Source organism: Pelecanus crispus, chromosome 1, assembly GCF_030463565.1.
Source record: "Pelecanus crispus isolate bPelCri1 chromosome 1, bPelCri1.pri, whole genome shotgun sequence".
NCBI classification, from domain to species: domain Eukaryota; kingdom Metazoa; phylum Chordata; class Aves; order Pelecaniformes; family Pelecanidae; genus Pelecanus; species Pelecanus crispus.
The window spans coordinates 81,478,404-81,612,344 of record NC_134643.1 but is presented as its reverse complement, the minus strand read 5'-3'; the positions used below and the strand labels follow the sequence as shown (position 1 = coordinate 81,612,344).

The 133,941-nt window shown below is 41.3% G+C and overlaps 5 protein-coding genes across 7 annotated transcripts; 3 read left to right on the top strand and 2 right to left on the bottom strand.

Moving 5' to 3' along the window:
* Nucleotides 1-12,297: 12,297 nt before the first annotated feature.
* On the top strand, nt 12,298-42,690 carry LOC104035854 (protein mono-ADP-ribosyltransferase PARP12). Its single transcript, XM_075716835.1, has 14 exons — nt 12,298-12,587; nt 16,052-16,184; nt 21,177-21,429; nt 21,540-21,656; nt 22,037-22,105; nt 26,287-26,388; nt 28,755-28,878; nt 30,110-30,275; nt 32,685-32,805; nt 33,363-33,459; nt 33,885-33,963; nt 38,069-38,199; nt 40,002-40,153; nt 40,780-42,690. Exons 1-14 carry the CDS (start codon nt 12,298-12,300, stop codon nt 41,061-41,063), a joined length of 2,118 nt encoding a protein of 705 aa, XP_075572950.1. The 3' UTR covers nt 41,064-42,690.
* A 3,770-nt stretch (nt 42,691-46,460) lies between these two features.
* TTC38 (tetratricopeptide repeat domain 38) lies at nt 46,461-69,043 on the bottom strand. The gene is made up of 14 exons (XM_075717832.1): nt 68,997-69,043; nt 65,121-65,198; nt 64,571-64,652; nt 64,046-64,217; nt 62,889-63,062; nt 60,598-60,673; nt 59,320-59,439; nt 56,244-56,303; nt 55,087-55,125; nt 54,167-54,248; nt 53,024-53,189; nt 49,945-50,104; nt 49,254-49,327; nt 46,461-48,419 (listed from the first exon to the last, which is right to left on the bottom strand). Exons 1-14 carry the CDS (start codon nt 69,018-69,020, stop codon nt 48,326-48,328), a joined length of 1,401 nt encoding a protein of 466 aa, XP_075573947.1. The 5' UTR covers nt 69,021-69,043; the 3' UTR covers nt 46,461-48,325.
* A 417-nt stretch (nt 69,044-69,460) lies between these two features.
* On the top strand, nt 69,461-77,431 carry PKDREJ (polycystin family receptor for egg jelly). The gene has a single exon (XM_075727797.1). It carries the CDS (start codon nt 69,461-69,463, stop codon nt 77,429-77,431), a length of 7,971 nt encoding a protein of 2,656 aa, XP_075583912.1.
* A 12,845-nt stretch (nt 77,432-90,276) lies between these two features.
* On the top strand, nt 90,277-98,891 carry CDPF1 (cysteine rich DPF motif domain containing 1). The gene is made up of 3 exons (XM_009484691.1): nt 90,277-90,389; nt 92,643-92,754; nt 98,742-98,891. The coding sequence occupies exons 1-3, from the start codon at nt 90,277-90,279 to the stop codon at nt 98,889-98,891; spliced, it is 375 nt and encodes a 124-aa protein (XP_009482966.1).
* Nucleotides 98,892-110,068: 11,177 nt separating this feature from the next.
* On the bottom strand, nt 110,069-121,342 carry PPARA (peroxisome proliferator activated receptor alpha). Of its 3 annotated transcripts, XM_009484690.2 has the most exons (6): nt 121,135-121,342; nt 118,305-118,465; nt 116,796-116,934; nt 114,055-114,257; nt 110,662-111,109; nt 110,069-110,335 (listed from the first exon to the last, which is right to left on the bottom strand). In XM_009484690.2, exons 1-6 carry the CDS (start codon nt 121,340-121,342, stop codon nt 110,088-110,090), a joined length of 1,407 nt encoding a protein of 468 aa, XP_009482965.1. In that variant the 3' UTR covers nt 110,069-110,087. The 3 variants fall into 3 exon arrangements, with proteins under 3 accessions (XP_009482965.1, XP_075563707.1, XP_075563698.1); XM_075707592.1 differs by lacking the exons at nt 110,662-111,109; nt 114,055-114,257; XM_075707583.1 differs by lacking the exons at nt 114,055-114,257; nt 118,305-118,465; nt 121,135-121,342 and having other exon boundaries at nt 116,796-116,897.
* Between the last annotated feature and the right edge of the window lie 12,599 nt (nt 121,343-133,941).

Here is a 133,941-nt window from a genome sequence, read left to right as displayed (position 1 = left end):
GAGGCTGATTGAACTGGACCATCCTCCTTGCCACCTTCTTGCAGAGTGGTGTGGTGTTTGCCTTTCTCCAGTGATCAGAAATCTCCCCTGACTGCCATGACCTTTTGGAGAGGAAAGAGAGCATCCTCACAATGACATTGAGCAGCTCCTTCAGCACCTTCAGACCCATCCACTCCGGTACATGAAGTCCTGTGTGTCCAAGGGGGTTAAATGATCCCTAACTTCATCTTCCTCTGCTGTGGGTACTGCTTCATGCCCACGGACTCTTTCAGGAGGCTCAGGCACCTGGGAGACTTGAGAGCAAACCCTACCAGTGCAAACTGAGAAAAAAACAGGCATTATGAACCTCAGCCTTTTCCCTATCACTTTTCACTAGGTCTCCTTCCCCATTGGCCAATGTGTGCACACTCTTCTTAGCCTTTCTTTTGCTACCAATGTCTTTACAGAAATCCTTCCTGCTGCCCTTCACCTCCCTTGCTAGTTCCAGCTCCAGCTGAGCTTTGGCATTCATAACCACATTTCTACATGCTTGTATTACTCCCAAATAACCTGTCCCTGCTTCCACCTCCTGTGTGATTTCTTTTTGTGTTTTGGCTCAGTCTGGAGCTCCACATTCACCCACACTGGCCTTCTGCCATGCCTGCTTGCCTTTCTGGACACTGTAATGGACCATTCTTGGGCTCTGAGGAAGTTGTCCTTGATGATCAACCAGTTCTCCTGGGCTCCTTTGCCTTTTAGGGAAGTTTCACATGGGATTCTGCCAAGGAGGTCCCTGAACAGGCCAAAATCTACTCTTGGGAAGTCCATGGTTGTAATTCTGCTGTTTGTATTCCTCACTCCTCTCAGGATCTTAAACTCCACAGTCTTATGTTTCGTGCAGAAAAGGCTGCTCTTGACCTTCACATCTTCAACCAGTTCTTCCATGTTGGAAGGTATATAGCCTCCTCTTTGGCTTCCTACGCTGTCTTTTCCAAAATGCTTCTATCCACCTGTCCTGGTTTCGGCTGGGATAGAGTTAATTTTCTTCCTAGCAGCAGGCATAGTGCTGTGGTTTGGATTTAGTGGGAGAAGAATGTTGATAACACGCTGATGTTTTTAGATGTTGCTGAGTACTGCTTATGCTAGTCAAGGACTTTTTCAGCTTCCCATGCTCTGCCAGGCGCACAAGAAACTGGGAGGGGGCACAGCCAGAATAGTTGATCCAAACTGACCAAAGGGCTATTCCATACCACACGACGTCATGCTCAGTATATAAACTGGGGGGGGTTGGCCGGGGAGCAGCAATCGCTGCTCGGGAACTGTCTGAGTATCGGTCGGCGGGTGGTGAGCAATTGCATTGTGCATCACTTGCTTCGTATATCATTATTATTGTTATCATTATTATACTGTTACTATTAGCTTTACCATTTTACTTTATTTAAATTATTAAACTGTTCTTATCTCAACCCAGGAGTGTTTCTCACTCTTACTCCTCCAATTCTCTTCCCCATCCCATCGGGGTAGGGGGAGTGAGCGAGTGGCTGCGTGGTGCTTAGTTGCTGGCTGGGGCTAAACCATGACACCACCAGTTGCAGCACTCCAGCCAGGAGAGCTATCCCACCGTGTGCCTGTAATCCCAATGAGGTCAAATCTGCAATTACACATGGACTTCTGACTGCTCCTGTTTGTTCCCTATGCTGCGTGCACTTGTGTACAGGCATTAAAGCTGAGCCCCAAACTGTGCTGCTTCTACAGGGGAAGGGTGAGAGCCCCCCCTGTCATGCTGTCCCCCAAACACACTCACTCTGACCCTTGTACCCTCGCTTCTCTTCAGGTTGTGGTAGCCATGAGGCCTAGTTGCTGCCATACACTGATGCTTCTGAAGAAGACGGAAAATGCCACAAAAAGAATACACTTAGCTATCCATGCAGCAGGGAAACAATACATTTCTCCAACCCCTGCAGGTGACTGCATGAAGCTCACAAATGACACATTTCTTTATAGAGAGTTATTAAGTGTTTCTATTTATTGATATCTTTATAGATACATAATTGCAGGAAAACCAGCAATTGCCTACAAAGTCACAACCATCTTTACCACTTTAAGCATGTTTGGAAAGGAGCTTCCATGTCAGCCAGGACGAGCAGAATTAAGGTTTGCCTTCCATTTTCTTTCCAGCTACTGTCCTAGATGACTTCCTCATCTGTCTTTGCAACCATTAGTCCCTTTGCCATGGTTAAGGGAAGACAGCTGGGGAGCTACAGAACAGAGCGGGGGAAGAGGGCTTGGGCTTCAGGAAAGACTCTTCTGCTAATGAAGAAAACGAAGAGCAGAGGCTTGCTATAGAAGCCCATACTCTGTGGAGTTAAAATGGACAGGATTGTCTGTCCCAGGACAGTCACAGGAGCTGTGTCCTGGGAACATAGGTCTTTGTTGGCAATATAGGCCATTCTGCTGTTTCTTCTGGTCCTTTCACACACGTTTCCATTCATGCTGCACTCATATCAATCTGCGTATTTCTGTTTAAAATCCCTACACTGGTACAGCTTTAACACAGAGTCACAGCCAGCCTTATGCACAGAGCTTCTGTTTCTTCCGTAGAGAAGTAACTTCTCAGGAAAAAAAAAAAAAATCTGCTAGGAATACATTCACTTTATGATGTAAAACATCAGAGGCCATTCTGGTTTTAAGGGAAGTCATTTCCTCAGCACAGATTTCAAACCCACAGAAAACAAAAGCCTCTACAGTAATCTCTGGAAGCTAAAGCCAGTGGAATTGTTTCTGGTACAGAAAAACATTTCACCCCGGAGGCTACAGCCTGAGAGAGGCGAGGTTGCTGCAGTTCCCTGTCCCCACATCCAACTAGTAGTGAGGCTGAAAATGTGTCCCCAGCAGGCACATGGACACAGGAGACACACATACACACAGCCAGCCACGCAAATTACAGACACTCGGAGCACTCACATGAACAGAGAGAGCACCAATGGCCTCATCCTGCTCCCCTCTCTGGCTGAACAGGATGGAAGTCCACTAGTGGGAATATACGTGTGTGTGTGTGTGTGTGTATATATATATATAATCTCAGACACTCAGTCTGCCCAGTCACTGCCGCTGGATTGCAGTCTCCCCAGCTGCTGGCACCTAAGCATATAAGTCCTGAAGGCACAGCTCTACTCTAGTTGCCAGTACAAGCCGTCACACACCCACACCCAGAGCTGGCCAGGACTTTCCAGGTCCTATAACTGACCCCCTGTGCTCTCACCCCTAGAGACAAGCAGGTCCCCTCACACCCAGAGGTGGTCCCTAGAGATCCGCTCACCCCCAGCTCCCAGGCCACTTCACCTGTGCACTGGCTGGTCCATCACACACTCATTTGCGCATCCGCACGCACTCCAGTTTCTGGCTACCCCTTTATTTTCCCACACTTGTTCCTTCCCTAAACATCTCATAATAATCTTACAATCCCTTGTGCAATCTTGAACTGCTTTTCCCCTGCATCCCACCCCTTTTCCATCCTGCTCCTTTTCCTCCCCAGGTGCCGGGAGGGTTGTATCTGCCCAGCCAGCTCCACACCTCAACCCACTCCAGCAAGGGACCTACGCAGGGTCACGGTTACGATTTACAGTGGAGCCACTGTCAGCCCCAGCCCAGTCCCCATGCTGGGGACAAGAAAAGTCTGAATTGATTGCAGTTATCTGATATGTGTGGGTCAGGCATTTCAGGTGAGAGGAGAGCTCCCACTTCCCCCCAGATGAGCTTTTATCACATATCCTAACTGTTTCCACAGAAAAAAAAACCTCAAAGTGATTTTGAAATCCGCAGGTAAATATATACCCAGCATTAGCTGATTAAGCAAACAGTACAGAACTGGGGGAGGGTTGTGTAAGAAATGGGGGAGGGACAAGAAAGCAAAGGTCCCAGCATGTTCTGCAAAATGCTGTTTGAAAGAGTCTGGGGAAATCAGAACAAGAATAATAGTTGGTTGTGTGGGAGAGAACAACTATAAGGTGAGACAAAGCTGAGACCTGAAAGGGGTCTCAAGAAGTAGAATGGGGCTCATGACAAGAGAAACTGAACTAGCCACGTGCTGGAAAAGAGAGTAAGTTGGTTTGGCAGTGTCATTCCCAGGGTGTTTCTGCATGTCGTGGTTTAGCCCCAGCCAGCAACTAAGCACCACGCAGCCGCTCGCTCACTCCCCCTACCCCGATGGGCTGGGGGAGAGAATTGAAGGAATAAGAGTGAGAAAAACTCCTGGGTTGAGGAGTATAAACAAGAACAAGAACAAGTTAAACAAGAACAGTTTAATAATTGAAATAAAGTAAAATAGTAATGATAATAATAACAATATAATAATAATAATAATAATAATAATAATAATAATAATAATAATAATATACAAAGCAAGTGATGCACAATGCAATTGCTCACCACCTGCCAACCGATACCCAGACAGTTCCCAAGCAGCGATCGCTGCTCCCCAGCCAACCCCCCCCGGCCCCAGTTTCTATACTGAGCATGACATCATATGGTATGGAATAGCCCTTTGGTCAGTTTGGATCAACTATTCTGGCTGTGCCCCCTCCCAGTTTCTTGTGCACCTGGCAGAGCATGGGAAGCTGAAAAGTCCTTGACTAACATAAGCAATACTTAGCAGCAACTAAAACATCAGTGTGTTACCAACATTCTTCTACTAAATCCAAAACACAGCACTATGCCTGATACTAGGAAGAAAATTAACTCTATCCCAGCTGAAACCAGGACATATAGTCATCCTCGGAGGGACGGAACTGCTGATGTGATCAGAGCTACCAGGCAAGCTGGGCTGCGCAGGCTATTTAGAGCAGGAATAGCCTCTTCTTCACACAGAGCAGCGTGGTTCCAAAGGACTGAGCATAACAACATACTGCACATTTGGAATGCAGATACATCAGGCAAGGCAAATTTTTTTTCAAAATCCAGCTGCATCCAGTTAAGCTGCAGAAGGTGCATTTAGGTATGCATTCATTTCACTCAGTCCCTCCACTTTCATTCACATTCTTTCAATTTACTCAACTTCATTCACGTTCTCAAGCCCCACACTCAGAAGCACCAAGGTGCATGCGCCCAACGGGTCTGGCCAGGATCCGTTGTGCATGCGATGTAGGGGAAGATGGGCACCGTCACACCCTTATGGCATCTCTTGTGTTAATTCTTCACTGGCAGTGGCAAACCGCCTTGGATGGGTCTTTTATGCCCAACAGTGGGTATGAAAGCTAAACCACAACAGATGTGCTGTATCTTCCTGCCATGTCCAGCTGTAAGATTGACACCCAACCAGGATGTAGAGATAGATGAAGCGTTCTACAAATGGCTGGCAGAAGTCTCACAATCGCTAGCCCTTGTTCTCGTGGGGGGGGCTTCAACTTGCCGGACATCTGCTGGAAATACAACACAGCAGAGAGGCAACAGTCTCAGAGGTTCCTAGAGTGTGTGGAGGATAACTTTCTGACGCAGCTGGTAAGCGAGCCTAGCAGGGGAGGTGCCTCGCTTGACCTGCTGTTTACTAACAGAGAAGGGCTTGTGGGAAATGTCGAGGTCGGAGGCTGTCTTGGGCTTAGCGACCATGATATGACAGAGTTCTCGATTCTGGGCGATGTAAAGAGGAGGAGCAGCAAAACTGTTACCATGGACTTCCGGAGGGCAGACTTTGGCCTCTTCAGCATGCTGGTTGGGAAAGACCCTTGGGAGGCAGTCCTGAAAGGCAAAGGGGTCCAGGAAGGCTGGGCCTTCTTCAAGAAGGAAGTCTTAAGGGCGCAGGAGCGGGCTGTCTCCGTCTGCCATAAGACGAACCGGTGGGGAAAACGACCGGCCTGGCTGAATAGGGAGCTTTTGCAGGGACTCAGGGAAAACAGGAGAGTCTACCGCCTTTGGAAGAAGGGGTGGGCAACTCAGGAGGAGTACAGGGATCTTGTTAGGTCCTGCAGGGAGGAAATTAGAAAAGCAAAAGCTCAGCAAGAAGTTAATCTGGCCAATGCTGTAAAAGATAATAAAAAATGCTTTTATAAGTACATCAGCAATAAAAGGAGAGCCAATGAGGATCTCCATCCTTTGCTGGATGTGGGGGGGAACATTGTCACCGAGGACAAGGAAAAGGCTGAGGTACTTAACGCCTTCTTTGCCTCTGTGTTTAACAGCCAGACCAGTCATCCCCAGGGTACTCAGGCCCCTGAGCTAGAAGATAGGGATGGGGACCAGAATGGAGCCCTCATAGTCCAGGAGGAAGCAGTTAAAGACCTGCTATGCCACCTGGACGCTCACAAGTCTATGGGGCCAGATGGGATCCACCTGAGAGTACTGAGGGAGCTGGCAGAGGAGCTCACCAAGCCACTCTCCATCATCTATCAGCAGTCCTGGTTAACAGGGGAGGTCCCTCATGTCTGGAGGCTTGCCAATGTGACGCCCATCTACAAGAAGGGCCAGAAGGAGGACCCGGGAAACTACAGGCCTGTCAGCCTGACCTTGGTGCCAGGAAAGATTATGGAGAGGTTCATATTGAGTGAACTCAACAGGCAAGTGCAGGTCAACCAGGGGATCAGGCCCAGCCAGAATGGGTTCATGAAAGGCAGGTCCTGCTTGACCAACCTGATCTCCTTTTATGACCTGGTGACCCACCTGGTAGATGATGGAAAGGCTGTGGATGTCATTTACCTGGACTTTAGCAAAGCCTTTGACACAGTCTCCCATAATATTCTCCTTGGGAAGCTGGCAGCTCATGGCTTAGATGGGCGTAGTCTTCGCTGGGTAAAAAACTGGTTGGATGGCCAAGCCCAGAGAGTAGTGGTAAATGGAGTTAAGTCCAGTTGGCGGCCGGTCACGAGCGGTGTTCCCCAAGGCTCTGTTTTGGGGCCAGCCTTGTTTAAAATCTTTATCAATCATCTGGATGAGGGGATTGAGTGCAGCCTCAGTAAGTTTGCAGATGACACCAAGCTGGGTGGGAGTGTCGATCTGCTGGAGGGTAGGATGGCCCTGCAGAGGGACCTGGACAGGCTAAACCAATGGGCCGAGGCCAACTGTATGAGGTTTAACAAGGCCAAGTGCCGGGTCCTGCACTTTGGTCACAACAACTCCATGCAACACTACAGGCTTGGGGAAGAGTGGCTGGAAAGCTGCCTGGCTGAAAAGGACCTGGGGGTGTTGGTAGACAGCCGGCTGAACATGAGCCAGCAATGTGCCCAGGTGGCCAAGAAGGCCAACAGCATCCTGGCTTGTGTCAGGAGTAGTGTGGCCAGCAGCAGCAGGGAAGTGATTGTCCCCCTGTACTTGGTGCTGGTGAGGCCGCGCCTGGAATACAGTGTCCAGTTTTGGGCCTCTCAATACAAGAAAGACATTGAGGTGCTGGAGCGTGTCCAGAGAAGGGCAACAAAGCTGGTGAAGGGTCTGGAGCACAGGCCTTATGAGGAGCGGCTGAGGGAACTGGGGCTGTTTAGTCTGGAGAAGAGGAGGCTGAGGGGAGACCTTATCACTCTTTACAACTACCTGAAAGGAGGTTATAGTGAGGTGAGTGTTGGTCTCTTCTCCCATGTAGTTAGAGATAGGACGAGAGGAAATGGGCTCAAGCTGCGCCAGGGGAGTTTTAGGTTGGATATTAGGAAAAATTTCTTCACGGAAAGGGTAGTCAAGCATTGGAACAGGCTGCCCAGAGTGGTGGAGTCACCATCCCTGGAAATGTTCAAAAAACGGGTAGATGTGGCACTTGGGGACATGGTTTAGTCTAGTCTACCCTTGATTGGTTTAGTGTGGACTTGGTAGTGTAGGTTAATGGTTGGACTGGATGATCTTAAAGGTCTTTTCCAACCTAAATGATTCTATGATTCTATGGTAGGGTCTTCCGCAGACAAGTTGTCTATGCTACAGAGTGCAGGTCTTCCTGGTTTGAGAGAAACGACATATTTCTCAGTTTTACTGCCTAAAACTGTGTGTTTGGTTATCAATGCAGGCCATTCTTTTAACCTTTGCTCTGCTGTTTCTTCTGGTGCTTACACGCACACATTTCTGTTCTTAGTTGACTCATACCAACTGACATTTCAGTTTCCATTCTCTGAAAGCTGATTCAGCTTACTAAGGAGTCAGGTGAACTCCAGAGCCAAGGCAAACAAGGAGACTTTACAGCTGGAAGTAGAGGACACCAGAGAGAAAGATGTACAGGCATTACATTTTTAGCAGCAGATAGAGGTTACATCAACCCAGCCACTTTTTCAGTAGTTTCTAACTTTAAGCAAATGGCTTGATATTTAAGGCTGGAATCACTCGCTGCCCTGTGAAAATAATCCCAATTCGGGACTCCTCGATACAGTGATCCCTTCTGCCTCACCCCATCATGTTGTTTCACATAAACTGGTTCTGTTTGAAGTTGGTAAGGAAGTGAAGTTTTTGGGGCATTTGTATTTGCAAAACAATATATTAACAGACAGAGTAAATCCAGTAACGTTTCTTTGCTTGCTTTCCCTCAGGACTGATCCAAAACCCTTCTTAAGTGTATTTAAGTGTAGAATAGAACACGCCTGCTTGTATTTGCAGCTTCTTCCTGCTTGCAGTGTTTCATTTCGCTTTCCTGCTCCATGCTGTTAATACTGTTCCAAAAGTATCCAGTAAAGCTCCTCTGCCCACATAGTTCAGATTTCTGAGTGAATTGATGCATAAATGCATGTTTTCACTGGAACTGGCTGAGAAACAGAAGACAAATATAAGCAAATGACTGAAAGGTTTGCCCAATTCATTATTATTATCTGCTGTTTGGAGTTGGCAATACATTGCTGACTCACTGTTTGAATCATTTTCTACCTTGTCAGTCAGTCTTGAAACTACATTGAGTATGGATCTGAGTTTTATCATCCTTGACAACCTGTTGACAACCTGAGAATGCACATATGCATACCTGAGAATGCACATATGCATGCCTACCCAGAACTATCAATCTACCTTTCTAAAGCTAGAACTGATGTGGTAAACTCCTCCTTGTACCTCTCCTTTTCTATTGATTTCTTTAAATTACTTCATTTGTTCAGGTATAATAGCAAGAGGACAAATATGGGAAGATATGCCCGATGAAAAGGTCCTTCCATTTTCCCTTCAAGAAAGCAAGCAAAACAACAGACTGTACCACCTTGGTCCCATTCCTTGAGGTGGTTCTCTTTCTATGATGTGAACTGCCATTGTTCGTAGAGCGACTGTAGTTTTGCATGCCTTTCAGATTAGGCAGTAGCACCAAGCAACGCAGGCTGGCATTCACTTTACTGCTGAAGTTAACTTTCTGATCCAGAGGGAATAGTTGATACCTACTGTTTCTTAAGCTTGCATTACTGAACAGTTTGAATACAAAAACTCATCTTGAATGGATTTAGTACTCGGCCCTCTACCCATCTTTCCAATGCACTGTTTGCTGTGGTTCTCCCCAGTCCCACAGACCCTCCCAAGCCTGACCTCAACATTAAGGAACTGGCCATTTCCCGGCTTCACATCCCCTGCCAGGACACCACTCTCCAACCAGCCTTGATCAGCAGCTGACTGCCATTCTGAAAGAAAGAAAAGTAATGGCATTGCTACATAAATACTATAATTATTTGGGTATGATAAGTTTTTCTCCTATCTTATAGGCTTAATGCTCTGTGCTATGTTTGTGTCAGTCTTATGTACAGGTAGAGAGAGCAGAAGTTAGCAGGGAGGCAAGGAAATCCTTCAGCAGACACTTGTGCTCTGCTTGATGTACATGCTCTAGGAGGGACTAGCCTGGGATCCATACTTGATATATAGGGACTGATAACAATACTATATATGGAGTTTCATCCAGGCAGCAGCTCATTGCCAAATTCAAACATCAGAAACAGCAAAGAACCCGGCATTTAAAAAAAAAAAAAAGAAAACCCCACACCCCTTTCAATCACTTCTCGCATGATTTGTCTCCTTGTTGTCCTCAGCACAAGAAGGACATGGACCTGTTGGAGAGGGTCCAGAGGAGGCCCACAAAAATGATCCGAGGGCTGGAGCACCTCTCCTACGAGGACAGGCTGAAAGAGTTGGGGTTGTTCAGCCTGGAGAAGAGAAGGCTCCAGGGAGACCTTATTGTGGCCTTTCAGTACTTAAAGGGGGCCTATAGGAAGGATGGGGGCAATCTTTTTAGCAAGGCCTGTTGTGACAGGACAAGGAATAATGGATATAAACTAAAGAAGAATAGATTTAGACTAGACATAAGAAAGAAATTTTTTACAGTGAGGGTGGTGAAGCACTGGAACAGGTTGCCCAGAGAGGTAGTGGAGGCCCCGTCCCTAGGAACATTCAAGGTCAGGTTGGACAGGGCTCTGAGCAACATGATCTAGTTAAAGCTGTCCCTGCTCACTGCGGGGGGGTTGGAGTAGATAATCTCTAAAGGTCCCTCCCAACCCAAAGCACTCTATGGTCCTATGATTCTAAACAGGGCTCGTTTACATGGTGTGCAATAAGCCAGTCTTCACACACTGAGACGAGATATTCAGAAAGTTGCTCAAGTTTGGGTGCTAGGTGGCTTCCCACAATGCTAGCACACCAAATCATCAAGTTAGCATCTCTATATACACATTCATTACCATATTTGACTCCCTAATACATATGCAGTGTTATGATTGGTTAAAAACTCTTCACCTAGTACATAAATTAGTGAGCACACTCAGTTGTCCTTCAATTTGAGTCTGGGGTGTAATTGTGGTAGGGGGCTCATGAGTTGGTGGTTGCACTCTCCCCCTGCCAGAATTACCTTTCCGCTAATTTCCTTCTCGACAGATCTTAAGCAACTTCTCGTGGTTTGCTGATCGAGTCAGTAATACATCACCTCGACTTCTGCTCCCGGACAACCTGTAAACTAAACAAAAGCATATTGTAGAACTTAGGGTCACCTAGACTTCTGCTCTCAGACAATCCGTTAACTAAACAAAAGCATATTGTATAGCTTAGTTAGTTAGGCTAGGGCTTTACAATGGACATCTATAGCAGCATCAGTTTTGGACAACATCCTGGGTGGTTCTCAGCCGAGGGAGCCTCTGGGCTTCCCTCTCGGTGCTGAGTGCCGGCGGCTGGGCCTGGCGGCAGCTTCACACCAGCTCCCACCTTATCCCTCAGGGGTCCCTCGGTGTCCCCTCAAGGCCCCCTCAGAGCTCCCTTGGGGCCCCCTCAGCATCCCCTTGGTGCTCCCTCAGGGACCCCTAAGTGCTCCCTCAGGGCCCCCCCGCGCTCCCTCAGGGCCCCCTCAGAGCTCCCTCAGGACCCACTCGGCGCTCCCTCAGTGTCCCCTCAGAGCTCCCTCACGGACCCCTCGGCGCTCCCTCAGGGACCCCTCAGAGCTCCCTCAGGACCCCCTCACAGCTCCCTCAGCATCCCTTCTGCACTCCCTCAGTGCCCCCGCAGAGCTCCCTCAGGGACCCCTTGGCGCTCCCTCAGTGCCCCCTCAGAGCTCCCTCAGGGCCCCCTCAGAGCTCCCTCAGGGACCCCTCGGCGCTCCCTCAGTGCCCCCTCGGCGCTCCCTCAGAGCTCCCTCAGTGCCCCCTCGGCGCTCCCTCAGGGACCCCTCAGAGCTCTCTCAGGACCCCTTCAGTGCCCCCTCAGAGCTCCCTCACGGACCCCTCGGCGCTCCCTCAGGGACCCCTCAGAGCTCCCTCAGGGCCCCCTCAGTGCTCCCTCAGCGTCCCCTCTGCACTCCCTCAGTGCCCCCTCAGAGCTCCCTCAGGGACCCCTCGGCGCTCCCTCAGGGCCCCCTCAGAGCTCCCTCACAGACCCCTCGGCGCTCCCTCAGGACCCCCTCAGAGCTCCCTCAGGGACCCCTCGGAGCTCCCTCAGAGCTCCCTCAGTGCCGCCTCGGCGCTCCCTCAGTGCCCCCTCAGAGCTCCCTCAGGGCCCCCTCTGCACTCCCTCAGGGCCCCCTCAGAGCTCCCTCAGGGCCCCCTCAGAGCTCCCTCAGGGCCCCCTCTGCACTCCCTCAGGGATCCCTCTGCACTCCCTCAGGGACCCCTCGGTGCTCCCTCAGGGACCCCTCAGAGCTCCCTCAGGGAGCCCTCAGAGCCCCCTCAGAGCTCCCTCAGCATCCCCTCGGCGCTCCCTCAGGGCCCCCTCGGCGTCCCCTAGGCGCTCCCTCAGGGCCCCCCCCCCCGCGCTCCGTCGGGGCCCCCTCGGCCGCAGGCCCCGCCCCGCGCCTTCGGTTTCGATTCCTCCCGAGCGCGGCCGGGCGGCGGCCGCCGAGTCTCGCCCCCCTCCCGGTTTCGCCCCGCCGCTGCCAGTCTCGTCCCCACGGCGGCCGGCCGAGGCGGAGGGGGAACGATGGGCGACCCGGCGGTGTGCTGCTTCCTCACCAAGACCCTGTGCGCCCAGGGCGGGCGGCTGGGGCTGCCGGAGCTGCGGCAGCACATCGGTCTCTCGGCCCAGCAGCTGGAGGCGACGCTGTCGGCGGCGGGTCCCCAGCGGTTCCTGGTGCTGCGGGACGGCGGCGGCGGCGCGGAGGTGCTGGCCGTGTCGGCCGTGCGGCTCTGCGTCCGCAAGGAGTGCGGGGGCTGCGAGCGGCTGCACCTCTGCAAGCTCCACCTCATGGGCAAGTGCAACCTGGGGCCCAGGTGAGCGCGGGGGGCACGGCGGGGCGGAGGGGAGGGGGCGGCCCCCGACACCCCCCCGACCCCCTCGGGCTTCTCTCCGCGGCACCGCCCGCCGTCGGGGCTGGCCCGGGGCGGCCCGGCGGCAGCCTGCGGCCGCTCCCGTCCCGCCTGGGCTGCGCCGGCCGGCCCGCTCCCCCCCGGGCCCCCTCTGCCCCCGGCTCCCTGCAGGGGGGGAGGCCCGGGGCCCCCCCCCGTCGGGTACGGGCCCGTACCGGGCGTTTCTGGCTGGCGGAGGACTCGTTTGCTGTTCTCGCTGGTTTGGTGAAAGCCCCGAGTGCGGCGGTGGGTTGCAGTTTCGCTGAGGGGTGGTGGTGTTTGTCAGCATCACCTTTTTTTGTTAAAGCCGCTTGTCTGCCGCAGCCATCCCTCAGCCCGCTGGCCTCTGGCTGAAATAGTTTACAAATATTTCTCTGGTAAGGAAAAGCAAAGTGCTAGCATGCTGTCTGGTTTTAATCGAGAAAGTTACGAAAGCTTAATTTTGCTGGAAGGTGCTGCTCTGCTTACAGCCCTTTCTGTGAGAGGCAGTGTTTGGTTGCCCATGTACATCAGTCCCGTTTTCTGGAGGTACGGAGGGCCCACAGGAAGGGTAGGCCCAGCAGCCTCTCTAGGCACAGGTGGACCAAAGGCGGTACCTAGTTTAAAAAATAAAAAAAAACAAACCCAATAAAGGAAACCAGAAACAAACACAGAAGTGAAACTCAGAAGCTCTTCCATGCCAATCAATGGTAATAGTGAGCTCTGATGGAAGAATTTGCAGTTTAAGCCCCCAAGCCCCAGATCTTGCGCTGTTGCAGTGTTAGTAATAGGCTGATACCCCACCAGATTCTTCCTTTTCTGCCCCAGCAAAACACCTCATTGTGCACTTGGATCGAAAGAGGATGGAGGGGAAAGGCCGTGTCTATCTCAGAATGGTACTGAATGGTACTAGCAAAGTATTAGGATGCTAAGATTTTCCTACTGTTTCTCACTTTACTGATGGTACGGTAAGCTTCTGTGTGATTCACTGGTAGAAATACCTTCAAGTGCATGTAGACACTTGCGCTGGATGACTGTGTGAACTACAACGTGCAACGAGGTGATTCCCTTTGTAATGATAAACCATTCTGTCATCTCAATAGCACTAAGTATTTAAAATGTATGTCTTAATAAAGGAAGCGTATGCCTTTCCTGGGAGGGAGGTTGATTAAAATGAGGGGACAAAAATTCTGCTAGGTGAACCACAAGGGTCAAGACAGAATATTTTTTAACTGATAAGGTAAAAATCCAGCTGTCCTGGTTTTGTCTGGGATAGAGTTAATTTTCCTCCTAGTAGCTGGTGTCGTGCTGTATTTTGGATTTAGCATGAGAATAACATGATAACACACTGATGTTGCTAAGCAGTGCTTATACTAAGTCAAGGACTTTTCAGCTTCCCATGCTCTGCCAGTGAGGAAGTGCACGAGAGTGACGGAGCATAGCTGGGACAGCTGGTCCAAACTGGCCAAAGGGATATTCCATACAATATGACATCGTGCTGAGTATATAAACTAGGGGGAGTTGGCCAGGGGACAGCCATCGCTGCTTGGGGACAGGCTGGGCATCAGTTGGCGGGTGGTGAGCGGTTGCATCACTTGTTTTTCCTGGGTTTTGTTTCTCTCCTCTCTTTTTTGTTGTTTTCCTTTTCATCACAATTTTTAATAATTGTTATTATTATTTTGGTTTATTTTATTTTATTTCAATCATTAATTGATTAATAGTTAATTTTAATTAATTAATAATAATAAAAATAATTAATCATTCAATCATTAAAATGTTCTTATCTCAACCCATGAGTTTTCTTACTTTTGCCCTTCCGATTCTCTCCCTGATCCCACCGGGGGAGAGGTGGGGAGGGTGAGTGAGCGGGTGAGCAGCTGTGTGGTGCTTGGTTGCAGACTAGGGTTAAACCCTGACACTAGCCTTGCTACCAGATCTTGCATCCTTTTTGGTTTAGATTTTTTTGAAGGAAAAAAAGTCTGTTCAAGTTACTGGGGTCTTCCTATCTAGTGGAATCAGGGGTTTAGTCCAGTTAAACCCATTTTTAACTTTGTGTCTGGCAAGTAACTTTTCACTGCTTTGTTTTCTGGATGTGTTACTAAACTCAGCTGATTGGTTATCACTGTATTTGTGGACTGTTTCAATCTCTGACTTAGAAATATGTACTCAAGTGATGTAGATCACTGTGTGACTGTCAGTGGAATCTGAAGTTAACTATGGAGGAACGCTGGTGATGGCTTCCACCTCAAATACTCTGTAGCTCTCCTACCTTCCTAGCCATTAATCGCGTGTCTACAGAATCTAGTATCCTTAGAAGATCATTTCTCAGGACCAAAGATGGCACACTTCTGCCCTTCACACTTCGCATTTTTGTTTATTTGCTTACAAAGCAATGTGTCCAGCAGGTAGCGGGGGGTCAGGTGCGAAATGTCTACACAAGGGTCTGTACAGAAGGATTGGATCAGGTACAGCATGAGGTAAAAAAAGCTTTCATGAGGAGAGTTTCAGGAGTTAGCTAGAGGCTAAAAGGATAAAGGGAACAGAGACTTGAGTCTGATGGATTAACAGGTACTTTTATTGGCTGAGTATGTCTAGTCTTAAGGCTGTATCAAATCATGCTTTTGAAGAGCAAGACATAAGGAAGCTGTATTTTACTGCATTGAATTAATGCACAGGTTGACTGTGTTTCTCCTCTTATTACTGATTTGCAGTATCTTTTCAAATAGATGCAAAAAAAAAGGCACTCTTTATTTCATATTCACTTCAGACATTTCTCTTGGGTTAGTAAGTGGCACCAGCATCTTCATTATTGTCCTTTAATTGCTTCTTTATCCGAAACTCAGAAGTTAATGAACTCTCTTGGATTTTTAATTTTTTTTTTGACTTCCCAGCCAGCAAAGATAACAAATTGTGTTGTTTTCAGCTTCATTATCTCTTTGTTTTGCACTCTCAGACTTTTGCATCTTTCCTTTACGTGCCATCCCTGGGACAACAACCTTTTACGTTCACAAAATCTAGGGTGTTGCAACTTCCACTGTTGTTGATGTATTCCTCTAAAATTAGCTTTCCCTTCAGATGTTCAGAGCATCTGACTTGACTTGCCTCTTACTGGAGTGGAGGAAAGTGCGGGGTAGACAGACTTGCCTTCAAATCTGTGCTGCTAGCTTTCTTAGAAGTGGTCTGGCCACATCGATGTTTAAAATGAGTATAATAATGCTACTGTATTTCACAGAGTTATTATGCTGTTTGGTCCATTCTGTAGCTAGAGACCATCTGAATGTTCACAGAGACTTTTGCCAAACTGCCTTTCTCTTCATGACTTTTCCCAAGCTCAATGTTATCTGAGGTTCTTCTTTAAATCAACTTGACTGAAAAAGTAAACATTAATATTTCTGTGTATTTCCTTGCAGGCATTGTAAGTACTCGCACGACATCATCAATGCTGAGAACAAAAAAGTTCTAAAGACTCATGAGTTGTCTGGCCTCGATGAGAATGAGCTGCGAGTCCTGCTTCTCCAAAATGATCCTTTCCTCCTCCCTGATGTAAGTTATACTGATTTCTTAAGAGAAGCTTTGTTAATTAGGAATGGGAGAGGGCAGGAGAGAAGGTGGAGGTCTGATCTCAATTTCAAGCTGTTAAGATATGTAACAGAAATTTTAAGATTAGTCTGAATGAAGTATGAATGGGAATGGCTGTGTATGAAAGCACCAGAAGAAACAATATGGAGCAAGCGTTGTGAAAGTGCTGTGTACTTGTAACCAAAAGAAATAACAGCAGTAAAACTGTTAAACACCGAGAAGTGTGTTGCTTACATCAAATACCACAAGGTTTGCACCTTGGTAAGGCCATGTCATCTATGACTTGTCAGCAGAAGCTCTGCCGTGTGACAGGAGGAAGCAGACAGCAAAGCTACAGCCTGTTTTGCATGTCATTGCGTTATCCCAACAGGATAGCCATAAAGTTACTCAAAACAAACAAACAGAAAAAGTCAGCAACTTCACCAGAAACAGTGAGGTAAGCAAGACAGAGGTGAAAGATCACAATAATTGTACGTGCTTACAGGATAAAGGGCCTGACCAAACCCAGTTTCTTGGCTTTTCTCCAAGAGATGATGGAGACTAGGAAGCACGCGCCCCTTTCCTTTTCCAGCCTACGTAGGCCTGCACATTTTGGTGCTTGAGAGTATAGGTGAGTGAGAAAAATCTATGAGAAAATGACCAAGTGACTGCAGTTTTGTGTGAAGTCTGCCCCTTCCAAAGCGCACTGAGTTTTTGTACACTAATTTCCTATGAAGCAACCTTTGTTCGTTTGTATGAAAGTCATTGATTTTGTTAAATTTGGCTGAACAGTCCATTCTGGTTCTGCATGTGTGTATAAGGCAGTGCTGTCTTCAAGGTATGGCTGTTTCAAAGCCAAGGATATCCTGTTCTGCCTACAGCTGTTCCTGGTTAAGAAATTACCAGAGTACTGCCTGTTACCCTTGTCTTTTGGAGGTTATAATCTCCACAGATCTGTTGGCATAACAGTTCTATTGTTTTCTTATTCCCTGCTGTGGCAGTTCTGGGCTTTGACAAAATAGATCTTTTTTTTGTAGTGTTTTAAAATATGTTGTGCTGGCAGATTCAAAGAGCATGGTGGTGATGAGCAAGGAGGATAAATAATATCTTTGTCCCACTCAGCTGCATCTAAAACTTAAGAGTTTCTTGTTTAATTACTCCTAGTAATGAGCAGATAATAGCAACCATCATTGATTGGTGTTACTCTTAAGCTCTTGTCTATAGATCTCTTCAGCCATCATTAATTACCTCTAATTGAGCACCCTAACTCGTATTATGGAGTAAAATAGCAGAAACAATGGCAAACAGTGACCTATGCAGGCCATTCATAAACCTGAGAGCTGGGGAAAGGGATGTGAAAGCCAGGTTGGCTGTTTCTTGCTTAGAAATGCTGATGTTAGATGCTTAGAAATGGCTCTGTGTGTGCTGACAAATGGCATGCATGAAGCTGTCAAGCAAGAGGAACTTCTCATCTTTTGTGACCTGAACTGGGGTGCAGGGTAATAAAAACACAACAGCACCCCAAAATCAGGGGGTTTTATACTTTCCCTCACTTTCTCTCTGGCTCTCCTTTTTTTTTTTTTTTTTTTGTTCTTAGCAAATGCAAGGGGCAGTGTGCTTTCTTGATGTAGTTAATTAGTGGGATTCCCTGTTTAGCTGAGGCAGAACTTTGTTCTGGTTTGGTAGTTTATTCTGATGTTCCCATGTAAAAATTTCATCTGGCATACTAACATCATCTTTTAATGCATTTTTCCTCTAGATGCTCTACAAAATTGCCCTTAACTGGATTCAGTGTCTTTAAATTTCTAGGAGCGTCACTTTGTAACTTAAGTGGCTGGTATCTCCACTACCCTAAAGTGAAATTTTGTGTAATGGATGGTCCATAGAAAATGTTTTTATTTTTAGTAGTCTCTCAGGTTTACCTGATTCTGTATTTTAGTTGGGTTTTTTTCCCCTCCCCCCCGCTACTCTCTTGAGCAGAAAGATGCAAGCATGAAAGCAATTCCTATGCTCTCGCCCCCAAAACCAGTGTCTGGCATAAGTCTTACACTTTTTTTAGTAGTTCTTAAACCAGCTTTAGGCTGCGTGACAAACTGTGCTCTCTGCTTCTGGTTTTGATTAGCAGTATTCCTGGAGGAGAAAGTTTCTAGAAAGGAGAGGATATTGAAGTTAAGGGGGAAAGATTGGGTGGGGGAAAGACCTATTAAGAAAGCAGTGATTTTAAGTTTTTCTAGAAGCATCCAGTGAACTATATTACTTCTTTGAACCAAGGGACTACTGTATAAGTTTATGTCACAGCCCTTAGTTTGTGCTTGATTGTCTGTCTCTGGTGGATGTTGGACTAACTGTTTGTTTCCAGCTTAGTAACTTGAACAGTTACCTTCACTTGCAGGGATGGAAAAACAAGGTGCATATTTAAAGCCTTAACTTATTTTTCTTGTTAGGTAGGCACTCAGATGAAGCATATACATTTTAGATGAAGGTAACACTTTGAGTGGTATCGGGCCCCCAAAATAGAGCAACATTCTTCAACTGAGGAAGACCATCCCTTGGCAGTGGTGTAAGATTTGAGTTCTTTAGTGACTGAAGTTGCACAGCATTTCCCGCAAGACTGTTTGTCATTACCTGGCACTTGCATATGTTCTTGATACATAGATCTTAGAGTGCTCTGTACATGCCTTTCTGCATTCTCCTAGGACAAAGTTGGAAAAATGAAGGAGAGGAAAATGAAGTGACTTACCCAAAATTCTGGAGTAGGTGAATAATTGCTTTGCATTGGCAGGTGCTTGTACTTTTGGTTGTCATTAAGAAAGGCGCATGATGCTTAAGATAAATAGATGGATAGAAGAGCAATAGCTTTGGGTTTTTCCCCAGAAAACTACTATAAAGATGTGAAGAACAACAAGGGTGTTGACCCTCACCACAGATGGGAATTCTGCACAGCAAGCCATGGTCCCACCAGAAAGGTCTGTCTGATGCCATATTGTCATGAGTTCCCATGACATAATGTCCTGGTTTAGCCCCAGCTAGCAACTAAGCACCACACAGCTGCTCGCTCACTCCCGCTGCCTGGTGGGGTGGGGGAGAGAATTGGAGGAGTAAGAGTGAGGAAAAACTCATGGGTTGAGATAAGAACAGTTTAATAATTGAAATAAAGTAAAATGGTAATGATAATAATAACAATATAATAATAATATACAAAGCAAGTGATGCACAATGGAATTGCTCACCACCCGCCAACCGATACCCAGACAGTTCCCAGCAGCGATCGCTGCTCCCCGGCCAACCCCCCCAGTTTCTATACTGAGCATGACGTCATATGGTATGGAATAGCCCTTTGGTCAGTTTGGATCAACTATTCTGGCTGTGCCCCCTCCCAGTTTCTTGTGCACCTGGCAGAGCAGGGGAAGCTGAAAAGTCCTTGACTAGCATAAGCAGTACTTAGCAACAACTAAAACATCAGTGTGTTATCAACATTCTTCTCCTACTAAATCCAAAACACAGCACTATGCCTGCTACTAGGAAGAAAATTAACTCTATCCTAGCCGAAACCAGGACAGGGGTAGAAAGAAAGTTGTGATATAGTTGTGCAAACAGGGTGCAGGAAAACATGTAGAAGTAAAATCTGCAAGATCTCTGGTGAAACTAAAATCCTGCAGAGCAGGCAGGAAGGGTGTTTGATGGAAGCAGAATAATCCAGCAGAATGAGCAAAACCAGAACAAGTCCAGATCCCCAAAATAAGATGTTAAAAGCAAATGAATGCATTCTTTGGAGTGTTAGGGGCAGCAAAGCATAAAGTATCCACAATGACAGAGGGAAGATGGGGAAGAAAGAAGACAACCCTCTTTGGTTTCCGCTTCCCTCGGAGGCTAAGAACCATCAAGGATAGTAGCCATCAGTGCTTACTGAAATTACATCAGTTCCGTGGCTTTGTATGCTCTCACCTAATTTAGAGTAAGTTTGTAAAGGCTAATTGTTCTGTACATGATACTGACTGATGGCAATGAAGAACTCGCCTTTGGCAATGGGTTAATGAATATGAATCCAGTAAAGAGTTGTTTTGCAGTTGAAATTGGCCTGGTTTTTTAGTCTTTTAAGCGCTACTATCCCAGCAATCTCTAATTCCCTACCTGATATATAAATCTATATATATTCAGTTGCAACACAGCATAAAAATGGTCTCTGTTGCTTGGAACAGGGGTTGGGAAGAGATCTGTGACAGTTCTGGTGTGATGTCGGGGCTGCCTGCCAGACACCTGTGTGTCCTCCTCAAAGCAGCTTTCTTGTTATGGGCTGCTCCTCTGTGCTGCAGGAGCAGAAGTGTTGCTGTGGTGTTTGGTGGGCAATATGAAGGAAGTTTTGGTGTGTGACTTGTTCCTTGGGTCCAATTCACTGCATATCTCTTTTTTGGTGAGCAGATGGATAAAGAAGCATGTTGCTTTTTCCATATGTACTCTAATCTCAAAGCATTCTTCTTATAATTTTTAGATGCCCAAGTCTTCAATGCAGAATTAGCTTTACAAATAGGAAGTGCAAATGCAGTTTCAGCTCCATGAAATCATACCTCCTTCGACACAGTATTTATGTTTTTATGGATACACTTGTTCTTTGTTACGGTTTTGTTTTGGTTTTTTTTTTATTTATTTTGCTTTTTAATAGAGTAACTGTAAAACAGTCAGTTGTTATGTAACTGTCTTGCTTAGGAGTGCCAAAAATGAATGTTTGTTGGATTGGCTTTTCTTTTTCTTGGAAAAAAACTCTGCACAATTTCAAAACTGAAAATGCATGAGTCAGCTGAAAATGCCTGCTCTTCCATGCAAGAAATCTGTCCGGATTAAAGAAGTCACAATGAACATGTGCTTTTTAGTCACAGTTTTTCTGCTGTTAAAGCTGCATGCCTATAGAACAAAGAAAAAAATTACTAATTCTAACGTGCTTTATCCATTTCATATTGTATCTATCCTCCCCACTTCTAGGTCTGCCAATTTTACAACAGAAAGGATGGTACCTGCAGCCAGCAAAACAACTGCAACAAGCTTCATATTTGTCGACATTTTCTCCATGGGGAATGTAGATTTCTTCTATGCAAAAGGTCCCATAACCTCTTGGATACCCATGCGTTGAGAGTGTTGGAAAATGGAGGCATTGATGGGAACATAGCTTCAAACATGCAGGCTATATATAATCACAAGCATATAGAACTTAGCAAGGAACTGAAGAAGGGGAAAAGTAAGTTGTAAGAAACACTGAGTTTAAGTAGGATTCTGAGACTGATAGAGGTAGAAGCCATTCTTGCCTTACATCACAGCTAAACCCCATCATGCTTTCTGTGCTTTCAGTACACAACTACAAACCAAGAGAATATTTAATGAAAAAACCGGCAGTTACAAGAAATAGAGAACCGAAGGTACCATTGCAAACAGTGGGCTCCACACTGCATACTCCACCTTCTGAAGGTAAATATCTAGATAAGTACCAGCTGCTTCCATGTGGTATCAGCTTTCCTATTTCCCCTCTTACAACAGGTACGTATTTTTTTCCCTCCTGACATTGATCTGCTTTCAGGAATGGAGTAAGTCATGGCTGAGTCATGTTGGGGGGAGACCTGCATTACTGTTGCCTAAAATACTGCATGCAAAATTGCTATTGAGTGGCTGCCAATAACTGTGACTAGCTGGGATTTGTAACTGTTATTGCTGATCTGTTATATCAGCAGTGGAGTGCCAGTGGAAAATTATACGTGTGGTGGACATAATCCTCAACACACAAACTGGGATGTTGCCAGCTACCTGAGGTTCTGGTCCAGCAGTACGATTCATTCAGTCTTCTCATGCAGGTCCCAACAGCAATGTACGTGGTCAGAGCCAACACGAGTGGCCAACAGGAGCTGGAGGTAAAGATGAAGGTATGGATTGTTTCTAACCCTCCAGTCTTGAGATCAGTGATTCTCACTGGGATTTCGTTTCACACAGCCTTACAGCTCCCTGTGGTAGTCGGAGTACATCTTATGTATGCTGAAAGCCATAGTACTGGACGGCCTGCAGAGGATTGTTGAGATTTCTGCCCAAGCATTGGGCAGCACAATGGGGAGTAGTCTGGGATTGATCTCTGTACAGTTCTGGACACATTGCTTCCTTCCTGGGAAGGAGACAGAGTTGTATCTGCGCGTGAGATATCTTCCCTTGCCGTCTGTCCTCAGGAAATCGATATAGCTTTGTCAGTAGAGCGGTGATTTTGATATACCTTCCAGTGAGTGAATAGGAACTCGTAAATTTCCTGTCCTCCTGGGAAGAAGGGCCTTGGCCATAAAGCCTGTCAGAGTCCAGTACTCTCTGAACAGGTTCTTTTAGATATTCCACACATGGAGCGTGTAATGTTGTCGTGGTTTAACCCCAACCAGCAGCTAAGTACCACACAGTCACTCACCCCTCAGTGGGATGGGGGAGAGAATTGGAAGAATAAAAATGAGAAAACTTGTGGGTTGAGATAAACACAGTTTAATAGGTAAAGCAAAACAAGGAATTCATTCACTACTTCCCACCGACAGGCAGGTGTTCAGCCATCTCCAGGAAAGCAGGGCTCCATCACACGTAACGGTTACTTGGGAAGACAAATGCCATCACTGAACATCCCCCCCCTTTCTCCTTCTCCCAGCTTTTTATTGCTGAGCATGACGTCATATGGTATGGAATATGCCTCTGGTCAGTTGGGGTCAGCTGTCCCAGCTGTGTCCCCTCCCAGCTCCTTGTGCACCCCCAGCCTGCTCGCTGGTGGCATGGGGTGAGAAGCAGAAAAGGCCTTGACCTTGACTCTGTGTAGACACTGCTCAGCAATAACAAAAACATCCCTGTATTATCAGCACTGTTTTCAGCACAAATCCAAAGCATAGCCCCATACTAGCTACTATGAAGAAAATTAACTCTATCCCAGCCAAAACCAGCACATTCTCCCCCCCTTATTCCATACCATCTATGTCATGCCCAGGTCCCATACTTTCCAATACATTCCAATTAATCACCACTGCTTTTCCTGTCTTTTACTATATACACACAGGTAAGATCCCCTCAGTCTATGGACCACCCCTGTAAAATGTCCATGAAATGCCCATAAATGTCCACAAAATGTCCACTGAGTTCATTTAGTCCATGACTTTGGGCCGCATTTTTATGGTGGTCACTTGGGACAGGAGAGGTGGTGTGTTGTGTGGAGTTCCTGGGCACCAAAGCCTGGTCAGGTTGGGTCGCTGCTGCACTTGCCCTGCTTTGTGTAAGGCTTGTCCTCCACTGGTTGAGGAGGTTCCTGCTCTAGTAATTCCTATAATGTGCAACTCAAATCACGGGTTACAACAATTTAAAGGTATTTCCATTACATTCTCCGCCCCTGGTCCCTCTGGGCCAGGTTACAGGGCTTATCATTGCAATGAACTCCTCCCCTTGCCCCTGCTCTGGCTTGGACTTATCCACAGACTGCAGTCCCTTAGGGGAGTACCTGCTCTAAATGTAGCCTTATCTGTGAGCCACAGCCTCTCCAGGAGTATACCTGCTGCAGCATAGACTGATCCACAGCCACATTCACTTTGAGGTACACCTGTCCCAGCGTGGCCTTCTCCATGGGCCACAATGCCTTCAGAGATACACCTGCTCCAGTGTGGCCTTACCCACAGCCGCAGTCCCTTCAGAAGTAAACCTGCTCCAACATAGCCTTACCTATGGCTGCAGTCCTTCCAGGGGCGTACATGCTCTGTTGTGGGCTTATCCCATGCTTTGAGCCATTGTGTTACCAAAATGTTCCCAGGCACAGCATAGTAAAATGATAAGCAGTACAGCAAGCAGCAAAAGCAAAAAGCAGCCACTAACAAGCACTAGACTAATATACAGTAAGGCAAGCAAGCCCCAGGGCAAGCACAGGAACCTGTCAATTAATAGCTAAACAGTAATAACAGCTATAAATTTGATCTAGCACGTTGCAATCAACTCTGTTGTTATCTCAAACCTGTCAGGCCCCACGTTAGGTGCCAAAAAAGACTGTCGTGGTTTAACCCCAGCTGGCAACTAAGCACCACACAGCCGCTCGCTCACTCCCTCTGCCTGGTGCAGTAGGGGAGAGAATTGGAGGAGTAAGAGTGAGAAAAACTCCTGGGTTGAGATAAGAACAGTTTAATAATTGAAATAAAGTAAAATAGTAGTAGTAATAATAACGATATAATAGTAATAATAATATACAAAGCAAGTGATGCACAATGCAACTACTCACCACCCACCGACTGATACCCAGACAGTTCCCGAGCAGCGATCGCTGCTCCCCGGCCAACCCCCCCAGTTTATATACTGAGCATGATGTCATATGGTATGGAATAGCCCTTTGGTCAGTTTGGATCAACTATTCTGGTTGTGCCCCCTCCCAGTTTCTTGTGCACCTGGCAGAGCAGAGGAAGCTGAAAAGTCCTTGACTAGCATAAGCTATGCCAGCTACTAGGAAGAAAATTAACTATCCCAGCTGAAACCAGGACAAGGAGAGAAGTGGAAGAGTAAAAATGAGAAAGCCTGTGGGTTAAGATAAACACAGTTTAACAGGTAAAGCAAAAGCCACATACACAAGAAAAGCAAAACAAGGAATTAATTCACTACTTCCCATTGGCAGGCAGGTGTTCAGCCGTCCCCAGGAAAGCAGGGCTCCATCATGTGTGACAGTTACTTAGGAAGACAAACACCGTTGCTAGCTACTATGAAGAAAATTAACTCTATCCCAGCCAAAGCCAGCACAAATGTTTAGTATCAAATTTACTTATTTGAAGATAGTTGATGTTACATGGGTGCTGTGGGTTAACACTGGTGGGCAGTGAGGCACCACACAGCCACTCGCTCACTTCCTCCTGACCCCCAGTGCAATGGGGGAAGAGGAAGGAAAGAATAAAAGCAAGAAAACTTGGGGGTCAAGATGAACAAATAAAAAATCAAAGGGTAAGTGGAAGAAGAAAGAAGAAAACAAAGCAAGACAAGTGATGCCAAGGGAATCACTCACCGCCTCCCATGGATAGGCTGATGCCTAGCTAGTTGCCAAGCAAAAGACAGCTAACACTCCTAAAACTCCCTCTTTTCCCTTTCATGGCTGAGCATAATGTTATATGGAATGGAATATTTCTTTGCTTAGTTTGGGTCCTCTGCCTGGTTGTGTCACCTCCCAACCTATTGTGCACTCCCCAATGTATTAGCTGTGGGGGCAGAGTGAGAAACAGAGAAAGCCTTGATGCTGTGCAAACACTGTTCAGCAAAAGCTAGGGCATCTGTGTGTTATCAGCATTGTTGTGGTCAAAAATCTAAACCATAGCATCATATGAGATGCTATGAACATAATTAACTCTATCCTAGCCAGGCCCAGTGCAATGAGATTTCTGATGTAGCAGGGTGATGCAAAATACACTGAAAACACAGTACAAATGTAAGGTTACACTTACCAAAACATAGCAATTGCAATGCACGCTTCAATCACAATACCAATGTGATTCCCGTTACAGGTCTGTATAATATGCTCACCGTCATGACACTGGGCATCTCCAGTCCCCAGGAATGTGGATTGAAGCCACCTCAAGCCTGTTTCTTTCTTCAGAATTCTTTTATTAGTTATTTAGTTTTTATACTGCTATGTTGGGCCGAGCCCTGTGTTCACTCCCCCCCATGCTGGTCTAGCTAACTCGGGGAGAAACACTGATACCACCAGTTGATCCACTCAGCTAACATAGCCATCTATCTACAACAAAGGCCACCCTCTGGTCCCCTTTGTGTTGAGACAAAGCTTCTTTGCAAGAGCGGAGCTCAGTCACACCCTGTGTTACTCTCTGAGCTTCATGGGCGCATCGCCCTTGGCCATCTCCACTGAGCCTTCTTCCATTGTAGGGGTTTATTGGTCAGTCACAAAGCCCTAACTCATGTGGTGGGCTGTACAGGGGCTAGTCAGATCCTGAAAGTGCTTGACTTGGCTCCTGCAGCCAACTCTGTTATTTCTGGGATGAAATACCAATTGCAATGTCTTTCTCTTAGAGTTGTATTTTGGTAGGGCAAATAAGGACTGATGTGTTCTTTCCTGTAGATAAAAAAGACAGTTCCTCTGCTAAAGCTTCGAAGGACAACAAAGAAGATGAGAGTGATGAGCTATGCTTGTTCTATGTCTGGAAGTACTGCAAACATAAAGGTAAGCTTTATAAAAAGTAAGCTTTATAAAAAGTAACCTTATCTTTGGAGAGCAGCATCTGCAGAGGCACTCCCTGCTCAATGGCTCAGACTAATGGTGGCAGATGGAGTGACAGTGGCAATTGTGCCTTCTCACTCATTCGCTTTGTTTCCAAGTCACTAATAAACATTGTCAGAATTATAAATATAATCAGAGGAAAGTCAAGTGGATACACTTAAACCCTTTCTCGTCTAAATGATTCATCTGTGGCCTATTTCAGTCCTGTTGATGGGGGCAGGCTTTGGGTATGTTTCTGTGGCAAAAACCCTTCAAGTGTTAAATGTTACACTTTCTGTAACTATTAGATCAATTTAAGAGCCAGCCTTATGCTGTCATCATTGACCACTGGTAACAGTATGCCATCCTTTATTCCTGCTGTATCCTGTGTACATCAGATAATAGCCATATTCTCCCCCATTAAGTCCTTTAAAAAGTGATCTGAGGTGTTAGAACATCTTAAGAAAACACAAGAGTTGTACCAGCTAAGCTGAAGATAAATCTAGGTCCTTGTCTGTCCAGCAGTGGCCAATAACAGGGGTCTGGGGAAAAATATAAGTATAAACAATTGTGTTCAGGGGATGTCCCTGAACAGTCGCCTAACCCCCAGGTTAGGCTCTTCCTTGGTTATGAGGAGGTGCCATGAGATTTTCTTTCAGTGAGCTTGTCCAGTCACTTTCTAAAGGACTACTCCTTTTCTGACCTCCTGGTCTCGGTAAAAGATCCACTTAAATTAGATCAGACTGTGTTTGCTTTTGTTTAGGATGTGGACAATAAGTTGCCTGATAACTGTTTGGTCTGAGATGTTTGTGTGTATTTAGCATTTGTGTAGTGGGTTTGTGTTCTGGTAAAGGTGCAGTTCTCCCATCAGAAGCTCCTTTTCTGAGAGGCAGATGAGTAAGTTACTTTAGGGCTTGATAATACCTCTTAACTGTTACTTTGAAGAGAGACAGCACTTTAAAAAATAAATTATCTCCTTTATGGGTATTTTATGGATCATAGAAATGAAATCTGGCCAGGAGAGACCAAGTGTGGTTTTGTCTGCATCTTTTCAAGTTAATTTAAGCACAGTGCCTTCAAGACAGGGTGCACTCCAGCCCTGTTAACAAAAAGAAGGAAGAAAGGAGTGAATGACTGTTGTCTTCATAACTGGGGTTAATTTCCGTATGTTCTGTGGTCAGATACATCAGGGGTCAGGAATCGTGGAACTCCTTTTGGCTCTGTCTGTGCAGCAGCTACGCCAGCCTTGTGTCACATTTCTCTGCTTCTTTAGGACCAGGCTTGAAGCTTAGGTTTATGAACTTCTGGACCTGTATAATGTGAATGGAGTACCTATGTGCTAGCTGTGGAGGTCAGGCTCAAAGCAGCTGTACTGTGACCACCAAATAGCTAAACTCAAATAACGGTTGGAGAGTTAGTGTGCTTTGCCATGCCATGTTTGGCTCAAAAGTTGTAAATAAGAGGTTTGGTCCATACTCGGGTGTGGAGCAGACATCAGCTTCCCCCAGCAGGGAGGCCTGGAGGTCAGCCTCTGCCTGTGTCCAGCAGTATGCACTCATGCAAGGGTGTTAAGCAGGTCTGAATTCAAACACGCAGGCATACCTGCATTGAAAACATAGATGATTTTAAAAAAACCCAAAAGTCATCTTTTCCTGTGTGAAGGGTGTTTAGCACTGCAGCAGGTCTTGCATGCAAGGCCATTAAAAGTTGCTGCTTCCCATTTTCTGAGGAGCGAAGCAACAATTCCAACAGTGCCTAGCAGTCTTGTTAGTAGGGCAGTGTGCTATCTGTTCAGGGGTGAGGGTAGGGTTCCTCTTGGGGCGTGTTCTGTGGAGTATTGCAGTCCTGTATGCTGCCTCATTTGTTGGGCTGGGCCTAAAAAAAATTCAGGCCTTGGTAACCATCACATAAGCTCTAAGGGACTAAGGGAAAGACAGTGCCAAATATATTGGAGTGCTTACGTGATGTGTAGACTAGGCTTTTTACAGCTGAGAAACATGGTGGTGTGACACGTAGACACACTTCCTATCTGTGGCACTGCTCTCCCAGCTGCCAATGTCGTGTCTCAGCAAAGGGAAGGTTGTGGTTTCTTTGAAATATATTGAATACGGCAGTGTGAGAGTTTATGTTGCTTTTCTAGATAAGACTGGAGAAACACACACCCCTATTGTTCAAACATATTTCTATTTTCAGCACTCTGTCTTTATTGCTCATACCAAAGCCTAGGAGATAAAGCCAGAGTGTAAAAAATGCTTGTTCCATTTTTTTTTCTTGTCTTGCTCTCTGCGTTATGATTGCAGAGCTCTTGACTACGTCCAATCTCATTACAGATAAATGCAGATTTGTTCATTACCATTTGCCATATCGATGGCAAATATATAATGGGATCACCTGGAATGACCTTTCCATGATGGAGGAAATTGAAAAGGCCTATTGTGACCCAAAAAACAGCAGGTATAATGATGCTGGATTGCTTGCTTAGAGTACTGCGGTTGACCCCTGAGGAAAAACTCTTGTTTTCTTCCTAAATATGTCTAAATTCCATAACTTCTGATTACTGAGCTTCTTGGAATCTGGGAGGATGCACAAATGGGAATTTTTCTTTTTAAAAAGAAAAGTAAAAGTGATTTCATGGTGATATTTCTATCACCCTATTTTTGTCTTCTAAAAATATCACAATAATATCTTGCATTTAAAAATCTATACAGGATAAAAAGAGGTGGGTGCAATTTAGCGCTTGTAATATTAGTATTTCAGATAATTAATCATAATTTATTTATAATAAATAAGTTGGGCCTTTTAACAACAGTTCAGAGCCGATCCTTCTCTATGGCTATTCCTTTCCTAATGCAGCTAGTATCTATAATAATAATATAATAATATTTATAATGTGCCTAGAGGAATTTCATTAAATGCCCTTTGTGCAAGCAGCCCAGCTTTTCTTTTTTTTTTTTTTTGACTGCATTTTGCCTTTAACTCCTTTCTGAAAGCCCCACTGTAAGCCACCTGGATTTGTAGGGGACCCCAAGTTTGGCCTCAATAAAATGGTATAGTAATTTCGGTCCATGCCTCTTCAGACAGCAGATGAATTTGATTTGCAGCTTGACTAGGCTGCTGGATGGCACAAATCACAAGCGAGATTCCTAAGAGGAGGCTGCTTTCATAGTCTTCTGCCTGAGAGTTAATTTTTCAAGCCTCCCAGGAGTAAGAGCCCAGGTGGCTCCAGTGATGAACGCTATTTACAGAACTAACAACTGTGATTGCATCCTCTGTAACCACAGAAAAAGAACAAAGCTGATAAGCTGCAGGTGTTTGCTGGAAAACTCAGTCACGTACTTACCAACCTCTGTTTTTGTACTGAGAAAAGCTGTAACCATGCTTATTTATTGCAGAAATACCTTTTGCCACATTGTGCATGTAGCCCCAGACTGTCTGTAAAGCTGGCAGTGCAACATCTGGCTAGTGATTGAGATGGCATTCAGTGTCTCACAGGCCATAGTTCGCTTCTCAAGACTGGAAACAGTTTTCAGAGATGCTATGCATGCTGTGGGAAATACTCTTATTTCAGGCCTAATTGAGTTCAGGCAGTCACATTATGTTAAAGAAAACTGCACCAGCTTAAACTGGGGATTAGAGGATAAAGTATGCGCTCTTAACTATAATAAACCTGAATTTGTCCTTACAGCATAGCAGATAGGAACATTAATTTCCAGACGATGACCTGCTCTTATTCTTTGCTTCGACGCCTCTCTACACCATCATCAGTCACAAAACCCACATTCGTATTAACCACACAGTGGATTTGGTATTGGAAAAACGACCAAGGCCAGTGGATTGAATATGGAGAACAGGTGAGTCCACATCCCGTGCTTTGAATCACTTCTGAAGAAATGTACGGAGCCTCTTCCCCTGACTCCCCTTTACTCAGCAAGGTTAATTAAGTAAAAACTTGTGCTTGAATTTTACAGTGTCAAGTAAGGCAGTGAAGCTACAGATGTTCATAACATATGGGATAAAATGACAACAGGCTGGAGGGGAGGGAACGCGCCTTATCTCCTTGCAATGAGGTTCAGTACGAACAATGTCTGTCTTTGTGTCTGGATGGTTTGTTGTGACTACTTTCCTGACAAAGACCTTGTTGGCAAATGCAGGATAGAAAAAGTCCTTTTTTTCAGCTTGTGTTGATGAGACTGTTTTTGATGATGCATGCTGGCTTCTCTAGTCAGATTCCCTTTTGGAGCTGTCCATGGCTTCTACGCAGATTTAACATGTATCCACTGTCCTTGAGATATATTGCCTTTTAAATTATTCAGGAAGTAGTCTTGCCTCTCTTCTAAGCATTGTCCTGCTTCCTTGGACATGCAAGGATTACTCAAATGTTGCCTTTTTCCTTGGGTGGCCAAATCCTCTTTGATGAGAGAGAGTGATCTATCTGAAAAGTGCTGGAAGAGAAATAAGGAATCTCTCCTTCCCCCAAGGCAGATGCGTTTTCCCCATCTGGTTTACGGTATAGCTGCACAAATGGCAGAACACAAAGGTGATCCAGGGATGTGGAAAAGCAGGCAGGGAAAGATGATGGATATAGTGGCTCTAGAAATGGTGGGCCTTGATTTCAGTATGCAGCTTACACAGAAATCATCTTCATCAGCCTACCTTCGTATTTTACATTGTTTTGTACATTAGAGAATTATACTTGCATCGTGGTTTAACCCCGGTGTCACAAAGCAGATTTAGAATCTGTTGACTATGCCAGTTTGTCGCAGGGGAGATTTTGGACCATTTAAAGAACCACCGCCAAAGGTAGCAGCAAAAGTAGTTTTATTGAATTAGGATGTTGTAAAAGTGGGACTTTACAAAGTCTGATGGCAAGGTTCACTCTATTACTTACTGCACAGAGAATATAATAATAATTCAAACTTACCAAACCAAAATCTTAGTACACTATAATACAAGGTTATGTGTGATATTGGTTGTGTACCAAAGATCTGCCATTGGTAAGGAGGCTCTCAGCCTCAAGGAGTAACCTTGAGAGGTGTCCTAGCTCAAGGGGTGATCACCGCTGTGCAGCCTGCTCCTTAGCAGGGAGAGCTCAAAAAAAAAGCTCACTCAGGCCGTTACATTTATGGAATAAAGTGGTTGGCTCGTAGTCAAATTACATGTGATGGAAAAGGTAGGCATGAGCCTCCTTGTACCCACAACTTTCTTCGTTCCCTGACAAATTAGCCTTGGAAGAACCACCTGCTATTCATGTGTTAATTGCATGATCGGTATTCCAGTTTCCAAGCTCATATGCATCACTGCTCACCATGTCACCCTGTTCCTGTGTGGGTTTTCAGCGAACAGGTGGAACTAGAGAAGTTCATGGCCCAGTCATGGTCTAGGCCTTTACTTCCTTTGGAGCCTGAACCAAACTAACACTAGTTTGGTCAAAGAGTCAAGTGCATCTGCCGTACCCGCCCGGCAGCTAAGCCCCACACAGGCGCTCACTCAGTCCCCCCGCAGTGGGATGGGGGAGAGAATCAGAATGGTAAAAATGAGAAAACTCGTGGGTTGAGATAAAAACAGTTTATGTGCACACAAACAAAGCAAAACAAGGAATTCATTCACTACTTCCCACCGACAGGCAGGTGTTCAGCCATCCCCAGGAAAGCAGGGCTCCATCATGCGTAATGGTTACTTGGGAAGACAAACACCATTACTCCAAAAGTTCACCCTTCCTTCTCCTTCCCCCAGCTTTATATACTGAGCGTGACATCATATGGCATGGAACACCCCTTTGGTCAGTTGGGGTCAGCTGTCCCAGCTGTGTCCCCTCCCAGCTCCTTGTGCACCCCCAGCCTGCTCACTGGTGGCGTGGGGTGAGAAGCAGAAAAGGCCTTGACGCTGTGTCAAGCAGAGTCTTGGCTCAGCAGTAATGAAGACATCTCTGTATTATCAGCACTGTTTTCAGCACAAATCCAAAACATAGCCCCGTACTAGCCACTGTTAAGAAAATTAACTCTATCCCAGCCCAAACCAGTACCGCTTGTTACAAAAATTGAAATGGGATACATGCGTGTCCATCATTACTAATTATGTGTGTAAGTTATGAGTGTTTGGTAATCGCACTTTAGGCCACAATAGTTCTGGGTAGATTTCTCTTCATCTTACTCTTTGCCTCTTCTTTCCCTCTACCCAAACTAGTCATCCAGGGTTTAGTCCTGACTGTGTTTACTCATTACTCTTCTCTCTCTTTTTTTTCTCCCCCCACCCACCCAAAGGGAGAAGGGGATAGTGTGAACTCGCCATCTTCTGATATTATTGAGAATTTGTATCTAGCAGATCCAGGTGCCACCATATCTTTCCAGGCTGGCGTGCATCATTACCAGCTCAATTTTAAAGGTACTCATTTTAAAGGTTCTCATTTACAACTATGCAGTGCTGTACAAAGAGTAACTTGCAAGCTGTCCCAGCTTTTAGAAGCTATGACTTTTTCTACTAACACTACCAGATTTACTCATTGGAAGGGGAAATGAGGTAGTGATGGCCCAGAGGAATTTCCTTACAGAAGTAACCTTCCCCCTTATTCCTTGACACTATCCAGACTCACATTGGACCAGAAATAAAAAGATTCGTAGTCTTCACATACAGTCATAGTAAACCTTAAGGAAAGTGAGTTGTCCCTGTGGATGGTAAAAATGAAAAATCAAGCATCTTTCTGTTCTGCTGGAGCAACATTTACAGAGCATGAATGACTTAAGGGAGCAAGCAAGATAGGCACAGGTTAAATAACAGAGTTACAGGAAGGACAAGAAGCTTACATAGGCTTTGTGCAACTATTCTTCAGCAGATGGAATTGATAATGAATATGCACTTTTCATTAATGAATGATTGTCATTAATAATGACCCCATCTTGTAGACTTATTAATGACTTCTTCCGTCTCTTTTTTTCCTCAAGAAATGACCCAGACAAACATGTCTTTTAAAACTCGAAGACAGGTCTGCAGGCGACCAAAGTTTGTGTCTTCTGAAGATGTGCAGAAGATAAAGAAAGGGTAAATGGTGCTCTTTGGGCTTTTTTCATGTTTCAGAAGTAATTGTAAGGCAAAATGGCTGCTAGCGTTGGCAGTAATTATGCAAAGAATGCAGCTGTTACTAGAAGAAAACATATCCATTTGACTGAACAGAAGCTATATCACAAACTGTCGGCTTGGTGTATCGCCTAGTTTCTGGGGTACATGTTACTCCAGGTACTACATCCACAGGACTGGGATGGACAGTTGTTTCTTAAAGAAGCAAGTGGAAGAGTACTGTGACAACTGAATGGCAGCATGCAAAGCCCAGCTCACAGAATGAGGCTGTTTCTTTGTGGTTTATTTTGTTTATTTTTAAATGTGGGAATTGGCCAAAGGGGATGCTGCCAATTTAAATGTTCAGAGCAGGACTACTAACACCTTGTTTTCTGTTTGTTTGCAAACAGCCAGAGGGATTCTTCTATTCCAAATCAAGCCTGTCCTATCCACTGGGATCAATCTGCACTGCCTGAATTGGGATACAAGGTATCTTATCTTTTTTTTTCTTTTTTTTTTTCCTCTCGTAATTCTGATGGAAAGGCACAACTCGAAGAAGAACGCTGCTTAACTGAAGCAATTGTAACTGGGTAGATGCTAAAAATGACAGCAGTGACTTCTTGGGTGGGTGTGCTAAAGATCTAGGTGATCTCCCAAGAGCTCCTGAAAAAGGTGCCAAATTCCCATAAATTTCGCCTGCATTTTAGGCATCTATTCACATGCAAAAACAAAACTCACCAAATTCAAGACAAAAAGATTCACTGTTAAAAAGGAAAAAAATGGCTTACCTGGGTGACTCAGTGGACCAGTTAAGCAAGGAGCTTCCATGAAGTGTGTATTTCTTCACTAGAAGCTGGGCTGAGACCAAACCCTTTCTGTGTAGGCCATTATAAAACCATCCAGTAATAATACCATCATGGCTGTTGGTAGATAAAGTTTGGATTGGAGACCTGGGAAAGGAAATCTATATATACTCTTTCAAGTCACCCAGTACTGTGACATACATCACAGATCTGAGCACAAACCATAGCCTCAAGGAATGGCAGAAATAGAGTTACAGCCAAGAATATCAAAAAACATTTGCAGTGATCTCTTCAACAAAACAAAACAAACCCCTGCCAGCCCAAAATCTATGTTCTATTTGGTCTACCAGGACTAAAAATGTGCAGGTGTGTTTTAAATTACTAGCTCTAATGGTACTAAGAAGCAGTCCTTCTGGAAGAGCAACACAGCCTCTGGAAGTACTACAGTATGTCAGAAAAAAGGCTTTTCAGTGTTACACTTGTCCTTTTTTGTAGTGGTTTTGACCCTGATTAAGGAACAGCACATAACGTGGAGCATAAGAGGTTTTCCTTGTTGACTGTGTCACAAAATCTTGTATGGTGCTGACCGAGTTGTATTGGCACAGATATCATGATGGCTAGGGACAGGACAGAAGTAATATATTTCCAGAATTCTTTCTGGCTACTTGCGGTTGACAGACATCTTCATTGCTATTCTCACTCTTTGCATTTTATTTTCCCTAGTGTAGTTACACTAGCAGTGGCATGAGAACCAGAAATATCATGTCTCAGCTTCTGTGGGCTGGTTTCTGTTACTCTGTTTTGTGCTGAATGTTTTATTTTACCCTGACCACCCTCTTGTGATGGATTATGCCTTACTCAAGGTAATGCCAGTATCTGGCTGTGTGTGTATAGCAAATTCATCTAAATACAGTTCTGATGAAAAATCAATTTGTAAAATTTAAGTCAACTGCTCTGTACATTAGCTCCCTTCAAACAGCTGTTTTTCACAATTAGCAAAAACCCCTAATTTTTCAAGATTGTAAAAGCGTCATCTGTCCAGCACCTGCTGAATGAACTAATAATGAGTTTATGTGGAAATCTGGCAGCCAGACCTTTTGAAGATTTGGGCCTGTGCTATTATGAGCTCTGTCAAAATAATAAAGGATATAGCTAATCAGCCCTTCCCTTGGCTTATCAGCAGCTTATTTGATTAACTTAAGCTTAATTTTTTGAAAAGAATGCCAGGAAGACAGGTAGCTCAGATCTTTTTAGGTCTACAAAGTTGTATATACTTAACTGCTTCCCTTATTTACTGTGAGAACTTCAGTTTGAATTTTAGTTGAGTCCATTTCTTTGGGTGTTTCTGGAGTCACTGAGGTGAGTGTGAGAGGCTTTGGAATGCGCAGACCCACGGTATCGCTGGTGGTACTTGTGGGGATGCATGACATAGAAGGATCATCTTGTTTCCCAGAGCTCAGTTTGCTTTCTGAGTTGGCGTCTAAGAAAACCATCTCTTATCTTGTAAACTGAGTGCCTTTCACAGGAAAGGAAAGGTTAATTCTGCACCTAAAAAGTGACAAAGCCCACAGTACCTGTTGGTGCTAAAAGTGAAAGTCTGGGCTAGATTAAATCTTTCTGTGGCACCCTAAGCTTGTTTTTTTGCAGTAGGTAATATTGGGACTGGCTGGGATTCTGCATGCATGTGGTGACCATCATAACAACTGACAATTACGACTTGAGGAATTCCCTTCTCTTCAGATATTGACAAATAATCCTGGCAAAATTTGCTGCGCTGGAAGTGATCCGTTTTAAAAAAGACCACCTATCTGAGATAGGGAGAAAGTAATCCTTGTGTAAATAAAGCAGCTCTGTTTTGGTAACGTTGCTTATTTTTTGAGTGTTGCAGTGCAATCTGTAAATCATTTCGAATCATAGTTCTATAGAAAGTAGGGTGTATGAAATGCACAATGGAAATTGCTAACACCAACTGGAAAGTTGGTGTGGATCTCTTGTGTCTTTGGTTAATAGCCAAAGCGGAATTAGTAGTTGGTAAACCTTTTAAAGGCAAAAAAAGGAACTGATATTGTCTTGGAACTTCATGGTGGGTTTTAAATTGTATCTTTAATGTACAACTGAGAAATGCGTGCAATGAATGTGTGTTTTTATGTCAGAGGATGTCTTTGTGTGGCTGCTATGTTGCCGAAGCCTGACACGCATGCCAAAGATTGCTGTGCTGTAACAGGAATGGGAGCTGATGCAACATGAAGAGCCTGTCTGTGTACTTGATAGACATTAGTTCTAGTTGGGTCACTGTCGCTAATACAAAGTATGCTGCTTCCAACACCTAAGTTAACCAGAGATCAAGGTTTGATATCACGGAGTACTGTTCTTGTACAGTCATACGCTAATAGAAATTATTGTCAGGGCAGCGATTCTTTCTCTGCCTCAGAAACTCCACTCCTTGATAGTGACTTAGCAAATGCTTATCCTCTCTAGGATTTTTGTTTTTAGGTCTGAAGATGAAAAGAGCTAAAGAAGTTATGTTGCTATGAAGTATAACCTCCGATAGCAATGTGGTGTTACCTTTTATTAGCAGGGGAAGTGTCCTCAGGGAAATAAGCACAATCCCACAGTTTTAGGCAAGAGAACTGGCTTTGTTGCTTGGAGGCCATCATATGATAAAATAATTGAGGTACCTTTCTTACAAGATTGGGCCTTGTATCATGTGGCTGACCCTTTGTTTTACCCAGAAATGTTACGGTTACTCAGTAAAAGATGCAACATAACAAAAGCATATTTGTAGTCTAAATAAGAATTGTTTATGTATAAATAAAAGATGTAATACTGAAATACAGTGACATAATTTTCATCTTGTAGGTGATGGTGAGCAACTTGAGCTGTGGTGTCACAGAGCATGCAGATAATAAATACTCGCCCATCCAAATTGTTTTATGTGTTGTGTTGTAAAGAGGCTTTGCAAAATATTCTTGTATTAAGACATGGGAAATGTCATTCAACCTTGTAAAAGCTTTTTAATAAATTCACAGAAATAATTCTTCCTTGTGCAGCTGACTTTATTCTTAATCCTTTTAGAAGACTTTCCTGTGATAGGCCTCTTCTTCAGTAAATATTTAATGCACAAGCTGGACATGGTGTCCAGAAGAACAGTTCTTTCTTTATATGAAGCTGTGAAATACAAGTCCTATTTTACCTCCTCTCTAAACTCAGCCTTCTAAACATGGACTTTTGCCCGACAGGGTAAGATGCTGATTTCATATTACCTCCTAGGATGACTGCAGCTTTCCTGCTTAAAACAAACTTTGTTACGTGGGATGTTGGGCATTTCACTTTAAGACATCTTGAGTCCCCACTTGACTTAGGCAGCAGTAACGTGGAAAGTATTACCAAGTGACGTCAGTCTGCCAGCATTATGCATCTTCAGTCTAGTTTACAGAAGAGAAGTGTTCATTCTAGAAGATTAAAGACACAGATTCCTTTGGAGAAAAAATTGGAAAATTTATGCATGACATAAGCAAGCAGAAGAACTCGAATCATGTTTTAATTACGCTTTGCTTTAACTTTTCTTTGGGAAAAATGTGCATTTCTTGATGGATTTTTAACCACGGAAAGTGTGGATTTACATATTAAGTGTCTGTCCTAATTATTCACATAGTCACAATCTAAAGCATTAAATTAACCTTCAGAAGTATAGTCTGGGACCCTTCTGAAAGTATATCTGCCATAATTAGGCTTCTGCATGTTATAAGCTAACTGAAGCTTCATGTCTTCTTTTGGTTTGTGTTTTATAGGCAGTGGAGATCAGTAACACAAGCTCTGAATACAACCTAATAAAGCAGCTATTTCTTCAGACTATGAAAAGCTACAGTATCCTTAAAATACGGAGGATTCAGAATCCATCCCTCTGGAAAGTGTTTCAGTGGTTAGTATTTGTTTCCTCATCCTTAAGGGGAGGGAGTCTCCAAGAGCTGGTGTCCTGTATATTCGTCCTAGGAAAGGAAAGATGTTACCACCCGTGCTTTAACATGACTGGTATTTCCTTCTTAGGGGCAGTTTCAGGATTGAAATTAAGTGTCTAAGGCCTTCCAGAGAATGCCATGCTCCTCAGGGGAGGTTACCTTTGCATGACTCCTCGGAAGATGCGGGGAGGGGTATGGACAGAAAGACAAAAATTATGCAGAATTGGGATGAGGATACCCACAGTGATGCGGAATACCATATTTTCTCAAGGATTGAACAGTAACTGCCTGCTGCACACACCTTCTGTCTGTTACAAACATTTATCCATTAGAGTATATGAAATACTTCCTAAAAAAGAAGTGGGCAAGGGTAAGGGTGCTTGAGCCTTTTTTTTTTTCCCAGGCAGATTTATTTAAGGCTTCTTCAAGAGTTTGAGCACCTGTGCTGAATGAAGTCAGTACTCACTGAGAAAGAATCCTTATGCTTTAACTAAATGAACTCTGAGTTCCAGAGCTCCTTTCTGGTTTTCAACATCTGCATCAGTGATACTGAACTCCAGGTACTTACACCAAGCTAGATACCAACAGATTTGAGCTGGTGCCAGTGACAATAAATGACCGTGTTCAGGTTAATTTGGTAGCAGATTAAGCTGTTGCATAGAACAGTTTTCCAGTTTAAAACAAAAGCACAGATACTTAAGGGAACTATTCAAGGACTGTATGGCATGGTAATGGAGAAGAAAAATACTGCTCAAATAAGTACTTTCACCTGCAAAGTGACTGAACCCAGGAGGTCACCAGCTAATAATTTCATAAAACCTTGTCATCTAGCAAAACTTGAGACACTTCAAATCAGGTAATAGTGCATACCTTTTCTTGTTATCCTCCTGCAATGAGATAATTAAGCTAACCAGGCAGAGTTTAACATTGCCAAATTCTCAGTGAACAAATTTCAGTCCATTGCTCTTAACTTTTCATTTCCGCAGTTTACCAGTTGGAAGGATTCTCCCCTCTCCCTGGCTCTGTTTACTTCATAGCTGGTCAATTCCTGAAGACTATTACTGTCTTGTCCACTTCCACAGCTTCTGAAAACCTGTGGCATGTCTGGATGCTGTGAAGTAGTGATGGGAGATACTAGTTGAGCCTTCCGTTGCGATTCCTCTTTTGATTTCAGGTCGTAGCTCAGTCTGACTGGCCTTAATCAGTCAGGTCTTCAGTGGTGAAAGAAGGCTCAGTTTCTCTCCTTCTGGCTCTGTCCCCTCAGCTGCACTGATCCCACCGAGGGGCGGGAGCTCAGGGCCTACAGCAGTTTGCGTTCGCTAGGGGAATGCAGAACAAGCTGCCTCTAGCTTTTACCCACTGCTGGAGCATGGAGGCTCTGCGGTCAGTACAGCCTCTGCTCCGCAGAGAGTTTGGGGGTGGGAAGGGACTAGAGACATTAAAGCAGAACTAGTAGGGCCCTATAGAGGAGCAAAAGGTTGGTACAGTGGGGATTGTAATAGTGTCAATGCTTACTTCAGTTCACTGAAGAAAGCCAGAATTATCTAGAATTGCTGGGCAGTAGTATCAGTATATTGCTCATCTTGTAATTGGTCATCATACTGGTAGTCTGTTTCATCTTCCAAGCTGACAGAGGAGAAAGCAGACTGGAAATCTCATCCAGCTGATATTTACATGTACTTTAGGTACTTTTTTTCCTTCTTTAAATGCCTTTTTCCCTTTTCTTCCATGGCTCACACTCTCCTCCCCTGCATTTTTCTGTTAGGCAAAAGGAGCAGATGAAGAGGGAAAATGGAGGGAAGGAAGTAACTGAAAAGCTCCTGTTCCATGGAACCAAGACCTCCTTTGTGGAAGCCATCTGCCTTCACAACTTTGACTGGAGAATTTGTGGAAGCAATGGAACTGTCTATGGAAAGGGTACGTAGAAGTGACTCTGTGTGTTAGACGTCTACTTAGACTCCCCTGATACTAGAGCAATCAAAGTTTTGAAGTCTTTAACTCTAGAGGGTGAAATAAAGTGGTAGGAATTGCTATTATGATCTTCCTTCCCTCTGGAGAGGACAAGAATTTGGTTTGTGTGGGGGTAATCTTTTCACAAGGTGATAAGAGAATTAATGTAGGGATTTGAAAAAGCCTCTGTTGCTGTAGGTGGGATCCTGTGAAGGCTCAAGGTCATAATTTGAACTTGCCAGAGAAATGGCCGCTAGTCTTCATGGCAGGGAGCAAGAAAGGTGTGCAGTCCCTCAGTGTGGTTGTGGAAGGCCCTCATGTTTTCTTGTCTATCCCTCTCATCATAACAGACATACCTGTAGTGTTTCCATATGTTTTGGTTTTTCAAAAATTATTCCTAAAATAGCAAATTCTGAATGGAAATTATGTGGTGAAATCCTTTCTCTTGTAAAAATTTCTATGGTATTATGTAAACTGGGTAAGAGGAGACCTGTATGTTGGGTCAAATACCTCCTGAAAAACAAGGGGATGCTCAGTTTTTGCTGTCATTCTATACATACTCCTTATAACCATGTTTTCATATAATTTTCTAGGAAGTTACTTTGCTAGAGATGCTTCCTATTCCCATACATACTGTCAGCCTGCGGTGAAACCAAACCTCATGTTCGTGGCTCGTGTATTGGTTGGAGATTATGTTAAAGGCAATGCAACCTATGTTCGCCCCCCGACAAAGTCTTTTGACGGGCTTCGGTTTTATGACAGCTGTGTGGACAATGAGTTAAATCCCTCCATTTTTGTTGTCTTTGAAAAATACCAGATTTACCCAGAGTATATAATAGAGTATGCGGAGGAAGAAAAAAAGTGTATTGTATCTTAGAGGGATCAGAGCTGTTTGTATCCCTCATCTTATTTTCTGTATTGCAGGTGTTCTCACACTTGGTGACTTCTTTCCTTTTAATACAATCCTTTGGAATGTTAATCCAAAGAATTTCTGTATTGAGGAGGGCTGGCAAAACAGATGTTACATTTGTTGAGACTAATTGCCTTGTATTCTCCTCTTTCCCTCTTAAATGAAGCATAGAGTTTGGATAACTGTAGCAGAAAAATCAGAATCACAGGATGGGAAATCGAATGTTATGACTTCTGTGGGGAAATAATTGTAAAGGCATTTTCTTAGAAATAGAGTAGAGAGGATTTCTCTTTGCAAACAGTTCAGTTAAGAGAAAAATCAGCAGTACAGTAGTTTTTAAGCAAACTCTAGTTTTTAGTAGTCAAAGATTCTTTTCACTGCAGAATACGGCTGTTCTTGAATTCTAAACAAGTCGGTGTACGTAAGGATGACTTAGTTTTCAAAGTGCTGATACTAGTTTCACGTTTAAAATAGTAAAACAAAAAAATAAAAAGCTTCTTTTAAATCAGTGTCGTAAGTTCTCAAGTGGAGAAGTTTCATCTGTACAATGGCAGCCACTGTTCGGATCAGAAAATCATTGGATCAGATTCTTCTTGCGGATCTGCAGTAACTTGCTGTGTGGCCTATACAAAAATAGAGCTCAAGTGAAACTGTGCAAGTCACAACCTATGAATGAGCAGGTACTAAAATTTGGTGGTTTGGCTGCAACTAATGGCCGTAAGTACATAAAAGCTGTGTCACAATGAGCCAGGCATTCAAGTGAATGTGGCCACGTATTTTCTCAATATCAACGTTTGCTTAGCTATAGGACAGGAGAAACATCTTAAGCATTGATATTTTCTGTCCTATTTGTATACGTTAATTTTCGTTTTTCCAGAAATATGACATGACTGGAAGAGACCAGTACGTTCTCTCGAGGCCAGTGGTAGAACCGCTGTCCTAAGACGCTTCGTATACGTGTTCTGTTGCCCACATTGCTTTGGGCAACTCGCTGAGAACTCGCTGACAAGTGTAGTTCCTCTTTGTGTTTTGAGGTAGCTGTGGGTGATCCTGGATACTGCTTCCCTGGGTCTGCTTTTGATAAACTTGCTTTGTCTCTGTCAGCGATGTACAACCCTACTAATGGTGGTAAAGCCCTTTTTTATTAAGCTACATGCTTTTTATTGTCCCCAAAAGAAAATACAGAAACTCGTATAGAGTTTCTACTGAATTTTAACAGGGAGTTTGTAAGTTAATTGAACTGAAGACCCTCTGTACAAAGATGTCTTATTCAGGCAGTCTAGCTGTTAAGAGGGGAACTGTTGCCGAGGATGGAGGAGCAGTAATTTTTGCTTTCAAATAAGCTTTACAGTAACACAAATAGCTTCCCAGTTATTTGCATCTTCGATACAAATCTGTCAACCACATGTACTACTCAAAGTTTGCAAGTTACCAAGAGGATGGAGAAATATATACAACTAGGAAATCTTATTAAAATTACTGCCTTAGAACTAAATGAAAACATGCGTCAGTAGTGCATTAAAGGGGAAGATTTTACCACTTTTTAACATCTCTCTCACTTTTGCTTGCCTGTAGAGTTCCTGAATCATTGAGTTTTGCCATATTTGCCAATAAAATGTGTTTTCACTCACTTTTTGCTTGTTAGTGTGCAGTTTGTCTCCATACATAAACTTATGGCACATCTAAACAGACCTAGTGAACTAGACACTTAATACATGTGCTCAGTGTCTTTCAGCTGTGTTTCTAAACCGGGGACACTGCATGGATGTAGTTTTGCGTTTTACTGCAGATGCTTAGCTAAGTATGAAGGATAGAATGCAGTCTGATTCATGGAGAACATTTCTGTAAATGAACTTCCTAACTAACATATCCTTAATATTAAGTAAGTGCTGTGGAAGTTTGGTTGGATTCCATGTAATTAAACAGCTGCTCTGAGCAGCTGTTAAAGTCCTAAAAAAGGGGGGAAAGACTAAGGTGAAGTAGTAGCAGAACTACTGGTTCTAATATGTAGTAGTCAGGTATTGACTTATTCAAAGGATATACTTTTTTGATGAGTACATCAAAAGTATCAAAATACAAAGTATTTTACAAAGTATCTAGATACAAAAAGTATCTAGATGAGTAACTTTTAAAGAATCTGACCTAAACACCTGTAAGACCCAGTGCTGCACTTCCCCCCACACCTGTAAGCAAGAAGAGAGGCAAGTCCATGGAGAATGCCAGTGCAATGCTGACAACATCAGTCCAAATCACAAAATCTAGAGGAGGGACAAGGGAAGGAATGGGAACTCCAGTGCTTGTGTTTCACATCATTGTCAAAACTGCACTTCCATCGGTCTGGCAAGAAATGCTGCCGGATGGGGGTACAACTCTCTTCTGCACAGGATATTGGCTATTTAATTGGTGGGGGGGCTGGAGTGTAGGTGAGAGCCGCTCTGGGGAAGGAAGGAAGGAAGACAGGAACTTCAGTCTGGGTAACTGAGCTGAAGAGGGAAGAAAGCTAGAAAAAAAACCATACTCTGAATGCAGGAGGATGGAGCATGAAGGAAAAAAAAACCCGGGTCTCACTCCTACTGGCACCTCAGCCTCTTCCTGAGTGACACCAAGAAAAAACACCTTGCAAGAGAACTGTCGTGCATGCCACAGGCTGGCAGTAATCCTTTGCCCTTTGAGCTTAGTAAAAGGCATTGCGTGTGAGAGGAAAGGAGCAATGCCTTGTGTGGCAGCTGTGTAACCACTGGGCTGAATTATGGTTCCAGTCCTTGCTGCAACGAGCCAGCTTCAAGGTAAGAGTGTGTTTTCATGATAACCAACAGAATTTTGGAAGTAATTTTTTTCATTCCTAGTGACTGAGCAGAAGCTGTATTTGCTTTTTTCTTCTGGCAATCCTAGCACTGCCTATTGAGACTGCCACTTGTGGGCCATGTTTTTGTCTGAAATAATAACCGTGTAACAATAGCACTTCGATTTGTCACTGCTGATGCTTTTCTTGAATTTCTGGATTGGCTAAAAGCAGGTTATTGACTGCCCTGCCATATCTACCACCTCATTCACTAGCCTTATATTACAGTCTGATTAATGGCTTTCAGGGAATCCAAGAGGTGCAGAAGAAGTTTGTTCAGAAAAGGCTAAAAATGCATTTGCTAAGGGCACACTCTGTGTTTAATCCAGTAACCACCTTCTTTTAGGCACAGCATTACCAGGGCTCTTCATGAGCGCAGATACTGCTGCTCTTAACTTCTGGATGCCTTCTTTTTGTTCCCGTCTTTAAACTGAGGGAATAACTACCTCTCGTGTTTCAAGACACAGAAAGCATTGAGAGAACAGCACCACAGAATGCGTTATGAGCACTGTAAATTTTTTATTTAAAAAAAAAAAAAAAATCTTAGCAAGTTTGTTGCATTTTACCTCTGAATACGATTTTTTCTGGTCTACCCCTGTGAGCTGGGGTGCCAACCAGCAAGTTTGCTTACAATGAAGCCAGATGGAATCCTAGCAGTCAGCTGGTCAGCAGCTTGGTTAGTTGTGTCTCCTCCCTCCACCCCGCCCAACAGCCTTCAGGTATTAAGATGGAGAGTGTTGCGAGGTATCTGTGAAATGGAATAGCGTGAACAGTTTCCCAAGGCTCTAGGGCTTTGGTTTGCTTCTTGGCACATTTAAGCCTCTGCAAAAAAAAAGATGCTACGCTGGCAACAGCTCTGAAGCAGTGAAAGCTGTGAACGTGCAGCCCTCTGGCACAGCTGCTCTTTGGGTTCTTGCATCTCCAAGACAGGGCAGCTGCGAGTGGGAGTCTGCAAGACAAGTGCAATGCCATTTTTCAGGAAGAAGACTCGAGGCCTCAGAACAAGCCCATTCACCAATGCCAAGTGTTGTCGTGGCCTGTGAGACTGCATGGTGGCTGTACACAGGTAGGCATGATACCCTCTCGAAAGGTCTTGGTCAGTAGCTATGCATACAAAGGAGTTAAAGAAGCTATCACTTGCAGAGGTTCCTGCAGCTGACCAAGGCCTTTATTTTGTTTTTGAAAAAAGCTGTATGTATGCCTTCATCAGGAAAACATGGGTTGAAAACTTGTTTAAAAAAACCATGCTTCACCCTGGGTTAATAAATGTGGTCTTGATTTGCAAACAAACAAACAAAAAATTACTCGAAACCAATGTACCTGCTACGATAGTTTGTCACGATACCACTGATGCTGTGATACGCTTTCTTCACCAACAAACCCAAGAAGCTGTAGTACTGGAGGGCTTTGGGGTCAAGTGGCAGGAGCCTAGGCAAGGCCTTAGATGATGGGTGACAGTTGTGCTTTCACAGCAGTCACCTATATATACCTACCACAAATCATCACACTAGGTCTTAGTACAGCTTAACAGCACTACCAGTCTAAACCAGACAGGTCTTTAACAATTCTTTTAATGGGTCCTAAAAGCTAGACCCACTGTAGCAAAGATTTTCTAAAGAACCTTTTGGTTCAGCTTGCTTGATGTTAACAGAATCGTTACGAATAACTGCCAGCACCAGGTCTGACAGTAGTGGAGTCCAACAGAACATCGCCAGCTCCCTGTTTTATTGCATTGAGCTACAAGAAACAGCTAACGCTGAAGAAGCTGTAGGGGTAACTGAGGTGATGGTGTACATGGTCTCAGCACAGATGACTAAGAAAGCAGTTCAGAAAAGGCTTGTAAAGAGGGGGTATTGGCCTTGCAGCCACTCTGGGGATCATGAATAATACCATCAAAGTTAAAAGTAGATGTTTCCTGATGTAATGCTGGCAGGGGAGTTACTGCCCAGGCTCAAATTCTGATGCACAGCACAAAGGAGTATTGCTGCCCCTCTTAATCCAGAAAACGAAGTGCCAAGGAGGCTGCGAGGGATGGATGTGTTTGCATAACCTGTGCAAAACCAGTATCTCTTTTGTAAGCAGCAGATGTTTATATAAAGCTTGTATCAACTCCTTTTCAACTGCTCTACTTAGATATAAAAAGGTGAGCTTTTAGGAGTCAGCATGGTCCTTGGTCAAGTTCTTCCTCTGCTTGTTCTTCCTCTCCTATTGTTCTTCCCACTGAGCTACCTGCTTGTTAATTATTTTCCATAACAGTAATCGAAAATGATTCAGCATGGCATGGCAAAGCAAGACAGAATGGTTCGAGTATTTCAGATAAAAATAAGGGGAAAGTAAGGCAGAAAACCAGAAGTTCTCATTTATGGGCAAAATGTGTAGTACTAGTTGAATGAAAAAGTGTCTAGTCACGGTCATGGAAGCAAAGAGGACGCATACTGTTACAGGTTTATGAAATTAAGCTGAATAACCTATTTAAAAGCTTCATCCATACATGCAAAGAAGTCATATAGTTGCTGCTCAACTGAGCACATCTTTGAATTTATTTATGTAAAGCAGACAAAATTCTCAATCACATTATATCAAAAGTACTACAAATATTCTTACATTTGTGTAGCAAGGAATCACATAAACTACACACTTCATAGCCAGCCAGCAGATTTCTCAGGCTTTTTTTCCCTAATAAGATTTGTTATATTCCTTGAGTAAGAAGTTATCTAACGTCATTGCTTGAAATGCACTGATTAAAAATAATAGTAAAAATCATGTATAACTTTAGCACAGAGTGAGCCAATCACAGTCATGGCCGGACAGACAAAGCAGTGATGAAGCTGAAGAACAGGGAACTACAACTGTCTGAAGGATTCAAAAGGCTGCAGGCAAGCATGCAATACCCTTATCTGGTTTCACAAATTATCATTGATTTGAAAATAAACTATTTTTTCCTCAAGTGAGGGCTAGGGAAGAAGGGTGGCAGCAAGGCACTTCCCCATCTTATTCCTCTATGCAGGAACTCCAGGGGCAGTGCATGGCCAGCTGTGAAAGCGCTTTTTTAGGTCAAAAGTAAACTGTACGTGGGATGGGGCTGCTGCGGGACATGGGGAATAGCCCAAGCTGGACAGGAAGCAGAGGCAGGCATGCAGATGTGATACCAAAGCCAGAGCTCGGGCAGTTCAGGAGCGTGGCATTTCTGTTCGGGAAGAAGAAGAGGCAACAGTTCTCTTTCGGTTTGAAGTATCATCTTTCCCTTCATTAGGAATTTCTGGATTACTAGTGCAAGGCAACCTGTTACCTCTGCTATGCTGCAGGAATCCAGAGGCACCGGAACTTCACAGAGGTCCGTGGCTCATACCGTGCCTCATTTGCAGCACCAAAGCTTGTCACATCACTTGTGCCGGGACAGCGCTTTGTGTCAGTTCCCCTTAGCTCTCTTTCTGTGATGGAAGCTCCCTTCCAGTCTTCACATGCTCTGAGATACCTCTATAAAGTGTGCACTTTAACGCTGGTTTTAAACTCTACTTTGCTAATGTGTAGGGACTTGTGCTATTGAGACGGTAGCAAGGGCTGACTTTCCAAAAGCTCAGGTAAGCACAAAGACGCCAGTCCAAACTATCATTCAGAGATGGTACTGTTTTAGCTGAAATGCAGGCTTTTTTCTTTTTTTCTGAAAGATTTAAAAGTGCCAAGGGAGTACCCATGTAAGAATAGTCGCAGTCAGCTATTATCCCTCTTGCCTGGTTTCTTTCACACAGTAATTTCAGAAAGCTCTAATGTGCTACATTGAAAGGAAAAACTTTAACATTTTATGAGAGGGAGTTTAAAAATACACACCTGGAAAGAGATCCTGCATGCAAACAGATCTGTAATGCCAGAGTCTGTGACTCATGCCTGAACTGACTGGAAGCTTGATACGGAATTCAGTTTATGCCTGTATTGGCTCTGGCCCCGTACTTTCCTATTAGCTGTGTTTAAAAGGTCCATTTGAATTACCTGAGCAGTTTACTGATTATTTAACATATTAACGAAGTAACAAATTGGGCCAATGAATGACTGAAATCCAGGCACTCTTACTGTACTGCATATAATCAGAGTCAGAGGGAACTTTCAGGAAAATATACCAGAAAAGCAATGTCCCAGGATGCTTCAGAAAGCTGTGCATTATCAGCAGGTTATCTTCTTTCCTTGTGAAATCATCTAAGATACAACCTCCCGAAATGCTACAGCTGTATATATTTTTTAAGGAAATCATCGTCAGATCTCTGACTCATAGGGTACTCTTACCTACTGTGAATCTCTAGCATGGTTTACAGCATAGCACCCCTCCACTCCCTGCACCCAGACTTTAATTCGTAAGCTTATTGCTATTTTAGCTGAAGCACAGAGGAAAGACTTATGCCACTGAATGAACGGCTGCTGCCTTCCTAATAAGTCGTTCCGTCATTGGTGAATTTGGTCTTATCTCATCACGTTCTCTCAGGAGGCACCTGAGAAAGGAGAAAAGGTAGGAGAGAAACAGGAAGGTCATGAGTACATCATTAGTTTTCCTGTAAGATCACCAGCAGTGTCCTTGTAAGAGGAGGAAAACAGCAGACAAAGACCTGCTCTTGAGGTGCAGATTTCCTTTATTGGAAACATTTGGCTTTGGCAGTAAGTTTAGGCAGAACAGCATTGTTTTCAGCACTGACAGAGACTGAAAATGAGCACCCAGAGATCAGAATGCACAGAAGAATCACTTTGATAGTGTATCTAATTTTTATGTTTCGAAAGAGACCTCAGGAGGGGAACAGGCAAGGCTTCATACTGTCCCAAGGATCCACTCTTTTAAGTGCACAGGCAGACCCAGTCAATACATTTCAGCAGAACTCAATATGGGTGAATAAGCAACATCTATGATTTCTACCAAACAAGGCTCTTGTGATTTGTACTAAGGTTAAGTTCACATATCAGATTCTGCAAATCTTATTTCCCAATAAAGCAGATGTATGTCATCATTAGGACAGATTTGATTTTCAGCAGTTCACAGAAGTTTAGCAGTCCGTTAAGTACACTTATCAACAGGCAGGAGGCCACATTTTAAGATGGAACCATTTGAAAAATCAACCATCCTTGAACGAATTCAGATCATTCATCAAGACTGCAAGAGTGTACTTTTGGAATTGGAAGCTATTGTACTTTTTATCCTAGTTAAATGTTGTTACATTTAACAGAAATACTTGCATATAGTTTTAGCCTTAATTTATTGGTTTGAGTATAGTCACTGCTTCTTACTTTTAGTAACAGTACTACTTCCACAAATACTTATCAGGAAAAATACTCACCTTGCAAGGTTTTGTTTGGCTTGTGATTTAGAGTTTAAAGCAGCATGGATCAATAACTGGCTGAAAACATCTCTCTGAAAAAAAAAAAAAAAAAGTCAGCAAAAATGCAAAGTAATAAGTAACTTATAAAGTATGGCTGGTTACAACGTCTTGTTTACCAAAGCATTAAAACCACTGAAAAAGGAAACATATATCCTGGTTTTGGCTGGAATAGAGTTAATTTTCTTCCTAGTAGCAGGCATAGTGCTATGATTTGGATTTAGTATGAGAATAATGTTGATAACACACTGATCACTGATCACTTGCTCTGTATATTATTATTATTATTACATTGTTATTATTACCATTACTATTTTACTTTCTTTTCAATTGTTAAACTGTTCTTATCTCAACCCTAGAAGTTTTCTCACTCTTACTCCTCCGATTCTCTCCCTCATCCCATGGGGGCAAGGGGAGTGAGCAAGCGGCTGCGTGGTGCTTAGCTGCTGGCTGGGGCTAAACCACGACAACATATCAGAAAAATTACATAGCTAACACTGCTAATAAGTGTTTGCAAACAGGATTCAGTCACAAGCACAGTTTAGCTTTTCACTTTCTAAGAATGAAGTGTTGTTAATAACGTAAGTGCCTAATGGATGCTACTGAAAGCAGATTAAGTCACATCAAAAAGTCTGTTATTGGTCTCCTTTACCTGAGCATTACTGCCTCCTAGTTGGATTAGCTGATAACGGATTGGGTACAGCAGGTCTACAGCTTTGTCGCAATTTCCATTTTCAAACTCTACAAAAGCCTGGCACAGTGGCAACCCCAAACTAGGAGCCAGGGAAAGCTCATGGTCTTCACAAGGTGCTCTGCAGAATGAGAAAGTGGTTAACTCCCATAAGTCAAATTACAAATATGCATATTTCAGTGCCAGTCTGTCACTACCTGCAGACAGAATTTTTTTCTACTGTACAAAGCCTGATGTTTCAGGTACTTTATTTAGATAATATCTTTTGGTGTGGTTACATTACTTTCACCTTTTTGTTACTCATCAATCAATCAGTTTTCATTTTTCTGAATATATCCACAAAAGGCAGAAGCCAAACCCCTCCTTGCCTTTGCAATGAACAGTTTTGGCTAGAAAAGTGAGAAAACTTCACAGTTTCTCTTCTGATGATCTCACCAGAACATCCAACTGCTAGTTCTTTGACTGTCCCTCATCTCTGCCAGAACTGCTAATCAGTCCCTTGTACACAGCTCCAAATTTACTAGCTTGCAAAACAGCTCGCCACACAGCACAGTGCCTTGCCATCTTTGCAATACAAACTGTATGCCCAATGACAGCTCTCAAAGTCTGCTCTTTTATTCTAACCATGACAGACTGCTTTTAGGCCCACAAACAGCAATAGATTTTAGCTACCTCTTAAGCTTTTTTTTTCCTTTTTTAGTGCTTGTATCTTAACCCATCTAAGAGTGGAAGAGACATATAGCATCACAATATGCCTGCAGAAGAACATGTACATTCTACCAGGCATCCTTGACAATAAAAAAAAAAAACCCACACCCCAAAAACCCCCAAAAAACAAGTAACCAAACTGTAGCTCTTCAGCCTACAGGCAATACCTGCATGTGACAATGTGGAATTGTGTTTTTCCACTGCTACAGAAAAAGCTGACAGTCATCAGGCCTCGGAGGTAGTGCCATTTCAGTGCCCAGAGGTTGCCTGGCAATATGAGGAGAGAAGGGCTTTCTATCCCAAGCAATATAAATTATTCCTGAGAATACAGTGCACAGTTCAATGCTATAAATTCTATCTAGTGTTTAGAACAGGTTTTTCTGTAAATTTTCCAATTAAATCTTTAACATTGAGGAACCTTAGTCACTGGCTTCTCTTTTGAGTGCTTACAACGACAACTGAGAGTCTCACTCCGACACTAGTACCTTAAATTTACCAAACACAGAGCATACTCTGTGCTTTCCTTCTTGAGCCAGTATTACAGATTTCCCATTTCTTCCATTAGGTCAGTGTTGATTTTTCAGTATGCAGCGTTGCACAATGTGTTTATCGTTCCTTAAACAAAATATGGCGTCCTGGAAAGTTAGAAGTGCACAACAGATGTGCATTTTAAGTAAGTAGTTTGAGATAGTCAGTGATGAAAATGATGAAACAATTCTTCATTTCAACATTTGTTCCAGCTCTCTGAGAAAATGCACAGAGGAAGACTGAATTTTTTTTTTCCTTTCTCTTGTACCTGATCATAGAATCATAGAATCATAGAATGCTTTGGGTTGGAAGGGACCTTGAGAGATCATCGAGCCCAACCCCCCTGCAGTGAGCAGGGATCTGAAGTATTGATTCATGAAGAACATACCCCCTGCATTAACTAACATGTCCACCCATGAAAATAAGCATGTGATACCAATCATCAGAGAGCACCATGGAAATTTTACAAAAAAAATTCTTGTCAACTTTAAATTGCAAAGTCTAGGGAAAAATATTAATGAAAAGCCAAGAATGACTGTTGTTTGTGCCAAAGTTTTATGATTGCTTTTTTAACACATACAAAACACATCTTAGGTATTGTTTAGCTATTACGTATTTGTGATAAACACAAATTAATCCATTAATCGAATCATTAATATAATCCCTTCCTTTCACAGTCTGCTTTCTCAAATAATAAAATTAAGCTTTATAATACTTCAAACTACAGCTAAAAATGTACAGCTGTATTACTACAAAAGGTGGAACACATAGGCAAAAGGAAGCACTGGGTGAAAGGGTAAGTAGCAGATGTTCATTAAAGCTTCCCTGAAGTGGTATGCATGTGCAGTTTTATATAGTTTACATATACTTACATATATTTATACACTTACTTAAAAGATCTTCACCATTTCCTACTTTAGTCAAATCAGACATGCTTAGGCTTGATTTGACAGTTATTTGTTTCTGTAAGTATTCTTAAAAATTAAATTTATTTTTTATTATCTTTGATTGATGGGTATTATAGTCAGGAACAAATAGTGACAATTTCAGCTTCTCTTTCCTTCTTTTTTAAGGCAAGGGAAGCAACAGATGCTGTAACAGAGGAAAAACAGGGTGTAGTCGGGGGACAGAAATTGCATTTAAAGCATCTATATATCAACCCCTTAAAAAAAATCGAGGTAATATACAGTTATTTAATACATAAGGGAACATGGAAAAAACATTGTTTAGATTAAATACTTAAATATTCAAATTTTTCAAATAATTTAATTTGAAAGCAAAACATTCTCTATTATTATTTCAGCAGTACTTGAAATTCGATTTCCTGCAGAGGTACTTCACAACACATCAAACAGTAACTATTAGAATATCACTATGAACTGATGCTCTATTATTAAAGAACCTTTTAAACCAGAGCAAAAAAGAACCACTATAGATAGCTGACATACATTGTAGAATGCCCTTACTAATATACAGGTGAAATACTTTATTCATTGTATGTAACATAGCTTAGTGTGAACCTATTGAAAGGAAATATGCAGCAACTGTTCAGTTAGTGTCCATGACCTCAAACATAAGAGATTTCTGCTTACCAAGATTAGAAACCCTCTAGAAATTAACTCAAAAAATAAATAATAGGGATCTCCTAACTGGAGATTGGCCTACTTAAACCAGACATGCCTGAGTGACATGCTAAAGCAGAGAGGAGTGTGTTGTAGTGCTTCAGCAAGCCAGAGACATTACCACCCTGAAGTTCAGAGGACAAAATATTTATTAAATACAATACTTTAGTTCACTTACTTACTTGGCAAGCTCCTGAAGAGTTGTTAAAAGCTCATCAGTAGTTTTGTGGTCTTTGGCTCCAAGTGAGGACATCAAGATGTGTACATCATTGAAGAGAAGAATGTGATCTTTGGTGTGCTTCTTTGTAAGCTTGAGAATGTTGTTCCACCTGTCTCCAATCTTTACACCTAAGAATAAAAAATATTTTTCTCAATAAAAATACCACATGCAAAAGCATGACTTTGCAATATATTTTCAGTCACCCAGCATAAATAACGTTCCTACTAAACTCAGGAAAACATTCCCTGATGTGGCAAAATTTATACAGTAATGCTCAGCTGCAGCCTGCTGTATTTGGGCAAAGAATTTATTGACTGTCAGTAATTTATCACCCATACTCTAGATTGCATTATGTGAGGTTCTGGCTTTATTATGAGATTGCTCATGTCTTCTTGGAGATCATGTTCATAATGAACTGTCTGCAGCGATCAAATTATACAAAGTGATAACATGGATTTCACAAACCCAATGCATCATTGGTGTTATATCAGAATACTGTGAAAATAACATCCATCCTCCCATCCATCCGTCTCCCCTTTCATGAACTCTAGTGTATAAACACTAGCTTAAAAAAGTTAAGGAGAAATGCCACTGAGTTAAGAGAGTACACAAAAGCCACAGGCTAACATACATGTACTAGCTATTTTAGTCAGTATCAAAATAGAAAGTTAAGTCTCTAACTTGAAACTTACTTCAAGGAAGCTCTACAGCTTTTGAGAGGTGTATGTGCTTGATTGTTCAGCCTCAAATCTCCGGGGACAATGGAAGTGAATTTGTCAGAAAAGAAGCCTGTGACCTATGCTAGCTTGAACTGAATGAAATACCATACTGGCACAGGGGGAAAAAAAAAAAAAAAACAAAAACCAACAAACCCACACTTGGGAAGAATAAAGGTTATCAGCATTATTATGAATTTCACATTTAGGCTTTTCTCAAAAGCAGAATTTTCTTCTGTAACAGAAGATTTCTTCTGTAACACTGACCAAGCTTGCTCCATAAGTATCTTTAAATACTTTTCCAACATGCAAGGCAGGAGAAGGGGGGAGGGAAAAAGAAAACCGTTCCCCTTACAGTTTTGAAAAAGAATGGCAGGTGGATGTCCTACCTTCCAGATGAAGCCTGTAGAGCATCGAACTGCTATCTACTACATCCAGCATGCTTCCACTTGACAGACACCGGGGAGCAATCTGTAGTCACAGGTATTCATAAGCTGCCCAACTGATGTGCTAGTGGGAACTTACTCAGATAATCAAACTTATTTTCACAGTACAGAATTAATTTTCTATCTTCTTATTCATTCAAAAATACCCACTTTGTAATAGCCCTAACGGCATCTTTCCTGAACACAGCAATTTGCAATGACACTTACATTGCTTCACTTGTGTTGTTTTTCCTGTTATGAAGTTAAACTCCAAAATAGCGCCATAAATATTACTTCACTTTGCCAAGGTTAGTAGATAGAAGTCTGCCCAGCAGCTTTCTTAATGCTTGCATTATTTTTATGATCCTTACAAAGATATGTTATCCTATCTAGTTTGATATTGCTTACTTGCAAAGATTGTTTTGAAATCCAGAGGGTAAAGAACTATAATAAATTAACTAAGAATGAAAAGACATGCTTTTGTTGACTTAGTAGCTAACATGGAAAACAAGTTCTTTGTAAAGGTAACTTGACTTCATAGGAAAATTATCTTACGTCCTTTTTTAAAAAGCTTTTTTCTGCAGGAGCATTTAGACCTACAGAGCATGAATAGGAAACATGAACAGAATGGAAAACAGTACCAACAGTGCCATTGTAGCTCTTTGAAGTACAAGTGTAAGAAACACTTGAACTACACAACACACGAGTTTTTTGGGCATTTTACCAGTCAAGGAACAGTTTCCCTAAAAAACTGTTACAACAGATGTAAGTAATATGTATACATATATGGCACACTGATAGGTTTCAATCTCATACAGAAGGAAGAAAGCACATATCACAGTCTTAAGCGCATTCTCAGTAAAGGAAAAAAGGCCCCTACTCACATAGTTGTCATAAATTGTCAAAGCAGCCTCATAGTCACCCTGTAAAAGCAAACGAGGACTGCATGATTAACATTCAGATTCAGTAACCAAAAGCGACTGGTAGTAACCAAAAACAGACATACAGTTAATAGATGCCATAATATTACTTCACAACTGCCTCATGACTTGATCAGAACAAACTGAGTCAAAGTAACCTTAAAAGAAACCTTAAAAGAAAGGATGGAGCCCAAGTTAAACCAGGATTTACTAGGCAAAATAATCAGTATGTCTAGGTTTCATTTAATAGTAGCTACCAACACTGGTGTAAGTTACACATGAGGGAGAAAGACAAGGTATTACCTTCTCATTCTATTGTTCCTTTCAGGAATCTTTGCAAAAATTAGTGCATCCTATCGTGTATGCAGAGGTAGGAAGAAAAATAATTTTAAGCAGGCTACAAAAAAGTTGTATAGATAGAAGGTGGCAAAATAAACAACCTCTTAGACTACTACCGAGAATTATGCTCCTTCTATGTTAATAATACTGAACGCAAGTTGCTCTGTTTTCAAGTACACTGCCTTCTCAATGGCATCACATTTGTCTCCCTGCTGAACTGAACCCCGTAAGTGCTAAGCATTATTAAATCCAAGGAAATTCCGCATTGCAACCTGACAGGTTGGGTAAAATTGCAACCATTTTTAAAGTGTTCCAATAATAAGAATTAGTGACATTAATAATTAATAACAATGGTGAACAAATTTAGAGCTCACTGCCTCTTTCTCATAGTCAGCAAATTTTTGGGCCAGCAAGTTAGTATTGACTTTGAAGAGAATTTTGGCTAATTTTTGTCTGAAAATTAGAGATTCAAGTTCATCTTCCTAACAAATAGCTGTGCCAAGTGTAAGGAGTGAGACTACTTGATCTTCAAACATGCAATGATCTCGCAGCAATTTTTCAACATTCTAACAAAGATCCTGGAGCTTTAACCAATGTGATTAAAACTTCTCAAAATAATTGTAATAAAGGACTAGCTTGTAAAAATGTCATTGTGCTATTTTATAAAAACATCCCTTTAAATAGCTGGAAAAAACCCTACAAGTGTTAGGTCTGCCTTTTAAATAGCATTAGATGAATGACCTATCTGGACCATAAAACACCTAAATGAAAATATCTCATACCTTTTCAATAAAGTATAAAGCCCAGTGCCAGTAATTATGGCAAGCAAGCATATCACTGTTCTGGGGAAAAAAAGAAAGAAAGAAGAGAAAATATTATTCACAAAATAACTTCCCACTTATACATATCTAGTCAGATTTCCGTTTCCTTCTTCAGCAAAACTGAGTACTTTGAGACAGAAGAGACAAAAACTTTAAGTCAGCTGGCTAGGATACCTTCTCATTTGATACATTTGCTCCTTGCAGCTATTCAGGGAGACACCTCAAAAAACAAGGTTTCCCCCACGTCATCTTCCAGAGAAGAATTTCAATTGGATGCTTCAGAATTCACCCTTCGGCAGCACTTTTTTTTTTTCCTTATGAAAAAAACCCCACCTCTATAACAAGCGTAAGATTTGTCTCATCTAAGATTCAGGCGTCTTGTCAAAAGTAACCTGGATAAATAGTGGAGAGATATACTCACCTTATGAAGGCCATTCATCCCACCCGTCTAGAGATCCAGCTCAGACAGAGAGGAATCACTTCTTAAACATATGTTTTACTATGGACTACAGAAGCTGCACTAGATACCAAACATATTTGCAGTTCATCAGATGAGATGAATGTTTGCTGGACTGTACCAACTTTGCACTGCCCTTTTCAGCTAGCACCAGAACTTCAAATACTCTTCCCTAGCCTGCACTTCAAGACAATGTCATTACAGTTCACTTTTGTGAGTGCATTGAGAATAGACAAACAAGAATAAAACTCCATAATCCTTTGGTGAAAATTAAAATACCAGAAAGGTTCCTCCCTCTCCTCCCATCCTCTCCCAGTGCTGTAGTTAAACTATGTTCTCACAAGTCGAAAAAGCATCTTCATTTTCATGGTGAAAACTCTAACACCCACTTTCAGGAAGCACAAAGGTTCCCAGTGAGTATCAGAACTTTATACTGCTAAGATAAACATTCTGGTAATCTTTACTTGTTTAATATTAAATCACAAACCAAACCTGAGCAACTGAAGTAATTAAGTGCTTGGCATAAACATGATAATATCAAGTTTAATACCATACTACCATTCCAAATGAAAAAACAAGAACATGGGATTATCTCACTGAATAAAACAAACCCATTTTTCTGCTACTGATTTTGAGTTCTGAATGAGATTAAATTGCTAAAGGAGAAATGGGCTTGCAGGTTACTAAATAAATAAAAGCAGGCTATGGGAACTCATTCCAGCAACTCACAAGAAAAACCATTCCTATTTAATAATAAACAGCACTGGCAGAGAGGTCTCCTCTGGTAAGACAATTTGCCCCTTTTGATTTTGTGCTGAAATATAAAACAAATGGCATCTGCTTTTTTTGGGGGGGTGGAGAAACAAAAAAAGAAAAATAAAGTACTCTGTAAAGAAAACCTGTACCAAATCTTTACCGCTCTTGTAGAGGAGGAGCCCAAATACTGTGGCAGTACAGGTAGATGATCCTGGTCATTAAATAAAAATTAAGAATTTCAAATCACCAGGCAAAATACAAGCAACTTTATTAAAGCCCTTAGAGAGACCTGCTTCTTTTTTCATGCACTTGTGTTTTAACTGTTCGCAAAAGCTAAGATAAAAAATATTGCACAAAAGAAGTGATTATACATATTATCATTATGACAATGTCAGCTGTTATAAATCTTAACTGTACTTGGTCAGGCACAAAGGTACATCAGACAATTCTACTTACTGATCTTGCACTTTCTTTGAGTTGGATAAAGGTTATAAATGACAGAGGCATGCAACTATTTTAAGAAAGGGTTCAAAAAAAAAAAAAACCACCCATGATCCAAAAGTCAGTGATTGGGGGTTTTTAAGGCATCACCCAAACTGTCAGCCCCCTGCATCACTGTTTCATTAAAACTAATAGATCAAAGGACACAACGCTCTCTGAGAAATGACAGATACGAACCCCAAGGGTTTTCTGCCTGCACTTCCAAGCTCGGTATCTGAATGATTAACTTAAAAAAAACAAGTGCAAATTAAACAGCCCTTCTAGCCTCATTATCCAGCCCTGCTCTTTGGGTGAGGTGGAATGGTCAGCTCAGATGACTCTAAGGTGGACTCTTGCGGGTTCTAACAAATTCAAACCTCACCCACTCTGAATATGACACTTAAATCATTGGGAAAACATGTGCTGTCCAACACAAATAAAAACTAAGCTTCACTTACAGCACTTACTTTATGACTAATTAAGCTGTTCAATACTCTGAGAGATATTCAAATTTGTTGGATATATAAAGTAACTTCAGTACACTAGAAGAGAGACAAAAGCATCATTTAGCTTGTCTTTACAGTTGACCTTTAAAAATCCTTCCCTATCCAGAAGCAAACAAATATTTTGAGTCTTCTAAAATGTCTGATTTGACTGTGTCATTTCACACATCATCTTAGGTTCTCCTGAAGAGGTTTAACCAGGTTCCTCAACTGACTCTCAGTGCTCATCTCAGTCTAAGCAAAAAGCCTGTGAAAATATCACTGGTCACTTTACTTTTATAAACCATACAACAAATAAAATATAATCCCATATAAATCACATATCAATTAATCACAATTTTCACATCTGATGTTTCACCTGGCCGCAACGGCCATGTCTTTATAAGATGTAAAATACCTGATCAGCTCCACCAGGAAAAAGAAAACAGGGGGTAGGTTTGTGTACACATGCATGTTCAAACCACACACTTGTTGAAAAGCAGTATTTATTACAATATTCCTAGCTAAAGTAAGGCAATGTGAGAGGATAGACTGTGTGAATCCCGGCCTACTGACATGTTTGGTGTTTGTATGATCTCAGCAGTCACAGTAATAATGGCTTAAAGTGGTCTACAGTATGTGTCCCTCATAATATGCCATTTTTTTCTGCCTCTTGCTTCAAAAGCAGCATGGATAGTAACAGCACCTCAAGTGACAGTTTTGTCTAATATGTAAAATTTTCATTGCTTATAACACGTATGCAGATAGGAAGGAATTGCATACAGAGGAATCAAGAACTTGGCTGGAGGAGATAAAGAAGACCTAGAAGAGGCTTTTTCAGAGATGCTACAAGAATGTTTACCTTCCAGTTGGATTCCGTTTCCTTCATAAATTCTAACCCTTTCTTCACCTCTGCTTTCATTTCATTTATGTGAGCTATAGTATGAACAGACCACGCATCTGTCCGATTTATAGCCAAAGCCTATGAGTGAAAAAAGGGAAAACATGATGAAGCTTGCAAACTTGCAAATAATAGTATTTATCACTGCTGATATAGAAACAAGAGACTACTTTTTACTTGCTGCATGTTAAGTACATCCCTGTACTGTTCCAACTAACCACAGCCAGGAAGTGACTGGGACAGAAAAGGAAGAAAAAGTTTATTGGCTGACTTAATTTCCCAGCTTCTACTACACAAAGATGAACACCTGCAAAACACTTCAATATGCAGGGTTTAATGAAGATTATCAAATGATGTTTTATTTCACAGACATGCATCAATATCAGCCATGAAAGAATTACATGCATAGGCACGATATATTCCATGACATACTGCCTTGCAGGTAATCATTTCTTCTTCAGAAACATGGCCAGCTCTGAGTACTCAGCAAATTCCTCTTTCTTGCTCCAACAACTCCCACTAGGTTTTAGGCATTTTGCGAGGTTAATCATTAACCTCATAAATGTTAAATGTTAATGTTTAGTCTTTGTTGTCACTTTCAGCAATTTGATGTAACAGAAGTTTGGCAAAAACACCAATTAGAAATTAGCCGTATCTGAGACTCCTGGAGGACAGGGATAATCCTGAGAACTAGAGAAAGTCAAGTATAATTACTGTCTTCATAGAAAGAAAACAGGCCGCCTAATATTGATCCCCAGGAACATTGTAGAGTTAGTTGTCCAATAAACAAGGAAGAAGCATCTGGGAAAAAAGGGAGAGGGAACCCAAACAGGATCGACTGTCAAGAGCAGATTACATCAAACAAATCCAGCATTCTTTAATAGGAGTAAACAGCCAATTATACATGGGGGAAACAGCAGATGGGATAATATATGGATTTTATACAGGTGTTCTGACACCATCTGACAAGGCACATTCATAAGCAAGTGAAGGAAATACAGTTGAGATGAAACTGCCATGGTATGGCGTAGATGGGGGAATCTTTCTATGGAATAGTTATCAGTAGTCTCTTATGAAACTCTATGAGCATTTCCATGTTGAGCTTTATCTCTTTGCTACTTCTACTAACAACGGAGATGGAGAGAGTCAGTTCATGGCATTTGCGCAAACCACCACCCAGAGGCAGGGACCAGGTTTAAGAATTCTAAAACCTTTTAGCACGAATAACAGGCAGTTTACCTCACGGGCAAGCTCCTCAGCACGATCGAAAAAGTTTGTTTCCATGAGTCCAAAAGAGTAGTAGCCCTTAACGTAGCTAAGCAAAAGGGCAAAAACAGTACATCATCCATTTAGAACTAGATTTAAGCTAGGACTGAAAAACCTAATAGAAATAGCATTTAACTCAAAACAGTCCTTACAACGCAAGTTACAATGAGGGTTCAAGCTTGCAGAACACAGAACAACTAGCTAGTTCCCACAGGAAATGAGAGGCCCAGAGACACCAGCATGGGAAACAGTAACAAGATGCACATCACTGGCGTTTTGAGAACTGACATTTACATCTTTAGATAAGCTAAAATTAAGAGTTGCACAGAACAACCTGCTGATCTCCATAACAGTTGCAAGATGCAGAATTGGAGGGCTAGAAGCAAGACAGTGCTGCCACCAAAGTTATCTCAAAAGCAACATATGAGCATAGCCTTCTGCACTTGCTCCAGTGCCCACAAAACTATAGGTGAGCACTTTCATGTGAAGTGGCCCTTTAAAACTGGTTGTAAAACATCCCCATTAAGCCATAAAGGCCCAACATAAAGGAAAATTAGGGTTGCTATATGCTTTTACACACATACCTGATGCAGTCATTTTAAGACATATTTATCAAGCCATAGGAAAAGAGGAAATGGCCTCAAGTTGCACCAGGGGATGTTTAGACTGGATATTAGGAAAAAATTCTTCACGGAAAGGCTTGTGAAGTACTGGAACAGGCTGCCCAGGGAAGTGGTTGAGTCCCCATCCCTGGAGGTACTTAAAAGACATGTAGATGTGGTGCTTAGGGACATGGTTTAGTGCTGGACTTGGCAGTGCTAGGTTAACGGCTGGACTCGTGATCTTAAAGGTCTTTTCCAACCTAAACGATTCTATGATTAACTGCTGTTCTATTTGCAGATTTGTAGATTGCAAAATACCACAGGGTATGTTTCTGCTTCTCAGTGTATCTGTTGGGGTTTTGGTTTTAAACTCCTGAGGCAAAGGAACTACTAAAACGTGTGAGGTATGTTGCAACTGACTTACTTCACGCATCAAGATGAATAAAAGTTGATTTGTTTTTTTCCTGGCCAACATATCAATTCTCGTGTAACTCCACATGCCTGTAAGTTTGAGGACAAGGGGTACTTGTCAGGTTTTTATACTTCAAGAAATGCTTGGCATATGGGTGTTTCCTGTTGCTTTACAATTAAGTGGATAACAACTTGCACTTTTGTAGCATCGCGTCTAGAAAAGTTTATAAAAATGCAGTCAAAACTGCTAAGTCGTCTTACTTCCCCAACAAATGAAACCAGCATATCATAGGATTATGGACTTTAGATTTTTCTGAGTTGCAGTAACACAGCTGGAAAAATTAGACTCCTGACACTATCCTCTGTGCCATGAGATTGTGGAGTACCTCAGTTAGCTTCACTATTATGTTAGAATTCAGTCTGTATTCCCTGCACTGTTTGTGGAAGAAAAAAAGGAGAAAAGATTGTGCTGGATATGGAGGTACAGTGCATGGATCTACAGCAACATTCATAAAATATTCAGAAAGTTATGGTTGCCTGTGGATTGCCAATTCACCTATCTCTAAATGTACATCTTGACTTACAATTTAATGTTAATTTTTACATAAAGTTTTCAAATAATTTAACAGGTCTTAAAAAAATTTTAAGAATTATCCCAAGTTAGTTTTTATTAGCTATTCGCTTGTCAATAGATTCAGATTATTCTGAATTAACTTTGGGAAACCAAAACTTTCAGGACTGAACTAAAGAAACTTTTAAAAAATTCTGCCTTCCTGTCAGTCTTTGCTGCACCAGCTGTTATGGTATATCCCTAAGTTTTATTTCAGAACTACACTTCAGTATTCCAAGTTACAACTTCTTTCTTTCTTCCAACTGATGTGCTCTACCACCCACAATGTGAGCCCCAAGTAAAAAACTGGACCCATGAAAGCCCAAAGGAGTTTTGCTACTGCCCTCAGTGAGGACATGATTTTATCTTGTTTGTTACATGCCACGTGCCATATTTGACAGCAAAATTTACTAATTTAAGCCACAGCTCACTTAAGAAAAAACCCTCAACACAGTGTCAACATGGATACAGGATATATGATCTAGCTGTGATCACATTTGATTCACTTCTAAGCCCTTAACTTTGTCTACATGTTTGTGTCCAACAGATCCTGCTATTTAGATGTGTCTGAACTTAAAAAAAGCCCACAAAGTACATGCACACCAGATAAAGAGCAATTTTCACAATGAAGCATGACCCACCTGCTTAGTGGAATATCAGGCGTCCAGAAAGGATAAACCCGAGCCACAGAATCTCGCATCTGTATCTGATATCCCAGGTAGAAATAAGTGTCCTGGGAAAATTTGAGGGCTAGCAGGTCAGTTGGGTGGCTCTGCAGAACCTGTTCCCATAAATGACAAGCTTTTGGAAGGTAGCTAGAAAGAAAAGATTATTTTGATTGCTGAGAGAAGGCACGCATACCTGCCTCTACTGTTAGTTCTAAACTCATTCTATTCTGAAAAAACAGAAAATTCAACATCAAATGATTTTTTTTTTTTCTGTGAAGGAATTTCTTAGTCTTTTTTAAAGTAATAATTATCTTCACTGAGCACCTTCTGGGAAATCTTTTGAAAGAAATGTCCTTGGGTTAGAACAAGTCACTGTAACATACAAGGAAAATGAAACAAGCTTAAACCATAAATCTAAAGATTCTCCTACAGGGTTGAACAGCTTGTACCATAACTAATGTAACTTCACATGCACAAAGACACCTTCCCTCTCCTCTAGTGGGAATCAAACCCATAGTAACAGAGTTTCAGAAGCTTCCTATTTACTTTTGCTAAGAAGTATGTGAGGTAAATCCATGCTCACCTGTTTGACAAACAAATAATGAAGTGAATCATTAACCCATACTTTCTGCAGTGCACATAAATTCATCATATTGAATGCAACGGTGAGCCTCTACAGCACTTCTGACACTCTGCTATCTCCCTGTTTTACGGAGGAAATAGTTTTTGACGCAGGGGGACAACAGAGAGAAGAAAAGCCTGTTTGTAGCTTTGCTTTTGTGCATCCAAGTCTGCGTTACATTATATTGGACCTTACTGTAGTTAAATATTTAGTTTCCTAGTTCTAAACCATATATTCCACTGATGGATCTATGACAGATTTAAAACATGGAGTGCTTAATGATATGAAGCAGTGGCGGTAGAGCACTTCCCCTCCTATGGTGTTGCTCACTAAATAGTCATGGCACTTACAGTTTGGAGAGATAAATTCAAGAACAATAACTGACATCTCACCCTGATCCTTTGTTAGATGTCAGCTAATGTCAGGCAACACTACGACCAACTACCTCTTTCACCTGTGGTGGCTAAAACTCTTCACAATCCTTTAAATGGGATGACAGTGGACTTACCCACTGGCAAACATGTCCAGTGCTGATACGTGAAGCTTCTCCCGCTCAGTCAATGGCTGTGATTTTGAAAGCGTCATCATCGTTCTCATTGCACTGTCCAGCTCTTTGTTAAGCCGCACTGAACTTCCAGTGCCAATGAGCTCCAAACCATTAGCAATGACATGTCCCATTGCTACGGAAAATAGCACATTACAACTTCAGCTGTACAGCATTGCAGGTAATTCACCTCTACATAAACATGAGACAGAGTTGTTTGCTTGTTTGAAACGAGACTTGTGCTCACAGGGGTCCAGAAAGTCTCATAAACCTGAAGTTTTTACAGGCTTTTCATGATAGCCATTTAAAAAGACTTGAAATGAAAAGGAAAGAAACCACACAAAACCATCCCAGCCTGCTATAGACTCCAAAGTTTTACAGAATTCTACAACCCAACACTTCCCACTTGCCTAAACAAAGTAAGTTAAACACCAAGACACAAGGTATTATACAGCACTTTCCATGCTAAGAATTAAAGATTATGCTTACTAAAATTTGGATCTGCTGCTTTTAACTTCGAGAGACACCCCTCAATACCTCCCAGGCTTTCATTATTGGTCCAGGTTGCATACTGTAAGAGAAAGAGAGAGAGGGTCAAGGAATACCCAATAATATTGGGCTTCTTTTAGTTCTTCCACATGTGCAAAATCCAAAAGTAAGCAAGACAAATGAGTAAAAGACAAACTTTGGATTCAGATAGGGCTAGTGTAGTAGGAAAACAGAAAAACTGTTTTCTTTAAGGTAGTTTGGCCACCAACAGAAACAATAGCCATGGATTTCTGTGTGGTTTATGTTGACTGATTGATTCTCCTGCGCCAAGTACAATGAGCACACTGGCTGAAGTTTTCCCCACAGCTGCAGCATCTGGCATAGCCCTCTGCTACAAGGGTTTTCTGCTGCCTGCTAATGGCTGAACTCCTGTAGCAGCCTGATTACGAGGCTCTCCCAGCTGGTAAGAAATTTAAACACCAACTATAGCAAAGACTGTTTCATGCATGAGTCCCTTCAAGTCATGTTTTCTTACACTTTTTGGTCATACCTGGGTCAGCACAGCATCAAAGAGTTTACAGGCTTCATTGCTAGTAGTGGACAGGACAAGTCCAGCATCCTGCCAGGCCTGCAGAACAAACAAATACAAACCTGCTCATTTTGCACATTTGTTTTCCAGACTAAGCCAATAGATTTTCAAATTGATGGTGTTCTGATATTTTCATCAACTATGCTTTTTTTTAAAAATAAGAGAAAAGCTGGAACGACACCATGAGCAGGTACACAAACCTTTTGTGCCATTGTAGTCATATCTGAAGACTCAGTAAGTTTGGATTGACAGCGGGAATAAAGCAGCAACAAATTATAAAGTGTAATAGAAGATATTAATGGGTTACGCATCTCATAATGAGACCCATTCTTAATTCATTACAGCCCAACTTTTGGCTAGGCCCTCTGCTGCAGACACGCCTCATGTGAAGTAGACATGGTAAAATAAAACCCTGGGTTTTTTATAACCAAAATCAATACCTTAAGTAACTTGTAGGCCAAACAGCCTGACAGAGCAAATCCACCAAGTCACTGGAGTTCAGCCAACAAAGAATTTGGGCCACAGACTTGTACACGAGCCTTACAAAAAGGAAGGACACAGGCATTTGATAAAGCTAAAATGCAAAAGAGAATAAGGCTGCCATAGTTTCTTACCAAGCTATGTAATACTGACTGAGGTGCTACATCTCCTGGCTAGCTGCTGGAGAATGAAAAGAGTTTATTAGGCAGATGTGCAGTTTACTCGATGGTGGAATTAAGCTGCAGCAGCTATAGCACCCTGGTTCATGGTTGTCTCCATGACTGCTCTCTTAAGTAACTCAGGCAACAACATGGAAAAATCCAATGCCTATTTCAAAACGCCTAACTTATTCATGTGGGTGGCTACAGCAAACAGGCATGTAATCTCTAGTTGCTTGCAGGCCTTTTCCCCCACACAGGATGGCCACAAAACCACAAAGCCTGTCACCTCACAAGCTGAGGCGCTTCCTTTGGCAACCTATTCATATATTTTTTAATAACATTTGGGTTTATTTCTACCAATCACTCTCCATTCAGTATTCCTATACTGCACCCATCACTGCCATTGGCTTCTCAAGCACAGACTTACATTCAGCACACCATATATATTCTTGCTTAAGTATACACACATTTGAGGAGCCACCTCAATCACTTCAGAATCACTTTTATTCCAGTACACAGAACACACAGGATAGACATAAAAAAAGACCTGGGGCAAGCCAATTCAGACTCGTCCTAGTGGGGGATGCTGCAAGAATTTAGTTCGTCTCATTTTACACTTTAGGGTATTGTCCTCGTTTCGGCTGGGATAGAGTTAATTTTCTTCCTAGTAGCAGGCATAGTGCTGTGTTTTGGATTTAGTAGGAGAAGAATGTTGATAACATGCTGATGTTTTAGTTGTTGCTGAGTACTGCTTATGCTAGTCAAGGACTTTTCAGCTTCCCATGCTCTGCCAGGCACACAAGAAACTGGGAGGGGGCACAGCCAGAATAGTTGATCCAAACTGACCAAAGGGCTATTCCATACCATATGACGTCATGCTCAGTATATAAACTGGGGGGGGGGGGGTGGCCAGGGAGCAGCGATCGCTGCTCGGGAACTGTCTGAGTAGCGGTCGGTGGGTGGTGAGCAATTGCATTGTGCATCACTTGCTTCGTGTATCATTATTATTATTATCATTATTATACTGTTACTATTAGCTTTACCATTTTACTTTATTTCAATTATTAAACTGTTCTTATCTCAACCCAGGAGTGTTTCTCACTCTTACTCCTCCGATCCTCTCCCCCATCCCATCGGGGTAGGGGGAGTGAGCGAGCGGCTGCGTGGTGCTTAGTTGCTGGCTGGGGCTAAACCACGACAGGTATTTCCTGGTTCTAATGACCCAACTGTCAAAAATTTTAAGTAACCAGGCAAAGACGTCTTTGCTAACAGTATCCTAAAGCATTGCCACTGTGATTGGATTAAAGGCCCACATTCCAGCAGCTCAAGCACTTGCGTGTTCAATTACAAGCCTGAAAGACTAGACCGGAATGTAAAATTACAAATTTTCTTTACAATCCATCCTATATCCAGAAACAACGTAAAGAGAAAGTCAAGAGGGGAGCAAAGTTAGGCCTGCTACTTACAGGCTACCTTTCAAGGTGCCCTGCAAAACAGGCCACAAACCACTTTCCTCATCAGTTGTCAAAAACAAGCTCAGTTTCAAGCAGCTCCCAGTACTTGCAAAGTAGAAAGTGTCATCCCATTCTGAGGAGATTGTTAATACTAGGATTCATTGGAATGAAAACGTCTGTGCAAAAGCATGAGAAAAAACAGCAGAACTAGAATTAGTAAAAAAAGGCCAGCCTTCACTAAGGACGCTGCTGATCTAGTTGAGCTACATGCTGTTTCCATCCACTCTAGAAAGCCTCTGCTCTGCCAAGGCTACAGCCCAAGTAACTCACCCCTCACTGGAAGACTCCCACTCTGGCAAAGGGAGGATGGCAGCAAGGCTGCATCACATCACGTATGCCACTACTACTCCTGTTAGTGTGCCAGGACTGCAGGGAAGAACCACCCCGTAACAGCGGCTGACTCCTAAAAGACATAAAAATCTGCCCTAAACCTAAACTGTTGCTTGCAACCAAGAACCAAAGAGCTATGGGGAGCACAGAAGAGCCAGCATCCCTTGTCCTCTGGGTCACACACAAGTAGTCCTGCCCAGACTACTTGGGACACTCATGTCTCGGGGCTTGTCTGTACTGAGGTATCAGACTATGGCTGAAGAAATCCATGAGAAAGGGAGTGCGAGTAGGTAAAAATCAGTCTGGAGAGTTTGTAAAACAATTACCACATCCCATTTCCACAGAGGCTGCTTTTGAATTCTGTTATACTAATTACCCACAACCTTCCTAACTTTCCCACAACCTTCCTAACTCCAGAAGAGACTCTTCTCTGTGATGCTTCTTGGAGGAGAGTGCCATGGCCTTGGCTCTTCTCACTACTTCCTGGCGAGACCAAAGCCTTGCCCTTTCTCCTGCTTTAAGATGAGTTTAGTCACAGGATCTGCTGACTGTTTATTTGTATTTTTCTTCCTGCTAGAATCCCAGCTGGCTCTGAGGAATCACTGCTCTTTGCGGGTTGCTGTTAGCACACCCTCTATTACTGGAGTGGCAGCTCTCCAGCGCTCTGGCGCTCATGAACCTACAACACTCTCAGAAGATCTTCAAGACTGCTTTTTTTAACCTCCCCCTGCCTAATTAACCAAGAAACAAGAGGAGTGACAGATGAACTTCATTGGGAAGAAAGCATTGCTAACTAGCTCCTGCAGACAGATTTTGAACCCTTGGATTTGAAGCTAGTTTAGAGTCAGAAGGCGGCCTGACCCGCTTTTGACACCCCCAGAAAGGGCAGGTGAGTGCCTGTGGAACCAGTCTGCACTATGAACAAGACCCAGAGATGTTCACACACGAGTCTGCTTCCCCCGTGAGAGGGAAGGGTGCAGCGACTCGTCCCCGTTTTCAGATCCCAACAAGCAGCCTCACTCCACCTGAAACCCACCCTGAGCGTAAGGTCACTGGGGGGGTTAAGGGAGATGAGCTCCAACAGAGGCCTCACCGCACCGGGGCTGGCTCTCCGCGCCCTCCCGCCAGCCTCAGCCGGCTCGGCTCGGCTCAGCTCCCCGCCCGCCACAGCCCCCGCTCCCAGCCCGGCTCTCGGGGGGGCCCGGGGCCCCCCCAAGGCCACACGGGAGGACACCGCCCGCCCGAAGGGCGCACACCCGCCGCCCCTGTGCGCTCGGTCGCTGCGGCCGAGCCAGGCCGGGCGGGAAGACGGGGCGCCTGGCCGTCCCGCTCCACCTCAGACCTGCCCTCACCTTGCAGTCCCTCAGCGACGCCATGATTCCCCAGAGCGGCTCCGCTGCCGTCGCCCGCCGGCTCCGCACCTCCCAGCCCCGCAGGAGGAGGAGGAGGAGGAGGAGGAGCCGGGGCCGGGCAGCAGCGGGCGGGGCCACCGGCGGCGGCTGCGGGGCGGGGCGGGGCGGGCGCGGTTCGGCCCGTTGGCAGCCGTTGCCTCCCGAAGTCCCGGGTCACCGGGAGGGGCCGCGGTGCCGCCGACGGGCGTGTTTTGTGTAGATTATTGGCCCTGACATACTTGTTCCTTGCGGCATCGTATATCCACACGCCATTTGCTGTTTCTAAAGTTAAATACCTTTCTTAGCAGCTGTGCCGGGGAGGAGGCGCTGGTCTCCCTGGAGCAGTTGGGACTCCCCAGCTGTCAACCGCCGTCATGCTGCACCCCAGTGTCTGTGCTCCCTCCTCTCCTTCACCTCATACCGCAATGACGGTGCTCCATCTTCTCCTCCTCCTCCTTCAGCTGCTCTGCTGCTGCCCCCGAGGCTTGAGGGCCTCCTCTCCCCGTCTCCAGCCGCCACCCTTGCTGGTCACCTGCCGGGGCCCTCACGGTCAAGTCTCTCAGCGGCGGGACGACGAGCGCTGGGTCTCCTGCCTGTGGAGCAGCACCATGAACCTGCGTTACCAGCCCGCCCCAGGAGCAAGGCGAGAGGCAGAGGGGAAAGAGGGGCGGTCACCACCCCCACCACGCTGCTTCTGGTACCTGAACTCGGCCTGGGTGGCGAACACCTCGCGCTGGTCAGGCCAGGTCGTGCTGCAGACAGGTGTCCTAGCAGGAAGCGCTCCTCCACCTGTGGCCTCCAGCCTCCTTACAGTGCAATGCTCATCTGCTTCATGCGCGGCTCCCGAGTGCTTTCACCACAACGTGAGCATCGAGATGTCTGGGCAGGATGTGCGGCTGTTCGTGCTTTGGCCGCAGACACACCTGATCCGCGCGTGGCAGCCAGTAGAGCTGGGCTGGTGTGCGCGCCTCAAGAGTGCCAGCTGGCAGTACCGCTTCAGCAGCCAGGGAGGCAGCCCCTCTACACTTCTTCTTCCCAGCAGTGAGCACCAAGACACGCCATCGCCTGCTGTCTACCCAACAGTGGAGTTGCAACAGACCTGTGCCACCTACTACAGCTACCGCTTGACTGTGCGCTACAGGCACCATGGGCTCCACATTGCTTCAGTCAGCATCAAGCAGATGCCTCAGATAAGCCTCAGCCTCTCTCTCAAGGTAGAGCCTGACTTGCTGCATGTCCTCAGTGCCAGCTCCAAGCTCCTTAGTGTTCCTCAACAGCCCCTCACCCTCTCCTGGAGGCTTCAGCCCCTTACGCCGAGGACACTAGCCTACAGACTTGTGGACACACAGGCTATAGGAGGTTGGCTCCATTCCTACAGTTCCTTTACTCTGCAGAGCAATTTCTGTGCCATTCCCACACCTCAGAGCCCGCGTGAGGTGGTGGTGGCCAGCATTTATTTTCATGTTGATGGAAAGAGGTTTGAGGAATTAACAGGAGAACTACATCTACTCAATGGTACCCTGAGCCTAACTGCAGGCAGAGAAACTCCCACCCATGTCAACCTTCACCCGGGAAAGACCAACAGGAGCACTTACATTTTCAGGTACAACCACGGAACATTTTACACAACCAAAGAAAACAACAGCCCTATTTCCACAGATGGCCCTAACACACACACTGTGTTCTACCAATACAAGGAGCTATCCTACTTACTCTCCCTAGAGTTTGTGGCTTTCCAGTGGTACAAGTTCAATATATACCTTTATATGAATCAGAAGAGGGCTTTGTTTAGGTCTCTGGCAGAAAGAGACCTTGAAGTCCACGTTTTCAGCAGTGGTCGTCCTCCTTTTCTGCAGAGCTCTACTTATTTAGTGTGGTTTATCCCTGCCCAACATCCGATGCTACAGTGCAAGTGGACCTTCCATCTGCAGCTTTTTGGAACACAAAAAGAACACCTTCTCCAGAATAGAACGTACACATACAACGATCATGTAAGAAACGCCACACGTTTTATCCGTCGCTCTGCTTTACCCTTTGACCCAGAGAAATACACAGGGTTCGTGGCAAAAGTGAACTGTACCAGAAGTGCAATTATGCCAGCTCTTCTAGGAGTCAGAGTCAACAACTATGCTGCAAAAACCATAGAAGCACCAGTGTTTTGCCAGAAAAAAGACTGTTACATACACACCGTGCAGATTCAGAGACCTGTTCTTCACACCTCTGTCCTGCGCCAGAAAAGGGGGACATCTTTTTTCCTCTTTGTCAGATTGCTAGTAGATTGTAACGTTGGTATATCTATCAAGCCCTTGTGGCAAATCTATCCCATTCAGGACACAACAAGTATTCCAGACTGGGAAAACCCAATAAACTCTTCTTTGATGTATGGTGTAGACATGATACACCTAACTGTTCCCAGTTTTACTTTAGATTATGGGTTGTATCTGTTTTATTTCACTGTTGCGATAATTCCAATTAGGACCACAATAGTTCTCAGGGGCTCAGATAAAGTTTACGTTCAGATTGAGAGAACCGATCTAGTGGCAAATATTGCAGGAGGCACATTCCGCACAGTAGGTTTTTCTGATAATTGGACTCTTGACGGCTCTGCATCCTACGATCCCGATTCACAGGAAAGACTAAAGGGAATCAAATTTACTTGGTACTGCACTAAAGAGGTGTCAGACTATAAAAACATGAAAGTCAGCCCAGGAAAGAGATGCCACCCGGCCCAGAGGGATTTGAAATGGTTAACATCCTCAGGTCCAGTTCAAGCAATGCCACCAGAATCCCTCCCAGGAAATGCCATATACTACTTTCGTCTAGAGATTCAAAAAGATAGAAGGAGGAGTTATGCTGACCAAACTGTAGATGTGCAGCCAGGCTCCCCACCCCTTCTGGATGTGACATGCCTTGAAAACTGTGGTAGCTCTCTAATTCCAACAGAGAGATTTACCTTGTCTGGAAAATGCCTAAACTGTAGAACAAACAGCCATCCAGTCTACTACTGGTCCCTTTTTTCAGAAACCTCTACAGAAATTAGCTTTGACTGGTCTTCCAGAACCTCAACAGGGAGGTCTGGGGCTTACTTGTCTATACACGCTCTGACTTTTATAAAGACTGCACATCGATCCTACATACTTCTGTTAAAAGTAACTACCTGGGATGGTAGGTCCTCAATCTACAGACATGCATTTAAGGTAAATTCTCCTCCCAGGGCTGGCAAGTGTACCATCAACCCACGCTGGGGTACAGCCTTTCTGACAAAATTTGTTGTTCAATGCAGTGGATTTTCTGACAGCAATTTACTTCTGACATATAAAGTGATAATAGCTTCCAATGTACCCAAAACTACCAAAATATCTTCTGTGGAGGAAAATACATTTGGCACAATTCTGTACTTTGGTTATGAGCCTAAAACTCCTCCATCTTTTCTCCCAGTTGGAGTGCCCTCTCAGAAGTACACCTTGACACTCTACGTTCAAGTGCGTGATTCCCTTGGGGCGTTTACCCAAGTGAATTTATATGTCCGCGTACAGAACCCAGTTAACAGTCGACCACTAGCTGTTGTGTTTCATGAACTGCTGGCCTCAGTGAGTGGTTTAAGCGCACCGATGACATCTTATCTCCAGACTGGAGATTATTTTAGTGCGGGTTATTTGGCTTATCTGGCAGCCTCAGTCTTAAACTATATTAAAGCCTCACCAACTCTCCAGCTCCCTAAGGCTCAGTTTCGGGAACGCTTGATTAAAACAGCCCTGAATATTTCAGCTGAGAGCACAATGGAAGTCAACCAAATAGTTGCTTCTCTTTCTCAAGTCACAGAGGAAGCTGATGAAGTGAACGTTAGATCACAAAACCTTGCCATTAAGAAGCTGACAGAAGTAACAGGAGTGCTGAAGATGCAGAGGAATGACAGCCTTTGGTCTGAGGAAGCAGAAATTCAGGCCAGTGGAATACTAAGATGCTTGTCCAACATCCTGAGAGCTGCTCTTGTGCATCGCAGGAATGTCAATGTAAGTGGAGTTAAACAAGTCTTCTCCATCATGGAAAATTTAATGGAGGTAGTTTTCGAGGGCAAAGTCCCTGGAGAAACAGAAACTCTAATGGAAACAAAACACTGGAATATCACTCTGAAGAGAGATGAAGCCTGGAACATTGCAGATGCTTTCTCTACCAGAAACACCTGCAGGAATTGCTTTTATCCATCACTGAAAAAGGAAAATTATGCAGGATTACCCTATGATGCTGTGATTTCCACTGCCCTTTTTGAGTTTGATGAGAACCCCTTCCCTTGGTTAGGTTACACATCAGAAATCGCAACAATGGTTTTGGGGTTCAAAATGGCAGAGACCAAGGATAATGGGGATCTACTAGGGATCGTGCCTGAAGGAGCAGAAATTACTATTGCTAGGAAAGATAAGGAATCTTCAACTTTTCAATTAGCAATGGGACCCGATAAAGCACAAGCTTACACAACTGGAGGATTTAGTTTTGAAGTCAACAGAAATACCAAGAGCATCTACATCCAGATCCTGACAAAATTAAAAGTTACTTTCAAGGTGCTAGTATTTACAGGTGCCAACGTCACTCATGCTCATCCCATAGCCTCGTTTGCTGCTTTTCACAACATGTCAACGGTTGCAAGCAAAAATGAGACAGCTAGCGCTGACTGTAACATCAAGGCTCCCTATATTATCTGTCTCCCAGAGTCATTGCTGACAGCTGCAGCTCAAGGAAGCGGTACAGACACTCATAACATCTCCATTGTCTTGCTGACACCCTATGTCGTAAGGTATCAAACCCAGAGACTGGTGAGCATACACATTTTTAGTGATCAGTGCTTATTTCTGGATGGAGTTCGAAGTCTGTGGAGAGAAGACATGTGCAGGCTTGGCTCCTTGACTGACTGGCAGAGGGTACACTGTGTCTGCAATATGAAGCGGAGTCGCAGAAGTCTGTCAGTCCACACTGTGTCAAATGCATCCACGTTCAACATCAGGTTCCTGGCAGCCAAAGTAATAGTTACCCCCAACCCAGTAGATCTGGGAAAAAGCCTGATAGCAGACATACCTAAAAACCCAGTGACTCTCTTAACCGTGCTCTTTATTTTTGCCGTCTACTTCCCTTTGTCACTCTGGGCCATGAGAAAAGACAGGACGGACAGGGACAGCAAAGACAAGATTATAGTTCTGCCAGACAACGACCCCTTTGATGAAGTGAGCTTTTTGGTCGCTTTATACACAGGCAGTCGCTGGGGAGCTGGAACCAAAGCAGATGTCTTTCTCCAGCTCATCGGCCAGAATGGCACAAGTGACGTCCATTGTTTACGGCACCCGCATTTTCAATCTTTCCAACAAGGAAGCACTGATTGCTTTCTGTTAACTACTAAGAAAGACTTGGGAGACATTTGTTCCTTCAGGGTCTGGCACAATAACAGGGGCCCATCTCCAAGCTGGTTCTTAAGCAGAGCCAAAGTTGAGAATGTGTCCACCAGGAAGACCTGGTTCTTTATATGCAGGAAATGGCTTTCTCTTGACAAGGGCGATCACTTACTAGAAAGGACATTTTCTGTCACAAACCCCAAGACACCTCTGCCCAGAATTGACTATTTTTTGATTAATCTTGCCAACAGCCTGACAGAAGGCCATCTGTGGCTCTCAATTTTTGCTCATGTTCTCACTGGCACTTTCAGCAGGCTCCAAAGGTTGTCTTCCTGTTTAGCAATATTATTATTAAACTTGCTTGTTAACATTATGTTCTTTAATGGTGACAAGAATGAAGAATCTCCAATACACTTGAGGTATTTGAGATCAATAACAGTAGGAATTGAATGTGCTTTGCTTACCATACCTGTAGAAATGATTATAATTGCCTTGTTTAAGTATTCCCAGAAGGAACCTTCTCCTCGTGGTATGGCTCAGATGGACCCAAAGAGATGTTCACCCTTCCTGTCTGGAAATCTTAAGAACTGGAAGAAACGTTTGCAAAAATTATACGCTTCAGAAACTTCAGCAGAATCAAGGGATATTAGTCCCTTGGAGAACCTTCCTGGTCCCAGCAACTCACAGAGCCCGCCATGTTCCAGAAAGACAAGAAGCAAGGGAGCTCCCCAAAACTGGAGTAATTGCACAGTTTCTGAAAGAGATGTAAATGTAATTGGAATAGAGGAGGAGATGATAACTGCAAATTCCCCTCCAATGGCTAAGCCCTGCCAGAGAAGGCCACCATCAAATTCCAGTTTTAGTAATAATTACGCAGAAGAAGGGGGCAACTTTCAGAAAGAAAGGAAACCACTAAGCATTACCTCCATGCCCTTTCGCAAGAGACCGCACATAGTTTTTTCTTGGTGGTGTGTGTATCTCTCATGGGCGCTAGTTATAGCTGTCACTGGGCTATCATCATTTTTCATTGTGTTATATGGTTTGTCTTATGGCTATCAGACCTCACGAGAGTGGCTTTTAGCATCTGCAATCTCCTTTATTGAGAACGTGTTTGTCCTTTCAATTCTAAAAATCAGTTTTTTCTCAGCTATGAGTACAATTCGTCCAAAATACTGTGAAAACATCACATGGTTAACTGAGAAAAAGTATTCTGATATTAAGCTGGCTAAAGAAACGATGAGTGCTGATGAGATGAGAGAGATGCACTTGAAACTTGCTGAAGTCAGAGGCACCAAGCAGTATAAGCCTTTAGAAGCTGAAGAGATTGCAGACATGCTGAAAAGGGCAAAAATTAAAGTCAAGGCATTTATTTTCACAAAAGGTTTCATTAGTCACCTTGTCTTTTTAACACTGCTATTAAATTTTGCCTATTCCACTGAGAATGCCAACAGTTTCCACTACAACTGCTTCATCCATAACCAATTCTCTCCACGACTCTCCAGTGTAGATAAGCTAGAACATATCTACGTGTGGGTGAAAGACTTGTTCTTGCCTCTGATCCACAATGACATTCAGCCAACCTTTCTTCCCGAGAGCTGGTCCAAAATCATTGGTTTGCCTAGGATGAGGCAAGTGCGGGCTAAAGGTACTGAGAAAAAATGTTTCCATCCTCACAGCTTTGTAAATAACTCTGTGATCAGTAAAAGCCACTGTCTTCACAAATATGGCAGTGACATCCCAGAGAAAGGTGACTATGCTGGCACTTGGGCAAAAGTTGCCAACCAGTCTGTTTCCAAGGATGCCAGCAGTTACGGAGGGTTCACTTATGAGCGAAACAGGACCCCGTGGATGTATTATTCATATGGAGATCTGCACACGTATGGACCAGCAGGATACACATTTTACTTTTTCCCTGAAGAAGGAAGACATAATTCAACGACAAGGCTGGATGCTCTACAACAGAGCAACTGGCTTGATGAAAAGACATGGGCTGTGATCATTGAACTAACTACATTTAACTCAGATGCAGATCTCTTTTGCACCATCTCAGTCATATTTGAAATGTCTCATTTTGGGATCATAAAACCAAGTTTGTCAGTACACTCTTTTGCACTCCCCATTTTTCATCAGCAAACTAAAGCTCAGATGTGTCTGTTTGTAATTGTTCTTGCCTTTCTGTTCATTTACATTGCAGATGAGCTTCACATCATAGGCCAAGAAAAAAAAGATTACATTAAAAACATTTCCAATATAATCAACTTTGGCTTAAAATCAGCATTCTTCCTTTTTGTTTTTTTAAAGGTCATAAAGTTTAAGGTGGGAGCAGATATAGTGAAGTTTTACTTACTTCACCCGAATGATTTCATTCATTTTCATGCAGTTTCTCATTTAGATCAGATTTTAAGGATTACTATGGGGTTTTTAGCATTTCTTGTCATTTTGAAAACTCTAAAATATTCTCGATTTCTTTATGACGTGCGCCTGGCACAAAGATCGATCTTGGCAGCCCTTCCCAGAATCTCCTCAATGGCCCTCGTGGTGGCGGTACATTTCTTCATATTTATGGCTTTTGGCTACCTTGTGTTTGGGCAGCATGAATGGAATTACAACAACATGATTCACTCAGCTCAGACCATATTCTCTTACTGTGTCTCAGCTTTCAGAGATACTGCATTTTCATCCAACAGGTTGCTGGGTGGTCTTTTCCTAGCCTCTTTCATGTTGGTGATGACCTGTGTCTTGATCAATCTCTTCCAAGCTGTTATTATGTCTGCATATGGACACATGAAACAACCTGTCTATGAAGAACCATCTGATGAAGCACAAGTGATTACTTTTGTATTGCAAAGGCTCAGAAGGATATTTTATTTTCTGATCTGTAAAACACCCAAAACCAGGGAGCCTGGTCTTTTTCAGAGTGCACTCTATGGGCAGCCTGAGAGAAGACATCAGCGACATTTAGGGCTCAAGAACAGAAAAATAAATGGAAAAAAAATGGTTTATCTTGTCATATGAACAAGGAAAGGTTCTGTATTCAAGACAACCTTTACTCTGTAATACTTGCATTTCAAATAAATGCTCATAAATAAATTATTTACTTTTAAGAATTTTTTAACATTCAACCCCTTACTAGTGGTCGTGCTCAGATTTTCTCCAGACTATTTTGCATCAATTTCAGTGGTAGTTGGCTGTCATGGTGTGGTGGGTTGACCCCAGCTGGCAGGTAAGCCCCCACCCAGCTGCTTGCTCACTCTGTCCTGGTTTCAGCTGGGGTAGAGTTAATTTTCTTCCTAGTAGCCAGTATAGTGCTGTGTTTTGGATTTAGGGTCAGAATAATGTTGATAACACACTCAGGTTTTTAGTTGTTGCTAAGTAGTGCTTACACTAGTCAAAGACTTTTCAGCTTCCCCTGCTCTGCCAGGTGCACAAGAAGCTGGGAGGGGGCACAGCCAGGAGGGCAGGCCCAAACTGCCCAAATGGCTATTCCATACCATATGACGTCATGCTCAGTATATAAACTGGGAGGAGCTGGCTGGGGGGCAGCAGTTGCTGCTTGGGAACTGGTTGGTCATCAGTCGGCGGGTGGTGAGCAATTGCATTGTGCATTACTTATTTTGTATATATTATTATTATTATTTTCCCTTCCTTTTCTCTCCTATTAAACTGTCTTTATCTCAACGCACAAATTTTACTCTTTTTTTTTTCCCAATTCTCTCCCCCATCCCACTGGGGAGCGGGAGAGTGAGCGAACGGTTGTGTGGTGTTTAGCTGCCTGCTGGGTTAAACCACAACACACTCTCCTCCCGGCAGCCTGGGGAGAGAATCGAAGGGCAAAAGTCAGAAAAGACTTGTGGGTTGAGATAAGGACAGTTTAAGAAGTGAAGGGGGGGAAAACACAAAACCACGAGTGATGCAAAAGCAGTCACTTACCACCTGCAGGCGGGTGCCCAGCCAGTCTCTGAGTAAAAGTTACTTTAAAAAAACTTCACTCGCTCCGGTTTTCTTGCTAAGCATGACCTTATATCTCACGGCATTACTAACTCCATGCCAGCCAGAGTTGGTACACACAGGAACTGATGCCCGTTTCACAGAGGCGATGCGTAAGGAGTCAGCTCAGGAGTCTGAGCAGGCCCCTCGCCTCTGGCTGAGCACACGCTCACGTAAGAGCAAAAATGGCCTGAGGTCTGAAAACGCTGATAAATCCCTCCTACTCAGAGCATAAGGAATAATAAAAAGACAGGATGAGTTAGTAGGGCGTGACCCGGCAATTAAAGACAAACCTTCACAACGCTGCATTTTATTTGTTACAGTGTCCCTTTGGAAGATATTAATTGGAGAGTATAAAATCCCATTATATAGCCTGGGGGGGGGGGAAGCTAGTAGACTTCCATATTGTAAAACTGGACCTGCACACTGGTCACTATGCGACTTCCTGTAAGGGAAGACTGCCCAAGCCAACTGGGAAGAGCGGCCATCTTGGTCAAACCCCCTATTTCTCACTCATAAAGCCGGGGGCACCCCCCTGGCGGCTGGCTGGGATGGTGCCGCCCACCGGCCCTCGGCCACTTGCTCCTCGCTGCAACTGGGCGCCGCCAGGCGCGGCCTGCCGCTTCCAAAGCCAAAACGCCTTCCCCGCCTTGAACTCCAGGGGCCTTCGGGATCGGCCCGTCCCGCCACGGCGGTGCGGGCCGCTCGGCGCTGACAACCGGCAGCCGCCCGGCCCCGGCCCCGGCCCCGGCCCCGCCGGGAGGCGGCGGGCGGGGCCCCGCGCAGGCGCACAGCGCCCCCTGCCGCCAGCGCGGCCCTCGGCCGGCGGGCGCCCCGCGGCGCTGGCCCTTTAAGGAGGAGCGGCGCTGGGCCCTGACGCCGCAGCGTCAGCGCGGGAACGCAGGAAGCGGCCTGCTGGCCACCCCGCCGGTTGCCACGCGTGGCTGGGTGGGTGGGTGGGTGCCGCGCAGCTCGGGTGGGCAGAAATCGGGTGGCCCTGAATGAACCAGGCTGCGGCCTTCCCGCCCTCCCTCCCTCCCGAAAATAGGAAGAGCAGGGCTGAGGGCCAGGCCCTTTTGGCAACCAGGCCCCAGTGTGGGGGCAGCGCGGGAAACCCGAGCTCCCCGGGACCAGTTCCCGCTAATAGATAATTTCATTAGTAAGGGGTATGCGGCATGAATGAATCTTTAATCTCTTTTCAGCAGACAGCGTGTCTGGGATCTGAAAAAAGGTTTTTCTTTTCTCCTTACCAGCCGGGGGCCCTCTCTGGAAGACGGGTGGCGATAGCCCTCCTTAGGACGGCACCCAGGCTGCCTCACCTGTCGCTGCGGAGGCAGAGCACAGGGCTTCTCCGTCACAGAAGACAGCCGGTAGGCGAAGCCTTGCTGCAGAGGTGGGAGAGCGGTGGTCAAGCCCCTGCTTTGCTTGGAGTGGGAAAGGTTTCAAACCGGCGCTTCCCACCTCCAGAGTGCCTGAGCGTGAGTTACGCTGAGTGGAGGGACCCTCCCCTTCAAACTGCAGAAGCAACCGAGAGAAGAGTCTAGGTCAGGAGAGAGCCTGAGCCTCCTTAGAGTAGCCCGGTGACCAAGGTGACTGCTTAGCAGGAGACACTGATTCTGGATCCAGATCCAAAGCTTCATTCTGATTCTCCCCCCCACCCCACACACACACACACAAGGGTTTTAGTATAAAGTATCTTCTTTGTTTAATAGAATGTACTGGCCACAGATTGCTCTTCATGAGGAACTTTGGGAGTTGGAGCTACAGGATGCAGCTTGAAGGGGGACTGTGGAGAGGATTCCAGGGAAGTTCAGAGCTGTGCGAGGGCACTGCTTTTGGATGCACGCAAACAAGGAGCTTTAAGGAGCCTAGGGTTCTTAGGGGAAACCCTTATTTCCTGTGGTATGTGGGCATTTCCAGTATGAGGTTGCACCTGAACAAGGTGTTTTTGGCATCATGGCTTTGGATTTAGAGGACCATATAGCCATGAAAACAATCAGATACTCAGCTCCCCTTGAAAAATGAGGGGGAGGTAGGAAGTTTGCAAGATATATGAGAGACGGGGTACCACAGGTTCTTTTGCTGTCTGCTCTGAGAACCCCAGTGAGTATCTCCATATCTCAGTGATGCTAGAAATGGTCTCTTTGCTTAAGGAGAAAGGTTAATCATGTGGCTTTCCTTCTTAATCCAGGCTCAATTGCTGACCTGCTACTTGTCTCTAAGGCACTTGGGCTGGTAGGAGAGTCTTTATAAAGACTGCAAAATGCCGTCAAAATAAAGTCAGTTGTGCCTTGGGCATGTTGGACTAATAATCTCTTGAGCTGTCTTCCATCTCTAGGCATCTATGAGTCAAAGAATTGGATTTATGTACTAGTAATTAGTTATACCAGCACTTGCGGGTTTATGCATTGGTTAAGGTTTTTTTCAGTTAGGATTTTTCCCCTGCTGTAATATTACCAATATACCACCTTGGAGAGACCACTAGAAGTATACCTGTGCAAAGGTACCATATGCTGATTAATTTCCCTTAATTGGTATAGTTTAAAAGTTGTATTGATGTGAACCCATTTTTGTCAGCATAACTAATTCTACATGAAAATGTTTCACTACTTTAACTATACCTTAAAATGGTATGTTTTATATAAACAAAACTTAAGACCTTCATGCTGCAGGACCCCATGTCAAAAATGTTGTTTTCCTTGTGCCTTAATTTACCATATAAAAGGAGAAGTTTGCCAGCCGAAGTAGCGGTTATAATGAGAGCATACTTTACATTTTGCCTCACTTTATGTCTTGCCTCAAATAGAGTCAAGATGTACATCTACAAATGTGATAAGGTTGCATCAAGAACAGTGGAGGATCCGCTGAAAGTTTTACTCTGCACAGATGCAGCTTGCTTGGAGGTGTTCTGACTAAAGAAGAGTTTTATTTGATGATAATGGTAGGAAGAGATTTGGATTCCGCTGTTAGCCTGTCTTGGAATGGGAATTTGCTCCCCCGTCCTGTTGAGATGCTAAACTTTCTAGCTTGTACATTACCTTTGCACTGGCCTATTTGCTAAAGCAGTGCTTTTACTGTCACAAAAATCAGTAAACCAAAAAAGCTGTGAAGACCCCCAAAAATCCCAATAGATAAGCACAAACCTGAGATTTGGATTAGGGAAGAAATTCATTATCTATATGATTGCAGTGGTTTAGGATTTTTTGGTTTTTTGCTCTAGGCCAGGATAAAGCGAGAGAGGGTCAGTGAGTGTTTCGTTATGTTCCTTTTTTCAATGCCTGTTGAAAGCATTTTTCACCTTCTCTTTCTGCTTTCTTTTTTACTGGCCAGCTAATGCATGAACCATGCTGCCTCCTATGAAGTTTCCTTCTAACTACATACCATAATAATCTTCCACTAAGCCTTCTTCCCCACCTGCATAATATGATTTATTTGGTCATAACTTTCCTAACGGTGAGTAAAGTTACTATTAATAACCACACTTAGAGCTATGTATATGTGTAAAAAGGAAACATGCATTTAAATCTGTAAAAAACATCACAGCATTCTTAAGCCTTATCTACCTATCTATAGCCAGTACTTTTAAAAACTTAATGTAAACATTCAGCGTATAAAATTTCTGTCAAGACCTCATCAACTCTGCTGCTTAATTAGCTCCACTCTGCAGTCCACATTTTCCTCTTGGACCTCAGTCAAATCTTAGACCTATCTATGCTTGCTGAACAGATGGAGGTCTGAAGCCAAAGGAAAGTTACTTAAATATCTGTGACACATTGAGGATGCTGCTAATTCTTGCTGGATTTTGAGTTTCTTGGGCAAAAAGACAGAACTGCAAAGATTTTGCATGCCTGCCCTCCTAGCATATGACCTGGTAGGAGCAGCCCACTCTGGTTATAGTGAATTCTGGGATCCACACATCTCCATCCATGATGAAATTTGTCACGTGAAAAACCCGCCTTCCTCCTGTTTTACCTGTGATGAACAGAACAGTAAATTTGTCCAAAAGACCTGTAGGGGAAGAGCATAAACACGCATGCCCTGGAGAACAGGCTGCTCAGACTACAGAGCATGCACAAAAGAAATGGCCTGGCTGTCTGTGGTAAAATATGTCTCCAGCTGTCTAAGAACAAGTATCATTTCTCTGTGTCCTACAGACAATTATAGAAGTGGTTCTTGTATATGTGCCTTGATGCCTATTTGGTGAGAGTATCAGGTGTTGAAAGAAAAAAGCACGGTCTTAGTACCTGCATGTTTTTTAGGCAAAGTAATCCAAGTACTGGTTGGGAAGCAAAGTCTTTCTGAGAGGAGCAAACAGACTAACCTGAAAACATGCTAAAAAAATTCACAGTGTTTCTGCCTGGCTGAATTCACATAACATATTTCATATTGCCACATGGCTAGAAAACAGGAATTTACCATATGTGTAAGTCAGGAAGTTTTGAAGCCGCTAGCCCCTGACTGAAGGACTAATTTCCACTGTAAACTGTAATCAAAGGGGCAAAACTGAAATTACCTCCATGTGAAGGTGTGAAACAAGGCACCTATTTGTAAACTCGTGTGACAGAACTCCCAGCAAGTGCCCTGGAAAAGAAATCTTTTTAAGCGTTGAGTGACAGTGGACTTCTTTGATTTATAAGACATGCTGGAAATACCTCTCTTTTCGTGTTTTCTCGTGCTCGCTGTTCACAATAGCTGGGATAAAATTTGAGGAACGTGTCTTTCAGAGGAAACAGATACGCCTGTAAGAAGGTGTGTGGGGCTATGTGCATGAGAAAGTATATGTATAGGAGGTACGGTTCTTTATGCTCAGGCTTTCTTGAAGCTGACACTTCTTACCCCCTACCCCCCCACACCCCTGCAATAGTTTTTTGTTCTCCTTTCTTTTTGAAGGTTTTGCTTTACTTTGTTATGCAGTCCTCAACTTGAGCTCAGTCCTAACAAACCGAGAGCCTCAGTCACATTTTACTGGAAAGAATTCTGTTCCCCAAGTATATGAACGCTGAACATCTTGCTGGTCACAGGGGAAAGCGGGCACTGGCTGTCACAGCAAGCGCATTGTAACATGCAACCCCACGTGGGAGGGGGGCTGAGTGTTTCCTTACACTACCAACTTTGCTTTCTGTAGGGAGATAAATCACTGAAGCTATATTTATTTATTTCAGAATTATGTCAAGTTGCTGTGTCTTATTTCCCAAAACACTGTGTTAGCCTCTCCTCGTGTATTTCCATAAAATCTTGGTGTTCCTATTTTTAGACTCTGTTGGAAAGTGTTGCACTAAGTTTAGATTGTGCTTAACCAAGCTGATACTTTCAATAGTACACGTGTGGCCCTCTGTAACTTTTCTTAAAGGACAACATAAAAGGAATCATCATCACTTACATATTTATAGAGCCCTACTGTCTTATTCTTCCCCACTATGACTATTAATCTAACAAAGCTACAGTAGGGAGCTACAGTTTGGAAGGAAGACAAAATCAGTTCAGGGCAGGGGGTAACCTATTGCCATAGTATGCTTATTTGCTGTGGCTATACCAGAAGGGAGATTTAATGAAACCAGACCTCAGGTCTGGTTTCCCCGTTTTGGCAAGGAATAACTGTAATCCAGATCTGATGTTCACTTCAGTGTTTGGATCTCCTGTGTTACCTCCTCTCCACTACGTCCCTATAACTGTGCTGTGAGAATAGCGACAAGCTCGCTCTGCCTTCCTTCAACTTCTAGGCCATTTAACATATAGAAAGTTAGAATGGCATCATGGATGATGATATGATAAGCTTGGTACTCTGCTTAGGAAAGTCTGTTGGAAGAGAAGAAACAGGAATGAGGGGGATCAAGCAGAAAACCAGATATGACCATAGATTAGTTTTGGGGGGAAGGAAAGGAAGAACTAATGACACTGTTGTTCTCCTTCCTCTGTCAGGATTGTTCTGTTACACAGCAAAGAGATCTACCGTTCACTTTGCCTCTGCAACCAGACGTGGAAGTGGCCTCTACCATAAATGCTTGGGCAACTTGCTTTTATTTTATTCTATCTTTCAGTCTTACTGTGTGATCCACTTCGCTGGGCTTTTACAACTGAGTCATTCTGAACAGCTGAGGTGCTGAAATGAGAATTCCCGGCAGCTGGTAGCAGTGATACTGCCGGTCACCGGGGCTGTACAGTGTCGATGTGTCCGCTAGAGGACAGTGGTATATACCGGTTAATCAGTGCCTTGTTGCAGCATTCCTGTGTGAAGCTGTCAAATTCTCATCTAATTTGAGATTCTTTTTTATTAAATGCTGTCTAATTCAGAGCTGGCTGCCTGCCATATTCAAGTAAGGAGTACTTGGGCTAGATTTTTTTAAGTGTTGGTTTCTCAGCCTTGTTAAATCGTGCATCAATAGATGCCTTTTTGAGATTCATCTGCTGTTTGTAAAGCCTTTTTACCTAAGGAAGGAGTCTGATTTGCTTGTCTCCTCTCCTTCTGCTGACACACCCTGTTCAAACATTCCCTACAACTGTTCAGAAAACATGCTCGCTTTCATATCTGTGACCACCTAGGCTGTTCATCATACAGCCACAGGGAGTCCACACAAGTTGTTAAAAAGCAGGGCTTGGGGCCTGCTATATGACCCACACCTAGAGGGAAGGCCGTGTGCTGCGGTCATCTCCATTCCTTCAGAGCAGAGAGAGCACAGCAATACCAGCACAATCCCCTTGGCCTGAAGGGAGAAGTTGCTGCAACAAATCAAGGTTTAATTCAATCAAGTGATCTTTGGGAGAGGTAATAAGGGTGAAAGTTCCAAATGGCCACGCTTGGTGAAATTGTATTCCTAGGCTAATTTGTTACGCTGAGCCCAAGGTAAGTCACCTCAAAGGAAGAGCAGGGAGGCAGCCAACAGGTGACCTAAACATGCCTTCAGGGCAATAACGTGAAGGAACTGGAGGGAGAGAGTTGTTCAGCTGGGGATTAACTAGCAAGTTAAGAAGGTTCTGCTGTTTCATCTATTACCTGAGCAATTAGGCAACAGATCATTTTTCTGAAGGATGTGAATGCATTCCTGGTGCTGAAGTGTATTTTAATTTATATCACACTAAACACTGCAAAATAACTTGGAATTTACCAGGCTGTGAACTCAGTGGCTCCTACCCTTCTGTTAGAGAGCACTCCTTCCTGTAGAGAATCAAGCTGTGAATATTTTAATAGGTCGTCGTCATCAACAGTGGATACTGCAGGAAAATCTTGGCAGGAAAAAGAAATAAGGGTTTAACTGGAGAGGATTAAAGGTGTGTCAATGTTGGTTTTATCTGACACCCTTTCAAATCAAAGTCTACGTCTGTTTGTAGGCAGTTTGTTTCTTGTATAGTCTCTCTAGTTTATCAGTGACTTAGAAATACATGAGTCTCCTGTGGAGTATTAAGAGGGGCTTAACCTATGCATTGTAAAGACTTGTGCTAATGAGGTTTGAAGCAAAGAAAATCAGATTACTTATCTGTGCCACTACTTTGCCACTGACCCTGACAATTTAATGGTGATTTATTATTTCTGGCATGCCTTCCAGGCCTGTTAGCAGAGTGCTCTGAGCAGAACTGCCCTGAAGTTTTTAGGAGTCCCTAGAGAACTGCACTGAGAGCCATTTCCCCACATCCATATCATGTATCAGTCACAGCACAGAGAAACACTCTTACAGCACTGCTGTCTAACCTGCGCCTTTCTTTTACTGCAGTTATTTCCTTAGCATGGCATTCAAATCCATGTGCTTTACCTTTCTCTATGACATGTGGGCCAACCTCACGTCCTGCAGCATTCTGGGCTTGACTTGGCAGGTTTTTGCTGAGCGTGCTAGTTCAATGTTTGCTTCGTAATCAAGCATGTGTGGGTAGCCGTGTTCTTTTCAGAAAAGCTATGCATGTGCTTAAAGTAAGTATGTGTTTAAGTACCTTGTGGCTTCCAGCCAAAATGGCAAACGCTTGGGCAGAATTCAGTTCTAAACAAGCTGTTCTAGAAGACTTCTTCAGTACATACCAGCCAGCCAGATATTTGACATGTTACTGGGACATGGTGCTGCTTCAAAAATTTTCAAGGAAAAGATAAAAAGCCAGTGTTAGCACTGGTGATGATTTGAATCACTTGATGTTACAAATTTGCCTGTCATGATTATGAAGGAATTAGTGCCCTAGACTTTTTATCTCCTCAAGAGATCCTTCATCCTGTTGTTGGTATGCTAGAGAGAAATGAGTTCTCACTCATGCTTCATATGTCTGCTTGGAGGGGAGGCAGACACCTTGTCATAGTTGTCATATCAGGCATCTTGCTAAGATGGTGTATAGGGCCAAGCCAGTGAGCTTACTTTGTGATAAACCAATGTCTGTCTTGACTGTGGTTTTATCGCAGAATTGCTCTGTGCATTTGCTATCTGACATAAAGATACAGTTCTTTAATTGCAGACGAGCTTTTTGGAAGTACTAAAAGCTTTGTCAGAGAGTGTATCTATCTTAGGATTTGTCTGCTTGGTGGTTTAGACTAAAGGTGTGAAGCGCATGCATAAATGGAAAGTTTATTACATCTGCCATTAAATTTCTTTCTTCAGAAGGAAAATGGCTTTGTTATATAGCAAGCGTTACTTCTGAACGGGAGTGTTCACCCTGAAATCTGCATGTGTATTAACGTCACACCTTGAGTTAGTGACCTTAACTTTGCCAAGTGCTGCTGTGTAGACAAGCTCTCAGGATAAATGATGTTCCCGGTGAAATAAAACTTTGTACAGCTGATACCAGTGACTTGTAAGCTGGAAGTAAAATGGAAAACATCATAATTTCATCTGTGTCTTGCAGGCAGGATCATATGCTTTTCAACTGGCATAGCCAAAAATCTGTTTGTACATAGATACCATTCCTTCCCAGTGGTAGTCACTGAACAGATTCTGTTCTACATGCCAATGGTCTAATAAGAGAGCAGGTGTTTCTATATCTAACGTACTTCAGCTCTGAACCCAGGGCTGTTATTTTGACTTGGAATCAGGACACATTCATTCCAAAGTTTACGATCCTCACTGCCACAAATACTCTTTTTTTTGTTGTCGTTCTTAGTGTTTTGCTTTATTTTAAAGAAAAGTTCACCATGATGGTCTTCTGTATTTGATTCAAGTGAGTTTTGATACTCTGTGGGGTTAATTATTTCCCCTTTTTAAAAATATTTATTACAAAAAATTGCATACGCTGTTCAGGACTGAATCTCGTTCAGACAGGTGGGTGTCTTGGTACTGCTACTGACTACCTAAAGAAAAGGTAAATTTAAGTATGTTTGGGGGGCTTACTTGGTAAACCTAAAATGCAGGGTTCAAAAAGCAGACTTCTTAGTTGAGTTTGTGTATAGTTTGAAGAATCCCAGTTTTAATATACAGGGAAAAACAGGTGGCATGTACATGCCTTATATCTAACTGAAAAATCTGAAAGCACTTTAGTTAATTAAATTCTCTCAAGCATCCCTGTGAGGTAGGGAAAATACATGATATCCAAGGGTTACATCACTTTAGAAAAAATGTATTTGCCTAAGGTATTCATGAGTTAAACCAGTACCCAGTCCCATTTGTGTTACATTTGAAGAACTCCTTGTACTAGTGAAATGTCAGAAATGGCAGTGGGAAGGCTGGTGGTGAAAGAATGATGGGGTAAGGGAGATTATTCCCAAAATTAAGTTTTGGGATTTAACAGGCCTAGGGCTTTCTGAAGTGCGTGTCTGTTATGAAGCCTCCGTAACCTCTGAGTATCTTGGGGCTCCGTGTTCCTCTGGAACATAGATGACAAGTAGTTACAGCTCTGCTTCACCTTGCCCCTAATTCACCTTAACAGCATATGTCTCTAAGGATTCGGTTTCACCACATTGAGTGAACAGAAATAGCAGCTTACTGTCATTGAAAGAGGGAAATACAGGTCCCTCATCTCAGCCCTCCCTCTCTCCTGGCTGTGCAGTTTTGCCTCTTACCTTGTACTACTGGTAGCAGTTGTTGGATTCCTCTGCAAGCCAATTTAGTTCCCTGAAACAAGAGAAAAAAAGATGTTGGAAGAAAAAAAAAAAAAGGTAGTTCTTTTATTTGTTACCACGTTGGTAGCTAGTGTGATGCAGTAAGAGTGAAACCATAGACTGAGGTGTTTGATGTTGGATACCACCTGCCCGTTCTCTGTGTTTCAGGGTGTTTCAGACTACCTCTGGTCCTAGCCGGTAGACTGAATGGCCATTAGTTGGGTATTCAGGTTGGAGTGTATTAGGTGTGCTTCTGGAGCATGTCTTTCACTTTTGTTTAATCTGAAACTGTCCGGTTTGTGGGCTTTAAGACTGCTCCACAGTGCAAACCAAGTGTGGTAAGCGGGGACAGTCAGGCAACTTGTTCCCAAAGAAAACCCCTGAGCTGAACTAAAACATAAATAGAGACATGGCCTTAGTGAACTGAATCAGCTCCGCAGGAGAAGGGTATGGCTGCAAAGCTAGAAGAGTGGGAATGACCTGCTGTCCTTTGGCAGGCTGTATGTCTGCTGAGCTGTGAGCACACACAACCTAACTGCTGAGATATTGCCCAAATCAGAGTTCCTAGTGTTCACCTTCCTAAAAGCTTGATGCAGCTCTGCTTCGCTTAAAGCTGACAGGTTTGCAGCAGAAAACTGCATGCCGTGAAAAGCGTGAGGGCATTTAGCTAAATTCACTGCAAGGTGAATGTGTCTGTTCAAGAAAGTGGTGCAGGTGAGCGAAGATATCCAGTTTGCAAACAAGTGATCACATTTCATTCATGGATTGGTGCAATTTTGGGCATGCACATAGTTAGCTGTGTTTGATCTGATCATGCATACCTACCAAAATCAGTCCTAAAAGCATACTTGCCACACCATGCTTTTTGAAAAACGCAGGGTGTGACTCTCAACTACAGTGGTACCAGTGAAGGATAAGCTCCCAAATGTATATCAACGGCCAAGATTTTACAAGTCATCTTGTAAACACCAAAGCTGATGAAGCATGGCTTCCTACATTTTATATCTTGTGACTGATAGCTACACCTTTGTAGTGGGTGTCTGAAATCTTTCAGACAGATGGACAATAGCTTTCCCATGTGCAGATTCTCTGATTTATAGACATACACGGGTATCCTCCATGAGGGTAAAGCAGAGTCTCCCTCTTCTACCTATTTTCATAAAACTTAGAGGACCTAAACTTTTTTGAAGGTACCACCTCCTCTGTCCTCTGTGGCTTGAATGGGCCAACACTCTATCTAGGCACAGGGTGATTTTATCAGCCTCATTTCCATAGGAAGCCAGATAAGAACAGGGAGCCAGGGTTAAGCTCCCAAAACTCTATTTGAAGGTGAACCAGAAGCAAAGAAAAAGACATAGCAAATCATTGCAACACCTACCTTTCTGGTACCTGCCTCCTGAGTGGGGTCCCAAACCCTTTCACGGCTCCATTTGCCGTTTGTAGGAGGAGACAGGCATTACAGAACTGGATTGGGATTCTGCACAGCAGACAGGGAGTTGTTTCCTGGGAAGTGCTTAGGGAGCGTAGGCCTTGGTTGAGCAAAGGGTTTTCCAACCACAGCCATATACTTTGTTACCTGAATTCTTTTATGGATCAAGTTCTAAATTAATAGGCGAACTTTTATAGTTAGGCCTCTAGGCTGCAATTTCTAAACCTATCTAAGGAATTTTGAAATTTAACTGGGGCGTGGGAAACCAACTTGATTTGGGAGAAAAGATTTACTAATCAAGGTTTGCAATAGTCAGTTTTCCATTGGATTTTAATTTGCGTGGCCAGATGTCCCACATCAGTTTAATCTTCTTGCAGGCATGTTCCCAGTACTGCATTTTGGAGATAAAAGTTTTTTGTGTTTCTTGTAGGTAGCTTAAAGATGGATGCTCCCAAAGAAGCTCGGCCTAAAGGAGAGTTCAAATGTCAGCTATGTGGCTTAACAGCTCCATATACGTACTATGGGCAGAAGCCACCAAACACACGCTCTATGGTGTAAGTACAGTCTTTCATATTACAGACTTCATTTATGTTATGAGCGTTAGAAGCCTTGTACTGTGGAACGATGCGTACTGCATGAACCCAATAACATGCCATATTGCCCCTGAATATGAGGCTTGGTGCTTAAAGTGACATTCTTTTTCCAAAGGGAAGAAATGTTAAAAATTGTCAGCATTGATAGCAAAGACAAAAATCAACTTTCCCCATCCTGCCTCAATACCATGCAAAGATTTGTATTTAACCTATTTCCTAACCCCACTGGCCACCCTACTATTTACTTTTTCCTAATTTTTTTACTAGAATACTGTTGACTGTCAGCCTAGCATTTCTGGAAACAGCCCTTTCCTCACAGCTGTGTCAGCTGGGCAACACGTAAACACAGCATGAATTAAATGCATATGGTAAAAACATTTTTCACAAGCTATTTGACATGATGTGGAATTTTGAACAGCAATGCTTTTTTGCATGAATTAGACAATTCTTTGGCAGATTGTATGACATTAAAGTGTGTGGAAATGTAGTACATATTTACGTTTTAGGAGACTGAAGCCTTTTCCATCTCTGCCAATAGGGATAGTTTGACCAGAAACTGTGCAGTTACTACTTTGTCTGCAGTCATGAAACATCCGGTAAAACAAAGCACTTAGCTTTAAATGTACGAGTAGCTCTGTTGAGGCTGTCCCGGTCAATGAACCCATCAGGCAGGCATGGTCAAGAACTCACTGGAAATGGGAGTCAGACATGCACTCAGCATTTTGCCTCACTAAGACCGCTCAGTTTCTTATATAATGGAAACAGCTGTTGATCACCACCTACTTGGGCTGAGATCAGATCCGTTTTCCTTGGGCAGCTATATTTTTATCATTCCAAATCCCATGGTGCTACTGGTTTTCCCTCTCCTACTCAGCAGAGCAATGGCCCACCTTTGATCAGGTCCGTTCGTAAAGAGTCTGAATCAAAGCTGAACATGAATCTTAACTTTAGGTTATCCAAGTTCAGTGTTAACATCTCAGCTTTATTTGGATTGCTGAGATTCAAAAAGCAAAAAAATAATGCTGAAGCATAACAATTCTGTACATGCATATAAGAAATCACTTTATACACTATCTTTATTGGTTTACTTTCTGGTTTACTCACATGTCCTAAATGCAATGCTGCAGGAAACACATGCCTGGCATGAAGGCTTGTACAATGGCCAGGTCTCTACACTGATGATGACTACATTAAGCTGTGAATCTTGCAAGGGGAGCTTTGCAGAGGTAATCCAGTCTTTGTACACTAGGATTCTCGTTGACAAGGTGATCTGCCATGTTAAGATGCCTGATCTTTCCTTACAGTGGAAAGCTTGAGCTATACCATTTTTTTGTTTGAGTAGAGGGAAAAGGAAAAAGGAATACATTCACAGATGCACACATACCTCTGTGTGTGTGTATGTACACAGACAAGCAGAAGGCAGTATAAGTTAACAGAATACCTTTTAAATATATGTTGTACTCCATATTGCTACAGAATCCAAGTTTGTTTTAAGTCCAAGAATAAGCTAGCCTTGCAGGGTGCCCTGTGCAGACAGACACCCAACTGACTTCTGTCATATTTTGCCTGGAGCTCCCAGGAAGAATAACGCCTTAGTCTTTCCCAAGCAGGTTGTCAAATTATTAATAAAAGCACTCCCTTAATACCCTGAAGCAAACAGTACCACCTCTGACATAAAGTAAGCATATTTGAGGTCACTGTAATGTTCTGTGCTAGTAGCTCTTGCTTGCAAGAAGTGGGAGCCTTAGCTTTGCAGCAGTGACATAACTAAGAGCAGTAAATACTTTTTATTTTATACTCACATGCACACAGCTTTGGAAGAGAACTTCTAATTAAAAGCTGTGCAATTGAAATGATAACTTGACAGGGTACTGAAGTTGGCTATGTGAAGGAGTGCCTGTCATAAAAATGAAAGATAAAAAAATACTTTAAGGTAGAGCACTGAGAAAAAGCTAGTAAGACGACGTTGAGATGATCACCAATTGCCCAAATTTCAGAAGACACAGAAAGTACAGTATAGGACTGAAGGCAGCCACAATGTTGGTTTTGAAGAGGGAGGGAGCTGCATAGCTGCTACATTGCCTCATGTACAACACCAGGCCAAGCAAATCAAGTAGAAAGGGCTGATACCTTTTCAGCCTCCACATTTTCCCCATTTCAACTCTCCCATACTGGGAAGTCTACCCTTAAAAGCCTGAAATTATTCTCTTACAGGCTTTTGGAAGAAAGCTATGTCATGAAGGATCCTTTCACCCCTGACAAGGCCAAATTCCTCATCCTTGGGTCTCATTGCAGTTTGTGTAGCAGATCAGTGTGCGTCAGTACAGTAAGTAACAAGCAAAATAAGCTTCTTCAATCATTTCTTTTTGTTCCAGTCCTGGTGACCTGTTAGCGAAAGACCAAACAGCAAAAACCCAAACTGCCTGTTTTTAAGGCAAGCTAATTGTATATTCTTGTTGATTCCCCCAGCTAAAGCTCTTTGCATTAAAGGAAAATGATCAGCAACTTTTAAGTGTTCTATTTACAGATGAGCACAGTCCAGCCTCACAAACACAATGAGTGCTCTTTTCTCAGCACAAGAAATTGCAAGGGAGAATCACTTCAAGACCTTTAAGGTTCAGTAGATCATACTATACCAACAGTAGATTTATTTTCCGTAAAGGGAATATAAACGTCCATGGATTCTTAGGTTTGCTTCCACAGCACAGGGCTGCCATCATATTTGCAAAAGCTAATGTAAAAAGTGAGCAGGGAGGAGAGTTGTGCAATGCCATGATAGCTCTCTGAAGAAGAATGAATTTGAATAGCAGCTGGTAGGCAACCTTAAAACTATGAAATCTGAGTGCAGAAAGGTGGTGTAAAATTACAGTTGTCTTGATTCCTTCTCAGTGCAGAACTGGCCCCTTTGTTTGCTATAAGTTCAAAGCAAAAATGAAGACAAGTTATTACACAATTATCAGTGTCTGGAGGCTGTACTGTGCTTCTCTGAGGCAGTACAATGAATTGAGAAAACTTAGGTTCCACTTCTTTCCCTCAGCAAGCCAGTTCTGTGGTTGAAAGAGACTCGGGACTCATGGAGTAGTCAGGGCTCATGCATGACTCAACCCATGAGGAGACGTCACCTGATTGTTTACAGGGACAATGGCATTTATTTGTTATACCAGGCACCATGGTACATATTTGTTATACCATGCCCTAGCAGTAGCCAGATCCTGGCCTTCTCTTTCAACGTGGTTATTTGCTATCCTAGAGTAACGTGCTTAAATCTAGAGTGCAGCTAATAGCATGAGCTATTAGCAAGAGCACACCTTGGTCTTAAGTGTCAGCTTTAGCAGTTTTCAAATTCAACCTTTTCAGGCCATTCTGTAATCAGTGGTTAGGGGCCAGCCCCAGTGACCTGATCCTTACTGCAAGTAGCTAGTACTGGGAGTCTTAAAACAAACAGACCTGCTAAAGGCTTTGTGAAGATGTAGACTTCTTTTTCGTATTTGATGGCCAGTTACAGTTCTGGTGGGACAAAGTAACACCTCTGGCCGCCTCAGAGCCTGAGGTGAGATAACCTGGGCAACTGAGACAGCTCATATGCCAATGCCAGACAGTTTCTGTGTGGGGACTTGAGGAAATTCTCATGAGCAAAATGAAGGGTCAAATTATACTGACAAAACTTAGAGGGTTGGACAGACACAACCAAAAGGAAATTGGCACGCTTGGACAAGTTTAGCTGCTATTCTGTCTTGCATGGAGTTATCACCAAGGGTGGATTTGGTCCACTGTCCTAAGAGGAGCGTGCAATAGCACCTTTCTCCTGATTAGGTTTGTTTCCTATTTCTGAAGTCTCATCTGTCATTTAAATGAACGAAAATCACCAAAAAGTCAGACTAGAGATTGCAACTGAGATTTTTCCCCCCCACCCCCCTCGCCCTTTCTGCTGGAACTACCTGAGGACTCCATGGGAGTCAGATGAAGTGCCGGTGCTCTCTGGTTACGTCTTGATAGCTGGGCTCAAGCTTCCAGAGCCAAATAGCTCAAGTCAGTTATGTGGAGGCAAGGCTCACAAGTGAGCAACATCTTCCTGGTGGCAGTGTCCCTGTCTTGGCTGGTAGTTGACTCACTCTCATGCACACCCAGAGGCAGAGGCAAGTGTAGCTAGTGAGATAGTTTGGGCTTATGAGCTTGATTCCTGCCCTGGCATGTCAGGTTTAGCCCTCCTTTTTAACAGCAGAGGATTAGCAACTCAGCCACATTTTGGGCAAACTTGAGCACATTTAGCTGTTTTCATTCCCAAATGAAGTGTCTTGAATTTATGAAGGATTCAACAGATATTTCCAAGTCCGGTAGTTAAATCTGTGAGAATACAGCATTTCAGCCTCTCAGTGTCTTTCCACACAGCGTGCATTTCTGAATGAAGGTGAGGCTTTTTCTTTTAAAAAAATTATTGTATCGGTTAATCTAGGGCATGGCAATGTATAGATGATATTAGTAGTGAACTAATAGAAGCCTCTTCTAATCTTTTTAACATTCCTGCCTATTTTGCCTATTGTGGAAATATGTCAATCATTTACTTCTTGTTATCTGAGTCTTCAAGATTCCCCTGATGGTATCACTCAAAGCAAAACCTTGATTGTAAATAATTGAGAATAAATTTCTTACCAAACTGGCCAGGCCAGATAGTGAATCACACATATGACTATAGTTTCAAAATGTATTTAGCAATACTGCTTAGGTAACATTGAGAGAGATCTGCAGAAATAATAATTAGTGCTTTAAACACCCACACTGCAAAGTAGGTAAACGCATACTATTCCTTTTTCATGTACAGAAAATTAAAAGTCAAGAGAAGTAAAAACTTATCCAAGGCAGTAGAGAGAGCCAATGTTAGGATAATATCTCTGTGGATTGGTTTTTGGTTCCTGCCTGTGCTTGACCCAGGCAGATCAACTCAGCCCTGCACTGAGTGTTTCCATATTGTTAAAAGAATTGAAGCTGAAGAAAGTCATGCTTTCTTGGGCCTATTTGGCAAAGAAGCTGGACCAATTTGGTGGAAAGTTTTCAGTGACAGATTGCTTTTGTTTTTATGTTAATTCAAAATAGTACTAACCTGTGGCAAATTTAAGACTTTTATGACCTTAGATTTGGCAAAGGGATTGGATTTAATTTGCTAGCTTTTGTATCTAAGGAGGCTTAGATACAGATCAGATTTTAGGCTTTTCATGAGACAACCCATGCCAGCTGAAGTGTCTTTCCTTACAGTTGCTGTGCCAATGAAAGTCAAGATTTAGCAATTGTTCTGTATAAAGCTCATGAACTCAATTCGTCAAATATTCTCTTAAGTCTCACTCAGTTAACATACTGCACTCAGCTTGCAGCGTACATCACCCTACTGAACCAATCTTTAGCACAGTGTATTGGTAAGTGCCATTATTTCTGGTCCAACCGGAAATAATTCTGATGATTATCTGCAATGTCTTAAAACATGTCAAAACCCCACAAAAAGGAAAGTAATAAAAATGCTTTTAAAAGTCCTTAGGAAGGCTGAGTGCCCTTCTTCCTGTTTCCTTTTCAGAAAAGGGGAGAGGAAATTACATAATCTGACCATATTAGTCATTTAAAACAGTGATTTGTTTTTTTATTGCAACACTTACTAAACATAGGAAAAGAGGTGGCTTTTGGAGAAGAAAGGAGGAAAGGGAGCAAGTTTCATCCCTTATTGCTCACCTCAGCAGAAGGTGACTAAACACTGACCTTGGACATGATTGTAGGTATTAAGTGATAAACATAATACTACAGCTACTTTGCACTCAACTTCCAGTCATGGGGGGTCAATCCTGGACACAGTTAGGCAGAACCTTTCCTTTACATACAGTTTCCTTTACAAGTGTGGTGAAGATACTATCCTTGTATGTATTACTTTCAGACATGATCCATGTCAAAACAGAAATAAATTCTGGCAGTGCGCTTTGGCAGCTCAGTTTTGCCTGAGTTGGACTATTAAGTCTGTAATTGAAATTGCCCCTCCCCGCCCCCGCCTTGGTCATGAAAGGGGTGAAACTTATTAAAGAATTATCCAATTAAACACAGAACCCTATCAGGTCAAAGAAGGGCTTGACTCTACATAGTAAGTAAGTGTAATTCGTAGGGATTTAAAACAACAGCTAGGCTTGAATAATCCCAGGACTGAGAGATGAGGAGGACTAAGGGTACATGGAGCCAGCATCCAGATATGCAATGGTTCATATTCGTTATTTGCATAAGTCCCATTGGCCAAAATCAGCAGAAGCTGGCTACTCATTTCAGCTAAAAGAATGCAAGTTGAGCATCTGTGTATCTTTGAGGAGCTGTGCCTTAACATCAGAGTTCCTCATCCACAGAATGGGGGAAGAGCCTCTCCCTTTCTTTGCCATTGCCCAGTAGTGCAGTGTCCACCGCTGTGGAGCCATGAACTTAACCTGGAGGCTGGGGGAGCCGTGTGCCATTTTGCAATACAAACAAGAATAGCAGGACCAACTTAAACTCTAATCTTCCCTTTTTAATTGGCAGCTTAAAGTATTAAGGATACCAAGAGACAAAAAACAATAGGCTCTGGAGGTTGTGCAACTGAAATCCAGTTTCAGGGCTTTTCAGGGACCAAGACCTCACACTAGCTCTATGAAGGCGCCTGGCAGTCAGTGCAGAAAAGGACAATAGATGAAGAGTTGTTCTTCAGGCTTGAAAGTCGCATAGACGCAGGCTGATTGCGATTTTGGTATAATCATCTGCTGAATCTACTGCTGAAGTCCAGATAGTGACATGGGAAACAAAAGCAAGAACAGAAACACAGAAATATCCAAGCCAAGCCCCCAGAGAAAGGCCAGCTGCAAATGACCACGGCAAGAGGAAAACTTTGCTATTTAGGTAAAACACATGGAATCCATTACTCCCCAAAAGATGTCCTGATCCATCTAAACTGATGTCTTTATGCATGCTTAAATCCCCAAGAATAATCCATCAGCAACACCAGCTCCGCTTAGCCATTAAATCCTGTTTGGAATTTAGTGATCAGCACGCCAGGAGACCCGTGGACTTCAGTCTTAACGCAGGGCAAAGGAATAATATATTAATAAGCTTCTCTTCCAGTTGTCCAAACTCTGTACTGCAAATAGATTAAAGTATTCCATCAATTTTGCTTCTTCCTATTTAATAACTAACATCTGGTTAGAGCTAACTGGTTGCAAAATAAATATTGGGTCTGTAACACTTGCTCACCAAACCAACTGTGAACGAAACATGTCAGATCATAGTGTCATTCCATTTCAAGGGCAGCGAAATTACCTTCTTTGTGCACAACAGCTTTTATATTTTGCCATCAAGAATTCCGAGACATCAGCTCAAGCTTTAGTACCTTGTATGTTTTTAGTTTTTAATCAGCGAGTACATTTATTCAGGATACAGGTGGGTAATGGATGAAATCTCAGTTGAATTGTCTCAGCTGAATTAAATTCATTTAGCTGTTCTGGTTATTGGACACCTCTATGGTATCAATATAATATTTATCCTTTTCAGTATTCTCCTAGGGCAATACAAGCACACAGATTAATAGAAAGAAGAGCAGGTTTTTGGGGAGTTATGGAAAAAGATGCAGCTAAAGTCTGTGAGAGCCTACAGCCCCTGGCCTACATTCTTTGTATTTGTGTTGGCCTTTAGGCCATTTTTGTGAAGATTGGCAAGGAAGAGCATTCTGAGACTTCACGTCTTACATACCAGTGCAGGAACTTGGAAGATCCTCCCAGAAGGGAGAAATCTTCATAAGCTAAGATTTAGCTGTAGAGGAAAACTTTGCTATTTAGGTAAAACCCATGGAATCCATTACTCCCAGAAAAGATGTCTTGATCCATCCATACTGATGCCTTTATTCATGTTTAACTCTCCAAGAATAATCCATCAGCAACACCAGCTCCAGCTTAGCCATTAAATCCTGTTTGGAATTTAGTGATCACACCAGGAAAACCATGAATGGTGCTTAAAGGACAAGCCAGTTGTAAGGAAATGTGTTACCATTCTCTGTAGCAGTGAGCTGATGAAGGTCACTTCCTAAAAAGCAGCAACGTGATAGTTGACGTGGTTAGCGATTGTTACAGACCAGGTTTTTATTTTTCACCCAGTTAGCTCTAACCAGATGTTAGAGTTACTGAATAGGAAGGAGCAAAAGTGCTGGAATATTTCAACCTAAAAGAATAATTTAATGTAGAAGCATTCTAAATATGAATGTGGTTTAATGAGACGAACTTAAGCAGTTCTGTTTTGTGTATCCCGCTAATAATGTTATTTTCTTTACAGGAATGTAGTCTGTTCTACTCCAAAAGGTTCTGCCTTCCCTGCGTGAATGAAAACCTAAAGGCCTTTCCTTTGGAAATACAAGAAGATATGGATAAAAGGAAGCCCCAACAAAAATCCTTCCCCTGTAAAAAAATGGATGCAAGAACATAAATACTGAAGGACCAAGAGAGACAGTTCTTTGGCTGGGGTTTCTCCTCTCTCCTTTTGGAGACTATCATGTTGCTCCTTTTAAAGAAGTGACCTTCATCGGCTCACTACTACGGAACACAGTAACACATTTCCTTACAATTGGCTTGGCTTCAAACATCATCATGCAGCGATTGCAGTGCCAGCAGTATGGCCTTAAGGTGTTGAAGAGCCAGAAAGAAAGGCAGACGAGCCTGTTGTCACCACGTAAAACGCGTGTAGTAAAAAACTAAACAGTGTATAGCATAGGAACCATGCCCAAATTTTCACATTTGTTATTTTAATGTTTTGTGTTGTTCTTGACACTCCTACAGTGTTATGAAAATCCGAGACAGATTTATCTGGCTTAATTCAGTATACATCCATGAAAGTCAGTATACACCAACTGTTAACCTGACAGCGCTGTCCTGATAAGATTACAGTAGGCAAGGAATTCAAAGCTTTATTTTTAAGTCTAAAATAAAACTGTTATGAGAAAATGTCACAGATACCCCCAGAAATATCTAGATTCTTCAAGATTATAATCTCAATACTATCACAGCATTAAGACTTCTGAAGGTAGGTGCTCTTATAATAAAAGAGACTTACAAGTCACTTACACTTGCAGTCACTTTCCACTCAATCTTCCAGTCCATGTCAATATAAAACAGAAGACCCTTAATACATCTAGTTTATGCTTTACAAGTAAAATGCCTGCCTTTTCACTTTCACATCAGTTAATCTGGAAATAGAAAAGTTTAGTTAATAAGCTCAATTCTTCCTGAACTAGGTAATTAAACTGCAGCTAGAATAGTGATTTCAGAAAAATAGTTTCAGTCAAAAAAGGGTAAAAAAAATCGTTAGGGAAACAGCAGTTTGTTTAGCTCAAAAATTAGCATCACAGTCATCAGTGTTGACTTTGTCTTAATTACAAGGAAGATTTAGGTGGCATTTATATAAAACCACTTAGTCACACACCTTAAGGGTATGTCTAGAATGCTCCCTGATCACCAAATCACGTTATTTGCTCAAGGTTTTGTTGGTCATTGGTTCAGACCGTGTTAATGCCTTGGTTAACATCTCCTCTTTTCTCAACTCTTCCATCCATATCATTTGTCATATGTCAACATCTAAACTAGATCATTTTAGTAGAATGAACCATGTGTCTGTTAAAAGAAATCAGTATTATTTTAATGAGTTATTTTTAGTTCTTAGGACATTTGAGTGTCCTAAAAATCTTTCTTTTTTTTTTTTTCCTCTGAACCTAGTATATTAGTGTCCTCTGTTGAGGACTGGAATTTCTTGCAGTTACTAGAGGAGCAATAATGGACTTATTAGTACCCTTTTCAAGCTCTAGGTGCTTTAAGACATAAAATACGTACACATCTTTAATTTTGGAAAAAAAGATACATGTTAGAAGTCAACATTTCAGATTCCTTTTTGCAGTAACAAGACTACACTTTCAAAGAAAGTGGTATTAAACTTACTTTAAGTGAGTGGTATTAAATTTCAGTTTCATGTTAGACACACCAGCTTTAAAAGTTGTAGTGTATCTGTCTGCTCTGTACAAATAACAGAGGCGTGTCCTGTGCTAAAACCACAACTGGAAAGAGAATGAGAGATGCTAGAAAGCGAATCACTGCACTTTTCCATCTTAAAATTGTAGTCTTATAATCAAGCTGACAAAAAGCAACATAGTTATGTGAGATCACATAATATGTTTATACCAGCAAACGTCTTTCTAAAACACTTTGTTTCCTGTATTTCATGATGTTTGCAACAGGTTGTATCTTAACTCTTGGCTTGAAAGTAGGTTTTAAAAGCCTGGCTAGTGCAGTTCCCATATAAATGAGAAGGTGCCTTTTGGTTGTATGACACGCAAGTCTGTCTTGGGACTGGGAGATGCACCCACTAATGTGCTGGGAAGGATGTAGTGTCTCTGAGCTGTTTTCCCTCCTGTTCAGCCTCCTCTGTGCCCTTTAAGAAAAATGCAGTTAGCTCATTTGTTCGTAATCATTATCTTTGCCATCATGATATGATAGAAGAATCATTTAAAACTCTCAGAAATGACCCTACCTTTAAGTACTTGTTAAGTTGAACCAGAGTGGGAGTAGACTCAGCATTAAAAGGGAGCAGAATCTATAACTACAAAATTTTTAATTTGGCCCAGTACAGCTCATTTATTTATCTCAAGTACAACAAAGCCAAGTTAAGGACTGCTTCACAGTTACCTGGTTACGGATATCTTTTAGGTGAGGAAAAGCATGCTTCCAGCAAGTACCACAAAGTGTTTTAGTAGCCCAGGGCCGTCAGATACGTTCTGTCATCTCCGCTCCATGCTTTAGAAAGAAGGCTGACCTACACACAGTTTGCTATTTCCTGGAGTGACAAAGGATTATTATCTGTGCCCAGCTGTTAAAACTTACGTATTCCACATTCTCACATTCCCATTCACTGAACATGAGCATTATGATCTCTGTATCATAATGTTTTGGTACATATGTGATTTCACAGACCAATGCCATCATGCCCAAACTTACCAGCCATGAGGCCTACTCTTCAAGATATGCACAGCCTTTACAGTTTGGTTTCATCAAGGTTCTCCGAGTACTTTCTGCTGCTCAAAATCAGGCCTTCAACACTCCTGAGCACAGCTGATGAAGAAATGTGATTCTTGCATCCTCTGCTGTAATTTTCACTTCAGCACTCTTACCAGCTTGAGAAATCCTGATTCTTGAAGGAAAACAATTATCTGTGACATATCCTCCCAACCAATTTAATTGAAGCCATGCCTATAAAATTAGTTAGTATGCTACACTTCACGTAGAAGTGCATTCAATATTTGTTGAATTCAACAAATGTCTCAAGCTGGTCATACAGTCAGTGAGAACGGAAGGGCACAGCAGGACAGTGGGTCAGCAGATAAACCGATGAAATATATATATAAAAAAAATATATATGCAATGTATATATATGTACGTTACACACACATTCTAATTTAAAAGGCGTGTCTAACAGGAAATCTGTAAGCATAAGCACTTTAAAGATGCTTCAAATATCATTCCGCCTTTAAAATATCCTTGCAATACACACATCTTATTATGTAGTAAACATACTTAATACAATTTGTTAACAGATATTTGATGCTAACCCAAAAAAATCTTGGCACCAATCCCACCAAAGGTTGTTTATCCACTCTTGTTCACTACTAAAAATCAGCATGATTACTCCCTGGTATCAAGTTAGGCAGCTAGTAAGTGTTTTCTGAAGCAGGGCTTTGTATACCAAATTAAGGCAAATCAGGTTAAGGCAAAATCATTCAAGTTCTTAATTACAGCAGAGCAGCACAAAACACGCATTCATGCCACTGGTACTATCACAGATGGAGCAACGGGTGTCGCCATCCCCAGGTGTGCCACCACCCTGCACTCCCCAGGTCCTGATTCTGCAAACATTTACACAGGCTATCAGTTGAGATTGTAAGTGGTTGTACAAGAGCCCAGAACAGAACTACTTTCGTGTACCTAAAAGTTACTCATGCATACACGGTCATTGAATGAGGGACTCAGTTAAGACTTGGCAGCTGCTTTGGATAACATACAAGAGGCAGCCAGCAGAGAGTAACAAGTATGTTTGTTTTAAAACCATGACATTACAGTGAATTACTTTCCTGGAAATAAAAGATCAGCACAAGTCAGTAAATTCACTTTTAAAAATACTTTATTTTTTTTTTTAACAACCATTAAGGCAAAACCGTATTTCAAATTAACTGCATTTACATTCAGTCTTAAAGGATGACCTTTTTTTTTTTTTTTTTTAAAAAGCACATAGGTTCCTACCAGTCTCTATACAAACACCGTGAATTCAACCTCTTATTTTCAAAGGAGACTGAAAAAAAAAAATCAGAATGTAAAAAAGAAGAAAAATGTTTAGTTCAAGTTTTTTCATCCTAGATCAGTAGGCTGGTAACATTTGAGAAAGCATCATATTTAGCTATATGTAATTTTTACATTCACAAGTGCAAGAGACTCATCTTTCCTATAAATCCCTGTGAGACCAGGCCTTCCATTCTTTCCTGAAAGTGTCATTTGCATTGTTCTGACAGAAACAAACTTGAGAACTTGGCTTGAATTAGTGGTATTTTACTGGGAAACAAGCATTCCATGAGAATTAGGTTTCACTACTCCCTGCAAGAAATGTCTGCTCTTTCTAAGTTCCGTATTCGCTGTAATAAAAACGTACCCAAAGACTCCTAAAAACATAGGTGACTAGAAACAATGATCTGATTTTTTTTTCCCCTCTAATATTGATATCGTGATTTAATTAAACACTTGTTAGCTGTAGTGATTAGGGTTTGGCAACGTTAACAAAAATGTGCTTTTTTGTGTCATATCAGGTAACAGACAATTTAAGATGTGATAAAGGGTTTTAACATCATGATGTGATTGAACTCTTGTGTTACATTCCTGAAGAAAATTCAGAGCAATTGTTTGTAAAAGCTGTGAAATAGCAGGAGCAATATGAAATGCGGCTCATCCGAGCAGCTGATAAAACAGACTTCGTCAAACAGTTCAGAGGGGTGTTCTTGTTAAAATCCGTAATATTAAAACCTTGATTAGATTTGTTATTACTAGGGAAATAGCTAAAGCCATAAATGTTCTTCCACTTCTGAAACCAGAGGAAGCAATGATTTGATCAGGAGCAGCTCCCTCCCAGTAACCATCTGCCGGCGAGCGCCCGTAGATAACGCGCCTGGAGAGGCGCGGGGCACCGCCGTCGGCTCTGTTGCTAACAGGAGGGCAAAGGCACTGTGTCTCCATGAAGGCAACCCGACGCTACCGTGTGGCAAAATATACCTAGAGTATCCCAATGTGCCAGAGGTAACGAAGTGTGGATTTGAACAGCACTCTGCGTGGTTATTTGCATATGAATCATCCAGCAGAAGATTGGCCAACCTTCTTACAGCTCCTGTTGCGCATCACAAACAGATTTTGAATGATTATACTGTATACTGCTCTCCTACGCAGTAGGAGTAGAATGCAGTACTTGCATGTTGCCAATATTTTGGTCGGTTAGTATTTTCCCATACCACCAATTTTTTTTTTTTTTCTTTCAAGTGTAAAGAATGCCATGAAACTTCTTGCATTGATCATAAGGCTGGTGGTGTCTTTTCCACAGTAGGGATTACTGTACCTGCACATCCAACCTGAGAAAATATACCAAAATACTTAAAAACAACTTTAAAAGTACCTTACGCTTGATCTTGCAGTCCTTATTTAAGGCCCAGCCTGTAATCGGATTAATCTCTTTTGTGCATGCAGCCTATCCCCTTGGCAGGGGCAACTCATCTGAACTTGAGGTCCTTGCAATAGGAATTTTGTTTTGAAATATCCTTGCAATGGAATCTGACAAGATTGACTAACACAATAAAGGAAAAAAAACAGCTTCAGAAGCCAAAAAAGATTTAAAACCTGTAAGCACATTAGAGAAAACAAAAGAGGAAAACACCCTTGCCCTAGGATGGGTTTAGTTAGCAATGCTTTTTTATCACATATTTACAGTGTAAAGTGACACATCTGTTAGTACCTTTTACAGGTTTTTTTCATTGCTGCCTATGAAATTGAGAAAAGTAGCTGCTGTAGGTTACCACAAGAAAGTCCAGTAGAGCTTTTACAAATATGACACAAACATCTTAGTAGACGATATACCTGTATGGTGGCACTGATCGAGTTGCAGCAATTTGGGGAAATAAAATTTTACCTATTACAGATAAATATGCAGTAAGTATAAATCATTGCTGGAACATTTGTAATACACTGTGCCTGTACTAGATGCTATGTTTTGACTACAGCAAAATAAAAGGCATACCTTTAAAAGGTAACTTTGTTCCTACATCAGGATTCGTTAGCGGGAACGCTGTAGGCAAAGATTGTCACGCCTGAATCACAGGACACAGAATCCCTATGAACATATTCTGAATTCACCTCTACTCAAAATCACAAAGTGAACACTCCTATAGAAAAGCCAATAATGGTACTTCCACATTCTGTTTTGCACTGCCAAATCACATATTTTAAAATACATCTATAAAAACTACAGATCAACCTCAGTGCAGGTAGCAGGAAATAATCCTGAATACACATTGTTACTTCTAGTAAGCCACAAATCAGTTCCTCAGAAGATGGAGTACTAACAGAATCTAGCTCTTTTTAGCTCTCTTTTCAAACTTGGAAGGAAAGTGAACTACCATGCTGTAAAGCAAAGATGAACTTAGTTCTATAAACTATCTTTCATGTTGGTGAACTTGAGTTAAAACGTCAAAAATATTAACTCCATTTTGGGGTTGCAGCTCTTCCTCACCTAGCCTTACTTTTATTAAAATTAAATTAAAGGAAGTCTATGTTCTATGTGAAAATATATTTTAAAATTTTGTTAGTTGTCAGTACCAAACACTGATAAGTTGCAGAATCTGTGATACTTCTTCACAAATGATACAGTAATAAAGACAAGACAGGAATAAATAGCAGTTTGTCCTTGACTTTAGGCCCATCATCCTCACCCCATAAAAGTAAATCTTTCCTCGCTGTACAAAAGGGTTCACAAGATAAAGTATGAAACAAATATTTAAATTAAATAATTTACATATTTTTCTTAAAGCACCTCTGTAATATAATTTAGTGAAAGTTTATACCTTGCAATTATATTCTTGTATCTTACAAATTGAAACATGAATGGTATTACATTAAATTAAAAAAAATCCCACAATACATAACAATATCAATAATCTTAGATCAAATCCACATATAATTTAAATCTCTAGTAAAAGAAGGATAATAAAGCTGATTAAACCTAGATAAAAAAATTATTTGCAACTGATTATCAAGAAGGTACTTGCGATATAAGCAAGCACCAGGTACCCCACTACACCTTACATTTCAACACTTGTTAAAGGATTAGGGTTTTCAGGGAAGGACCATTATTTGTAAGACTTTATGCTTAAGCAATATCACAACAGCTGCAAATGCATTTGTTAAACGTAGTTGCGGATTTTCAGCTAAGTAACAGGGATGCTTTTAAGGAGAGACAGAGCTGAAATTGTTCCTCTTCAGACACAGTACAGGCAGCTACAGTGTGATCTTCTCCAACTGCTTTGTCTCAGATGGTGTGTTAAGTCATCCAGGCTTTCCATTAGAAATAAGGAGAAAATTCAAATTTCATAGTATGTGACCCAGCTCTCACAATGAATAAATCTCCCCAAGTTTTAGCAGTTTGAATAAACAAACAAGTGTTTAGATGCTCATTATAAGTTCTTTGATTTGCAAACTTGTGCTAGCTCTCTCATGAGAACAGACTTAGTGCAACTGCTGGTATTTCCTAAATCTGCACGGGCCAGAAATAATGCAAAAATATGCTCTTTGGCAACACTTCAGCATTCTAGCAGCTGGCTAGAACCAAAGCACAAAGGCACATGGAAATGGCAATTAAATAAAAAAAAGACGATTTCTTTAAATGCAAAGAAAGAGTCTATTTCTGCAAGTGGAAAACATTCCTATCTATTGTCTGACAATTTGTGTTTAAAATAAAAGTGGGATTCTGAAATTTAAAAAGGTACAAAGTAACTGATTTTTTTTAAATGGCTGTTGTGTGCTGTTACACTGAGGACAGCACCCCTTTAAAGAAAATATTTAAGAAGGAGATAAAAATGAACATCAGACTTCCCTAACACTTGACACAAAACCTTCCTTTTGTTTTTTCCTTTTTGGTCAAAGTACCCTTTGTCAAGGTACCTAGGCCATCCCAATAAATAAATTAAAAAAACCCAAACAACTCTCAAAAATGACTAAGCTGTAGGTCTGTTGAAAACTTAAGTCATACCATTGTTGCCTAGGATTTTTCCCTATCCATCTGTTGTCTCTTGACTTAAGCTGTTTGTGGATACCCGGTTGCTAACCAGAGGTCTTCGGTGCTATGATAGAAGAATAAGTTGATAAGAATCAGATCAAAACTATACCTAACAATTCAGTAAATCTTTAATAGTTTTTTAATCCTAAAATCCGATTACTTTATTTCCCTCCATAGAGTGGGTATTTTAAAACATTAGATGATCTGTACAAGGTGGAGATGCTGAAGGCTCCTCAGTAATACATCTCAAACTAGTTCAGATTGCAAACTTAAAAAAAAAAACCCCAAAAAAACCCAACAATAAAACACAGTCAGAGTCATTTTGAAATCTAATTGGCAAAAGCCTGCTGCAGTCACCTACTGAAGTAGCTAATGTACTTCATTAAAAGTATAATGTAGAAATTAAGAACTTCTTTTGCCCATTAACACTCGGGAAGTGAATTTTCTGCCCTGTGTCGTTCTTCGAAGAGACTGTGGGTATGTGCACGGTGCAGCAGCGCGGGCAGTGGAATCTATCCAGAATTTTAGGCTATGTTAACATCTTGTTCATATTTCTGTGATTCAGAGATGCGTTCTTTCCATTTTTTTTTTTTTTCATTAAAGGTCTGCAATTTAATTTAAAACAGAAATCAAACTTCAGTGTCCAAGGAACTAGTCAAAAAAATGCTTGCTGGTTTTCAAATAACAAAACAAAACGGATCTCAACAGGAAAAATGCAAATTATGCACTTTCCTACTGTCAATAATGGGAACCAGTTACAAGCAACTGCTAATATAGCTAAACGTTATACCTTCCACTGAATGATGCTGTTTTCAATTCTTTATAGTTTTGCTGAGAATTTAAGTATTTATTCTTAAATTTTCCATGATTTTTAGAAGCTTCAGTGAAGAGTTTTAGCCGCTTTTGAGAACAAGAGCGAGAAAAATAGTTTTTGCCCACACTGAGTGTGTCCGGTTTTCCTGCAAAACTTCAGCACACCCAAACTATGGAACACAACTTTGAAATTTGCCCTTTGCATAAATCTGAGCTTTGGGGGAAAAAAAAATTTCAGCTTATACTTTTTTTTTTAGGAGATAAACTCAAAACAGTTGGCTATTAGAGTTTCAGTATGCATCACAGAATGACTGGTATTTTGACAATTTTTCTGAGTCAGCAATATTGTGTATCAATTATTTCAGTGCTCAATGTCTTATGCCTAAACCCCACAGTTCCTTAGTGAAACACAGCTGACTGGAAGAATAAAGCAGCATCATTGTAAAATCCTCTTGTTATTTCTGAGGGCATACTATGTACTGCTGTAAGACACAAAAGACAACCTATTTCTCATCTGCTGTCTCCTGGTAAGACCAACAATCTTCTCAAGTCTTAGAAGTAGCTGTAACATAAGGCCTGTTCTTCCTGTTGCTGACTGGCGACAGGGAAGGGGAGAGAGTTTTGTGCACATGCGTTTATTGTTTCTTTCCTGTCCCAGCTGGTCACCAAGTTTGAGGCCTATGCTTCAATATTTTACACTAAATATATCTGACACTAAAACCTCTGCTAATGACCATTGCCTGGATAAATACCAAATTGCTTTTAAACCTGTAATTTATCCAGTGTCTAGCCATGCCAGCGGGCCTGTAAAGAAACAAATGTTGTGACTAAACTAAGAATCATAGTGTGATGTTCTCACTTTATCAATCTTACTTAATTTTTGCTGTGAAGGTTTAAGATTCTGAAGTCTTCAAAAGTGCTACAATAAAACAAGTACAAAGTGTCCTCCTGTGCCACTGAAAACTTAACTTGTGAAAATGCTAAGACTGGCTCCTGAGATCTTTGTGTTACGAAACAAATAGTAAAATAAGGAAATAATACTGTGAAATTACCATATTAAAAAAACTAAATGAAAAAGAAATAGCACAGTGTCTTGCATGCAACTAGCACTTTTGTGTAGTACTCTGATAAAAGATCCTGTAAAATGGCAAAGGCAAGCAGTTTCCTTATGGCTTATTTTGCATCAGGAGTACGTACTATTGTAAAATCATAGTTTGCTCTCAGGAACATGATAAACTTACTCTCAGCTGCACTCTTTTTCATATTACACAATCGACACCTACAAACGCTGTTCTTTGTAATATTGTCACCTTATCCACTATCAGTGTATGGACAAGAACAAAATTTGGTGAAATGATATAGCTAATACTTCTGTCAACAAGGCCTAAGAAGGAATACAAAGAAATATATTCAAGTGGATAACTGGCAAAAAAGGAAACAGTGTACTCATCAGAAAAGTAAACAAGTTCAAACAACTCTATAGTCAAGAAAGAAGGTGCCTTTCCTATACAATCATTTCTTCAGAGTAACCTATCGCTGCACTAGAATGCTGTGCAGTTGAAATTCTTTTTTTCTGGGCTAGGATCAGATTTTCCAGTCTCTCCAAAACTCTTGCTAATTCAAAATAGTATTTTTAAATTCAAAACTGCATTTTTGAGCTATTATAAGTTCTCCAAAATACATATGGTATGATGTATTTTTCCTCAGAGATGCTTTCCTATTTCCTTATAACACTTCCGAAAAAAGGGTTCCATCGCTTTATCACATTTACTCTTCAAGAAACACCTGAATGGAGCATCTCTGCTGTATTTTAGATAACTCTTTGGGTTTTATTTCATTTCATAAAAGAACCATCCTTTATACATGCTAATCCTAAGTTATACTAATGTAATACTATATGAAGCTGTGCTGCATTTCATGGAATTAAAGCAGCAGCAGATCAAAGGTCTTTCAAATTTTTTAGAAGGGTATGTACAGCAATGTCCAACCTTTTGATACACCTAGACTGACTGCTGTAAGAAAAAGTGTTAGCTGGTTCTCAGTAATTACCATTAGCCAAAAGTGCATAATCTTTATGATTGTGCATATACCTGGAGAGAATTTGCTGATTTTGTTATATTAATTCTAAAATGACTAAGCCAAGAGGAAATACAATTTTGTTCATGTCTGTAACTTAACGTTCTGATTTATTATACAAATACGTATTCCTTACCAATCTTCAAATTCCCCAATAAAAGAACCACTGTAAGACACTTCATGAGCACTATGATCAGTATTTTTCTGCAGAACTCTTTCAAAAGAAGACAAAAGATCTCAAACCAAAAGAAGTGTAACACTCCAGTTACCCAGCTTTTTTCATGGTCTGGACTGAGTGAACAGCAGATAACTGTGCAAGTAGTTTTGCTCCCATCTGTTATTAGTATTGCTCTTGTCTTTAAATACTGTGGAAAAAACTAATAAAAGTCCTTAATACATATCCCTGTAGATTTCCTGTAGTAAAGGGTGTAAATGTGCATCAGATTCAGTCTTCTTAATTATCTGAACAAGTTGAGCATGCTCTGTGACAAGTTGTCGGAGGTCAGCCATTTTTTGGAGAAGTTTTGGGAAGAGGAAGATGTCATCAGGATGGTTGGTTTGCAAGTGAAGTTTCAGTACATGCACAATGCTCTCCTGCATTTTTTCAATGTGTCCTACATTTACAAGACCAGGACGATCTGTTCTCAAAACAAACAAAAGAATACATGTCATAATTTTATAATTATTGTTTAAAGTAGGCTACTTTATAGATCTATATTGTAGGCTACAGTGTACATTTACATTATACACTGAGGGCAATGAGGAGCAAATGAGCAAAATACAGGATCAAGACTGTTAACAGTTACACAGCATCTTCCATGAAACACACTAAAAGGGAAGATGACACCGTTAGTGGTAGAATTGAATCTTCAAGGAATATATAAGCTTTTCCATTAAAATTATTAATTCACGTAAATAAAATTCTAAAATTTACTACCTTAAAGAACAAATATGTAGTGCTTACCTCCACAGCAAATGATGGCAGCAACAAAAAGGGATATATCGCTATCATCCAATTCCAGTGCATTGAATTTCATTGCAAAATCAAATTTTGGCTCCATTATATCACAGAATGGCTTTCTCAGGCTTTTCAGGAACTCCCGGGTTATAAAACCGTTTCCATAGGCTACCAGCATCCCATCCTTGTTCATCACAGATGCTAACATTGCAAATATGGCTTCATAAACTCCGTATTTTAACAGTGTCACTTGATCATTCAAGTCAAGATTGGAGAAGCCAGGGATAGATTTGGCAAATTCAGTAAGTTCTGTGACAGTCTCTACAGATGTACACTGGCAGCAGTGGAAGATTCGAACTTCTGCTTCCTTGTTCTGAATTCCATTGGCTACCAATTTTGCCACCAGGGTCTTCTCTGCCATACACAAGGTATCCATATCATGTATAACAAATGGCTACAGAGAAAAAAAAAAAACCAAACCCTAATTCAGTTACAAAATAATGGTTATTAATCATTGGTTTCCTAAATAGGAATTTTGATAAATTTTAACTTTCATACTACCAGTCTTCAACTGTCAATAAACCATGAGTTCTTTTATATTTCTGCATAAAGACAAACCACGTATTACAGAACTACAAACTGCGGTATTTAAGAACAAGTCTGCTCTGCAAACAACAATGCAAATAGTAAAATACATATGACATCTCTTTAATCTAGTTTTATGCAGGAGTTATACTGAAGATCTAGAAGTACTGTGCTTAGTATGCATATATCCATCTCAGAGCAAATCCCAGAAGGTTCACAAAAGACTTGTATTACCTTCTCCAGAAGTCCAGGTTATTCTGCCTACACTCCTATCGATTCCTAAACTAACTACACTTGATGCACATCATGATGCTTTCCTGAAGTATCCTAGGGGGAATACAGACAGTCATTTAAATATAGGACAGCATATTTGCACAAGTATGTGAACCCTGTACTACTCTTGTGGTTTATTATCAGTTTTTCATAGACTATGTCCCAGCTGATCTTCCACAGAAATTCAGCTCATCTGTCTAGCTACAATTAGTGTAGATCATCTCTAAACCCAGAATCCCACTAGAATGTCAGACAACACAAAATTTCAGTCTTGACCATGGTCTTTTCCATGAGCCCCTTAGTTTAAAAAGGTACGTGCATTACAAGCTGATGAGCCGGTCTCTTAAAACATCATATTAAGAAAAAGCATTCAGACTTTCTTAAGAACAATCAGAACTCAAAAGTTTTTTGATACATATCTGAAGAGCAGTGATCAAAACAGAGGACAATCCACTGAAGAAAAAGAACAAAACCCAATGCTTCCCAGCGTACCAAAGTCATGGCAATTGAGTTTGAACATAAATCTAGTTCCACAAATACTAAGCAAAACACCTTCCCTGTGCTGTTTTGCTCTTTCAGAGTCAATGTCATGAGGAACACTTGGTGTTCTGTTAGAAACTCACAGAATTCACTTATTTCATTCAGAAAACTGTCAAACATGCTACTTTCCCACAGTTGTCCACTTTTTAAATATTTATGGCAACTACACATTGCATCTCACTTCAGTACTTAGAGTTATACAGAACAGAACTTTCTATGTGCCTGTGGATATGAGAGGGAAGTGGCAAAGCAATAAACCCACCACATTTCTAAACCCTTTAAAAGATGTAGACTGTCTTGCAAATGTTTTTGGAATTTATGATCATTTCACTATGCAGAAAATAGGTATGGCAAGGACTTAGGAGCTAAATTTAAAAATCACACCTTGTCATCACAAAAAATGCTAGTTCATTCTGAAATGAATTACAGTGGTGCCAAGAATTAGGATTCACTGAAATAAGCTGTTAATGAACTGTTCAGAAACAGGTGGATTACTAATTGCCAACACCAAACCCCTCTTTTTTTCTTTTATTTTTCTGTTAAGAAGTCAAAAGAAAATTAAAATGTCTGTTTTCCCAAGAGATGAGGAAGTGGCTTGAAAAGCCTCTCCTCTTCCCTGCATATTGGAGAATGAGGAAGCAGCCAGTTTATAACTTACTAGGTCTGATTCCTCATTAATTTTTACTTGTAAATTCACCAAGACACATGCAAGCCACTATTAGCTAGCCAATCAGATGACTCTAATTTGAGAGCCTTGGTCGCATAAATACAAACACAAAAATTAGGATGCAGTGATCTAGAATCCCTGCATGTACGATGCATATTGTAACTTATGATTCTGACATCTGGTAACAAACTTGAAAAGGACTTTATGCAGATACCTACTTGGTAAGGTGGCAAAGCATAGTATTTACTATAGGCTTATGTCAGCTTGCACCCCCCAAAAAGTTTAAGCCTTTGCTTAATTTTATGCATCTCTTTAACCCAGTGAAAAAGACGGGGATTATTCATATGTCTGTCTTTTAACGTAGAAGCCTGTATGCTTGGCTAGACTAGACTATAATATGCCAAATTCCAGAATTTAGAAAACAGTTTGCTTACAATTTTTGTAACACTCATCCGCACAGTTACATGGTTTTTATTACAGCATATGTGAAAGCTCTTCCCTGCAAATTTTTACTGAAATTAAAATTGTTGGTAAAATAAGATACTTATTTTCTAAATATAGTTAACATAAATCACAACAGAATTTAAAAAAAATATGCATAAAGTGAAACAACTCAGCCGGTACAATAGTTATATAAACTTATGTGCTACAAAACAAAAAGCAGTTGATAGCATTAGGTAGATCTCGGCTAAATTATCCTGAAAGAAAAATAACCTCTACAGCATACGTGTCTTCACAACCTTGCCTGCTTCTCCCTTTCAAAGTAACCATACAGTAAAGCCCAGGAAGGCTGGGAGAGGAAATGGCCAGAACTGTAAACAAAGAATTACAAACTCAAGTTTTCTTTCCCCTCCTGCCGTTAATATTGTTGTGATTAAAACAAAAGTCATACAGAGGTCCTGTACACCCTAAAAGATAACAGTATTTATCCTGGCATTTGTGGCAGAAAAACGTGTTTGTTTGGGTTTTTTTCAGTCATAATATAAAATTAATTTTGAACCATTTCCCCCACCCATACCAAGAGGTATTCACATTCAGATGTCACTTTTTTTTTTTTTATTAAGAACTAATTTGCTTTCCCCTGTGTGTCTACTATAATTTGAGGTTATGAGCTTCCATTTACAAGTTAATCACCTGATTTTCCTAAAGCATCCTATTATTCTGATAGCGGCTAAAAGCAACCGTATTTACTACAGGTATTGTTTTTGCATATTTCATGTCTCTATTAGCATGATATTTATTTTCTAAAAGATTTGTTTAAGAGTTTAACAAATTATTATAATCACCTTATGTACATGCCAGCTTTACTTTAAAGTTACAGCAAAAGTACTTACTGGATTGTTATTAGTTTTCCCTGCAAGGATGATTCGGGCTTTAACCTTGTTCATATTGAAGTTTTTCAGGTAAGCGTCATGAATTCTTTTGGCAAGTGATTTAAGATCAGCCATTTCTGAATCTTCTACATAATTTTCACCTGTTAGAATTTCTGCTTTCAACTTGGCCTTCTCAGACCTTGGCATTCGTCCAAAACGTATTGCTGATGGGAAGACATAATCGTAAAACAAATGTAAGTTATACAAAAACCTATGCCTTTTACCATTGCTGATTAGAGCAGTAAGACTTTCTGTCTAGAAAATCTGGAGCAGTATCTTTATTATGATAAATGAGTGAAAAAATCTCATCCTTTCCAACATAGTCAGTGACTAATTATCAAGACAGTATGCTAAACTGAATGTAATCAGATGTCTCAAAACACAAACTGGTATCTGCAATGAGTTAGAACGCGTGCCTTTTTCCTTCTACATTACCTAAGTAGTTGTACTTTCTTTTCTCTGTATTGTGTTCTACAACTCCCAGTGTGAAACTCAAAGTCCACCTTGGGAATTCTAAAAAAACCTGAGTAAACTCATGTCCAGAGCTTGTCAGAGAGCACACATGCCAGCTGGAAAGCTACCTGGGGAGTTACTCCACAGGGAACACTGCAACAGTCGGGCCCGAAACCCACTGCTGATTCTGAACCTGCTGTGGCATTCAGTTCTTTATGCATGTTCAGTTTAACATATCTGTACTGTCTAGTGAGAACAAAGCAGACCAGAGACCTGGATTTATGCTCAAGGGCTATAGTCAACAAAAATCTCCTCCTAAACCCAGCTTTTTATGCTTCTTTTTTCCCTTCAAGACTGGAGAGGATGAGAATAGAGTTTGAGTATCCAATCTAGTCATTAGGATATTCTTTTGAGAGGCAGGAGATGCAAGTTTGAAACATCACCGGATACGGAGGTCTCCCAGTTCTTGGGCAAGTGGTCTTGCCATTTAGCGATAAAATATGTCCACATCCTTCTTCAGTTTCAGTTTCAAACTAAAACAGCTCCATTTTAAAAGGGGCCTTACCCTCTGATGGTGTGCGAGGTTTTGAGATGGGTAATATAGCTGGTTACTCATCACATTTCAGCATCTAACCAGTGAGAGGACAGAACCTCACTGTTTAGACTGAGCATTTCAGAGCATGTGCAGAATTAGCCCTTTAATATGCCCAAGGAATTTTCCCATGACATAAGGAGATGTCTCATGACATAAGGAAGTGACTACAAGCATGACCTGAAATACCATTTTGGACTTCAAAGGAAGTCCAGCATGGAAGGCCTGTTTGGAATCTCGCCATGGGTCTACTAGAAAAGTGGAAGAATATCTGCTCTAAACTGAAACTTACGGTTTTAAGGTCATGGCTGTCAATCTAGTTCTAGCTCTTTTCCTGAGAAGTACTGATGGCAAGTTAGCAGTCATCTCCTTCGCCCACTGCCTCCCATGTATTTGCTGCAGTAAAACTGCTGCTACTCCCTTCAGCTGGAGCACAGGTGCCCACAGCGTTTTAGTAGGATGAAACAGCTTCAACTGAATGTTAATTCCTGCCAACCAGCACAGCTCCCTGTTCAACTCCTGCCCCTGAGATGTTACGTTGCTGGCACGCTCTTCCCAAGTCTGCTGCTTCAGGAAGGTTATCACCTGTCTTGCAGACACAATCAACCCTCTCCCAATGGGCCTTAGTCTCAGTCAAGGCTCACCACAAGTGAGCCAGGCTTCCCCAGAACCAGAAAGTCAGCTCTCCCAATGTTTCTTGCTAGGAATCTAGACTACAATGTCATAGGCAGCTTCCCCAACCATGTTCCCACCCCAGCTATCTTGACTGCATAGTTTCCTTAGGAAGTTCATCTCCTAACCCACAGCTTTGCACCTAGCCTGGCATTTTCACCTACTTTTCACCCAGTCCCAAATTGCACCTGCTCCCAAGTTCAGCCTTGACACTATCAGACCTACACAGGGAAAGCAAACTACTGTCATCTGGCCAACCAAAATGTGCTTTCTCATGGCTTGGCCTCTCCCTCTTTACCAAAGCTGCTTAGCAAGCTGCATACTGTGCATAAACCTGCCTTGTGGGTTGAAATTGGCCTGTAAGCCACAGGCTTACCAGCCTTATCTTAAATCATGAACACAAACAAGAACATAATTTTTAAACTGGATATCTAAACTCTCTGAATTTTTACCATTCCATTTAACAAGCAACCTACCAGTTTCCTGTTCCACAGTCAGTACAGATCTTCGCCCTCCCCCCACACTCCCTAAACCATCTGCCCAAGAGCTGTTGCACTGTAACCTGAAAAATAATGAAGTCTGGTTTCCTACAGATTTCTATCCTACGTCATTCCTTCCCACAATGAGCTAGTTGTTCTCCTCCTACTCCTCTACAATGCCCTTGATCAGAATTCTTCCCATATTGAAATGTTTCAATGGGAATAATGGTGCCAAAGTTCTGGGTGAAAAAAGCAACTAAATGAACATTCATACGGACAAACAGACATCCAGCACAACTGTGTAAAGTTCATAACAGTACATTTGGCAGCCGTGTATCAATTACATTAACTACTCATTAGTGAAACTGATATCCCCTGCCATGATCTATACTGTAAAAATCTGAGGTTCAACCCATATACGTGAGTAAAAATGCTATCCAAGTGCCTGCTTGCAGAAGCAGACTCTTGGTAGGAACAAACAAATTATTGCGGGCACTCTTACCTACCATTATGTGACATTCCAACTGAAAGGCACTTTTGAAAACGACAGTATTGGCACTTATTACGATTTTTTTTCTGAATTTTGCAGTTGCGATCACATTTATCATAGATGAGTTTTAAACGAATTGTTCTTCTAAAAAAACCCTATAAAAGTTTGAGAAAACAATATGCAATGTTAAAGAATGTTGACTACTGAACTTCAATCATACAGGTAAATTTTTTTTCTTTTATCGTTTATTGATGTCACTAGCAATGCAATACACAAAGTATAAGCTGTCGAAAGGTAAGAATCTGTGCAGTGAAGTGGTGTGTATGAAAGCAGAATGGAAAACACAAAAGGAAGGAGTAGCTCTCAGCCCTCTTTCTTGAGAGAGAACCAAGATCCCAGAGTACCCGAGCAGATTTGCTCTTAAGGATTAAGCAAAACAGTCACACATTGCTTTTGTACACATTCTCTCAGTGTCCTCTGTCAGAAATAACCTCCATCTTTCATATGTGCAAGTTGCACAAACACACAGATTTAACACATCTTTTCTTCATCCAGCAAATGTGAGGGGTATGACAACACAGCACAGTGTATAGCAAAAGCCAAGGACACAACAATGAGCATTACAGAAATGCCTATAACTCAACAGATCTTACCGTGATGTCTTGATACTGCAATGTAAGGTTAGTCTCATACTACAAAATCATAGGGTTAGCAAATTTAGAGACATTGCGCCATTTTGCTTCACATGACGTAACATGTCATTCAGACCATGGGACACAACTGACTGTGAACAGGCTCCCCATCTCCAATAGGTATTCTAGCATTATTCCATAAGATTTATATTGGAATTATCATATTCTGACATTGTGCATGGAAGAAAAATGTACACATATACAATTATTTCTCTCACCTTACGTTATAATTTAGAAAAAAATGGAAAACTAAAACAGTAGAAGGAAAAAGAAAAGAATCTTCTAATTCATGGGCCATATCATCCCAAAAATTATACGTTAATGGTAACGTTAATTTTCCCCAGAGATGTGCACTGGCCCCAAAAACTACAAGAGATACAATACTAAGTGATTCAGGCAGAATGTGGTGGAGATGAAAAATTCAGGATTTGTTACTGTTATAACGGAAACGTGGCAAACTGGCATGCTTCTCACAGCCATACTCCCAACACAAATAAAACACTAGTGGAGCAAGTAGGCTTTGATTTTTGGTCACAGTTTAGTGTTTTAAGTTGTTTTAGTGTTTAACTAACTACATCCAGCAAAGCAGCATTAAAATTATAATTGTAAATTGCCCCTGCTTGATGAAGGTCTGGTATTGAGTTATGGTATCCAGTTATGGTATCTGAACAATTTATTTCAGAAAAAAGATCACAGATATGTTTATTATTTAAATAATTGTAATGGCTAGAATTGTATTAATTAAACGTTTATGTAACAAATGTTTATCTTCATATAACCCTGTAAATAAAGCAACATGATTTAGGTTCTTAAAAAGAAAATTATGACTGTACCTTACAACCTTCACAAGCATGTACTCCGTAATGGTAGCCTGAGGCTTTATCCCCACAAATTCTACATTCAATGTTTAATGCTCCACTGGGTGATTCATCTATGCTACCTGGAGCTGTGGCAAAATTAATGGATGAAGGACTGGATGCTGGTGAAAGGCTGTCTAAAAGAAAAAGGAACACTTCATAAATACTATACTATCAAGACTGATACCATTTCTATACTAAAACCATACAAAAAATCAGCTTATTCTAAAAAATAATCATGAGTTAATAATCATTAATTTGGCCATAAGTGTTTGAAAAATAATTAATCTTTATATTAACAGTGCAAACACACACAAAATACAGGGTGTACCTTGCCAATTTTGATGAAACATACAATGTCAACAAACAAAAAGCCTTACTGAAGTAACTCTGATAACAAGAACTAGAAGGGTGATAATGGTTCTTGAGGATTCAATAAACATGCACCACACAAAATAAAGAAAACCAAGCTTTTTTCATTTTCCTGCATTCCATTTTTTTACTTTGAATTTTTCAAATGTTTTTCAGTTTGATATCAGTTTGATATGAACATGAAAATTTTTTAATCCCACAACTTAAAATAAGTAACTAAAACCACCTGAATTAATACTTCATTTAAATCAAGGAAATTTTCATAACCATAAAAATGCACATATACCATCTTCACAAATAACAGAAATTTGAAACTGAAAAGCAGTATTCAACATGTATCTACTGCTCAAGACAAACAGTACAAAATACAAAAAGAACCCACAGTGAAATAGAACCCCCCATGACTTCAAGTTTGTATCACAATATCTGTTCAACCTGTCAGTCACTCTTTCCAGAAAGGTTATTAATGCCTCATCTTGCCATTACATCTTCCATCTCTTGTGCTGTAGCATTGAGCATCAGATCTACTGCTGTGGTGTGACAAGGGACATATTCCTAGCTCATGCTGAGCTACACTTAAGATACACTTAAGGTCTCCCTGACTTTCGAAGAGCTACTCATACTTTTAAATTATGATCTAAACTGAGGCCTAAAAAGCAGTTAGAGAAACTGCTTTTCTCTTTCTCTTTCTCAAGAGATTTTCTCAAAGTGAAAGCATGCTCCTGCACATCAGTAAAAAGGTTGAACAGTTATTAGAAAGGAAGCAGATGTCTGCCTCTAAGATAATCTAGTAATAGAAACCTTGCTCAGATATTTTACATTTTGACTATAATGGGAAAAGCATTTCTGAATTGTTGTATAATGAAATAAACTCCAGACATTTTACTACTAGATGAACATGCTACAAAACTAACACATTCCAACCTTCATTATTTCAATTAGTATTTCCACTTTGTTTGAGGAAAATATTTTCTGAGACCAGAATTTCTTTTGTCTTCCATCTTGCAGCTTGCACTACAAGACTTTAGCAAATTAATGGGTGTGTTATTTTAACAGAAAGATTAAGAAACACTCATGAATGTAGGTCAGCAAGTATTATGTTGGAAAAAAAACTTGGCATAGAACTCAGAGTCTGCATTGCCAGCACTGCCAAGCCCACAGGCATCAAAGTCATCAAGAACAGCCTAAAACCCAGGATTTTTTTAAAGTGTGATTTTCATTTCTTTTTACTTGCCTAATGGAATTTGAGCCTTGAAAGTTTACATTTTCCATCTTTTCTAACAGCAAAACTAGAATGTTTTGCCATGAACACTGAATACTCAAATTAGGAGGTGACACTAGAAGCTGATCTAAATTATTGTAGGACTTGTACACACATACACACAAATAATTAAAAAAACCTCATGTCTCAGAAGGACTACGCTATAAACCCAGCACATAATAACTTTTCCTGTAGAAAAAGGCACCTCTCTAATGTGAAGGTCTGCAACCAAAAGGCACCCAAATCATATTTCTACAAACATTCCTTTGGGCAATAGTGCCAACAGGCAGCTCTCCCTTCTGCCTTCAACATTCACACTATTCATTTCAACCACTTCAGCACAGAGGCACACCTCAGTTGTATTAGTGCCATTTTTGTAAGGTAAAATAGTGATCACAGCCTGGGAATTGATTTAAAGTAAGAAACCCCCAAAACAAAACCAACCAGAAAGTTAATAATAAACTGCTTAAAATGGCTCTACTGCTAAAAGATTTGTAAAACCACAGTTTCAAAAGGAATACCTTACTGACATTATTGCAGTGTCCCATACCACTTCAAAGATTTCCATTTTGGTCTCTTAAAGCCTTTCACAAAGATCTTTTGACTAAAGACTATGTAATGTATCAGCACTCTGAGACTGTTACTTTAACCAAGGTAGAAGTCATTAGCTGAAAAATGCTACTCTTGAGAAGGGGAAGAAAACAGCATCTTCAAAACATTAGTACACTAAAATATACCGGAATTCTAGGTGAGCTTTTAGGGGTTAGATTATAAATTTTTGGCAAACATTTCACAATACTTTTCAAATATATGTGATTTGAAGAAACTTTAAAAAATGGGGAATTCTTTTAGTGCAATATTGTGACTTTCTATATGACTACAATACACAGTAACTTCTTTGCTACTAATAGTGATTTTTAAAAGTAATTTTGAAAAAGGTGTTGATACTAATGTTAATTTAAAACAGCAACTTTATGTTACAGTCATTTTTTTCAGTGACATTTGTCTAATAAATTAACTTTAGCCTTAAATATTTTAAGACCATGCTATAATCAGCTTATATATTCCTAGTGTCATAGTCATAAACAACAATTATTGCATTCAAAAAGTCTTTACCTTCTATCACTATGTATTTGTAAAAGAAAGTTTTATGGTAAACCAAAACTCTCTTACCTGTTATAACTGATCCATCAGATCCTGGACCATTTCCCAGTGACTGGAACTCTGTTAAACTTAAAGCTCCAGAGCTATCATCACCTAGAGACTGAGAGAGGTCTTGAATGTTCTCCATATCTTGTAGGAACTCTCCAGATAAAGGGCTGCCTATGTCATCCTCCTCCAAGGGAGTAAGGGGATAGAGCTGGTTTTCAGTGTCCACCATTTTGATCAAGCAGAGCAGTCACTTAAACTTCTTTACACTGGTCAAAGAATAATTAAAAAAAGCCTGTACTTACAATATCAGAATTTTTTTTTTAATATTTGAATCAGTTACAGCACACTGAATACATGAATTCTAATCCAATAGTGAAATACTATACAACATTCTGTTGCTCCAGAAGTTTTATGCAACATGAATCATCAACAGGAAAGGGAAACAAAAGTCCCCCAGATACTTCAATATGAATTAGAGTTATGACAAGATCAATCTGTAGATTTTTTTTTTCCTCTCCTTTGCTGATAAAAGTTACATATTGTGTTTCTGTAGCAGGCATTATGCACTTCACACCAAAATTTATAGAAAAATAACAAATATCAATATGCATATATATTATGTTTAAACAGTCTTTTCTCACCTTATCTAACAGGTTTAGACATGTTGTTTTGGTCCTCTGTTTTCACCTCTTTTAAATTTGTTTGATAAGTCTTATGACACTGCAGAGAACAAAATAGTGTCTTGTACTAAAGTCTTTGTAGAAGTGGGCCAAACTAATACTTTTTGACCTACTTCAGTCAAAGAACACCTTCAGTAAGAGTGCTCCAGCACATACAATCCAATATATCTGTAATTCCTGGAGTTAGCTTTATTTCCTACAGTGAAATAAGTTTTTAAAGTTGCCTTCAAAACTAGCCACTAGTGTCATCAACTTTGATTAACAGCACAGATTCCTAAGAAAATGTCACAAATTTTAATTCTTCTTCTATTCACTTGTCAGGTAAGGAATTAGTAAATCTGCTGCAGAATGTTACTGCTGGTGCATAGATATACTTCTGCTGAAAGAAACTCATCTTTTACACCAAGTAACTTGCATTATACTCAGTATGTGTACAAAGACATACTGCTGCAGTCTCGTCCATGCTATGAATACGCACGGGCAGTTAGAAAAGCTCTGATTGTTACTGTGGTTACTGCTCAACACTGGCCTTCGCAAAGAACATGTGTTCACTGCAGTTTATTGTGAAGCTTGAAACTGCCAATAACTGGCTATAGGGGGATATACAATTGCTGATTTTACAATAAAAGTGCTATGTTATGATAAAAAAAACCCCAAACTTCCTTGATGTTATTTAAAGTTTCAAATATCAACTAGTTTGATTCCTATGACACTAGACACTAAATATTTTATATTAAGAAATCAATCCTTTTCTTCGATAATCTGTGACAGATTCACCCTACGAAAATCAGGCATTTATTCTGGAGAAAAAACTTAATTTTTTTGGCTATGTAATTGACCAAAAGAGTACAGTTAAAAGTAATACAAAGTGCTGACTACTGCTTTACATACTAATGACAAAAGACAGCCATCACTTGTATTCAGTTATATATAAAAAAAAACTTCAAAATGTTTTGAAGCAAGATATCTACAATCAAGCCTTTTATCCCCAGGCTGATGGCAACAGTCTGCCTTCAATTATATTTGCATAACTTTACAAGGTATTACACAGATGTAACCGAGGGCAGAATGACCTACTCTAAAGATGACTAAAGGTTATGCCTGTAACAACCTGCAATGCACACACAGTTTTTAAATGATTTATTTTTCAGGTGCACTTATCAGTGTATACTCCTTTTTCTTTCTGCTATTTCATGAAAAACCACTGGTGCATATATAGGACTCCTATAGTGTTTTCCAATGTGTCCATTACATGACTGTAAGGCAAAGCAAACAATTTAAAAAAAAAAAAAAAAAAATCTGTATTACATGACGCTTTCTATTCTACAATTTGCAGCCTTCCAGCTAATCAATGTTATTTAAAGTATATGCATTAGACTTGGCAAAACTTCCCTTTGATTTTCAGAGTACCCAATTTTTTTTAATTGTGATAGCAAATGGCTGTGGTGGTACATCCTATGTACCCGTTGTTCATTTTTAGCCAAGTGAATAGACATAAAAATGTTAACCCCTCAGGTACAAGGGGAGATTGAAATTGTAGTGTAATCATAAACTCTGATGATTAGAACAAAACAGTAAGTTTTATATATCCTTGGGCAATTTATTAGAGCTCTCTGCACCATTGTACCTGTTTTTGAAAGAAGCTATATTGAGGCTCAAGAAAGAGTTTACTTAAACAGTGTCTAGTTAGATTATCTTTCCTGCAATTCATGAAAATAATACTGTTATAGTATTTAGCTTGTGGCACATTTTTTTCCAACCCAAATACCATTGTAGAGCAAAGATACAGATTTATTTTTTTTTTCCCCAGTGTAATAGCTTAACACATAGCTGGAAGGACAGAACTAAAGGAGTAGCAGACAAACACATAGCAAAATCCAGAGCTTCCACTCATTTTACTCAGTTCACACACTGAAATGGAGTTTATATGAAAGTAAACCCTGAAGATTTCAGGATCTGTCCAGCATAACTGAGATAACAAAGTTTTCAGAAGGTTCATTGTATTTTGACTATTAAAATTAAGCCAAATACAATAGACAGTTCTGAAGGCGGAAGACTGAGAGGAATCACAAATTATAACAATCAGATCTCTAAATAACTGATTTTATAAACCAAACGAGATAGAATTCCACTCTCCCTTGAGTAGGAGAAACCCCAGATGCTGTCACTATTACTAACTTGCCATCTCATACTACAAAGACCCTTAGTAAAGATCTATTTGCCCAATTTCTTTGAAACAGGATAGTATTATCTAGAAAAGGAAAATATGTTCTATATCACATGGTGTAGCAAATAAGAATATCTTGGAGACTAAGAATGGGAATTTATCCACAATTTCAAACACCAGTTACAGACAACAGATTACGTTACTGTTGATTTTTCTTGGACATGTCACATCGCTACTCTATCGCTATGCACAGCTTGGCTGTATTTAAAAATAACAGTCAAATTAAGATTTCCAATTTGATATATTAAATACTCATTAGGACATTGTGCCAGATTGTCAGCACTGTAATAGAACATTTATAAGCAATGCAAGAGTTTTTATGCACATCTCAACTTCTTTCTGAAGGGATCAGTTGAAAGGCTGGTGCAGGTTTTATTTTAAGAGCATCCAAGCAATACTGATTGTGATGCCTAGTTACTTTACAATGTAATGGAACATTATATTGGAAAGCTGAAACAGAATAACCTCTTTCACATAGAGGAGTGAAGTGTAATTGCTATCAGTTAGAGTCTCTGCAGAATTGCCATAATCTGAAACTACTTAGGAAAATAAATTTCCATTGTCACTTGGTTTTAAAGCTCAACAGTTATCCTGTCTGCAAGAACCACCTTTGTTTCTCTTATAAATCCTACCAGCTTGTAACCTGACAAAGTATTAAGAAATATCTACATTTGACACTCATAAGCCTGTCAGAAGACATAAAATAGAAATTAAAATGATTGTAACATACACGACCATAGTTACTGAAGAAAAAAAAAAATCAGAAATTATATGAATGAGGACTCTAAATAAAAGGCTACTTAAAAATAAAATAATTAGCCTAATGCTTTAGGAATGTATGATCCTACGGCACAAATTTGACAAAGATTTTATTGCTAAACCATCTGCATTTATTCAGAGTAACGCTTCCAATCTCATGAAGACTCAAGATGCAGAGTAATTTTGCAGATGCAGAGTGCATTTACAAAACATTACTTTCACAAAGTAAGAAAAAAAATCAACTGCAAACATTTCTGGTTAACATCATCTGCTATTCTCTGCCAATACTTTCAATCTTTAATATCTTTGTACAGTTCCTCTGTTGAGGCAGCATGAACCAGCTCAGTAACACCTGGAACTAACTGCTGTTTGCTGTTACTTATCTAAGAGTCCAAAACATTACATTATGCACCTGATATCCCTGATATAACTGGAAGATAATATACTCCAGTTGAGAAATGAGAAATCAATTTTATGTATTTTATTTGTGAAAACGAAGTTAAATTGCTATCCCTGTGATAGGGCTATTTTGCAGTGAGGGAAAAGAGTAAAGAAACCTTGATGCAAGTTGTTCTTGTAATGACAGCTGAGAATAGTAACAACTGTTCTCCCGCAATCCAGAGGAGACTACCAAATTTCTCTCCCTAAGGAGCCACCAACAATAAAGGAAGAAAGGAAAGGCAGAGCATATGATCAGCCTTGCTCACTGGAGAGTGTGCTCTTCATGAAGTTCTCCCAGGCTAAAACAGTTGTTCACGGCACAGAAACATTATATTCCTCTGCAGATATTTAGCAAGAGTACTCTGCCACAGGATAACTGGGGAGGTTCCAGGTGGCACCAGGCTCCTTGTACCCAACGTTACTTCAAGTTCCCTACTGAATCACGTACATGTCTCCAAGTATGACTTCTTCGTCCAGCACAAGTATTTTTAAAAGATTAAGTGAACACTGAAGTCTACCTTGAAACAAAACAGGCATTATTTGACAGGAAAACAAAGGAAAGGCTCGAAAGCTGAACTCTGAACATGGCAACAGTTCTTTCACCAGTGAGCCCAGTATTGCCCAAATTGCACCACACTTTTCCACATTTACAGTAAATATTTAAAATTCAGCAGTCTTTTTAGCTGAATTAATATAAGAACAACCTAACAGCTAGTGAAACATAAATGAAGTGCTTATTGTTTTAACTATTAAATTACACACCTTTTTGTACTTTCAAACACTACTAGTAAATTACAGCTGCTTAATTATGGCTCTTGTCAATGATTAACTAGCTACCTTAGCAAGCACAGGCATTACATAACCATTTCTGAAGGCTGTCAAAATATACTAATGTTTTCATTACTGAAAAAGTTATAATTATTTTTCTTTCATAAGCACAGAAAACCTTTAAGAAAATGCCTAGTATTCATGCAATAAACCATTTGCCTTCTGTCTTCTCTGTATTTTGTGTATATTTACACATGTATGCTTTCATTGGCAGGTTTCACTTAATATGCATTGATCCTTTTTTTTATGAAAATAAAGCTTCTAAAATAAAAAGGGGAATGAGTATGAAGTTCCTTTAAGTAGTATTCACACAGAGTATTTTGCTTTACAAAAAAAGCTGTACATGTTGCAACAGTAGATGTGGTAGCTGCAGCATGATAATTCCACTCAAGCATTCGTATAAGTCAACATTTCTTCTTACTCTTAAGACTTTAGAAAAATTTTGTGCCACAAAGACATTGGCAGAGGTTTTTCTCAGTTTCCTATACAATATTTTAGTCTCCATACCCCCTTTCCTACACCCACATGCAAACACACACAAAATAAGCTAAAAACAAGGGAGTATGACATAAAAAAAATAAGAACACAATTTCATGAAATTCTGGTTTTAAGGATAAACAGGTTTTACTGGTGTGCTCTCACAGCCTGTTGTCTCTGAAGTATGTCTATTTTCAGAAGTCCTCCTCCTTTCCCACCACCACACTGCAAATACCCAATGAGTAACTTACCTATAAACTTGAAACAGGCCTTAAAGAAATCACAGTCAGATTATCAAAGAAAAATACCTAATCATGCAGCGATCGGTTATTTGCTTCATTTTTGAAAAGGGACGGTGGGAGACTAAACTCCTGGCCCCTCCACATTTAATAGTTGCCACACTAGGGATAATCCCTGTAAGGAAACAGGTCTCTGAGATGAAAGGTCTCTGAGAAGCAGTAACAAAGTCTGAATTTACTGCATAAACAGATTGATCGTGTAAAGGGCTTGCTTGCAAATATCAAGGTTAAAGTTGAAACAATCATTACCTCTAGGTCACTTTGAGAACATTGTGGCTGAACACAGCACATTTAAAACTGGTGGCTGCAGTAGATAATTTTAGAGAACTTAGGTGAATAGGAAGAGCCTGAAATATGTAAGCCACAGGATATTTCCAATATCCTGACTCAACACATAAAAAACCAACTGAAAATAAACTTTGGCACCTATAAATATGAAGCCCAGTCTCCTATCTGGGAAAGGATGCATGTTTTCTTCTCTATCCTGTGACATTTCATTCAGTTTTCATACTTTGTAACCTTACATACTAGTAATATTTTATAATTACAAAGTATTAAGAACCTAAGACAATTTACTATGCACGAGATGAAAAATTTTCATGAGCCACTTCTTCATCCAGACTGCCAGTTGCACCCCCCCAAAAAACCCATAAAACTTTTTATTTTTTTCCTCTACACAGTTGTACTCCAAGATATCATATATAACTTGTAAGCATCCTTGCCTTTAAAACAAATCAGAATTCATGTACCCCAATTTTGAAAAATGATGCTAAAATTGCAAAGTTAAGCTTTTAGAAGTTACATAATGAAAAATTCTATGCAACCTTGATTATTCTACCTTATTTTTTTATGCACTAAGGTAGAATGTACATATATACTGCACAATGTTCTTTCCCCAAACCACTGCCCTTATAATTGGGCAGTGAATTAATCAGAAGTGGAATTACCCAGCTTGTAAGGCAACCTGGTCTATATTAGTCTGCAGCAGGAAAAAATTTATTGGTTGATCAAAAAGGAAGAACTTTCTTTGCCTAAGAAAAAAAAAGGGAGAAAAGACAATCCTCTTTCTCTGATCCGTAAGTATTTGCAGAACTGGAGGAACACTAGAGAGTTTCTTGAAAGAAGAATACAGGCCACAGAGGCAAGTCGACTGGCTTCAGAAAGTGGGGACCATGATGAGTTTTACTTTCCTCTCCTGAACACGTTTCTCTAATTGCATCAGCAGTTGCAGAGATAATACACTTCTAATCTCACATGGGAAGAGTTGATAAACCTTTGAAACACTGCAAATATTTTGCTGATTGATATTAAAAGTGGTAAAAACAATATGGGAATATTTTTTTGGCTTTATATTACTCAGACAAACCCAAGCAGAACTTACAGGGCCAGGCTGCAGCATTTCTTTGGTCCCAGGATTTTCTGTCCAATTGGATTTTAAAAGGCATGAGCCAAAAAGAGAGGAAAGGCAAGATTTCCTTATTGAAAATTAACAATTTTTATCAACTTTTCCATACAAGTAATTAGCCAACACCATAAGCAAGTACTTTTAAAGACAGGACTAAACCAGATGAATTAACAATCTGTACAAGTAAGTCAGCAATACGAAGATGCACACAAGAGCAGTACTGATTAATGACAGGTCAGGTGTGAACAGTACCACATGAGCAACTGACTTTGTATGTTACACTAAGCAGAAGTATTCTTCAGCTAGATGTACTCTGTCAGACTGTCAGGAGCACATACGATTCTTCTATGTTGTACCACCAGCTCCTATTAGCCCACCACGGGTCGAAGAAAATGTAATGGTAAGGCCCGTGTGGCTTATTTAGGCAAAGTGTTGAAATTTTAAAATTAAGTTTATTTTGTGGCATATTCAGAACAGATGTTTTCCAGCTATATAGAAAGATACAATGATGTTGCCGGAAACTCTGGTATTTGGCATGCAGGTTCCCACTATTTTAGCAAAAATCTCAGTTCTTAGGATGTCACTGTTTTGTTAGTTTTTCAGTTATTTTTACTTTGAAAAAATATGGAATGACTTAATAAAATTATAAAAATGTAATTTACAAGTCAGCACTAAAAATCCACACTCTTCCTGGTACAAACCACTTTTAAAAGTAAGAAGATACATAAGGCAATACTAACATAAGCAACACCTGTTATGTGTCAATAAGAGTATTACCAACAGTAAAACATAAGGATACAAATTCTGTAGAGAAAACAAACAAGGGTTGTCAAAGAGGAGGTAGCCATACTAAACATGGAAGATTCCTTACATATTATTATAGTGCGAAGCAGCCATAATGCAGAATCTGCATTAATAGAAATGTAAGGCTCTAGGAACATCTGTTTAACATTCATGTCCCTCCCAAGCAAATATCTAAAACCTCAATCTGTACGATTATAAAAACACTCAGTTAAAGGCAAGACATACAAAGTCATCTTGGATTGCTAGACAAAATGCTACCATATCTCCTTATGAAAGAGAACTTTGAGTTGCTTATAATGGCAATATATACAAAGACACAGTTAAAAATTTAGCATTTGCACCAATATCACAACCTACAAAGACCAAAAAAGCCCAAAATACCTTTTGAAATGATTGCTTAACACTGCTCAGCTGCAAAAATTTGGGCAGACCCTATACAGAAACAGACAGAAAAGGACAGCAAAAAAGCAACTGGGGGGAAAGCACAGACTGAAAAAATACAGAGAACAATGACATAATCACTAACAGTCACTATTCAACTACTTTGCAGTTACTGAGCCAGCTTCAATCCCTGTTGGCATCTCCCTGTAGCTTCTTTCCAAGATTGAGTGGCACAGGGTAGAAGCTACTTATGGGTCCTGACTCTCTGAAGCGGAGTCTCATTGCCTAGAATATATTGAAGATAAATGCCTCTGAACAGGGCCACTCGTCCCTCTTAAATGCAACATTTCTGCTTTAAAACTATTCAGCTGCTTTCTATACCTTCATGATTATATACTCACGATTTCCTCCAATGTTTTCTTTCAATTATGTAACACATTCATTATACTCTAAGTAGTTCTAAAAATTGTTTGTTTTGCCAAGATTACTGTCTAAGAAGTAACTAATAATAGGACAGCAATGAAACTATTCAGGAGGTAATTAAACTATTTATCCCAAATATCATACCCTCTCACTTTCACACAACAGATGCAATTACTAATGGAGAAAAAAATTACAAAGTAGAAATCAATTTTCAGCAAACAGACATAAAAGGGGTATTCGTCTCACCTAACATCAATCACCTCAGTTGCATGTTTGGGTTGAGCAGAACTCAATGGACTTTCCAGAGCCATGACTGATCTGTGAGGCCACAATTACAAATTAAAAAGCGGTACTTTTTGATCAGCTTGCTTCCCTGATCCAGTTAACTGCAAAGCCTTACAAATATTTGTGCTGGCTCAATGGAGGGAGCAATAATGAGTGGCTGGGGAGAGGGATATATGTGCTGCACAACAAATACATGTGCTCTGAAGAATCCAGTGATTGTGTCAACAGGATGGACCTGTAAACCAGGCACTTACGTTGCCTGAAGTAAAGCAGCCATGCCTCTTAAATCTCTGATGAGAGCTGAAAACTGCTCTACAGATAAGATAGCATCTCTGTTCGATTAAGCAGTATCATCTTTTGACAGGGCCATGGAACTGTCATATAGGCTGGGGAGATCATGCACATCCCACAGTTCTTCATCATCCTTCCATCAGTAAAACTCCCACAGAAATCCAGTAAATGGAAGATACAGGCATTAACTCTGAGATGAAACAACATGCTCCAATAAATAAATAAAATAATAATTCCAATGCTGGAAACTCAAGCTGAGAGTAGAATCTAGCTCAAAGAAAGACTTCAGCTGCTTGTAAAGAATAAAACAACATCCTCACATCAAATGGCTTTCTCATGGGAATTTTTAAATTCAACAAGCCCCTCCAGAACTTGGTAACTAGGAACTCCGATGAGAACAATTTACATTTACATACATGACTTTTACACTGACTTTATATTAGACCAGAAAATATGTTTCATCATATTTGATCCACAACATTAGACTAGTCAACCTCTAGCAGACAGAGCTCAACTTAAGATGTAAGGAAATACCACAGTTCTAGGTTATCAGAACAAAGAGATCTGAAGCCTGTCTTTAAATTAGCCACTGCTAACCCCTTTAACAACAGGAGCCAGATTTGACTTCATCAGCAATAGGACATAAAGGTTTTGCAACCTTTGCCTTCAGGCTCCAGAGACAAGACTTACAGGTCTATCACCTCAAGTTTATCTGAAGTCATGCTTGCCGCCTTCCACATAAGTGGACATCAGATGTGACATTACTCAAATTGGCAGCAAGGTCCTGCTGATAAAAGAAAAATCTATTTTTCCTACCTCATTTCTGTAAAGAGTGGAGATTGGGTTGCTGCTTGAACTGACATCAAGCTCAAATAGATTCAAGTCTGCATAGAATACCAATGTGACATTGAGATTTTTTTGGTTTGGTTTTTTTGTCCTCTAAATGCGAGTTTTCATATCCAAAAAGTGAATACTTCCGTGGTTTCTGTAATTTGCAATAGGAAGACCTGCATTTCTTTGTAGTGAAAGCCAAATTGAAGCTAAAGTCAGAAGTACCTATATGTCAAAGTAAAGCTTTCAAATGTCTCTTTCAAATCTATGTCTGCTGAATCATTTAAATTCTTGTAAGAGTTGACTAGTCAGGACTTCAGTATCAGTCAATAGTAATATTAGTTAACAAACTATATAATATTATACTAGGGTTATTGGTAACCTATAATGTTGTCCTTCATTTTACTATTTTCTTCAAGAAGTGTTTTAGGTGGGGCCTTTTCTTTGTTGGGTTTTTTTTGGTTGGTTGGTTGGTTTAGCCTCTTGGGGTTCTGGGGGGTTTGTTTGTTTTTAACTATATTATAATCCAGTCTGATGTCTAGATGATTCCTGACTCTAAACCAAGCAAGCACTGTCAAAGACTTAAGTGGAAAACTTTGTGTTAAAGTCTTTAGTCTTGCTTCAACTTTTATTGTCAAGATGCCTGGAAATCTTGAAAAACTGGCAATTTCTAATTTTTTTTTTCTTTCTCTATTTATCCTGTCTCTGTTTCCACTTTTATAGTAAATAATGAGCTCTGACACATGGTTAAGAATTGACTACAAGCTTAACCTATAAAATAAGCATACTATTATTAACATGACATTTAAAAAAAAAAAAAAATCAGCCTGGACAACAGTGTGAGGGAGGTTTATTCAATTTACTACATTAGTTATTAATGCATGTAAAGCAAATATTCAGATTGGAGTTAATAATATCCAGTATTTTTGAGGCATGACCAATGAAGCAAGTATATTTTATTAAAAAGAGATTCAAAAGAACAATAGGATTTTTTCTTTCTGCAAGAAACTAAGCCATGGCAACATCTTAGTAACCACTATGTTATAGAGTACTCTGTGTTCTCTGATACGTGCTCTATTTCAAGTTCAAATACAGTTCCACAAGTACTACTTACAGCTCACCACAGTTTCTAATAAAAACCCCACTTCAGTGTTATATATACCTTTATGCTTGCAACACACTCTTCCTTTTCCTGTCTCCAAAGAATCTCCAGGTTTTGCTCTTTATCCAATGCACTTCAATGTCAGTATCTCTTCAAGTCACTGTTATATTCCACTCAAATTATTCCATACTTGACCAAGATTCAAACAATTGCATGTTAATCATAGCAGCCATAGCAATTTGTGCTTCAAACTTTTACAGATTCTAAATCATTCATGACAACACCTTGTAGGCGATGAAGATAAAAGAATATAGTGTTTAGCACACAGATGCTCCGTGTGTTTGGTGAACACTTACATGTGAAGACCACAACTACTGAGAAACAAAGATCTGATGCATCATTTAAGAGGCTGTTTTCTTTACATGTACGTTAAAAGCTAGGATTTGATTTATGATTGATATTTGAACCATGTCACATTCAGACAAACATGACATTTATGTATTTGTTATTTGATCCAAGATCACGTTCACACAAATGTGTCATCGGAGTATTTGCTATATTTTTATTACCACGTTAATGAACTCAAAGCTCTCTTACTTTCCCCGTGTGTCCCCAAACTCCTTACTCATTTATTTGGAAGTCATCTGGTTTTTCTAAGTTTTGCAATACTGTACAAATATCTGACAAGCTAATTACATAAGCCAAGATTTTAAATTGATTAACAGTTAGGGATACCTCAACTTCAGAAATCAGTGCTCAGATTGAGGCTAAATCTGGTTGCACAGTATGCCCAGAATTAAGAGAATTTTAAAAAAAGGAACAAACCAAAAATCCCACAAAAACTGTGTCTTATAAACTGCATGCACATATTAGATGTCCTAAACCATTATCCATTTTTTTTTCTAAAGATAATATGTAAAAATATGTTGGAGTGGTGAAGTCAAAGTTGATTCTGATGTGTACAGCATTTACAAACAGCCTACACATCTGTCCTAACATGCTGCTCACTGGAAACTAGATCCTCAAGACTAAATTGGAATGTTGCAATTGTTTCCTTACACATGTGATCACGGCATCTCAAATTATGCAAAGTGGCTTCTCAACAATTTTCTAACTATACCCTGATATTCTACAGAGACTTCATTTGTTGAAGGATAAAGATATCTGAGGGTAAAAGGCAAATACAAATTGCATTTTAGTGTGGTGACTAAATGATTATCTCCAATATAATCAATTTTTGAAGTAGATAAAATGTAAGCCCCTTGCTAAGTCTCCTGCAGAGTACACTTTCACTACATATGGTAAAAATAAACTTCAGAGGGTAACAAATTAAAGACATCTGTGCAACTAAAATTGTCAATTAAAATTATAATCTAATATATACAGAGGCAGTGCCAGGCAAAATTTTTGGCCATTTTCCATTACACATATTGACTGTGCTATTACATAAACCTCTGTAACTCAGAAGTTTTACTTGCTCACGTGCTTGATTTTTAAAAAAAAAAAAAAAAAAAAAAAAGGAAAACAACCAACCAAAAACCCACCAAAAAAACCCCCACAACATAACATACATGACTTCTATCCAAAAAGACATC

What these genes read in the sequence shown, in the direction of transcription:
- PPARA (XM_009484690.2), bottom strand. Translation starts at nt 121,342, where the DNA reads ATGGTGGACACTGAAAACCAGCTCTATCCCCTTACTCCCTTGGAGGAG. An exon ending in TGATGGATCAGTTATAACAG is followed by an intron (nt 118,466 to 121,134) that starts GTAAGAGAGTTT and finishes TTTTTCTTTTAG; the next exon opens with ACAGCCTTTCACCAGCATCC. An exon ending in ATGCTTGTGAAGGTTGTAAG is followed by an intron (nt 116,935 to 118,304) that starts GTACAGTCATAA and finishes AAACTTTTATAG; the next exon opens with GGTTTTTTTAGAAGAACAAT.
- LOC104035854 (XM_075716835.1), top strand. Translation starts at nt 12,298, where the DNA reads ATGGGCGACCCGGCGGTGTGCTGCTTCCTCACCAAGACCCTGTGCGCC. An exon ending in GAAGTACTGCAAACATAAAG is followed by an intron (nt 26,389 to 28,754) that starts GTAAGCTTTATA and finishes ATCTCATTACAG; the next exon opens with ATAAATGCAGATTTGTTCAT. An exon ending in TGCCTGAATTGGGATACAAG is followed by an intron (nt 33,964 to 38,068) that starts GTATCTTATCTT and finishes TGTGTTTTATAG; the next exon opens with GCAGTGGAGATCAGTAACAC.
- CDPF1 (XM_009484691.1), top strand. Translation starts at nt 90,277, where the DNA reads ATGGATGCTCCCAAAGAAGCTCGGCCTAAAGGAGAGTTCAAATGTCAG. An exon ending in CCAAACACACGCTCTATGGT is followed by an intron (nt 90,390 to 92,642) that starts GTAAGTACAGTC and finishes ATTCTCTTACAG; the next exon opens with GCTTTTGGAAGAAAGCTATG. An exon ending in GATCAGTGTGCGTCAGTACA is followed by an intron (nt 92,755 to 98,741) that starts GTAAGTAACAAG and finishes TTTTCTTTACAG; the next exon opens with GAATGTAGTCTGTTCTACTC.
- TTC38 (XM_075717832.1), bottom strand. Translation starts at nt 69,020, where the DNA reads ATGGCGTCGCTGAGGGACTGCAAG. An exon ending in CTGAGGAGCTTGCCCGTGAG is followed by an intron (nt 59,440 to 60,597) that starts GTAAACTGCCTG and finishes TTTCACTCATAG; the next exon opens with GCTTTGGCTATAAATCGGAC. An exon ending in TGACAATTTATGACAACTAT is followed by an intron (nt 54,249 to 55,086) that starts GTGAGTAGGGGC and finishes CTGTGACTACAG; the next exon opens with ATTGCTCCCCGGTGTCTGTC.
- PKDREJ (XM_075727797.1), top strand. Translation starts at nt 69,461, where the DNA reads ATGACGGTGCTCCATCTTCTCCTCCTCCTCCTTCAGCTGCTCTGCTGC.